This window comes from Schistocerca nitens, chromosome 8, assembly GCF_023898315.1.
Source record: "Schistocerca nitens isolate TAMUIC-IGC-003100 chromosome 8, iqSchNite1.1, whole genome shotgun sequence".
NCBI lineage: Eukaryota > Metazoa > Arthropoda > Insecta > Orthoptera > Acrididae > Schistocerca > Schistocerca nitens.
In genome coordinates, this window is record NC_064621.1 from 299,602,186 (window position 1) to 299,746,364 (window position 144,179).

Below are 144,179 nucleotides of genomic sequence, written 5' to 3' on the forward strand. Positions count from 1 at the left end.
TGTGTTGGTTCCTAAGTTTGTTGCTTGGTAATAACAGAACATGAGGTGTCGGTTAACTTCATCTGACCATCTCATCCTCTGTCTTTGTTTTCCTTCTAGAGTGGTTGCAGGAAGCATATCCTGCAAAACACCTCTATTTGGATTTAAATCATTTTGTGTGTGGCTAGCAGTATCGTTACCATTGTGGACGGGCATAGGGTTCAAGCGTCGTGTCCGAGGCTTCATTAGTTCTGTCCTGAACCAACTAATCACACTAAAAGGAGGGTTAGCGCTATTAGTGGTTTGTTCTTTTCGTCGCCTTTTACGACTGGCAGAACATACCGGAGGCCTATTCTTTTCCCAGGCCTCCATGAGTTTTATTATTATTATTATTATTATTATTACTATTATTGTTGCCAACACCAACAAATTAGCAGTTGCTGCATAATAAGTGTGTGGTAAAGCTAAGCGTTGCAAGGTGTGTTGGCAACGCCGATTGTGGAATAATGGTTCAAATGGCTCTAAGCACTATGGGACTTAACATCTAAGGTCATCAGTCCCCAAGAACTTAGAACTACTTAAACCTAACTAACCTAAGGACACGACACACATCCATGCCCGAGGCAGGATTCGAACCTGCGACCGTAGCAGTCGCACGGTTCTGGACTGAAGCGCCTAGAACCGTTCGGCCACCGCGGCCGGCTTTGTGGAATAAGTCAGCCTTTCCTCTCTCATGTCTTCCCTCACCGCACCTCCAATCGGCCTAACGTGTAAGCTAATCCCTTAGCTACGCAGCCCACCCTCGCTGCGAACTTTATTCTTATCCGCCACTCATATCTACTGTATATTTGCCCTTAGAATAAACCTGATGTCGCAAAACACGTCCCGGGGTATTGCTACGGAATTGGAAGTAGCATCTGACATTATAAAAGATTGTTTTAATATTTTTATTGCATTACTGGGAATATTTGCAAGATTTAATAGCCATATAGATTTTTCCGAATCGATGAGTCCAAAGCTCATACCAAATATTTGTGTACACTTGACAATGATTTTCGCAGTGTCAATGGGGATACACAACTTTTGCCTAAAGAAGCAGTACATTCCACCATGAGTGGGACGTTTAGCAACGCTGCTCTATGAGTATAATCCAGGCCCCCACAACCGCACGAGTGGTCGACTGTGAAGAGCGGACAAATCGAATAGCTGGGCGGCGGCCATTAGAGTGGTAAACTGACGCGCGGAGTTCGAATGTTTATACATCGCTTTTGGTTATAAAATGCCTTCCCTTGAGTTAGGTCACAAACATAATGCCTCATTTAAATACTTTACTACAATATACTTTTTAATTTACGAACAAACAGCAGCTAGTCACTGTTTATGAATTTATCTTATGTACTACATGGAATCTGCCGTAGCTAAAAGTTATGTCCTGGACCCCTAGCATTTTTCGTAGTTCATTTACGATAGATGTACGCAAAATGCATCAAAATACTCGAAGATTTGCCCACTATATTAATAGATATTTTCTGACTCTACCTTGCTTTAGATTTTATGACGAGAAGCGCGTTTTATATGGCATGGTGCTTTGGCAACTCACGACCAAATTATCAAGTTTCAACCTAATCTAGACCATGAAAACACTACCGATCAGCCAACTTTCTTCAAAATGGTCAGAACATATAAAATGGTATTCTGTCGGTCGGAAATCTTGCCTCCTGACAGCGTGTAACCATTTTTGTAACAGCTGTGGTTTTGAGAAACGAAACCTGTAAATAGATGCACAGACATTATACTAATACCGTGTTACAAAAACATTTATTAAGCAAGTGCACTGACATACAAAACAACTTAAAATATTCACATACCTGTGAAATGTAATATTCGTTCCTTTCTCGAATTTATTTGTACAATTAATCGCTGCACAACTCCTCACCATTGTACTTCTTTTGATTGGAACGTACAGACAGTAGAATTACGAGTAACAAATACTGTATGTACGCCCCAACAAATATACGACGTTGAATCTGGGTCTTCATAAACAACAATACTACACAACACATCAGACTACAACCACTATAATGGCGTCCAGCCGAAGGTTCAAATTATCCCGCGACTGCAGCGCCATCAGTGAGTCTAGTTATTTTTTACAAGGTCTTTGGTATAATCTAAGCTTTCATTGTTATATAAAAACTCAATGTATTGTTGAAACTGTTTTAAGGTTGTAACAGTCAATTGACAGGTTACTATGTAAGTGTGATGTGATTATGTAGAGTACTATGTGCAGTCTTTGTCAGTTTATAACATAAAAAGAAGTGTTAGTGACGAAATTCAACGTCGAAACAATAAACTTTAATTTCTTTCTTTTGTAATAAAAGACAGTGTATTGCAAAAGACAAAGACGAGTGTGAGTCTACTGAAAGAAGTGCTAGTGATTGTGACGACGAACTGCGTAGGTCTACCAAGTCTTCAGTTTTCCTTCCACAGTTTTCAGACGATAAATGTGCCCCAGAATAAGATTTTCACTCTGCAGCGGAGTGTGCGCTGATATGAAACTTCCTGACAGATTAAAACTATGTGCCCGACCGAGACTCGAACTTGGGACCTTTACCTTTCGCGGGCAAGTGCTCTACCATCTGAGCCACCGAAGCACGACTCACGCCTGGTCCTCACAGCTTTGCTTCTGCCAGTATCTCGTCTCCTACCTTCCAAACTTTACAGAAGCTCTCCTGCGAACCTTGCAGAACTAGCACTCCTGAAAGAAAGGATACTGTGGAGACATGGCTTAGCCACAGCCTGGGGGATGCTTCCAGAATGAGATTTTCACTCTGCAGCGGAGTGTACATTGATATGAAACTTCCTGGCAGATTAAAACTGTGTGCCCGACCGAGACATGAACTCGGGACCTTTGCCTTTTGCGGGCAGTGTGCTCTACCTTCTGAGCTACCGAAGCACGACTCACGCCCGGTCCTCACAGCTTTACTTCTGCCAGTATCGCGTCTCCTACCTTCCAAACTTTACAGAAACCGGGCGTGAGTCGTGCTTCGGTGGCTCAGATGGTAGAGCACTTGCCCGCGAAAGGCCAAGGTCCCGAGTTCGAGTCTCGGTCGGGCACACAGTTTTAATCTGCCAGGAAGTTTCATATCAGCGTACACTCCGCTGCAGAGTGAAAATCTCATTCTGGAAACATCCCCCAGGCTGTGGTTAAGCCATGTCTCCACAGTATCCTTTCTTTCAGGAGTGCTAGTTCTGCAAGGTTCGCAGGAGAGCTTCTGTAAAGTTTGGAAGGTAGGAGACGAGATACTGATAAATGTGCTATTTCTGCCCCATCCGTAAATTGCAATTCTAAACAAAGCATTGAACGCGAGATTAAGTATCAGCAAAAATGGGAGTGTAAGTACAATTGGTTGTACTTTGATCACGAGCGGGATGGGGCTTTCTGCAAATTGTGTGAAATGCTTTTACAAAACGATGTCGAAGCTCTACAGAAAACAGGAGGAGCGTTCATTTCTGTACCTTTCACTAAATTTAGAAAAGCTACCGGAAGCACGGGAAAACTAGAAATGCACGCCAACTCAGAAAAACATGCAAGAGCCGTTGCACTTGAAAATTGTAGATTACAGGGATTAAACGCTCCAATTCATACACAGATATTTAAACAAAATGAAAATGGAAAAGCTTTAAACCGCCAAGCATTTTCATCGTTAATTCGAAGCCTGTATTTCCTTAGTAAGGAAGAAATACCCCACACAAGAAAATATGAACCTCTAATTCATAAGGTAGTACGAAAAAGCGACATTAATCTTGAAAAGTGGTTAAAATTTTAGAGCGAAAGGTCCACATATCTTAGTAAGTATACTGCGTCATAATTGTTGACTTGTTTGGGAGAGTCTTTAGACTTTCAAGATGAAACACTTATCCATGACAAATATTTTTCATTAATGGCAGACGAATCTACAAATGTGTTCCAACCAAAGTGAACTGTCTTTAGTAGTTCGATATGTTGCACCGTCTCCATCGTTTGAAGTGAAGGAAAGGTTTTATGTCTCGTTGAGCTGAAAAGCACTTCCAGTGTTACGTGGCTTTATACTTAATTACAGACTTACTATTTTATCAGTTGATTTGTTTTCACCACGTAACGTCCGCTGTTTACGTCCTTCTTCGTTGCTGAGCGATGTATCACTTTTCGTTCAGACGCCGCAACTCTTCCTTTCCTATATCTTTACTACTTTTTATCTATATAAATTATGAACTATTGGTTTTGCCGTTTAACAACTTTTTAATAACTGTGGAAGTATTACAGGCATCGGGTCCCACATAATGTGTCACCCGCCTATACGTTTTACATGAACCTTTCAAGACTCGATCGATCTGTTTACAAAAAAAGCAGAATATCTCTTCCTTTGACGTTGTCCAACAACTACCGAGGAAGTTCGACGCCCTCGCGGCTAAGGCTCTTCCATGGCTCGCGGTAGTTTGCAGCATTCGTTTTATTCCTTGCCCACTTGACGCTACGTCGAACTTTCGTGGTGATCGTTGGGCAACGTCTTCCACGTTATTTGCAACATAAATAAACTTTCTTCCCACAGTATTTCTGAAAACCCAAAAACAAACTTAAAGAACATAATAATAATAACTGTTCTTACAATTATTCGTATAAGTCTTGGTCGATTTAATGAGGGGTGGGACAGGCCTAAGCCTTGTGACACCACACACTTCAGCTGAATCCATATTTACAGCAACTGATACTGAACTAAAGAAAAGAAAACTTTCTTACGACAGATTATTATCTTGTTCTTTCGACGGTCTGCTAATTTTAGTGGTTCTATCTCAGGAGTCCGCGCTCGGTTGTCAGAGAGGAAGGGCCATAAGCTGTCATACACTCACTGTAGAGCAAATGTTTTGTCAGTTGCTGCCACCAGCTCTAGGAATAAACACCCCATTATAAAACACACATTACATATTGTTAAAGACATTTACAAACTTTTTCATGGTTCTTCCAAACGAGAAAATGTTTTGCATGAAATTCAGTGTGCTTTAGAGCAACGTGTTTTAAAAATACCCGAAGCTGTTGACATTCGATGGTTAAGTACCTATCGCACAGTTCATGCTATTTTCCTAACCTACAAGTCCATTATAATTTGGCATGTGAACATATACACAAGGACGGCGCGGATTTAACGAGTTTAGCTGGAGGAATCTTGTTAGAAATGATGCATTCCAATTTCATGGTAGGTTTAGTGATTTAGACGATACGTTAAATGCAGTCTCAAACTTAGGTAAAGTTTTGCAGACACATCACTTAAAATTCCGCAAATCCCTCTACTTGTTTCTGGAACTCTGGGACATTTAAGACACATCGACTGTCTTTGTGACTGCGATGGACATAGTGCAGAAAATGACACTCTTAATAAAATTAAAAAAACTGCAGGAGGATGCAACAGAAGTTAAAGGTGTGCTATTCACGAACGTAGAGGAGCAGATTCAAGCTATGAAAAGCGCAAGGAAATTTGTTAAAAGTATGATTGATGAAATGAAGCAACGGTTTGATGAGAAGGCAATAAAAGTGATAGAACTAAGTGCATATTCTGAAAGTTTTAAAAAGTTTCTAGAGTTTAGTGATAATGATTGTAAGGAACTGCTTGATTCTAGCCGGCTGGGGTGGTCGCTGAAGTCCGGAACCGCGCGACCGCTACGGTCGCAGGTTCGAATCCTGCCTCGGGCATGGATGTGTGTTATGTCCTTAGGTTAGTTAGGTTTGAGTAGTTCCAAGTTCTAGGAGACTGGTGACCTCAGAAGTTAAGTCCCATAGTGCTCAGAGCCATTTGAACCATTTTTTTGGTGCTTGATTTTGGGACTTACAAACGTCGACGCCGTTACTGCATAATTGCATTCCTTTAGGTACGTTGTTAGTAATAAATTAGACGATACGTCTTCTGATGTTGCTTCTTTCATTCTGAGAGCCGACATCGGCTACGAAGCACTACGGACACACGCTGAATGTGTACTGTGCATTCCCGTTTCGACGTGCAGTGTGGAAAGGTCATTTAGTACAATGAACAGGGTGATGACAAAATTAAGGAATAGGATGGGCCAGGAAACGCTCCAAGCTTGTGTGAAGATTTCAACTGAAGGGGACGACGAGCCAACAGAAAGTTTTATTGAAGACATCATCAAGAGATATGCTGTAAAAAAGCCTTGACGTATTAGTTTGATGTAAATATGAGTTTTTTTTGCATGCAATAAAATTATTTTATTATTTAATATAATTAACTTAGGCTTAGCCTAACAGCTTAGTACTGAACCTGCATATTATTTAAATATATACGGAAATTTTTAAATATTAATAGCGCTGCTACGTCTTTAGAACGCTATCACTTAAATTTTAAGCATATAACTTTGTCCCCCCCCCCTCCCAATCAAGCTATGTATCCCCCGGGGGAAAGTGGCTGTATTCATCACTGCGAAAGATATTGCTAATCCTCCCGTCTTCAGACCTTTATCATTGAAAGCTTGCAGTTAACTTGGTCTTTGCTCATCAATACTTAAGAAATTAACATTATTGTTATGGGCGAAAATCAAACAGTCGAATCAATCTCCAATCGCAGTCTAAAACAAAACAGCAAGCACGCCAGCTTCCTCCGCATTCTTATTATAAAAGTGTAACAATCAGCTTTATATTACAAACTGTTGGATAGCTAATTTGTTGTTGTTGTTGTCCTCGGTTTGACGCAGCTCTCCATGCTACTCTATCCTGGGCAAGCTTCTTCATCCCTTGGTCTCCCTCTGCAATTTTTACCCTCCACGTTGCTCTCCAATACTAAATTGGTGATCCCTCGATGCCTCAGAACGTGTCCTACCAACCGATGCCTTCTCCTAGTCAAGTTGTGCCACAAATTCCTCTTCTCCCCAATTCTATTCTGTACCTCCTCATTAGTTAGGTGCTCTACCCATCTAATCTTCAGCATTCTTCTGTAGAACCACATTTCGGAAGCTTCTACTCTCTTCTTGTCTTAACTATTTATCGTCCATGTTTCACTTCCATACACAGCTGCTCTCCATACAAATACTTTCACAAAAAGACTTCCTGACACTTAAATCTATATTCGATGTTAACAAATTTCTTTTCTTCAGAAGCGCTTTTCCTGCCACAGCCAGTCTACATTTTACATCCTCTCTACTTCGACCATCATCAGTTATTTTGCTCCCCAAATAGCAAAACCCATTTACTACTTTAAGCGTCTCATTTCCTAATCTAATTCAGTCAGCATCACCTGATTTAATTCTATTATCATCGTTTTGCTTTTGTTGACGTTCATCTTATATCCTTTCGTGACACTGTCCATTCCGTTCAACTGCTCTTCCAGGTGATTTGCCATCACGGACAGAATTACAATGTCATTGGCAAACCTCTAAGTTTTTAATTCTTCGCGTGGATTTTAATTCCTGCTCCACATTTTTCTTTTGTTTCCTTTACTGCTTGCTCAACATGCAGATTGAATAACATCGGGGATAAGCTATAACCCTGTCTCATTCCATTCCAAACCACTGCTTCCCTTTCATGCCCTTCGACTCTTTATAACTGCCATCTGGTTGCTGTACAAATTGTAAATAGTCTTCGCTCTCCCCATTTGACCCTAGTCACCTTCAGAATTTGAAAGAGAGTATTCCAGTCAACATTGTCAAAAGCTTTCTCTAAATCTACAAACGCTAGAAACGTAGGTTTGTCTTTCCTTAATCTATCTTCTAATACCAACATTTCTCTGAAATCCAAACTGATCTTCCCCGAGGTCGGCTTCCACTAGTTTCTCCATTCGTCTTTAAAGAATTAGCATTAGTATTTGACAGCCGTGACTTGTTAAACTGATAGTTCAGTAATTTTCACACCTGTCAACACCTGCTTTCTTTGGGATTGGAATTGTCATATTCTTCTTGAATTCTGAGGGTATTTCACCTGTCTCATACATCTTGCTCACCAGATGGAGTTTTGTCATGACTGGCTCTTCCAAGGCTATCAGTAACTCTAAAGGAATGTCTACTCCTGGGGCCTTGTTTTGACTTAGGTATTTCAGTGCTCTGTCAAATTCTGCACGCAGTATCATATCTCCCATTTCATCTTCATCTACGTCCTCTACCATTTCCATGATATCCAAGTACATCGCCCTTGTATAGACCCTCTATATACTCTTTCCACTCTTCTGCTCTGCCTTTTTAATTTACAATTAATTTTTTCACATCACAATAGTTTTATATTGTTAATAACATTGTCTATTGTTTGATTTGCCACTTTTGACTGAAAAATCATATTTTTGTTACAAAAATCAGTAATAAAATTCAAATTTAGTAGACTTGTTTTGATTTTTTGGAACGGTAGTTCTCCCCACTGATATCGGTGTTTGGCATTCACTCATATAAATATAGTACCGGTAATTTAACATTCATAAACGATTTTAGCTTTTGCAAAAGAGCCAAACTTAATACAAAATTTGAGAATTTGGGTAAGTAAACGATGAAATGTTCCATATTTACGATGGTATTTTTATCTGACAGTATTAACTTTACTGCTTACGAAATCTAATTACAAAAAGAAGCAAAATTCTCTAATACGTAAACCAAAAGTGTCAACTATCTACTGAAATCAATCCCGAAATGACAAGCTATAAATCGAAAAAAGTATATATACATCGGCTGGGAGACTAATTTGGGGTATCAATCTGCATTAACACATGGCCGAGACAGTTACGTTCCAGTGTACATTTGTGAAAGGAAGATGATAGACGTATTATAGCGGAAAGTGTGGTATCAAACAATGCAACATTAATGAGATTCCAACAAACGGGGAAGAGTACGTGGTGTAATGTTAACATCAGGTTTATTCTTATCATACACACAAAGCATCTGCTTCAAAAGTGAGTTAAATTGACAAACTTTGTTGGTACGAGTACGGGTTTGTTTGGCAAATCCGTGGCTAGCAAGAGCGAATTTGACAAACAAGTTGTTGTTTACGAGGGCCTTGAGAGCACTCGGAACTCTTCTAATCTTCAGAGGCGATTTTTTCGATTTCTTTAGGGAATTGCGTCATGCTGCTTTAGGAAACTTATGCCTAGTCTTATCATACATCACATACAGATTTTTTTGGAAATGATGCGCCACATATATGGCTTTCGAAAAACTTCAACTCATTAATAATACTGGAAGAATCTGTAATTGATTAATCTACAGATCAGGTAACAAAAGTAACAGTTTGTATTTTAAAACACAAAATAAAATGAAAATAGCACAAGAAATCTGAATACAGCATGAAATGTATTTATAAGTCAGAAACTTCTTGTGAAAACTTTCCGTTTGTGAGTGGGTGGTGAAACTTCTTGCGGGAAAGTCCAGCACAAATCAGCCAAAAGATTTGGTGACCATTTTACCGTGCATCATCTTTCCATGTCAGCGATATCTTGGTGGAATCCCTTACCATGTTTGTCATTCATATTTCCAAGATCAGATGGGAAGAAATCCATACAGGAATGAAGGAAGTGTAATTTTAGAGACATTCTGCACTCCATGGCCTTGTAACGTTCCAGCATGTGTTCTGTCAGTTCCCTGTTATTCTCAGACAGCTCATATACCAAGAAATTGTAGCATACACCTTCAAAAGCAAGCCAAGCTGATTTCTAAGTATCTGTCTGCATCTGATCTGTCCACAACTGTTCAAACATAATGTCTTTCATCAAGTAACGAATCTGAGACCCAATGAAAATTCCTTCTTTAATTTTTGCAGTACCAATCACAGGAAATTTAGATAGTTAAAATTGGAAATCCTGGCCTCCTTTGTCCACTGCTTTCACCAAATTCTTCATAAAGTGCCATTTCAGATGGAGTGCGGGTAATAGCACACTATCTTTGTCAACGAGGGGTTCATGCGACACATTTTTTTCTCCAGCATTGAAAATTTCTCTTTCAACAGTCACTCTTTGACTACATAATGGTATTTCCTTGCCCTGCTATCCAAGTATTACAAGAGGCAGCAGTATTTTATGTAACCAGTCTGCATTTCCAGAAAAAGTTCCAGAACTCTGAGATCACCCCAGATTTTTCATTTGTGACTCAAATACCAGTACACTTCAGGATTAGACTCATGTTCTCATAGGTTTCCTTTAACTGAATGGAATGGGCAACTGGTATCTAAGGTTTCCTGTTTCCATTATGTAAGAGAACATTATCGTGGTCAAGATAGACACGAAGCTCACGCCTGCCACAGTAGTGCAAGTTGATATGCCAACTAGCTCCACAGATGACAAAAAGATTGAAGAAATGTATGATGAGGTAAAATAAATTATTCAGATAGTGTAGGGAGATGAAAATTTAATAGTCGTGGGGTACTGGAATTCGGTAGTAGAAAAAGGAAGAGAAAGAAATGTAGTATGTGAATATGGAATGTGAGTAAGGAATAAAATAGGAAGTTGCCTGGTAGAATTATGCACAGAGAATAACTTAATCATAGCTAACATTTGGTTTAAGAATCATGAAAGAAGGTTGTATACATGGAAGAGGTCTGGAGGCACTGGAAGGTTTCAGATGGATTATATAATGGTTAGACAGAGATTTAGGAACCAGGTTTTAAATTGTAAGACTTTTCCAGTGGCAGATGTGGACTCTGACCACGATCTATTGATTATGAACTGTAGATTAAAACTGAAGAAACTACAAAAAGGTGGTAATTTAAGGGGATGAGACCTGGATAAACTGAAAGAACCAGAGGTTGCAGGGAGCTTCAGAGAGAGAGCATCAGGGAACGATTGACAAGAACGGGTCAAAGAAATACAGTGCAAGAAGAATTGGTAGCTTTGAGAGATGAAATATTGAAGGCAGTAGAGGATCAAGTAGGTAAAAAGATGAGGGCTAGTAGAAATCCTTGGGTAATTAGGCACAGGGTTTTACACTCATTGTTCATGATACCTTTACAGATGGTGTTCAAAGAGTATCCAGCAGAACACATTTTTGCTGACACTTGTAAAAGCTGCAGCTCAGCATGTATTAGAATTCTCTTCAGTGTTATCAATACATGCACCTCCAGATTGAAGATAGCCATATAATGCCTGAAATGGAGTAACCCAGGAAAAATTCCTAATTCCTACAGAGGGATATAGAACTTTTTAAATGCAATTCTGAATCATCTACAAAAAATATCATTCTTTGTAGAGACTGCTCATTATTCTTGCGTTGTCATCAATCAAAATGCCATTGTATGTGGACAGAAGATGACTATAAACATGGAAAGAGTACCAGAGCCATGCATCATCTACAGAGGGTTCCACAAAAGCATGGACACCCTTATGGTATCACAACCATGGCAGTGTGGCTTAGGCGAGAGCAGCTGTTCAAACTGCCAGTTACTGTGGCTTGCAGCTTCCATTCATTAAGTGTGTTGACATCACTCTTTGAAGTCTTCAACATTGCTTTTACTTTTGGACTGACCTTTGATTTTAAATGTGTGCTGGACTTTGTTTACTGATTGCATGATAGCCAGGCTTGATGCTTGCATCAGGTTCTTGGTGTTTTCCCTTGAGACAGTCTTGTATTCTACCTTTGGCAAACTGTAGTGCAACAGAATAAATGGTAGACATGGCTGTATCACCTCTTGCAGTATTCCTTGTTCTGGCTTCTGAGCTAGAATACTGAGAATGAGATGAACAGTACCTACAGAATAAAATGTTTATCATACACAGAAACCCACATATAATCGTGACAACAGATATGACAAAACTGGCAGAGGAGTCCTCTGAGAAACACATACTGGATTGTTTTGATGGATGTGGGGAAAGCAATGGGAAACAGGAGCTTGAGAAAAGCTTAGCAAAAAGCCTTAATATGGGGTATGTTGAAATGAACAAGAGTTTAGATTACCATTTAAAGACAATATATGTATCAGTTACATCCAGTCACCTGAAAAAATAACCTAAGTGGTTTACTGTGTTGTGTGATATGATGTGTTGCTAGAGATTGTTTCACGAAGGAGTGAAATTTTTGGAATTTTGTGTCTTCTACATAAATATTACAAGTGGCTACCTACTCAGTCATTTAACTGGCTTTCCTACTGAACATTAACTAAGCTATAGCATGGCATGTATTGCCAAAATAAATTTAATCTGCTTCTAGACATATTTCCACTGTTTGTCAGACATTTAATTTTTCCACAGGTAGAAAAAGATTTTTATGACTATAAAAACAAAATGCTCTTAGGAGAAAACTCTGAAATGCATTATTCACGTATAACGAGAGTAGTAAAGGACGACCTTACAAAACGCCTCGCAACATCTTTTGTACGTCCATCTTTAACTAACCAACTTCTGTAACCTCAGGTCCTAATCCACATTTTGCAGTGGTGCCAGAGTCTGAGGCAATCAGAATCCTTATGGCTAAAGAAATTTTCATTGACCTGACAGCAGGGGAGTATAGGAATTGATGTAAAGTTCTTAATTACCACACTTTCAATGTCTAGTGATGAATTCAAAAATCTGTATTCAGTCATATTTATAGTGAGAAGTAATCTATCTTTTCCTAATATTGCTAAAACTCACTCAAGAGTTTCATAGTGTGAAGAGTTTCACCTTTCATTTGTAACAATATAAACTATCATCACAGTTGTCAACACTATGCAGATCACACCTGACACTTCAAAACAATTTGGAGGATGGCAGTGGCACACAACCTACACCGGGACTGGTATTCAGGATTCCTGCATCCATCCCCAAAGTCAGTTTTCCTGTATATGAGGTACAATTGAAATATAACTAAGAATTTGGAATAAATGTAATTATTTACCTGTTCTCATAGTTCACTGAAACATTTTGTATATATTCATGAGCACATAACTCCCTGAACTTTTTATTTCATTCTCTTTACTAAGAAAGTTTGCATTATGACAGACTGCTGGTTCCCAACTCTTGAAAATATTGACATATGGAGCACTTCTTTTCCATAAAGACATCCTTTCAATGAACATTGAGAACATAAATACTCATCATAGAAAACGTGTTCAGTGTGAATTTGCCAATTGGGACAAATCTGTCAAGTCATAGCTGTTCCCTCTATTAGAAACAGGAATTGCTTCAGTCTCCATTTACTCAAAAATATAATAAATAAATTAATATGACATTATTACTGCCAATAATAATGTTGCAGTTGTATGATGATAAATTACGTTTGAAATGGTTGTCACAAATAAAACACGAATATTGTAGATATGCTTTCTTTTTTAATTTGCTGTCTCTTTATTAAGATACAAACTGATAAAGCATACATATTATGAGAAATGAGCAGAGTATTTCTACTACACAGTCCCATGTATACACAGCTTTTCAATGATTATGTGCAAAAATCAACATAACTGCCTTTAAAGTACTTCTGTAAACAAAATCCATGCAAACAGATAACATTAAATGAATGGATAATTGTTCTTGTCATAAATCACAGTAAGCTAGATAATAATAGTCGGTAACACAGTCAGCTACAGTACGTAAAGGACACCAGTAGAAATTTTGTTTTTTGATTATATATAAGAATAAAAAAGGAAGCAACAGAAATACCTAGTAGTAAAACAACATAAATGTTACCCCACCATTCTCGTCCCATGTACGATGACTAGCACATAAAAAACAATGCTGCTACATATTGGCTGCCACTTTCCTACAGGACGGACTTTACCTCTGAAACTCACTATTTTATACAGTTGGGTAAGCTGGCAGCTACTAAAGCATATCAGTAGTAGTAATCCTATAAACAAAATATCAACCTACATTCACACCAGAAACCACTAAGAGGACCCAGGTACTATAATATGGACAGGATGTCAGTTGCGGTCCATGAAGCTATCACTTTCCTAATTATGTCGTTGAGACACACTATTTAAACTACGCACTGGACATGCATTGATAGTAAACAACATATGAAGAATTTGAGTAATGTGCTGACATGGTAAGCATATAAACTGTGGAACAGTCTCCCTGTGAAAACTTCATTTGTTATTGTTGAGGACAAAAAAAATTGACATATCACTTATTTTTGGAGAGGAATGACTCTCAGTTTGTATGTGGGAATATTTCTCAAATGGAACAGTTGAACTGTTTACACATTATTGTGGGTAAAGGATATGGTATGGGTAAACATCACCATCATTGGGAAATCAATTATGAAAACTGCATGGCAGTCTATGTCTCAGACACAAGAGGTGAGTGTCAATTATAAAGGTATGGGATACCAGCTGGCACTCTGCAGCGGAGCTGCACAGAGTGAACTTGAATCTGGAGATTGACAGATTTTAAAAGTAACTGTTTAGTGAACCCAGTAGTAAGTGACACTCTCCAACCCAGCTAGCAAATCTGCAGTGGAGAAAAGGTTCTACTTGGCATGGCAATATTTAACTAGATGGGAAAGAATTTCTTTCTTTAATGTGTTGCCTTTCCTGTTTCACTGAAGAGAGGGTTAGGTTATATCAGATAAGAAACAGAGGTAAACAACAACTTGTAACAATGTCAGAAGAATGGGAGGAGAAAACATTAGGATAATGGTCCATGAACACTTTTCCTGGTTCAATCCTCCATGTGAATGAAAATTTTCACTCACATCTTTATAAAGATGTCCTTGTGAATCATGAACATCCAAACACCCTAGTACATTGATTCACAAAGAACAAATGTAGATTATACCTTCTGTCAAGGGTCCCCTATAAGCAGTTACTGCAACAATCTACCAGCATATTTCAAAGTCACTGTCACTTTAATTACAGTGAGTACTGAACACAGCTGTCATGTTCAATAATATATGGCAGATGCAATAATTTGACTCAACAAAGTATAATGGTCATTGAGCTTTATTATCAAAATCGAAGAAATAATTAAGCTCAAAAAAGTCACACAGCCTATTTGAAACGATGTATTATTTTTGTACTTTAAGTATAAAATAGTAGTAAAAATGTTCCACCAGTATTCTTTGACAGTCTCTTATCAGATGCAGTCCTCCTAGCCATTTCACCAAGTGCACTGATATGGACAATTCACTGTTTATATTGTGCTGAAACATAATACAGGGCCTTCTCTTTAATATGAATAATTTCACCACTAACAGTCTTTTTTTTAAAAAAACGGCAATCTATTCCTGCACTGTGCAGTGACTTGCAGAATATATACTATACTTAGATATAGATAATGCAAGTGTTAATTTGGTTTAATATCGAACAACAGAATGTTACATGATTTGTTTCTCATGTTTGATGTTTCATTGCACACAATAACCTAATGTTTCAGACTAATAATTTACAGCAGAAATGTGAAATGACAGCCCTCTTTTCAACCAAAAGAATGAATTCATATGTTTCACAAATAATTTTTCAATTGAACAATTGTTGTCACAAATTACAAACCCACAGTTATACTGTACTATACAGTGCTTTGTAAACTGTGCATATATTCATTTACAATGAAGAATGAATTTTCTGAATTTATCACTACTGATGGTTGAAGAAATTGGCTGATATTTTGAATGCAGGATTTTTTACACCCATCAAGCAGATAATATAAAATTATGGACATTATTATAAACTGAATGTAGCTTTTAACACACTGTTTTGCGTATGTAAATATTTTCACCAAAAAAGCAACAATGAGCATCAGTAAACTTTGCCATTTTCACTTATTAAAACTGTTTACACATTGTCAATCACTGCTTTTCATTTTACGTTTACTTTTTCATAAATTTAGTTCACAATGCGTGACAGTCTTCGAATATCACAGTTGAGAATTAAATACTTAATTAATAAATCATGCTTTACGTAGTCATCCTCAGCAGAATACTTCTTAATACAGCCTCACCATCAGAGACCGAATGTAGATCTACACTGAAATCTATACATTAGATCACTTAGAACCCTTAAGAAATGGCAGCGTTATTATAAAAATTCACCCTGTACATTACTCACACTTTATCAATATACAAGAAAGTTCATTACAATATATTAATATATAAACTATAAAACCCATAATTGAGGATAACTATTACACAAAATATATTTCTGATGCAAAGAAATAATAATCACAAAATAATATTAATGGTAATTACAAATGTCTTCTACAAATTGAATATGTATGAATGAACACAATTGGTTCTCTGTTTACTGTTTCATATTCTGTTTAATTATAGCCTACAATGAAAATCTCATTTAACAATGAATCACAAATTTCAGAACATTACACACTACTTGCAAAAAGGAAACTCAGTATATTATTGATAGTCAATGAAGAGACCTTGGCACAGAGAACTTTCAATTCAAATACAATCTCTCCAAGGATTTGTCAAATTTCTTAGGCATAACATCTCCGACAACTATCCATTTCAGAGCACAATTAACACCAACAAGAGCTATCACTACTTGCAGATGAATATGTGTGTGTTGATTCTCGTGTGATTGAGATAACATCTGCTCGGTGCAATGCTTCGGGAGACACATTGTTTTGTGCATTATTTGGTGGCATCATTGGCTTATGATTTTTTAGTTTATGGGCCAAAGTTAGAAATATGGCTTCAACATTATCACATTCACTTTCATCTCTGGCAGAAGTTTCGAAGAGCTGCAAATATAAAGCAAATATTAAAAACTCTAAAACTTGGGTTGTAAAAGCTATTCACATCAATTTTTCTCAGTTTTACTGACAAAAATACAGCAAGATGGACCATGTCAAATGTTATCTTCGTAACATCCAACTACTAGGAGTATTCCTTTTTCATAAAAATTCTCTTTCCTTATCAAGAAAGACTTATGCTATCTTTTGTGCAACAGATTTGTGCAGTTAACACATTTAATATATATTCGAGGCTCTTCAGAGTTGGCAGCCAAGTTAATGTTGTCATATTTCATGATTATATTTCAATGAGATAGCTTCCCTGTCATCTTCAGATGTGCTGAACACAGACCCCAGTTGCTCACTGCCTAGACTGCAGCAAAACTGGTAAAGGAGAAAGTGCAACGACATGATGTCAGGGATTACCTGTGTAAGAGAGAGAGGGTGGGGGGAGTACACTGAGAACAAGTCCCTGGACCATTATGGTAGCTGTGCACACCCTGTAGGAACCCTGAAAAGTGACATCTAAAGGGGTTCTGATGGGCCCATTATACCAGCAGCTGGTGAGTGGTGGATTAAAGCATGCTTTCAAAACAAAAATGAGCTTGAGATGTGAAACAGAAAGCTCACAGCAGCAATGTCAAGCTCTTTTGAGTTTGATTTACACCTGATTGTTAAACCAGCTACCAGAACCAAATACAGGTAGATTATCATAATGGGTATACTGATTATTCTAAAGTTGACAAAACAAAATTGAAGAGATGGTCAGTGTCACGGACAGGAGAAAACCTCTGCTCCTGGAGATAAGTGAAAAAAGTGGAAGAAAATGGAAGAAATCTTAGATCAGACTCCACTGGTCTGGAAATGAAACAGAGTCTAAGCATGGAATTGGGACATCTACTACATAAAGACATAGATGCTTGCAATTATGTTCATTTTCTTAGTGAAAGGGTAATCAAAACTGTCCAATAAGTTGAGATATAAAATTGTGGCATATTCCAAGCCAACACATCACAAATAGGACAGGGAACACTTTCTTCTTGGTTTAGTTTAGTCAAGCTGATTGCATGCTAGCGTGTTGAAGTGAACAATACTTATTGATTTTTGACTTTGTTCGGTAGTACTTCTCAATTTCTTTACTGTTTATTGAATTTTATAACTTCTAGCATATCAAATCAGATCTTTCCAGTGTACAATAGCTCAGCCTCCTGTAGCTATACTCAATTATCTCAAAATGAAAATTCTCTTGAGATTACTGTAAAATTATGAGACACAATTGATGGCCCTTACTTGCCTTCAGTGAAAGTGTCAGTACTACCAATTTACACGCATAAAAATATACTACTATGATACCAATGTCCAATATTCCATTTTAATACACTGGTGTTCAAAAGTAAAGCAACAAATGGAAATTTTGCAAGGCTGTGTTTATTTTGTCACAAAACAGTATAAACAGGTGATAGTACAGTAGAAACAATGTAAAGAATACAGAACAGAATCAACTACAACATGCATAATGTTAGACAAAAATGTTCCTTATTTTTTCACAACTTAAAAGATTTTCACACACATTCTGACAACTGGTTAATGTGCACAGTATGGGGTTTGACCACCTCTGGCACCAATACAGGCCTGACAACAATGGGGCATGACATGAATGATGTCATCAACTGCATGTTGAGGCAATAATGCCCATTCTTCCTGCAGAGCTGCTCACCAGTCTTGGAGAGTGGCTGGTGGATGCTGATGTGATGCAACCCATCTCCCTAGTGCATCCCAGACATGTTCAATGGGATTCAAATCGGGAGAGCGAGCAGGCCACATCATGCATGCAATATCTCCCATTTCCAAAAGAACGTCAACCACCTTTGCTCTATGATGTCGAGCATACCGTCCATCAATATGAAGTCTGGGCCCACAGAACCCCGCAACAACTGCACATGATATCCCAAGATCTCCTCATGGTACCTGACAGCAGTTAAATCTTGCTGATTTAGCCATAAAATTTCATTAAGAGGTATTTGAGTGGTCAACATAATCTCTGCCCATATCATTAGGGATTCTCCTCAATATCAGTCTCTTTCCACAATGTTTGGGCCCCAAAATCATGTTCCACGTGCCCTCCAGATGTGAATCCATCGAGAATTACTCTCCAGACCAAACTGGGATTCATCTGTGAAAAGAACATCGCCCCACCGTTTAGCTGTCCAAGTGGCATGTTGACGGCTTCACTCTAGACATGCCCTTCCGTGAAGGCACTCCAAATGTAAACATACAGCAGGTATCCAACAAGCCTTCTATGCAATGTTTGCCTCAATACAATACGTCCATGGGATGCTGTAAAGTCAGATGCCAGTTGCAGTGCAGTAGTGAGGCGGTACCATTGTATCCTTATAGCCAAACAACAGTCCACTCTTTCTGATGTCACACGTGGTCGGCCCAGTCCTGGTCTCCGGAATAAAGTTTCCATCTCTATAAACTGTTGCCTCAGCTGAGAAACAACAGAATGCTTCACATTAAGCCATTGGGCCACATTAGTTTGCGACTCTCCTGCTTCCATTCTTCCTATGGCCCTCCACAGCAGTGAGTCTGCAGGCGTCTTCTCTGTGCCATAATGCTACCCCACTTGATAGGTGCCCTGATGTCATTGCTGGTGCATTTGACCGTTGATTGGAATGCCATTTTCCATGCAGAACACAATAGTAAAGACATCTGTTGACAGTTTGTATGATTATATCGTGAATTACACACAGAACGGGAAAATAGCAGTTTGTCGCTTTAATTTTGGACACTAGTGTATTTTTTGAAGCACTTTCTATATAACATAAAAATGTAAAATAAAATCAGTTTTATGTTACACCATTCCTGTTTTACACAAATTTAGCTTTTACATGTGCCTTTTTAAAAGAACTTTTGGTTATTTCATAAATTTGTGTCATGTTTTTCATTCCACAGTCACTCTACTCCATAGCACATTATTATTACATTTATAGATTTTATTTATTTATTATAGTAAATGACTGTATGCAAAACAATAAAACCTTTAATGCTACATTTGACTGCACATCTGCACTAATGCCATCTAATGACCACAGCTTGTTTTACTTAAAGCAGCCAGATCACTAAACTGTAGCACTAGTTAACGGAATTTTTGTACACAGCAACATTTGATGTGATACTGTGTATCAATGTCCTTTTAATATAGTGCGTCTCAATTTTAGATATATGCATGTAACATTTTGTGCTGTAAGATACGTACATCTTGCAATTGGCTTCTTAACTGACTTCATAAATGAAACATGAGAAGTTATAAAGTTTATACAATAAAAAAGCAATCAAGACAGATAGTACATTGTCTAGTATAATTAGGACTGCTGATGCTTTTAATGATTTTATGTAATTTATTGACAAGGATTGAGGCTTGCATTTAATGTTAGTTTGAGGCATGACTGGTCATTAACCAAGGAATTTCGTGTTTTGAGGTTGTGATACCACTACCTGTAATGCCTCTGATGATCGAGTGACATAGTTAACAGAAGCCAAGACTTTCATTGTCATCATTTGTTTTTGGTGTCCTTAATTATGTCTGGCTATTGTTCTTGCCACCGCTAAGGCTGTTATGTTTTAAGCAGACTTGTGTTTGAATCTCCACAGAACCATCTTTCTCTCTCTGTACGGCATCCATCACTCAATCAGGGGATTCTTCCTGATGACTGGGATGAATGCTTCTACAGCATGATGGATCATTTTAGAGGCATGATCCACTAAGTCCAGAACACTTTCATTTAGTACAAATGTAGAGAGTTGACCTTGCAGTACTCCGTTGGCTCTGCTTTGAAGCCATCATGGTGGCCTCCTTTCAGACATACTAATAAAAATAGGTAACTGGTCATTCAAATGGATGTCAGCTGAAACTCACCACTGCTCTGCACTGTTTATGGAAGGTGAACAAAGTGATAAAGCAATGGACAAGGCTTTTTTCTTTGCTGTACTTAAGTGTGCCGATTTCCCTGTACTCGGCAGTAATGGACGGAGCCTCATTTCTCATGATGCACATTAAATTATCAAAATAGGAGGAGAAAAGGCAAGGAGAGTTGATCAATGATGTCTCCTAGAGCAGCAACATCAAGTGGATTATGTGATAGAAGATGCAGCAACACACCTGTTATCTTAGATCCTTATCATCATCAAAAACAACGATACAGAAGGAAATAAAAAAACTGCACACTGTAAAAGAACTATAAAGGAACACATCACAAAAAGCAAATTAAAAAAGAGAAGTCAGTCAGTCACTACAGAGGTGATATATACTGCAGATGGCAACCCATTGTTGCCAGTCTCTAGCATTGCCTTCCACCGCTGTGGGATCCACTTGTTTAAGGATTGTTAGTACTCAATCCTTCCATTGCATCCTTGGATATCCCCTGGGACATTTCTCAGTAGGCTGGTAAGGGAGGACTCGGTATGGGAGTGAGTCATCAACTCAAAATATGTGGCCAAATCACTGTAGCCCCTTCTGCCCTAATATTTGAGCAATGTGTGACTTTCCAAATTTCTGGTACAGGTCGTCTTCTGTTTTTAGTTCCCATTTACCTTCAATGGTATTATAGACAGGTCGATAGTTATTTCGAAGCACCTTTCTCTTGAAAGCACAAGTGGCTTCTTAAGTTGCTGCTGATGTCACCCAGGTTTTACAACCATATAAAAGTAACGACTATACAAGTGTCATGAGCAGCTGAATCTTGTTCTTCTGTGATATTAGATGTGATCGGAACTATTATTATTCGTTAATGCACTTCTTTCACCAATTCACTTTTATTATGCAGCATGGATCCCAGGTACTTTAATTCTTGAGCACATTCAAATGTATGCCCATCAACAACAATGGAAGGAAGGAGAGCTTTACAGCATGATACAACAAGATACAGGGTGAATCAAAAAGAAAGAAAAGATTTCAGTTGTTTATTACAGACAAACTATATAAACACAGAAACACATTGTACATGTCTCTGGATAGACGAAAGTTCAAAGTTTGACACAGCTACACTGTTGATGTAGCAACATGCCGACTATAATAAAAGAGAAATCATTTTGTGTGTTAGAATTTACGCAAAGTCAATCCATTGTTCAACTGCAACATGCATTCCACCATGGTTAGGCCAGGAACTTTAACTTCCTCAAACAATGGTGTGGCCTGTTCTGAAATGATGCCTGCATATGATGCCTTACAAGTTGCAGTTACTGCAGCAATCGCATCCTGGCGCCCATAACAGAAGGAACGAATTTTGCACTTCAGTTCTCCACGATACAGCAGAGGACATTTTTTCCGAATGACTCATCTTTTTGGACAAATCAACATTTCATCTGTCAGATAAAATAAATTGCCATAATGCAAAAAATTGGGGGGGGGGGGGTCACAGAATCCTGGCACTGACATTGAACAACAAAGAGACTCACCACAACTGAATGTGTTTTTTACCATTTCCATTCACAAGTTTATGGACTTCTCTTTTTTGTGTAGGAAACTGTGACAGGAATGACATACCTGGACAGGCTGCACAATTATTTGTTACCTCAACTTCACAGACATTCCAATGATTTCATTTTTACGCATGACGGCACCAAGCCTCACTTTCCCTTTGATGTGCGACGTTCTCCTAAAAAACCATCCCACAATGTTAGATTGGAAGAAGTGGACAAGATATTGTTCATTGATTTTGCACTCCCAGGTCACCCGACCTCAGGCCTTCAATGACAAGAGCCTTTTTTCCACCTTTGGCAGCAACTCTTCAATATCTGAGAAATCTAATTGTTGAAGATGTCAATTTAATAAACAGGGACCTGTTGATTCCTATGTGGAGTGAAATGGGCTAATGTTTCAACGTTTCTTGGGCAATGCATGTTGCTCATGTTGGGTGTATCTATCTTTCAAAGTTTGTCTGCATGAAATGTGTCCTTTATTTTTTAATCATTCTGTATTTTATTTTATCATAATACACCACCAAACCAATTGTCTTCACATTGTGAAGCACATACACAATCTGATAATACTAGTAATGGTTTCATTGCGCCTTTCTTTGGTTGTGACTTGTTCTTTCACAGAGATTTTCTGATTTTGTTGGATGGATTTTGATTGAGAAAGAAGAGTGATTTTGCAGTGTAAGTCAGATTGTGTGTTACCTAATTCTCACAGCTCTAGTTAGGAAGGGGTTTTATTTTATTGTTCTGGTTGTTGTTGAAAATGCTTTTGTAGGTACTATTGTTTCCGGAGCTGTCTAATAACTGTGTTTGCATGAGAATACAAACTTTTGTGGCTGCTTTTCTTAAAGCTGATGGGCGAAAGCAAGAGGCTGTGCAGTACCTAATGGTCCTTTTTGGTTTCAGTACATGCTGCTCGCAATTTTTACTATTATTTCTTGATATTTTTCTGTTTTGTGTACACAGTACAATTCCAAATCCATGTAAGATATGCATTTGGCAAACTTAACCACATTTCTGGGGATGAACAGCATATTCTTGCTTTATGGGCTTCTTTCCTATACTTTCTATAAGTTGTTTTCTCCTTGCATGCTACTGAGGTGCCATTTATGGTGTCACTTTGGATTTAGTATAAAGTGTCTTATCTTTAGATGAACAAATCCAACACTGATGAATTCAGGAAGTAGTGATGAACTGAATGTTAAAACGAAAGCAGCAATTTTGTAGTTTTCTGCTGATTTTTTTCTCTCTATATTCTTTACCTATGTGACTTCTCCAACTCTCCACTTCTCTTGCGATTTTATTGTGTCCATATTCATTATATCTCTGCAACCACAACGCCCTTACAGAATTTCAAGACTGTTGTGCTTTTCTGCTACTATGGGATGTTGCACAGATTTTTGGACTGCAAAAATGTAGTCCCAGGCAGAATGTAGCAGTTTCTCAGAAGAAGATATCTACAGGGATACTCTGCAAATCACATTGAAGTGCCTGGCAGAGGGTTCATCGAACCACCTTCACAATTCTCTATTATTCCAATCACGTATAGTGTGCGGAAAGAATGAACACCTGTATCTTTCCGTACGAGCTCTGATTTCCCTTATTTTATCTTGGTGATCGTTCCTCCCTATGTAGGTTGGTGTCAACAAAATATTTTGGCATTCCGAGAAGAAAGTTGGTGATTGGAATTTCGTGAGAAGATTCCGCTTCAATGAAAAACGCCTTTCTTTTAATGATGTCCAGCCCAAATCCTGTATCATTTCTGTGACAATCTCTCCCATATTTCGTGATAATACAAAACATGCTGCCTTTCTTTGAACTTTTCGATGTACTCCATCAGTCCTATCTGGTAAGGATTCCACACTGCGCAGCAGTATTCTAAAAGAGGATGGACGAGCATAGTATAGGCAGTCTCCTTAGTAGGTCTGTTATATTTTCTAAGTGTCCTGCCAATAAAATGCAGTCTTTGGTTAGCCTTTCCCACAGCATTTTGTATGTGTTCCTTCCAATTTAAGTTGTTCATATCATTGCATACCTTTTTTAAATTTATGTCTTCCCATGATAGTCTCTAATTGTTTATTGGTACAGAATCTACATGTACAGAACTTGACTTCTCTGCAATTCACACTTAAGTGCCTGGCAGATGGCTCATCAAACCACCTTCAGACTATTTCTCTAACGCTCCACTCTCCGACAGCATGTGGGAAAAATGAACACTTAAATTTCTCTGTACAAGCTCTGCTTTCTCTTATTTTATTTTGATGATAATTTATCTCTATGTAGGTTGGCATTAATAAAATAACTTGGTTACCATATCCATGACACTCTCTCCCATATTTTGCAATAATACAAAACAAGCTGCACTTCTTTGGACTTTTTCAATGTCGTCCATTAAATCTATCTGATAAAGATCACCTACTGCACAGCAATATTCTAGGAGAGGACAGACAATCATAACATAGGTAGTCTCTTTAGTAGATCTATTGCATCTTCCAAGAATTTTGCCAATAAAACACAGTTTTTGGTTTGCCTTCCCTCAATGTTATCTATATGATCATTGCCATTTTAGTTTTCTTAATTGTAACTACTAGGTATTTAGTTGAATTGACAGCATTTAGATTTGTGTGATTTATCATCTAACTGAACTATAACTGATTTCTTGAATTATAAGCACTTGGCTGCTCTTATAAATAATATATCTAATGACCCACCAGTTTCATAGCTTAGAAGCCACATCACCAGGTTGGATCAGTTGAATTAAAAAATGTATTTGCTAAAATTGTGCTCTACTATAATTCCAATTAATATTGAGAAACACAGGAAATTACATATGTGTTAAATCATGACATTAAACTTGCAACATGGATGGAACTGAACATTTCTTGTGTATGAATAAATGACAAAATTAGCGATTCCTCAGGTAAGCAGACAGCACGGGTCCATGATTCCTCAAGAGTGCCTAAGAAATTTCTTAACAACATTAAGAATTATCAAGAAACATCCGCCCAAACTAATGTGACATAAAACCAATAATGGTTTGGATCATCCCATCAGAAATTAAAAATACTTACCATGAATCCGGAAAGGATGACAGCAGGCCACACATAACCAATTAACCATCAGATTAGAATCACTAATTGCATCATTTATTCAGAGACAACGAATGTTTGGTCCCGTCCATGTTGCAAGTTTAATGTCATGATTTACCATGTAAGTAATTTGCTATATTTCTCCCTACTGATTGTAACTATAATAGACCACAACTGCAGCAAATACTTTTTCTAATTTAATTGATCTAACCTGATTATGTGACTTCTAAGCTATGGAATTGGTCATTAAATAAATTATTTACAAGAGCAGCTAAGCGACTATTATTCTAGGTGTCTATTTATGGCTGCAATTGTCCCTCATACAAGATAGTGTTTAATGGGTTCCTTTTTGGTACTCGTGTGGATGGCCTCACACTTTTCCTTATTAGAGTGAATTGTCGAATTGTCACTTTTCACACCAAACAGATATTGTGTCCCAGTCATTTTGCAATTGGTTTTAATCTTCTGATGACTGTACTAGATGGTGAATGGCAGCAGTACCTGCAAACAATCTAAGATGGCTGCTCAAATGGTCTCCTAAATTGTTTATATAGATTAGGATCGGGGCCTCTACCACTTCTTGGGGGATATCCGATATCACTTCCGTTTTATTCAATGACTCTCTCTCTCTATTACTACATACCGCGTCTTTCTGACAGGAAACCACAAATCCAGTCGCACAACTGAGAAAATTCCATAAGCACGCAATGAATGGAGTCTAAAGCTTCTGGAAACCTAGAAAAAAGGAATTAATTTGAGATACTCTGTCAATAGTACTAATTACTTCGTCTGAATAAAGAGCTAATTGTGTTTCACAAGAATGATAGTTTATGAATCTGTCCAACTATATGTCAATAGACCATTTACTTCGAGTAATGCATGATGTTCAAACACTTGTGTGTCCCAAAATCCTACTGCAAATTGACATCAGTGATATGGGCCTGTAATTCAGCACATTACTACGATTTCCTTTCTTGATTATTGGTGTAACCTGGGCAGGTTTCCAGTCTTTACATATGGGTCTTTCATTTAGCAAGCTGTTGTATATGATTGTTAAGTATGGAGCTATTTTATAAGCATAGTCTGAAAGGAACCTAACTGGCATACAATTTGTACCAAAAGACTTGGCTTTACAATGTGACGGAAGCTGCTTCTCTCCACCGAAGTATCTACTTCTAAGTTATTCATATTGGTAGCTGTTTTTGATTTGAATTCTGGAATGTTTACTTCATCTTCTTTGGAGATGGGATTTTGGAAAACTGTGTCTAGAAACTCCGCTTTTGAGATATGATATTGTTAGCACTGGTATCACATACTAAAGTTATAGATTGTGTCTTGCTGCTGGAGTACTTTACATATGACCAGAATCTCCTTCGATTTTCTACCACACTTCAAGACAGAGCTTTGTTGTGGAAGCTATCAAAAGCATCCTGCATTGAAGTCTGCCCCAAGTTTCAAAATTCAGTGAAACATCATCCATCTTGGAGTTTTGCATTCTTTAAAATTTGGCAAGTTTTTTTTTTTTTTTTTTCATTGCTCCTTCAACAGTGTACAAATCTGTTTTGTGTACCACAAATCAGTATCATCTTTTATTAATTTATACGGTATGAATCTCACAATTGCCGCTGATACTATTTCTTTGAATTTAAGCCACGTCTGGAGCTCAGTCTTGCCACAACCAGCTTGTGGTCGTTGATACTTGTACCAGTCATGAGCTTCATATTTGCTTAGGCTCATTTTTTGTTAAGAGGTCAAGTTTGTTTTTGTAACCATTTACACTTTGAGTAGGCTCCTGAACTAACTGTTCAAAATAATTTTCAGAGAAAACATTTAATACAATTTCGGATGATGTATACTTACCACTGGCTTTAAACATGTACTTTTGACAACATACCAAGGGCACATTGAAGTCATTGCCAACTGTATTTGTATGGGTGAGATACCTATTTGAAATGAGACTCAAGTTTTCTTCAAACTGTTTGGTAAGTGAATCATATACGTTGGGGGGTCAGTAAAAGGAACCATTTATTAATTTATTCCGATTGTCAAGTATAACCTCTACCCATAGTAACACACAGGAACCACCTACTTCAATTTCGCTACAAGATAAACTACTTCTAACAGTGACTAGCATGTCACCACCAACAGTATTTAATCTATCCTTTCTGAACACCATTAAGTCATTTGTAAAAATGTCAGCTGAACTTCTCTCCAGCTTCAGTGCTTTCTATTAACCAATGGAACTCTGGTTCTTTCCCAACACAGCTACGACTATTTACAGCCACAGTACTGCTTGTTGCTAGGTCTATTCTCAACCTGTGTTTCCTCTGCACCCTTTGAAACAAACCCTTTCTGTACTTTCCTGAGACCCTCTAATATAAAAAACCACCCATCCATACAAAAAAATTGTTTAATGACCCTGTATTGACTACACATCGTTACATCATGGGTAGGGGATGTAGCCTTAGGGTTATCTGCTAACAAACGTTTAATCTCAACAGCCATACATCCAACTGGTGCACAGTTTGCCTTAAGAAATACACTTGCTGTTGTTGTTGTTGTTGTTGTTGTCGTCATTGTCACTGTCAATGAAGGGGCCGACATTTTTGGGTTCTGTGAAGGTAGAGATAGGAATCGGTGACCATAAGGCTACTACAGCATCACTGATCACTGCTATCACTGCTGTCATATGAAAAGTTAGAAGAGGTAGACAGACATTTCTGCTTAACAGTCATAACAAAAAAGGATCAGCAACTACCCAAGAAGCCAGCAGCAAACATTCAGCACTGGGGAGGAGGAGAACATCAGAAATCTCTTTGCACAAATTCATATTTATTGTAGGCTATGTGCTTGATACACTTATGCCCTGAAGGGATATGAAGAGCCCACCATGATTAAATAAAATATCAGAAACTTACTACAAAACCAAATAGAGCTGTATGAGGGATTCAAATTAAACTAAATCCTTTATGAGAAACAAAAGATGAAGGAAGATAAAACAATGAATAAAACAATGAATGAGACAGTGTTGCAGCTTCTTCCCGATTTTATTCAATCTGTACACTGAGCAAACACTAAGGAAAGCTAAGGAGATATGTGGAAAAAGATTTCTAGTTTGGAGAAAGGAAATACAAATTTTAAGATTTGCTGGCGGTAATGTCATTGTGACAGAGACAGCAAAGGCTTTAGAAGATTAGCTGAATGGAATGGATATTGTCTTGAATGGAGGTTACAAGATGTCCATGAACAAAAATAAAACAAGGGTAGTCAAACTCTTGATGTTGAGGAAATTAGATTAGCAAATGACACAGTATGGGCTGACTGTATAAAGCATTTAACCTTAGGTTAAGACAGAAAATGATCTTAGATCACACTTAACCTGTAAATCTGCATTGCATAAATGTTAATCCTAGATCATATTGCCATGAAGTCAGATTATATTTAACTGGTGAAAAGTCAGGTTCATCTCTAATCGTCAATTTATAGTGTAGAGGCAGTATGATACATTACTTTGTTTTTTAGCAGATACCAAGTGAAATAACAAAAAACTGGTTATTAACGCAAATTGGAAAGCAAATATGTGACTACGCCATTTTCTCACAGCTGATGCTCAAAATACTTTTTCTTTTTTTCCTCCAATCTGGTCGGTTAGATTAAAGAAATTATCAGATATCGTTTGTACTTAAAGATCAGTCTCATAACAGCTCTTGGGAGACAACTTGTAATTTATGTGATTAGTTCACAGACATTTTATAGATACATAGCAGTAAAGTAAGAAAGGAAAATTCAAAATATTTGCAGTGAACAGTTAAGTATGGGAATTTTGACAGTAGCCACTAACAATCCAACACCACTTATTACGTTCTCTTTCGGCTCGAGTAACAGTAACTATGCAATCCATATTAAATTTTTAACTACCGTTCTCTTGTATGACAATTCCACATGCATTGATAAAGAGAACATAATTAAGTATTTTGAAATACACTAACCACATACATTGTTTCTTTTATTTTGGTGGCTCAGTGGTTGCATTTTGGACTGCAGTGCAGAGGATCAAATGTTTGAAACCAAGTCAGTTCTTGAATTTTTTCCATTGATTACTACTTTCTCTACATTGTTGGTCATAAAAATTACCATGCCATTCCATACCATTGAAACCATACCATACTATCCATTTTCTGAGCATTCTGGACCACTGCTAGGCAAAATTCTGTGTGCAATAACCCTACGCAATGTGAATTGTATTGTTTCCTTTCATTTACTTTACAAATATCTGAGCATTCAGATGTGTCCACAGAGGACAACAATGACAAGATCCAACAAGCTCCCCATGTTTCATGAAAGTGTGAACCCACCCTTGAAGTTAAATAACAAGTCATTTAAGCTGGGGTTTTGTTTGGAGAAAAGTAATGTGGAGCAATTGGAACGCAAACTCAGAGATTATCTAATGAAACCAATGAAAAGACACCAACCGCCAATGGCAGTGTGCATGCTGCTATTAACCTTAAGATTTTACACCACAGGAACTTCTCAAATAGTGGTTGCTGGTCTGTTTAAAGCAGATACAGCAAAAGCCTGAAGATCTATCCGTAAGGTATTGGTCTTACGACAGAATTATCAACAACAGTAACCTCTCTCCTTGCCTTTACCTTGTTGGCCACAGTGACCTTTTTTTATTATATAGGCCCCACACAATTTCCAGCAGCAAATCTTTCTTGTACTGAGAAAAATTTGACGATCACTCCTTTTTCTGTTTACTTGCTCCCATGGTTACAGCATGACACCTTTGATAATAAATACTGCTTATCTACGATGTACGACAAATATCTGCAGTCAAAGCCCAATAATCGTATCGCTGGCTGATTTCAGCCATGTTGCCGAGCTTGTTATCTGCTACCTAAGATCAAAATGGAACCTGCTTATATGGACCAAGTTTAGCGTTATACAACAGAGCTGAGTCCTGAACATGGTTCACTTGCTGATTTAATGTCAAATTTGATCTCCAGCATGTGATGTTTATACTGACTGAGTGTTACTACTTGGGCAGACTGAGCAGTAGCAGACTGAGTGTTACTACTTGGGCAGCAAAATAACTGGTATCAGTAGAATGAGACAGGATACAAAATGTAGATGGGCAATAGCAAGAGAAGCTTTTCTCAAAAAGTAGTTCATGTTACCATACCGTCAAAAATAAATTTAAGTGTCAGGAAGTCTTTTCTGAGACAAGAAGGGCTTCAGTCACAAAGGGAGCAGGCTGAACACAGGAAGAACGTAGATAAAGGAACCATTGGTATAACAGTTGTAAATTGTCATAGTTGTGTTGGGAAAGTACCAGAGCTCCAAGCATTAATAGAAAGCACTGATGCTCAAATCGTTACAGGCACTAAAAGCTGACTAAAGTCAGACATAAGCTCAGCCGAAATTTTTGCGAAGAACCTAACGGTGTCCCGAAAGGATAGGCTAAACACAGTTGGTGGTGGCATATTTGTTGCTGTCAGAAGTAGTTTAACTTGTCGCGAAATTCAAGTAGATACTTCCTGTGAGTTAGTAGGGGCAGAGGTCATTATTGGTAACCAGAATAAAATAATAATTGGATCCTTTTACTGACCTCCAAATTCAGATGATACAGTTGCTGAAAGGTTCAAAGAAAACTTGAGTTTGATTTCAAACACTTACCCGACTCATACGATAATAGTTGGTGGTGACTTTAATTTACCCTCGATATGTTGGTGGAAATACATGTTTAATTCCGGAGGTACGCATAAAATATCATCCGAAATTGTGCTAAATGCATTCTCCGAAAATTATTTCGAGCAGTTAGTTCATTAGCCCACGCAAATAGTAAACGGTTGTGAAAACACACCTGACATCCTGAGTTAATAACGAGCATCAAAACCGATTCAGGGATTAGTGAACACAGGGTTGTTGTAGCGAGATTGATTATTGTAATCCCCAAATCCCCAAAAAATAATCGAAAAATATACCTATTCAAAAAAGCAGATAAAAATTCAATTGATGCCTTCCTGAGAGACAATCTCCACTCATTCCAAATTAATAATACAAGTGTAGACCAGATGTGACTTAAATTCAAAGAAATAGTATCGGCAGCAATTGAGAGATTTATACCAAATAAATTAACAAATGACAGAGCTGATCTTCCTTGGTACACAATATGGGTTAGAACACTGTTGCAGAAACAACGAAATAAACATGCCAAATTTAAACAGACGCAAAATCCCCAAGATTGGCGATCTTTTACAGAAGCCGAAATTTAGCACGGACTTCAATGCGAGATGCCTATAACAGTTTCCACAATGAAACGTTGTCTTGCACAACTACAGTGGTCATTAGTGCCCAGACTAAATTATGAATGCACTGCGAGGCACAATGTTAAAACAGCAACTAAAAAGGACACTATAAAAGGTACATTAACAGGCAAGGGATTAAAAGAAAACAGCATAATCAAATGTCCTTAGATAGGTTTGTCAAGTGGATAAAATGAAGAAAGCGAGCAGCTGCTCCTGGGTCATCCGCTAAAATTTCATCCAGAGTACATGGGAGGCCAAGATCAATGTGCAGTGTATTAAAATTCGGACAGGACGTTAAAATATGGCGTACCGTCAGCAATTGCCCACATGGGCAGAACGGCGCTGGCGCAGCCGTCAGCAGATGGCGGTGGCTGAACCGGCAGTGTCCAATCCCTGCCGAGATGGGCATGAAGAGGTTGTCCAAGCCGTGGGGAGAGGTTTCAAGGCCCAAAGCTTGTTTTCAGTAAGTGCACACCAATCGGCATGCCACAATGATAAAATGCGCTGACAACTAAAATCAGATAAAGGCACACAACAAGAAGCTGTCCGAGGCTGGAGCACCGCAGACTTGGCCGCGGCATCTGCAGCTTCATTCCCAGTGATACCGACATGGCCAGGAACCCACATAAAGGTAACCGGAGAGCCATCGTCCGCCAGCTGCTGAAGAGAGCGTTGGATCCGGTGCACGAAAGGGGGAACTGGATACGGATCACTGAGGCTCTAGATGGCGCTCAGGGAATCAGAGCAGATGGCATAAGCAGAATGTCGGTGGTGGTGGATGTAAAGAACAGCCTGATAGAGGGTAAATAGCTCAGCTGTGAAGAATGAACAATGGCCATGGATCCGGTATTTGAAACTGTGTGCCCCGACAATAAAAGAACACCCGACACCATCATTGGTCGTAGAGCCATCTGTATACATGAAGATCGTATTAATGAACTTCGAACGAAGTTCGACAAACCACGAGTGGTATACCGACGCTGGGATAACCTCCTTTGGGAGTGAGCTGAGGTCAAGGTGAACGCGAATCTGAGCCTGGAGCCAAGGTGGCGTTTGGCTCTCGCCCTCCCTAAAGGTTGCAGGGAGTGGAAAATCAGGTTGCTGAAGGAGGCGATGAAAGCGAACTCCAGGGGGTAGCAGGACAGATACATACAACCTGTATTGATGGTCGAAAGAGCCTTCAAAAATGGAACAATAAGATGGGCGGTCGGGCATTGATAACAGCCGACAGGCATACCGACAAAGCAGTATATCGTGCCGGTAGGTTAGTGGCAATTCACCGGCTTCAGCATGAAGACTCTTGACGGGACTAGTATAGAACGCTCCGACCGCAAGACATAATCCCCGATGTTGTATACAGTTGAGGTGGTGTAAGATGGACAGCCGTGCAGAGTATACAAAGCTCCCAAAATCCAGCTTTGAGCGGACGATCGACCGATATAAGTGAAGTAGGATGGTTCGATCCGCTTCCTACGACGTACCACTGACAACACGGAGGACATTTAGGGAACAGGTACAACGGGCAGCCAAATACGACACATGTGGAGAACAGCTAAATTTCCTGTCAAATGTAAGACCTAAAAATTTTGTTGTCTCCACGAATGGGAGAGCAACAGGACTGAGATGTAAGGACGGCAACAAGACTGAGATGTAAGGACGGTGGCAGAAACTCTTTGTAGCGCCAGCGACACTCCAGGAGTAAAGACGGTCAAGATAACGCTGAAGACAGCACTCCAGGAAACCTGTACACGGCGCGCTGCAGTAGATGGTAAAATCGTCCACAAAAAGGGAGCCTGGTACATCAGCTGGGAGGCAATCCATTATTGGATTGATCGCTATGGCGAAGAGAGCGATGCTCAAAACTGAGCCCTGTGGCACCCCATTCTCCTGGCGAAAGGCGTCGGACAGGAGAGAACCCACACGTACCCTGAACTTGTGACCCATTAAAAATGCACGAATTAAAAGAGGGAGGCGACCGTGAAGACCCCATGTATGCATGGTGCGGAGAATGTCCGCCCTCCAACAGGTGTTGTACGCCTTCTCCAAATCAAAGAATACAGCCACTGTCTGACGCTTCTGCAAGAAGTTATTCATAATGAAGGTCGACAAGGTAACCAGATGGTCAACAGCAGAGCGGCGCCAATGAAATCCACATTGTACATTGGTAAGTAGGCGTTGAGATTCGAGCAGCCAAACCAAACGAGAGTGAACCATTTGTTCCATCACCTTACAGACACAGCTGGTAAGGGAAATGGGTCGATAACTGGAAGGCAAGTGCTGTTCCTTCCTCGGCTTAGGAATCGGGACAACAATAGATTCGCACCAGCATGTGGGAACATGACCCTCAATCCAGATGTGATTATAAGTACGAAGAAGAAAACCTTTACCTGCAGGAGAAAGGTTCTTCAGCATGTGAATATGAATAGAATCAGGCCCCAGAGCAGAGGACCGTGACCGGGCAAGTGCACTTTCGAGTTCCCACATGGTGAATGAGGCATTATAACTTTCATGATTAAAGGAGCGGAAGTTAGGTGGCCCTGCCTCCTCTTCCCATTTTCGGGGGAGGAAGGCAGGTTGGTAATGAGCGGAGCTCGAAACCTCTGCGAAAAATCGGCTGAAGGCATTGGAGACATCCTCAGGGGTCACAAGGATGTCATTCGCGACTGTCAAGCCAGAAACTGGTAAGTGGACCTTAGTGCCAGATAGCCGGCGCAGGCTACTTCAGACAACAGAAGAAGGAGTAAAACTGTTGAAGGAGCTTGTGAAAGCAGCCCAGCTCGCTTTCTTGCTTTCTTTAATAACACGATGACACTGCGCATGTAATCGTTTATAATTAATACAATTTGCCATTGTAGGGTGGCATTTAAAGGTGCGTAAAACACGTCGATGAGCACGTATAGCGTCTCTACATGCTGCAGACCACCAGGGACCGATACGCGATGTGGAAAAGTAGTAGTATGAGGGATGGAATATTCAGCAGCAGTGAGAATGGCTTCCGTGAGGTGTGCGACCTGACTATCGCAGCTTGCGAAGTTTTGATCCTGAGAGTCGCCCTGGAAGAGAAGAGCCCCCAGTCTGCTTTGGAGATGTTCCAACTAGTTGAGCATGTAAATGGGGTATGACGCAGGAGATGAATAACACAAGGGAAGTGGTCACTCGAATACGTATCAGGAAGAGCGTACCACTCAAACCGACATCCAAGTTAGGTAGTACATATAGAGAGGTCTAAATGGGAATAGGTGTGACTTGTGTCCAAAAGAAAAGTAGGGGCGCCAGTATTGGGGCAGACAAAAGTGAGGTGGTTGAAAATGTCTGCTAACAGGGAGCCTCTCGGGGCAGGATGCTGGAGAGCCCCTAAGGGGATGGTGGGCATTGAAGTCTCCAGTCAACAAAAATGGTGCAGGTAGCTGGGCAATAATTTGCATCATGTCTACCCTAGTAACGGCAGACGACGATGGAGTGTAAACAGTACAAATGGAAAATGTGAAAGTGGGGAGAGTAATTCGGGCGGCAACTGCCTGCAGATCGGTGTGAAATGTGATGGGATCGTAGTAGATATCATCCCGGACCAGCAACATAACCCCTCCATGAGCCGGAATACCTGCCACAGGGTACGTCAAATCGCACAGAGTTAAGTCAATACGATCGCATGGGCGTAGCTTCGTTTCCTGGTGTGCTACTACGAGTGGACAGTGCAAGCGTAGCAGCAACTTTAAGTCCTCTTGGTTGGAGTGAATGCTGCGAATATTCCAATGAAGAATTTCCATTGTGAGAAGGAAAAGAAAAAGGAGAAGCAAGAAGGGGTCACCTCGAAGGCCTGGCTTCAAGCGAGCACTGCTGCTGCAATAGGCAGAGAGTCATCATCCATTTTTTCAAGAGGTTCGTCGGCCACCATGTTAAGATGGTCGGGAGGGGGAGCTTCCTCCGCCGGTTAACGGCCAGATGTTTGGCGACCAGCGGTGCGGCCAGGTGAAACGGATGATGGCCTGGGGCGGCAACCGCTGGGTGGCACAGGAGAAGAAACGCGCGCCGTGGCGGAGAAGGAGAACTTTTCTTCCTATGAGCCTTCTTGGAACGTCGTTTAGTCGAAGTACTGGTCAATGGCTGGGAGTTCGGGGTACGTAAGAAGTCTTCACGGGACGGTTCCTTCTTGAAGGCCCGTGCATCTGACTTCTGGATCTTAGTCTTGGCAGAAGCTGATGAAGGTGCTTATGTCTTAGAGGTGACGGGAGGAGACGTTGACCGGGCGATCTTAGCACTGGCCGAAAGGACGACCGTAGCGCTAAAGATCAGACCGCATGTCTGCGTCGATACCTCCCTGGTAGGCTGAGGAGAGGCGAGGATGGTACTGTATTTCCCTGGTGGGAGCAGCGTGGGCTGATCAGACCGCATGTCTGCGTCAATACCTCCCTGGTAGGCTGAGGAGAGGCGAGGATGGTACTGTATTTCCCTGGTGGGATCAGCGTGGGCTTCCTACTAGCAAAAAGCTTGCGAGCAGCCGAGGTGGACACTTTCTCTTTGACCCGAATTTCCTGTATACAGCATTCATCCTTGAAGATGGTACAGTCGCGAGAGGACGCTGCATGGTCACCCTGCCAGTTCACGCAGCGAGGAGACAGAGGTGGACAGTCACCCTCATGAGCATCCCTGCCACAAGTGACATATTTAGCCGCATTAGAACAAGACTGGTGGGTGTGGTTAAAACGCTGACACTGGTAGCAGCGTGTAGGTGTCGGGACATAGGGGCGAACAGAAATAACCTCATAGCCCGCTTTGATGCGCGACGGCAGCTGAACACTATCAAAGGTCAAGAAAAGTGTCCGTGTCAGTGCAAGGTCATTGTTGACCTTTTTCATGACCCTATGGACAGTCGTCACGCCCTACTTAGCGAGGAAAGACTGAATCTCCTCGTCAGTCAATCCGTCGAGTGATCTAGTAGATACCACACCATGCGACGAATTCAAAGTGCGGTGAGCCTCCACCCGGACAGGGAACGTGTACAGGAGTGTGTCCCGAAGGAGTTTTTGCACCTGAAAGGCGCTCTCAGTTTCCAACAACAAGGTACCGTTACGCATCCTGGTACAAGACTTGACAGGTCTGGCTATGGCATCTACACCCTTCTGAATAACGAAAGGGTTGACAGATGAAAAATCCTTTCCGTCCTCAGATCTAGAAACTGCAAGGAACTTTGGGGCAGGCGGTAGTACTTTTGTCACTGGTGGCTGGTCAAGTTTCTGTTTTTGGGCAGAAGTCGAGAGAGAAGAAGAAGAGAAATCCATTGCGGATGACTCCCCCATGATTTCCAGTCTCTCCGATGGCGTGCTCCTTCCTTGTGGGGACCCTCTCAGAGGGCGCTCCCGCCTTAGGTGAATGTTTACACCTCAGGCCACACCTCCCGAGAAACGGACGGAGGGACCAATCGGCATGGTCGGAAGGTGTCAGCTCGGGCAATCACCCCTCCCCGGGCCTGGGTGCACGGGCCCTACTTGTCTACCCAAGGCGGGGAATTACACTTTACCCCGTCACCGGCTACGCATGAGAACGCGTGGGTCGGCCTTCAGGAACACACAGGGAGGAAAGAAGAATAGGAAAAAAGGGAGAGAGGGAGAGAAAGGACAGACTGTCTCAAACACCGAGGCGGAGACCATAGGATGGACAAGAAGGCAAGGAGAAGAAGACACGGTAAAAAGTAAGGAAGACAGTGAGAGAGGGAGAAGGACAAAGAAAGGAAACAAACAAAGGAAGGAAGAAACCAGAATAAGCGAAAAAACAAAATGACCACAAATGTAAGTTGTTTAACCCTCCATCTCCGGACGCAGGTGCAAACTACCCCCTTGAGGGGGAGGGATTCCTTTTAGTCGCCTCTTACGACAGGCAGGAATACCTTGGGCCTATTCTTACCCCGGACCCGCAGGAGGTAGAAACAATCAATGCCTTCTCTGCGTGATAGCAGTCGAGATACTATCGAAGGCAGTGCTGCCAAAGCAGAGTTACTAAACACAGTCTTCCGAAATGCCTTCACAAAACAAGACGAAGTAAATATTCCAGAATTTGATTCAAGAACAGCTGCCAACATGAGTAATGTAAAAGTAAATATCCTCGCAGTAGTGAAGCAATTTAAATCACTTAATAAAAGCGAGTCTTCTGGTCCAGACTGTATACCAATTAAGTTCCTTTCAGAGTAATTTGATGCATTAGCTCCATCCTTAATGATCATATACAACCATTCGCTCGACGAAAGATCCATACCCAAAGACTGGAAAGTTGCACAGGTCACGCCAATATTCAAGAAAGGTAGTGTGAGTAATCCACTAAATTACAGGCCCATATCGTTAATGTCAATATGCAGCAGGATTTTGGAACATATATTGTGTTCGAACATTATGAATTACCTCGAAGAAAACTGTCTATTGACACACAGTCAACATGGGTTTAGAAAACATCGTTCTACATCTACATTTATACTCAGCAAGCCACCCAACAGTGTGTGACGGAGGGCACTTTACATGCCACTGTCATTACCTCCCTTTTCTGTTCAGTCGCGCATGGTTCACGGGAAGAACGACTGCTGGAAAGCCTCCATGTGCACTCGAATCTCTCTAATTTTACATTCGTGATCTCCTTGGGAGGTATAAGTAGGGGGATGCAATATATTCGATACCTCGTCCAGAAACGCACCCTCCCGAAACCTGGACAGCAAGCTTCTCGAAACCTGGACAGCAAGCTACACCGCGATGCAGAGCGCTTCTCTTGCAGAGTCTGCCACTTGAGTTTGCTAAACATCTCCGTAACGCTATCACACTTACCAAATAATCTTGTGACAAAACGCGCCGATCTTCTTAGGATCTTCTGCATCTCCTCCGCCAACCCAACCTGGTACAGATCCCACACCGATGAGCAATACTCAAGTATAGGTCAAACGAGTGTTTTGTAAGCCAATTCCTTTGTTGATGGACTATATATTCTAAGGACTCTCCCAACGAATCTCAACCTGGCACCCGCCTTACCAACAATTAATTTTATATGATCATTCCACTTCAAATCATTCTGTACGCATACTCCCAGATATTTTACAAAAATAACTGCTACCAGTGTTTGTTCCGCTATCATATAATCATACAATGAAGGATCCTTCTTTCTATGTATTCGCAATACATAACATTTGTTTATGTTAACGGTCAGTTGCCACTCCCTGCATCAAGTGCGTATCTGCTGCAGATCTTCCTGCATTTCGCTGCAATTTTCTAATGCTGCAACTTCTCTGTATACTACAGCATCATCCACGAAAAGCTGCATGGAACACAACTAGCTCTTTATTCACATGAAGTGTTGAGTGCTATTGATAAGGGATTTCAGATCGATTCCATATTTCTGGATTTCCGGAAGACTTTTGACACTGTACCACACAAGCGGCTCGTATTGAAATTGCGCACTTATGGAATATCGTCTCAGTTATGTGACTGGATTTGTGATTTCCTGTCAGAGAGGTCACAGTTCGTAGTAACTGATGGAAAGTCATCGTGTGAAACAGAAGTGATTTCTGGTGTTCCCCATGGTAGTGTTATAGGCCCTTTGCTGTTCCTTATCTATATAAACGATTTGGGAGACAATCTGAGCAGCCATCTTTGGTTGTTTGCAGATGATGCTGTCGTTTATTGACTAATAAAGTCATCAGAAGATCAAAACAAACTGCAAAATGATTTAGAAAAAAATATCTGAATGGTGCGAAAAGTGGCAGTTGACCCCGAATAACGAAAAGTGTGAGGTCATCCACATGAGTGCTAAAAGGAACTCATTAAACTTCAGTTACACGATAAATCAGTCTAATCTAAAAGCCGTAAGTTCGACTAAATACCTAGGTATTACAATTACGAACAACTTGAATTGGAAGGAACACACAGAAAATGTTATGGAGAAGGCTAACCACAGACTGCGTTTTATTTGCAGGACACTTGGAAAACGTAGCAGACCTACTAAGGAGACTGCCTACACTACACTTGTCCGTCCTCTTCTAGAATACTGCTGCGCGGTGTGGGACGCTTACCAGATAGGACTGACGGAGTATATCAAAAAAGTTCAAAGAAAGGCAGCACGTTTTGTATTATTGCGAAATATGGGAGAGAGTGTCACAGAAATGATACGGGATTTGGGCTGGAAATCGTTAAAAGAAAGGCGTTTTTCGTTACGACGGAATCTTCTCATGAAATTCCAATCACCAACTTTCTCCTCCAAATGCGAAAATATTTTGTTGACACCGACCTACATAGGGAGGAACGATCACCATGATAAAATAAGGGAAATAAGAGCTCGTATGGAAAGATATAGGTGTTCATTCTTTCCGTGTGCTATACGAGATTGGAATAATAGAGAATTGTGAAGGTGGTTCAAGGTTCTGAAATATGGTGCTACAGAAGAATGTTGAAGATTAGCAGGTAGTTTCACTGATCTAATGAAGAGGTGCTGAACTGGATTCTGGAGGAAGGAGCTTTATACCAAAAGTTACCACATGTCGACAAATATGAGCAGATGGGGTAGGTGGGTGAAACACATCCTGAAACATCAAAGAGTAATTAATTTATTAATGGTGAGAATGGTGGTGAATCGAGAAGAAAAGAGCTGCGTATCACAAGTTGACAAATAGATGGGATAGATCCTCAAAATTACAGACCAATATCCTTAACATTGGTTTGTTGCAGGATTCTCAAACATATTCTCAGTTAGAATATAATGAATTTCCTTGAGACAGAGAAGTTGCTGTCCATGCATCAGCATGGCTTTAAAAAGCATCGCTCCTGCGAAATGCAACTCGCCCTTTTTTCACATGATATCTTGCGAGCCATGGATGTCATATTCCTTGACTTCCGGAAAGCGTCTGACTCGGTGCCCCACTGCATACTCCTAACTAAGGTACGAGCATATGGGATTGGTTCCCAAATATGTGAATGGCTGGAAGATTTCTTAAGTAATAGAACCCAGTACGTTGTCCTCAATGGTGAGTGTTCATCGGAGGTGAGGGTATCATCTGGAGTGGCCCAGGGAAGTGTGGTAGGTCCGCTGTTGTTTTCTATCTTCATAAATGATCTTTTGGATAGGGTGGATAGCAATGTGCAGCTGTTTGCTGATGATGCTGTGATGTACAGGAAGGTGTCGTCATTGAGTGACTGTAGGAGGATACAAGAGGACTTGGAGAGGATTTGTGATTGGTGTAAAGAATGGCAGCTAACTATAATATAGATAAATGTCAATTAATGCAGATGAATAGGAAAAAGAATCCCGTAATGTTTGAATACTCCATTAGTAGTGTAGCACTTCACACAGTCACGTCGATTAAATATTTGGGCATAACACTGCAGAGCGATATGAAGTGGGGCAAGCATGTAATGACAGTTGTGGGGAAGGCAGATAGTCATCTTCGGTTCATTGGTAGAATTTTGGGAAGATGTGGCTCATCTGTAAAGGAGACTGCTTATAAAACACTAATACAACCTATTCTTGAGTACTGCTTGAGTGTTTGGGATCCCTATCAGGTCGGATTGAAGGAGGACATAGAAGCAATTCAGAGGCAGGCTGCTAGATTTGTTACTGGTAGGTTTGATCATCACGCGAGTGTTACGGAAATGCTTCAGGAACTCGGGTGGGAGTCTCTAGAGGAAAGGAGGCGTTCTTTTCGTGAATCGCTACTGAGGAAATTTAGAGAATCAGCATTTGAGGCTGACTGCAGTAAAATTTTACTGCCGCCAACTTACACTTCGCGGAAATACCACAAAGATAAGATAAGAGAGATAGGGCTCGTACAGAGGCATATAGGCAGTCATTATTCCCTTGTTCTGTTTGAGAATGGAACAGGGAGAGAAGATGCTAGTTGTGGTACGAGGTACCCTCCGCTACACACCGTATGGTGGATTGCGGAGTATGTATGTAGATGTAGATGTCGATTGATGGAATACATTCTGAGGCATCAAGTAAAAATTAATTTAGTAATGGTGAGAATTCTGGGGTCACATGGCATGGATGTAGGCTACAAGGCATTATACAGAGATGAATAGCCATGCAAAGGATAGACTATCATGGAAAGCAAAATCAATAAAATCCCTGGATTAAAGACCATAACAAATCTTTTATCTTTCCAGATGATTCTTTGAGCAACTTACATATACTTGTGTACCAGAACATTCCACTCCTGATCATGCACTGCTAACTCTCATTTTCCAGGCATTGCTTATCCCTTGCACCTTAATATGGTATGGCCATACTCCTGACATTTGAAGCAACATCAAGTGCAAAAAATCCACCCTCAATAAACTTCAACAGGTTAATTGAAATGAATGCAATGACAATAAGCTGCGAGAAACACCAGTATTTATCCACTATTTTTCATAATTTTTCACTTCACCGACCCCTTCACTTCACTGTCCCTTTTTCAGTTTTTATGTTTCCATGTGTGTAAGGTAATTGCATGATATCAAACCTTATTATGAATTTCATTAGCCAGAGATATTTCCAAAGATTATGCTTAGAACAGTTGCTGCCTGACAAAAAGTAATGTTCCCCTAGAAGTATCTCAAAATATGTTTAGCAATGTACTCGATAATCTTTGTGACATACAAAGGGACCGCATTTCAAATATTTCTTGGGTCTCTTAATTACAAGAAAAACGTTTTCTCACATTATATATGATCTGTTACAAAATTTCTCATCTAAATTTGATTAAAGGTGATCAAAAAAATGAGTTATGTGAGCACCTGGGCACTGAAGCTTATCAGTGGTCCATTAGAACCACTGGGAATGCTTTTGGGGGAATTTGTGCATTCTACTTTGCCTCACGAGTGAACCTCATACATCTGACATGCAGCAGATGCCTTATCTGTGAGGCAGGTGCCTCAGAGCTTGTACGCTAATGTCTGTTTCAGTTCAATAGGCATCCACCTCATCAATTTGCAATTCACTTTGAGGTTGAGGTTTTTACTATGGAATAGTGTGCCAACATAATGATCTGTCTAGTTGAGCCAAGATCCTCACTCTCTAACACTCACAATGTACCACTGTTACACACAACTATGGCCACTTACGGATGTCCAGAATTTAGAGTACTTGAGGATTGGTAATGTCGGAGAACCCCAGCAAAGTATTGGTGGGTTCGTCATGCCCATATCAAGGATTTATTTGCATAGTCCCTTTGAGGGATGGTGTGGAGAGTTTAGCATGTGCTTCCTATAAAGGTACAGCAACACTATGGTAGTTACATAAACCGACATATTCAGATAGAAGTAATCAACACAATCATAAAAAATATTTGTTTTAGTCACTAGCCGCATTTTTTATTTTGTCTACTGACTAATGGTTTCAATGTTGTTGTTGTGGTCTTCAGTCCTGAGACTGGTTTGATGCAGCTCTCCATGCTACTCTATCCTGTGCAAGCTTCTTCATCTCCCAGTACCTACTGCAACCTACATCCTTCTGAATCTGCTTAGTGTATGCATCTCTTGGTCTCCCCCTACGATTTTTACCCTACACGCTGCCCTCCAATGCTAAATTTGTGATCCCTTGATGCCTCAGAACATGTCCTACCAACCGATCCCTTCTTCTGGTCAAGTTGTGCCACAAATTCCTCTTCTCCCCAATCCTATTCAGTACCTCCTCATTAGTTATGTGATCTACCCATCTAATCTTCAGCATTCTTCTGTAGCACCACATTTTGAAAGCTTCTATTCTCTTCTTGTCCAAACTATTTATCGTCCATGTTTCACTTCCATACATGGCTACACTCCATACAAATACTTTCAGAAAAGACTTCCTGACACTTAAATCTATACTCGATGTTAACAAATTTCTCTTTTTCAGAAACACTTTCCTTGCCATTGCCAGTCTACATTTTATATCCTCTCCACTTCGACCATCATCAGTTATTTTGCTCCCCAAATAGCAAAACTCCTTTACTACTCCAAGTGTCTCATTTCCTAATCTAATACCCTCAACATCACCCGACTTAATTCGCCTACATTCCATTATCCTCGTTTTTCTTTTGTTGATGTTCATCTTATACCCTCCTTTCAAGACACTGTCCATTCCGTTCAACTGCTCTTCCAAGTCCTTTGCTGTCTCTGACAGAATTACAATGTCATCGGCGAACCTCAAAGTTTTTATTTCTTCTCCATGGATTTTAATACCTACTCTGAATTTTTCTTTTGTTTCCTTTACTGCTTGCTCAATATACAGATTGAATAACATCGGGGAGAGGCTACAACCCTGTCTTACTCCCTTCCCAACCACTGCTTCCCTTTCATGTCCTTCGACTCTTATAACTGCCATCTGGTTTCTTTACAAATTGTAAATAGCCTTTCGCTCCCTGTATTTTACCCCTGCCACCTTTAGAATTTGAAAGAGAGTATTCCAGTCAACATTGTCAAAAGCTTTCTCGAAGTCTACAAATGCTAGAAATGTAGGTTTGCCTTTCCTTAATCTTTCTTCTAAGATAAGTCGTAAGGTCAGTATTGCCTCACGTGTTCCAGTATTTCTACGGAATCCAAACTGATCTTCCCCGAGGTCGGCTTCTACTAGTTTTTCCATTCGTCTGTAAAGAATTCGTGTTAGTATTTTGCAGCTGTGGCTTATTAAACTGATTGTTCGGTAATTCTCACATCTGTCAACACCTGCTTTCTTTGGGATTGGAATTATTATATTCTTCTTGAAGTCTGAGGGTATTTCGCCTGTTTCATACATCTTGCTCACCAGATGGTAGAGTTTTGTCAGGACTGGCTCTCCCAAGGCCGTCAGTAGTTCAAATGGAATGTTGTCTACTCTGGGGGCCTTGTTTCGACTCAGGTCTTTCAGTGCTCTGTCAAACTCTTCACGCAGTATCGTATCTCCCATTTCATCTTCATCTACATCCTCTTCCATTTCCATAATATTGTCCTCAAGTACATCGCCCTTGTATAGCCCCTCTATATACTCCTTCCACCTTTCTGCTTTCCCTTCTTTACTTAGAACTGGGTTTCCATCTGAGCTCTTGATGTTCATACAAGTGGTTCTCGTATCTCCAAAGGTCTCTTTAATTTTCCTGTAGGCAGTATCTATCTTACCCCTAGTGAGATAAGCCTCTACATCCTTACATTTGTCCTCTAGCCATCCCTGCTTAGCCATTTTGCACTTCCTGTTGATCTCATTTTTGAGACGTTTGTATTCCTTTTTGCCTGCTTCATTTACTGCATTTTTATATTTTCTCCTTTCATCAATTAAATTCAATATTTCTTCTGTTACCCAAGGATTTCTACTAGCCCTCGTCTTTTTACCTACTTGATCCTCTGCTGCCTTCACTACTTCATCCCTCAAAGCTACCCATTCTTCTTCTACTGTATTTCTTTCCCCCATTCCTGTCAATTGTTCCCTTATGCTCTCCCTGAAACTCTGTACAACCTCTGGTTCTTTCAGTTTATCCAGGTCCCATCTCCTTAAATTCCCACCTTTTTGTAGTTTCTTCAGTTTTAATCTACAGGTCATAACCAGTAGATAGTGGTCAGAGTCCACATCTGCCTCTGGAAATGTCTTACAATTTAAAACCTGGTTCATAAATCTCTGTCTTACCATTATATAATCTATCTGATACCTTTTAGTACCTCCAGGGTTCTTCCATGTATGCAACCTTCTATCATGATTCTTAAACCAAGTGTTAGCTACGATTAAGTTGTGCTCTGTGCAAAATTCTACCAGGCGGCTTCCTCTTTCATTTCTTAGCACCAATCCATATTCACCTACTACGTTTCCTTCTCTCCCTTTTCCTACACTCGAATTCCAGTCACCCATGACTATTAAATTTTTGTCTCCCTTCACTATCTGAATAATCCCTTCACTATCTGAATAATTTCTTTTATTTCATCGTACATTTCTTCAATTTCTTCGTCATCTGCAGAGCTAGTTCGCATATAAACTTGTACTACTGTAGTAGGTGTGGGCTTCGTATCTATCTTGGCCACAATAATGCGTTCACTAAGCTGTTTGTAGTAGCTTACCCGCGTTCCCATTTTCCTATTCATTATTAAACCTACTCCTGCATTACCCCTATTTGACTTTGTGTTTATAACCCTGTAGTCACCTGACCAGAAGTCTTGTTCCTCCTGCCTCCGAACTTCAAAAAAAAAAATGGTTCAAATGGCTCTGAGCACTATGGGACTCAACTGCTGAGGTCATTAGTCCCCTAGAACTTAGAACTAGTTAAACCTAACTAACCTAAGGACATCACAAACAGCCATGCCCGAGGCAGGATTCGAACCTGCGACCGTAGCGGTCTTGCGGTTCCAGACTGCAGCGCCTTTAACCGCACGGCCACTTCGGCCGGCACCGAACTTCACTAATTCCCACTATATCTAACTTTAACCTATCCATTTCCCTTTTCAAATTTTCTAACCTACCTGCCCGATTAAGGGACCTGACATTCCACGCTCCGATCCGTAGAATGCCAGTTTTCTTTCTTTAGCAAGTGATATTCTTGGTGAAAATTTAAGCATATATCAATAAGATAAGCTAATGGGAATTAGAGGTAGTGTATGTGTCACAATAGAAAAGAAACTCAGATCCATCAAAATAGAAATGGAGGCTGCATGTGAGAGTTCTGGCAAGTCTCAGTATCTGGGGTGGGCACAAAATTATTATTGGATCCTTCTATCGACCACCAGACTCACTTCCTGAAGTAACTGAAAACTTTATACTAAAAATCAGCTCACTATTAAGCTTGTTCCCCAGTCATGCTGCAATCATCAGAGGTGACCTTAATCATCCACTAGTCAATTTAGGTAATTACAGTTTTGTTAGTGGTGGTTGTTACAAGACATCCTATGAAACATTACTAAATGCCTTCTCTGAAGTCTACCAAGAACAGAGGATTTAGAACCCCACTCATGATGGGAATATATTGGGTATGATGACAAGAAATAGATCTGATCTCTTTGGGATGTCCACATCAAAAATGGTTACCAAAAAATGATTGCCAAAGTAGAAATGACAATTAAAACAACCAGAAAGATTTACATGCCCAGTAAATTAGATAAAGAACCAGTAGTGTTGTAATCGAAACCCTAGCAGAGAATGTGATTCAGTTGCTCCAGTCTTGGGTGGTACTGAGTCATGAGGGGAATGCTCCTCTGTGACCGGACAGTGGGACTTTGGGAGGGGGTGATTTACTGGAGAGATAAGATGGAGAAGATCTATTTATGTACAAGGTTGGGAGGGTAATTGTGAAGACCTGTGAGGCACTCAGTTTATTTCAAAAGGGACCGATCATTACTGCAGATGAAATGGCCAGGTTGTTAGGCTGTAAGGAAGGGACTTCTTGGTGTGGAGTGGTTTGTAGGTTTCATATGGATGAAGCTATTGATGTAAGAAGAGGTCAACATCAAGGAAGGTGGCTTATTGGGTTTTGTAGCACCAAGTGAAGCGAATGGGTGAGGTGTGTGTGTGGGGGGGGGGGGGGGGGGGTGTTGAGGTTCCCGGAGGGATGTGGATAGGGTCACCTTTGATCCAGTGATCAAAGATGTCATCAATGAATCTGAACCAGGTGAGGGATTTGGGATTGTGGTTGTTTAGGATGGATTCCTCTAGATGGCCCATGAACAGCCTGGCATAAGATGGTGCCATGTGGGTGCCATAGCTGTACCCCAGATTTGTTTGTAAGTACTGCCTTCAAAGGAGAAGTAATTGTGGGTGAGGATACAGTTGATCATGTCAGCTAGGAAGGAGATTGTAGGTTTGGTATCTGGAAAGTGCACGGCTAGGTAGTGTTCAATAGCAGTAAGATCTTGGACATTAGGGATGTTAGTCTAAAGGAAGGTGCATCAATAGTGATGAGCAGGGCACTATGGTGTAAAGGAACAAGAACTGTGGAGAGTTGGTGGAGGAAATGCTTGGTATCTTTTATAGAGGAGGGTAGATTGCAGGTAAAAGGCTGAAGGCGTTGGTTGATGAGTGCAGAGATTCTCTCAGTGGAGGCATAGTAACCGGACACAACGGGACGTCCTGGCTGGTTGGGTTTATGGACTTTAGGAAGCACGTAGAAGGTAGGGGTGTGGGGAGTGGTAGGTGTGAGGAAAGAGATGGACTTCACAGAGAGGTTCTGGGATGGACCTAAGGAATTGAGTAGTGACTGGAGATCCCGCTAGATTTCTAGAATGGGGTCACTGTGGCAAGGTTTCTAGGTGTAGGTACCTGACAGCTGGTAGTCCTTCTGCCAGGTAATCCTTGCGGTTCAAAACAGCAGCAGTTGAGCCATTGTCAGCAGGTAGAATTGTAAGGTCGGGATCAGTTTTTAGGTGGTTGATTCCAGTTCTTTCTGCAGCTGTAAGGTTAGTATGCTAGATGAGGGATTTGTAGAATGATGGTGAGGCAAGGTTCGAAGTTAAGAACTTCTGGAAAGTTAACTGAGGTTCATTTGGGAGCTATGGGGCGTGGATCACATTTGGATGGAGGAGTGAACTGAGTCAGGCAGGGTTCAATGGTCTTTGGTTAAGTCTGATTAGCAGGTTTGGTGGTGAAAAAGTGTTTCCACTGTAGGGACCAGGAGAAGGAAAAAGGGCCTTTTTATAAGTCCTGCATGAATGAATTTGGGAGTGGGGCAAAAGGTGAGTTATTATCAACAGTATGATCGTATGGGGGTATCAAGTGAAATTTGTGACTGGATTGAGGAATTTTTTGCTAGAGACACACATTAAGTTTTTGTGGATGACGAGTCTTTCACAGAAACAGAAGTAAATTCCGGCATGCCTCAGGGACCTGTGCTATTCACATTATATATTAATGACCTTGTAGACGATAGTAGTAGCTACCTCAGAATTTTTACACATAACACAGTTAACTATAATGGAGTACTGTCTGAAAGAAGCTGGGTAATTATTCATACGGAACTGAATGATCACATAGTCTCATTCATAGTTAAGCAAGTGGAAGACTGTAATTCGTTGGTAGAATACTAGGGAAATGCATTCATTCTGCAATGGAGACTGTATGCAAAACACTTGTGCAATCTGTCCTAGAATATTGCTCAAATATGTGGAACCTGTACCAAAGAGAACAATAGAAGATACTGAATGGATACAAAGAATGGCAGCAGAAATGGTCACAGCACAGGTTTGATCAATCCATGGGAGAGTGTCACAAAGATAGTGAAAGAACTGGCAGACACTTGAACACAGACACGAACTATCCAATGAAAACCAACTCAGAATAGAGATTGCGAAGACAAGATTAGACTAATCACAGCACACGAAGAGGCATTGAAGCAATCACTCTTCCCATGCTCCATGCACAAGTGGAATGAAAGAAAGCCCCAATAACTGGTACAATGGGACATTTCCTCTGCCAGGGACTTCACAGCAGTTCCAGAGTATGGATATAGATGTAGTTGCAGAAGTAGATGTACCCGTATCAGGCCATTTTATGATCAAAACATGACAGTAGAAAATAATTAAAATATTTTTTAAGAAACATTTACAAAATGTCTTTTTCTGTATGATAGCAAAAGTATGGTATAATGTACAACCTTAAAATATAAGCAAACCTTTACTGATTGTGTGCAGTTGTCAAGCTCACTAACAGCAAGTAGGTGTGTCAATAATAACAACTTCATGTGGCTCAAATGGCTTGGTGCAAGTCTTTTTATTAGACTCCACTTCTACAACTTGCGTATCCCTAAGTTACCCCAGTCGTCTGACTGGAGAATGGGAATCTAAAGCTTAATGTAGAATCCAAACAACATGTTGTTTCTGCTGACTCCTCAATCATTGAGAGGTGAAGGCTAGGTTAAAGCAAAGACTAAAAAATTCATAATCCAACCATGATTCAATCCTTTGACCTCTCAGTTTCTTGACACATGTTGTACCGCTAGACTGCCAGGCTTGACAGTTCATCTGTAGGTTCTGATGAATGAGTTTGCAAGTATCGAAATATGTAACATATATGGCCTTATCTTTTGACTGCACTGACTTAGAAGCTTAAATAATTTACACCAACATGGGGCATAAACCTTAGTATTTGGCATAAATTTCAACTTGATACCTCTCCGCATTACTGAGAGAAATGGGCTTAACAACTGGACAGAGAGACTGACAGACAGACAAGTTAAGTGATTCCTACAAGGGCTCCATTATTACTGAGAGATACAGAACCCTAAAAATGGCATACAATTTTGAATGTAAGATAAGTAATCAAACAAAGAATAAAACCTTAAAGGCAGAATGACACATCTAGGTTTCTGTTTTTCTATCCAATGTTTGTACACTGTCGACTTGATCACGAATATACTAAACAAAGTATGTGTTGTTTGTAATAATGGCATTATATGTTGAGAAACAAAATTATTTATGTTGAAACAGATATTCAGCATCCTGAGGGAACAGTGGTGCCACCAAAATGTCCATCATACAGGGATACTGCTTGGGTAAACAGGAAACTGGAAATGCAGTCAAAGATCGTCAACTTGCCAGCTGCAGAATAATATAGTCACATTATGTCACTATTCCTTCTGGATGCCAGACACCTTTTCAATGTGAATAATTTTAATTTTTAGCAGTAATGCCACTATTATTAATAACACTTACTTGAATAGAGGATTCATGATATGACTGATATTTTATCATGGTTTAAATAAAGGAAAATCCAGGATGGAATGTAACAATATAATGAGTTGCCACTCACCATACAGCAGAAATTCTGAGTCGCAGAAAGACACACAAAAATCCTGTTGGCCAGTTAGCTTTCTACCAACATGGCCTTTGTCAAAGGTAAACAACACGCGCGCACGCGCCCCCCCCCCCCCCCCCCCCCCCCACACACACACACACAAACTCAGTCTAGTTGGACAGTGTGCTCAGCAATGGGGGTCCAGTTGCTTCTTGGCCACACTTTGTCAATGGCCACTCATGCGGACAGACTGCCTGTTGGTTGTCGTGCCCACATAGAATGCAGCAAGGTGACTGCAGCTTAGCTTGTAGGTCACATGACTGGCCTCACAGGTAGTGCTGCCTTTGATGGGCTAGGTTATGTTTGTGACCAGACTGGAGTGATGGAGATGGGAGGATGTATGTGACAGGTCTTGCATCTAGGTCTATTACAAGGATATGAGCCATGAGGCCAGGGGTTGGGAGCAGAGGTTGTGTAGGGATAGACCTGGATATTGTGTAGGTTCATTGGTTGGTGGATTACCACTATGGGAAGGATGGGAAGATGGAAGGTAGGACACTTCTACTTCAGGGCACGGCAAAAGGTAGTTGAAACCCTGGCTGAGAATGTAATTCAGTTGCTCCAGTCCTGGATGGTACTGAGTCACAAGGGGAATGCTCCTCTGTGGCAAGACAATGGGACTTTAAGAGGTGTCGGGTGACTGGAAAGATTAGGCATGGGAGATTTGTTTTTGTACATGGTTGGGAGGGTAATTGTAATCTGTAAAGGTATCAGTGAGAGCCTCGGTATATTTTGAGAGGAACTGCCTGTCACTACAGATGCAATGGCCACGGGTGGTTAGGGTGTATGGAAGGAACTTCTTGGTATGGAATGGGTGGCAGCTGTCGAAGAGGAGATATTGCTGGTGGTTGGTAGGTTTGATATGGATAGAGGTATTGATACATCCATCTTTGAGGTGGAGATCAACATCGAGGAAGGTGGCTTAATGCGTTGAGTAGGACCGTGTGATGTGAATAGCCAAGATGTCATCAATGAATCTGAACCAGGTGAGGGGTTTGGGATTCTGGGTGCTTAGGAGGGATTCCTCTAGATGGCCCATGAACAGCCTGGCTTAGGATAGTGCCATGCGGGTGCCATAGCCGTACCCCAAATTTGTTTGTAGCCTTCAAAGGAGAAGTAATTGTGGGTGAGGATATAGTTGGTAATGTAGACAAGGAAGGATATTGTTGGTCTGGAATCTGTTGGTCATTGGGAAAGATAATGTTCAAGAGTGTAAGGCCATGGGCATTAGGGATGTTAGTGTACAGGGAAGTGGCATCAACAGTGACAAGCAGGGCACCATGTGGTAAAGGAACAGGAACTGTGGAGTGTCAGTGGAGGAAATGGTTGGCATCTTTTGTATATGAGGGTAGGTTGCCCGTAATACATTGAAGGTGTTGGTCTGCATGAGCAGAGATTCTCTCAGTGGGGGCACAGTAACTGGTCACAATGGGGCATCCTGGATGGTTGGGTTTGTGGACTTTAGGAAGCAGGGAATGGTAGGGTGAGGAGAGAGATGGACATGGGGGAGAGGTTCTGTCATGGGCCTAAAGATTTGAGAAGAGACTGGAGATTCTGCTGGATTTCTGGAATGGGGTCACTGTGTCAGGGTTTGTAGGTGGAAGTATTTGACAGCTGGCGGACTGCTTCTGCTAGGTAATCCTTGCAGTTCAAAACAACAGTGGTGGAGCCTTTGTCAGCAGGTAGGATTATAAGGTCAGGATCAGTTTTTAGATGGTGGACTGCGGTTCTTTCTGCAGATGTAAGGTTAGTTTGCATGTTGGGGGATTTGGGGAAACATGATGAGGCGAGGTTTGAGGTTAAGAAATTCTGGAAAGTTAACAGGGGGTGATTTTGGGGCAGTGGGGATGCATCATGGTTGGATGGAGGAGTGAACTGAGTTAGGCAAGGTTCAATATTGGTCTTTGGTTGAGTCTGATTGGTACAGTCAGTGGCGAAAAAGTGTTTCCAATGTAGGGACCAGTACAAGGAGAGAAGGTCTATAACAAGTCCTGCATAACTGAATTTGGAAGTGGGGCAAAAGGTGAGGCCTTTGTAAAAGAATGATACTTCTGTGGGGCTGAGGCTTTTGGAGGAAAGGTTCATGAGTGTGTTTTGGGTCTGTCTAGCTTCTGGATTCTGTATGGTGGTGGAAGGCAGTTTTGGAGGGTGGGGTAAATGTATTAGGTCTGCAAGACAGGGTTTGTCAGCTGTGAGGGGACATGGGGGAGGTTTGGAGGTTGTTGTGAGGTGGTGGACAGTGGTAGCCTGAGGCGGATTGTAGGAAGTGAGCAGGTTGGAGAGTTTTCTGAGGTGATGTTGTGCATGTTGCTCTAGTTCCTGTTGGGCAAGTATTTCAATGTGTGTTATGGGATCCAGGAATTTGGGACCGCACAGCAGGAGTAATTTACGGATGGAGGAGAAGGTACTGCAAGGAGGTTTGGGCCTGATCAATATGGTTTGGCAGGACTATGTTGGTGACGGCTAAGGATTGGTGAAATCTAAACAGGAGGAGGTCATTGTGGAAGGAAGGGTAATTTGATAGTAAGGCCACTTGGTGGGATTCCATGAGCCAAGCAACAATGTAGGAACAGTATGTGGGAGTGGGTTCAGGCTAGGGATAAGGAAACTTTTCTGTATTGGCACAGATGGAAGGAGCAAGGATCCATGGTTGTCAAAAAAATGCATAGAAATACATAAATAGTGGTTTATATATATCTTATACAAACAGTGAGTATAAACATAACGACCTAGTTTTTTTTATTAAAGTAGGGACTGTTTCATCCTTTGTTTTATTATTTCTTTCCTCACACTCCACATTTTATGCTATTTTTATTTTCTCACATTTTATGTTACTTTTTATTTTCTTCAATATATTTTACTTTGTAATACTTTTTAAGAGAGGGAGAGAAAAAAAGGGAACTTCTATATAAGGGGCACTCTTAACACTTCTTGCCGTAGTTTGTATCAATTTAAAGCATAGCTTTGACCTTTACTTTTAGTATATGACACATTTATTTGGGTAAGCAAGATTGATAACTTCATGCCTGGGGTTGCAATTTATAGTGTACATTTGCTATCAGAGAGGAAAATTTTTGTAAATGTCTTTAAAAAAATTGTAAATATGTAATGTCTTTTTTTTTACCACAGAAAGGCCTGATGATGGTACTTGGTACCAAATCCAGTAGTTAGTAGACAAAATAAGAGTGTGACAATGGACTGAAGCAAATAATTTGTTTCTGACTATGGTGGTTACTTGGGCCATAACTTGATTGACATAGTTTTTTTCCTCAACTGCAACTGTCTCTCACATTGAATTAAAGGATGGAAAGCATTTGCAACGTGATATCTCATCAAGCTATAAGAAATCTGGTAATGACCAAATGCTGTCTCATGTGACAGACATATTAGGAATCCATCTACCAGAAGCAAGAGAGTCTGTCTTGAGCATTATCAATGCTGCAACTTTAAGTTCTTGGCTCTCTTTTCAAATGCCAGAAGTGGTAGTTTTCAGTTGGCATTGGTATCAATTTCAGCCAGTTGAATCACCAACGAAACTTCCTGATGGACAAACTCCGTGCAGGCTCAGGATCTGAATCCAAATGACCAATGTCTGCAAAGAATTCTCTTACCATATGTACTACCCAAACGTGCCTCACAGGACTAGTCTGCTAATACCAGTCTCCTACCTTCTAAAGTCCTCAGAAGTCCAGTTGTGTACTTTGTTAGACTAACAAAACTGGCAAGAAGGATAGACAAGAGAAACAATTTAGTCAAAGCTTGGCTGCTGTTTCCATAATGAATCTGCCAATATATGTCTGAACCGCTTATATGTGTGTTCAGGCACATCAGTGGTGACAGCACATAAATTATTGGCACTCGTGTAACTCTAAACAACAAACGTTTATTTACAGATATATGTTGAAGATAATCAAGATCTTGAGACTAATAAATTGCAGTAAAATAATGTTATGCATGATGCGTCTCTATTAAGCAAAGAAGTTCTCAGAGTCTACTCCCCAAGGAGTGTCACTAAATAAAAAAACCTCTATTAAGCAAAGAAGTTCTCACAGTCTACTCCCCAAGGAGTGTCACTAAATAAAAAAACCACTGGAGCTGAATCAAGAATGCCTCTGGCTGCTGGCCTGTGAACTCACTGTCAGCTACAAAACACAGTAGGCAATTATCTTACTGGCTCCTCATCCGCTAGGAAGAAGGAGAGCACCATCCAAATGTCTTGCCACAAAATGAAATCATTGTCTGGCAAGTGTTCTCTGGTCACGTTGCGCGTCTGTTTTGGATGGTAGTGCTTGTGTTTGAGACTGAGGCTGGTTTTGACATGTAAGTGTAGGCAGCATTTCTGGAAATAAGTGTGCTGTTTTCAGCCTGCTGATTGCAACAGTAACAGTTTTACCATTTAGTACAATATCCAGTGTTTGTTCTCCTTTTTTGATCACCTGTATGGAGTTTGCAGAGATCATTTGACATCATCTGTACACAATATAATATATATGCCCATTAGCAGGTCATGATGCATGCAATGTAGTTCCTCAGGTGGCAAATGAAACCTGATAGGTCATGGCTCAGTAGCTGTCCTGATCTCGGACTCCTGAATTCACCGGGCAGTCAAAATGTTCTGCCACAAACAAGCCCAGCTGACAATGGGTCTTAGTTCATTTCGTACATGACGCAAAGGCTAATTAAGATGGTAGTTAATACAGCAGTCCTGCTGGTGTGTGATACATTAATGCAGCCTTTACAGAACTGTGGCATCTTTTGATCATGCAATTGCTCATCAGGTGGTAATTGGTTATCGGAGAGCGTCAGAGAATTTGCTAAATTGGTTGAATACCTCCATCTTGAACTGTTGGCCATGGTCCATAGTAATGTGCAGTGAGCAAGTGGGAAACCCAATTTGAAATGAAGGTTAGAGTTATCGATCCCACCAATGAGTTATCGAATGGTAAAGCTTCTGGTCAATGGATAAAATAATCAGTGGCAGTCAGTAAATAACACTGACCATGAAACGGAGGAAATGGACCCACAGCATTAATGTGTAATGCACAAAAAGCAACGTCATCCAGAAATTCTCCAATGGGCACATACACATGGTGGGCTATTTTACTGCACTGACTCTGATGGCACGCATGAGCCCACTCATGACAATTCTACTGCAAATCAATCCAGATAAAACGTTTTGACACCTGGTGGATCGATGCTCTAGTCACAATGTAGTTTGACATCAGAACTAGGCACATCTACAAGTTGTAATTGGGGGCTCAATGATACATCGTGCAGTAACTTTCAGAGATCCTCCACCAGATTCTTTTATCTTTGTGAGCTGAACAAAATCAATAGAATCTGTCGCACTGTTAACCTGTAACAGACAGTTGGTGGCCATGTTGTTTATACCAGAAATGTCACTGTTAAATTGAGCAATAAATTCCAGTTGGTTGTACTGCTGTGGTGAACATTTGTTGTTATTTCTGAAGGCATAGGTAAGTGGCTTATCATTGCTAAATATCGTGAATTCTATGACCTCCAACCATGGCTGAAAGTACCTGACTGCCTTGTACACAGACAGAAGCTCACAATCATAAGCATTCTATTGCTGTCGAGAAATGGATTGCTTATGCGAGAAGAGGGCAAATGGTTGCCAACTGCCACCAACTTCAGCTGCAGAACACTGCACCATTAGTTGTCTGAGAGGCATGAAGCTTGCTTAAAGTGCTGCATCCAACGCAAGGTGTACCAGGAGTGCAAGATTTGCTAGGCTCTGCTTTACTACTTCAAAAGCAGAGCTCATCTCTTATGTCCAATGGATGGCTGAATTCCCCTTAGCCTTGAGTCCAGGAGTGCTGCAGTTAGTGGTTCTTTCACTTTGGCTGAGTGAGGAAGATGTCGCCAGCAAAAATTCAGCATCCCGAAGAAATGGTGTAGCCCTTTGAAGGTTTCTAGCCATGGGATCTCTACAATAGCTTCCACATTCTCTGATAGCGGCAATGACCCTGCAGGTGAAATCAGATGGCCCAAAAAGTTGATCAGAGGGTTGTGTTTAACAACACACTGTGCTGTTCTAGGCATTTAAAAATCTCCGCCAGATGTTGCTGATGCATTTCTGCTGAAAAGACGAGGGTATTATCCAAGCATGCAAAGCAGAATGACAGTCTCTAAAGCATGGAGTCATATGAGCCTCTGCCATGACTGAGTGGCACTGCACAAATCAAACGTCGTACCAAGCTGGCGAATATGTTGAATGGAATGATTAAAATAGTCTTTGGCACGTCTTTGTTCACCACAGGAATTTGTGTAAAAGCCTTTGCACAACCCAGCTCAATGAAAACAGCTGCACGATTGAACGCATTATTTTAGTCCCTTAACAGAGGCACTGGATATCTGTCCAGATTTTTTCTCGTATTCAAAGCTCAGCAATCATTACACAGGCTCCAGGCCTGTAGGTAGAAGATGGAGGGGTAAAGACCAAGGACTGCAAGAAAGGTGAATAACATCTTCTCTGAGCACTGAGTTGAGCTCCACCTTTGCAACTGAGAGAGACAACTTAGAGTTAAACATCAAGGATAGCCTGAACCTGGTGGCCATTGGTAGTTTTGATAAAATGCCAGTGGAAGTGGCTACTGATGAGCTGTTGATGCAAAAAGTCAGAATGAAGTTGGTGGCCAACAATTATAGAGATAAGACTGTGTGAAAATGCAAAGAACTGAACCTGTGTCCGAAATGAATTTCCATCTGATTTTCCAGTCATTAATATAGCCACATTGACTGACTGTCTGGCAATTGGATGCACATACGTCTAATTGTTGCTGTCATTTGAGTAGGTGTAACGTGAAAAAGACATGGGACAGTGATATGCACATATACAGATGGTGGTAGTCTTGCATACATGAGGTATAAAAGGGCAGTGTAATGGCAGAGCTGTCACTTGCATTCAGCTGATTCATGCAACAAAGGTTCCTACATGATGATGGCCACCTTGACGGGGATTAACAGACTTTGAATGCTGAATGGTAGTTGGAGCTAGAGGCATGGGAAATTCTACTTTGGAAATTATTAAGGAATTCAATATTCTGAGATCTGCAGGGTCAAGAGAGTGCCAAGAATGCCAAATTTCAGGCGTTACTTCTCGTCACAGACAAGGCAGTAGCCGATGGCCTTCACTTAACAACCGAGAGCAGCGGAGTATGCTTAGAGTTGTCAGCACTAACAGACAAGCAAACTTAGAGAAATAACCATAGAAATCAATCTGAGACATACGACAAACTTATCTATTAGGACAGTGCAGCACAATTTGGTGTTAATGGGCTCTGATAGTAGACAACCAATGTGAGTATCTTTGCTAGCAGCTCCTCTTCAGGGCTCATGAGTGTTATCAGTTGAACCCAAGGCAGCTGGAAAACCATGGGCTGGCCAGACAAGTCCCGATGTCAGTTGGTAAGATGTGATGGTAGGGTTCAAGTGTGGTGCAGACTCCCAAAGACATGGACAAGGCACTGTGCAAGCTGGTGATGGCTGTGTTTACACGGAACAGACTGGGTCACTGATCGGCAATGGTTATGTTCAGCTACTTGGAGACCATTTGCAGCCCTTCATGGACTTCATGTTCCCAAACAATCATGGGATTTTTGTGAACAACAAAGTGTCATGTCACTAGACCACAATTGTTTGTGACTGGTATGAAAAACATACTGGACAATTCGAACAAATAATTTGGCCGCAAAGATCACACAACATGAATCCCGTCAAACATTTGTGGGACATAATTGAAAGGACAGTTCACGCACAAAATCCTGCACCAGCAACACTTTCGCAATTATGGATGGCTATAGAGGCAGCATTGCTCAATATTTTTGCAGGGGACTTTCAACAGCTTGGTGACTCCATGCCACATTGAGATGCTGCACTATGCTGGGCAAACGGATGTCCAACATGAAATTAGGAGATATCCCATCACTTCTGTCACGTCAGTCTAGGTGACTGTTTTGTGCCACTTAAAACCAAAAAGTTCAGTCTGGAATAATTACATGATGTTCTGCACTAATGACCTCTACTTTTGCTATAGTTCTGTGGAGCAAATCATTCACCTGATGACCAGAGTGTCTTAAGCCACTCACTGCTGAAGACGAGGAACTGTTGCATGGCACCGCTACAGAACCGACTGATGGTGGCTTTATTGCATCCTGAATCCTCTCACCCAGATCTGTGATGGCATCTAAGAGAATTTCCGTCTGAGATACTGCTATGGCTTTAACATGAGGCAGATCATGCATTACTAATTGGAGGCAACTTTAACCTACAGAGTATAGACTGGGATGTCCATGCATTCATTGTTACCATCTCACTTAGTGAATTGACATTACACATGCATCAGTACTGTCACGCTCTTGGAAGTAGGTCCTACTCATGTGTTTCCTGTTTCGCAGTGAAGCACACATGTGGAACATGGTCAAAAAGTGTTGAGAAACAGGTTACTCTTAATGCTTTGAAAAAATCTGCTTTGAAGTTTTCCGAGGGACTGTATTCAATACAGTTGAGATGGTAATACAGGTTGAATGTATAGCAGAATCAGTAGCATCGTAGATTGATAATGAGGCGCAGTTCGTGGATCACTGGTTCACGTCTTGCCTAACTCACCATTTATTTTTCTATTTTTTGTTCAATTTGGAATACCTATATCTCACAATTGTAAAATTCATCATCGTTTTTTATGAATGGTGCATATCTTATTGTTTCTAATTACACATTGCACGCGAAATTCCTGTTTTCATTTCAAATATAAATTATTAATTGTCAATATTTTATGAAATATTGTTAATAAAGGTCGCTTAAATTAAGAAAACATAACAATTTAACTTTTTAGGGTAAAAATGAAAAACCAAATACTGTTTATTTGAACTATGTCCATTGTTTTATACCACAGATGTAGTCTCACACAAACCAGAGTGATAAATGTTGTAGAAACATGAAAAACAATCAGTTTCACAATATCGAGCATATCATACAAATTCCGCATTTTTACATGTGCCACTGTACCATTACAATATGAACTCAACAGAAATGATCTGGAGCCAAGTTAATGGATTTGGTCCAAGAAATAACAAGACTGTTAAGCTGTCTGACATACTGGAACTAACAAACACAGCTTTTTCGCATGTCACTGCTGAACACTGGCAGGATATAGAATGGCATGTCATAAAGAAGAGGAGAAAATGCAGCACCTGGATAGCTTCATGGATTCTGTTGTAGATTGACTCGTTATCAACGCAGCTGAGCCGTGGCTGGCTCATGTTATGCTTTGCATTAAACCTTGGTTGATAGTCTGTGATTAGTCTACTGCAGTTATCACGATTATGCTGTTACAGCAGCAGCGTGTATCGATATTCGCACCCTTGTACTATCTTTGGCATTGCGCTTATAGTTTCCGGCTGTGCCATGTACGGGCAGTTGGTCAGATGGTGTGGAGCAGGGAGGAAGTCTCCGTGGCGTGTGTCTGGCTGGGGCCACTGGCGGTGTCCACGCGCGGTCGGAGTGTGAGGGGCTGTTCCGATTGCTACGAGGTCCGTGGCTCACCGATCTGACACAAAAGTTGAGTCTTTACTTAATCTACCAGCCAGCCCCAACTGTTCACATTGTGTCATTTGAATTTTGTTATAGGCTGTTGGGACATTCCTGCGAGCAACAATGTGTGTTTTCAAGTTGGCGATATTCTAGCCGCCCTCCTGTGCAGTTTAACTTAACTTGATTATTTTTTTAATTGAAGTGCACCAGCAGAATCTTCTGCCTTATGGACTTTAATGTTCCGGTTACCTGCCCTGGCCACTGACAAATTCAGGCAGTGTATTTTCCTCATCGTGTTGTGGCTGTCCAGTACGGTATGTAGTTTGACAGCCAAATTTGTAATTCGTTGTGGGCGCCGATACCTTCTGTGTTGTTCCATTGAACTCCCTGTTGTGTGCTGGTAGGGTGGAGCAGAAGTTATCCTGTCACTTGGTCCACTGACTGTCTGTCGGTTGGGTTGCTGTCGGATTGCAAATTGTTCGGCCGACTGCCTGTCTCATCTAAGCGAGCATTAGTGTTTGAATTTCAGGCCAACCCTTGGAAACTTCTGAGTGCTGTTTGATGTGCTGCCTTTTCTTATTTGTCCTTCTTGTTTGTCTGCGTGTGGCTTCTAGCCGATTTTAATTTAAAGTTGAATTGCCCTTAAGGCATGAGATTGTTTGGGCCTTCAGCCTAATTTAGAGAAATGTTTTAAGATAAGGCCTTCTGCCTTTAAATTCAAATTCCTGTTTTGAGTCTTAAGTGATTAGCCTTCAGCCGGTTTTAAATTAAAGTTGTTTTGCCCTTGAGGTGTCAGATTGAATGGCGCATTTAGCAGGGAACTAAGTTCTAAAATTAATGTTTGGCTTGCTCTGTTTTTAATGTTTTCTTTACACTTATAATGTTTGTCAAATGAATAAAGTAGTATGTTCAAGTGCAACTGACAGCCACTCATTTTGGCCCCTTTCTACAAATTAAACTATCTGTCCTGTCCTGCGGGTATAGCAGGAAATCTCAGTAGCAGACGATGGTCCTAGAACTAAAACGTATTTCTTGAATTCGGAAATGGAAGGAGCTGAGAGATTACCAGATGACTGACTGTAATTAATACCTTCAGGGGCTTCAGTATTCAACAGTATGGTGAAACTTCTGCAGTATGGTTCTACATCACACATGGCTCGTTCAGCAAAATTATCACTCTTGTTTGCAATTAGAACACTATGTTAGGTGAGAATGAGAGCATTTTATGCTTTCCGTCTGGTCACCTACGAAGAGTACGGGAGTGCTGGAGTTTTGCTGAATATCATTTCATTCTCTTTAAAAATTAAATGGCATTCAAAGCTGTATTGTTTCTTTGCTTGTTTCCCTTTACATCTGAATTGCAACTGCTCGCATCATTGCAGATTGGTTGGACCAGCTGGCTGGCCAGTGCTGTCCATGTTTAATGCACTGATAAAGCTGTTGTCCTGCATTATCACTCATTTATGTGCATCTAACGCAGCATAAGATGTATGCTTACAATCGTACTTGACTGTACTAGACACAGCTTGGCTTCCGCTCCACGTGAAATGAAATCCAATGACATTCAAGCAAACACCGGAGAATACATGGCGTAATGTTTAGACCAGGTTTACTGTTATGATGAAAAGTGTAGTAAGTGGATTAAGGACGGAAAAGACCCACCATGGTTTAATAATGAGATTCAGAAACTGCTGAGGAAGCAGTGGCTGTTGCACCTTCGGTTCAGAAGAGAATGCACAAATGACAAGCAAAGGTTAGTACAGATTCATGCATCTGTGAAACGTTTACAACTACTACCACTGTCATACCTCAGCAAAAGATATGGCAGTGAACCTGAGAAAATCCTGGTCCTTCATAAAGTCGAGTGTTTCTACGGCTCTCATCCAGTTACTTGTCGATCATTCTGGTGTGCCAGTTGAAGATAGCAAAACAAAAGCTGAATTTTTTAAATTCACATTTCAGAAATCATTCATGCAGGAGAATCATACAAACATAACATTGTTTAACAGTCAAAGAGACTCCTGTATGAACGGCATAGTAAGAAGAATTGCTGGCATACAGAAGCCACTGAGGGAATTGAAAACAAACAAATGACCAGGTCCAGATGGAATCCCAATTTGGTTTTTCTAAAATTACTCTACAGCACTGATGCCTTACTTAGCTTGCATTTATCACAAATCTCTCATTCAGCACAAAGCCCCCAGGGGCAGGTGACTCTTGTGTATAAGAAGGGCAAAAGAATGGACCAGCAAAATTACAGACCAATATCCCTAACACTGGTTTGCTGCAGAATCCTTAAACATTTTCTCAGTTTGAAGATAGTAAATTTTCTTGATATCAAGAAGCTAATGTCCACATATCAGCATGGTTTTAGAAAGCATTACTCATGTAAAACTCAGCTCGCCCCTTTTCTTACATGATATACTGCAAACTATGGATGAAATACCACAGTTTCCATATTTCTATATTTCTGGAAAGTGTTGGACACAGTTCTCCATTGCAGGCTGTTAAAGAAGGCATGAGCACATGGAATAGGTTCACAGATATGAGAGTGGCTCAAAGAGTTCTTAAGTTATAGAACTCAGTATGTTGTCCTCAATGGCAAATGCTTATCAGAGACAAGGATATTGGCAGGAGTGCCCCAGGGAAGTGTGATAGGTCTGCTACTATTATCTACATATGTAAATGATTTGGCAGACAGGATCGGCAGCAATCTGCAGTTGTTTGCTGATGATGTAAGGTGTTTTTGTTGAGTGACTGTAGGAGGATACAAGATGACTTAGACAAAATTTCTAGTTTGGTGTGATGAATGGCAGCTAGCTCTAAATGTGGAGACTTATAAGTTAATGCAGATGAATACAAAAAACAAATCCATAATGTTTGGATACAGCATTAGTAGCACCCTGTGTGACACAGTCACATTGTTTAAATATCTGGGCAGAACATTTCAGACTGATACAAAATGAAACGAGCAAGCAAGGAAATTAGTAGGAAAGATGAATGGTAGACGTTGGTTTATAGTGAAAATTCTAGGAAGATGTAGTTCATCGGTAAAGGATACCACATACAGAAAAGTAGTACAATCTATTCTGGAGTACTGCTCAAATGTTTGGGATCCATAACAGTGAGGAAGACATCGAAGCATTCCCGAGGTGTGCTGTTAGGTTTGTTACTGGTAGGTTAGAACAATCTTTTCGAGGAACACCACTGAGAAAATTTAGAGAACCGGAATTTGAAGCCGATTGCAGAATGATTCTGTTGCCTCCAACATACACTGCACGGAAGGACCACGAAGATAAGGTATGAGAAATTAGGGCTTATATGGAGGCATCCAAACAGTTGTTTTTCCCTTCTTCTATTGGCAAAAGTGGAAAGAAATAACTAGCAGTGATACAGGGTATACCCTGCCATGTGCCCTAAGGTGGATTGCACAGCATTGATATAGATGTAGATCTAAAAGCGCAATCGAAGTAATGTGTCGGGTGCAGATCCCCCATCGCCCTAACTACACAAATGCCTCAGATGTTGAGACGGCTTTCTGTGTCTGATGTTTTCTTTCATTAACAGCTTATGTGCACAATCCTCTTGTGATGCAGACACTTAGCGAATCAACTGTGTCTTCAGTTTACTGTATGAATCTTGTGCAAGGGGTATTGTGATTACACCTCCAACTTCAGTTAAAAAGTGGTGGTCAAGCTGACTGGTTACTCCCATGTAATGAAAACAAGCTTCCATCTGAGCAAACCAGAGGGGCCAGATTACGAGGCCAGAATCACAGTAATCCTACAGTAAGTCATGATACTGTTGAACTTTGGGCACCCACAAAGTTTTGCAGTTTAGTACTTTGAAAATTGTATGGCCAATCACAACAGTTTTTACGCCTTCTTCTTTTTCTTCTTCTTCTTCTTCTAGTAACTGAAGGCTGGTCATGCTGGGGTCATCAATCTCAGAGTGGCTATTGGAATGTACATTAGGTAAATGTGCCTCTATTAAGCAAAGAATTTCTCACTGTCTAGTCCCCATGGAGCACTGATAAATAAAACAATCATCTATGCCAAATCAAGAGTGCCCTTGGCGGATGGCCCATGAACTCAGTGACAGTTAAAGGACACAGTACGTGACTGACTCATTCGTTTCAAATCTTTCACTCTACTGCAGAATGTAAACTGTTAGGAAACTTACTGACAGATTAAAACTGTCTTGTGCATCAATAACTTCAAGTTTGCCTGGAGACATTCTTCATTACAACAGCCTATGGTATGTTCTTCCTCTCCGGATTGTCACCCAAACAATTTTACATTTAGTGGAACAGTTAAGTGATGTAAATTTTACGTTTCCATAGTTTCTGTGAATGAAATGTAAATGTTATATGAATAATACACTGCCAGTTTCCAGTAACAAATATTTATTTGCACAACTAGTTTTGAGAACTCCCATCCTCATTGGTGTACTCATTATTCTTTCAGATAAAATAGATTTATTCACAATTCATCAAGACATGACAATCACGTAGTCAGTAATGTGGCATTAAGTCACAAGTATGTGACACTCAGGATATGACCTTTTCAATTCTTTTCTCTTTTTTACTTTTTTACTCTCTTTTTTGCTTTCTGTTGATATAAAAAACACACAAGTAGTAATAAAAGATGCTAACTGCAATGTACAATTAAGGTACCAAATAAAAACCGATAGTAACTACTGCGCTTTCAGAATTGTAGGTTCTTTGCATTACCTAACTGGAAATGAAAATAGGGGAATAAAACAAAAGCCTAATTATTTAATAATTCCATATTGAAAGTGGCACTCAAAACATATAATAATGTTTAAATAAAAGAATGTATTCCTTTCTACAGCTAAAACCTAGCTGTTTTATTGTTTTTGTTATGATTTTTTCCACTTCTTTTCTAATACCAATTATTTTAGTACTCTACTTCAAAACATATATTTATTTTTCGTTTCTAAAGTCCATGTTGAACACTGTCTTTTCTGTGATCTACAAATTTAGTTACACCCCTTTCAAAGATTAAAATAATCTTTTTCTTTTTTTTCTCGTAATTGCAGTTGTTCCCTTACTCTCTCTCTTCCATTGATTCAAGATGACTCAGTAACTTAAGTGTGACACACACACACACACACACACACACACACACACACACACACACACAGGGAGAGATAGGGGGGAGGGGGAGGGGGAGGGAGAGGGAGAGGGGGAGGGGGAGGGGGAGGGAGAGGGGGAGGGAGAGGGGGAGGGGAGGGGAGGGGGAGGGGGAGGGAGAGGGAGAGGGAAAGGGAGAATTATAATACTATTAAAAACTGAAAGTAATACCGGCATGTTGTGATGATCTGCAAACTTCTGTGCAGTGTTTGTTTTTACCACCTGTTCTTCTTTACAGTCACACTTATTTCCCACTAAAATGCGAGGAATGTCACTGGTGAGATTATGTCGATTGCATTCTTCAATCCAGTGTGGTAATGACTGGAAAAGAGACAGAGACACAATTATTTTTTAAAAGAATGTAAACAAATAATGGTGTAACAGTGAATACAGACACTATGTAGTATTGATGCACAGTAAATTGATAGGGTGAATCAATGTTTAGCAAAAAACATTATAAACAACTTTTCATTTGCAGAAAAAAAATTAATTTCTCAACATAATCTCTATCAATCACAGTAATTCTGATACAGTGAGAACCAAGCTAATGCTCCCATTGTCTCAGAAAAGAAATTTTAGGTTCAACTATTTTCAGTGTATACGATAACCCCTTTTCCTCCTGCAAGCCATTTTTTGTGCTTAGGAAACACGAGGAAGCCAAACTGCTAGGTCATCAGTCCCTTGTTCCGATTAAAATAATCCCACAAGAGTGGAAGTAAAATAATCAAGACATACAAAACACAGCTGGAAGAAAGGAGAAAACCACAAGAATGACAGAAGGGGAAACAAACACTACAATGGACAAATTTGGACAATAAAACCATAGAAAGACGCAAGAAACATGTAGAAGAAGATCAAAACAAGAGAGAAGATTACCATGGCTGGCTGACCATGAGAATGAAAAGGAGAAGCCAGCTACTCTGCAACACATTAAAACGTCCACCCTAAAAGCACTAGGGTGGAGGACACAGAGGGACAAAGGACATGTGCTAAAACTTAGATCAAATGATAAAGCCCACCCTCACAAATAAAAGGTAAAACTAAAGCTGCTGCTGAGGCATTGTCGCCCAACACCAAAGGTAGGGTGCTGGGAGAGTTAAAAGTCTGCCGCAGAGCAGCTAAAAGTGGGCAGTCTAGCAAGAGGTGGATGACCGTCATTTGTGAGCCACAGCGACATCGTGGTGGGTCCCCGCGATGGAGGGGGTAACCCTGTGTTAGCCATGTATGGCCGATGCGGAGCTGGTAGAGGACAACTGATTCCCTGCGAAAGGACCGCATGGAAGACTTCTACACAACCGTAGTTTCATTAATGACACGCAGTTTGTTGTGCGTACTGTTATGCCATTCCATCTCCTAAAGCTGAAAAACCCTGCGGCTTAAGACAGAAAGCAGGTCAGTTTCAGAGATACCCATCTCCACAAGCAGTTTCCGCGTAGCCTGTTTGGTCAGCCTGTCAGCAAGTTCTTTGCCTGGGATGCTGATGTGTCCTGGGGTCCACACAAACACCACTGAACAACGGGACTGTTCCAGGGCATAGATGGACTCCTGAATGGACGCTACCAAAGGATAGAGAGGGTAGCACTGGTCGATAGCTTGTAGGCTGCTCAAGTAGTCAGTACACAGGAGAAATGACTCACCAAAGCATGAGCGGATGTGCTCAAGAGCATGAGATATGGCCGCCAGATCTGCAGTGAAAACACTGCTGTTGAATGTGTCCTCCATAAACATATGCAAAGCCTACATGACCATAACACATTGAGCCGTTGGTGTAAACCACTTCATGGTCCCAGTACATGTTGAGAATCGAGAGGAAGTGATAGTGGAGAGCCGCAGGGTTAACAGAGTCCTTAGGGCCATGCAAAAGGTCCTTTTTTTTTTCCCCCAGAGTACATACGGAGAATGGCAGTGGTGGCGGACATACTGAATGGCCTGATAAAGGGCAAAAAGCTCGGCCGTAAAGCTGGAACACTGGTCGAGGAGCCGGTATTTAAAGGAGACGTCCCTGACGGCAAAGGAACAGCCGACACCATCGTCAGTTTTGGAACCATCAGTGTAAATAAAGGTGTCAATGGCGAGTCGCGCATGAAGTTCGACAAACTGTCAGCAATACACTGCATCCAGAGTACCCTCCTTCGGGAGCGAGCTGAGGTCAAGATGAATGTGAACCGGAGCCCGGAGCCAAGGTGGTGTCGGGCTCTCACCCTCTCTGAAGGTGGTAGGGAGGGCAAAATCCAGTTGTCGAAGCAGGCGACAAAAGCGGACTCCAGGGGGCAGCAGGGCAGACACATACAACCCATACTGACGGTCGAGAGAATCGTCGAAGAAGGACTGATAAGAGGGGTGGTTGGGCATTGACAACAGCCGGCAGGCAGACCGACAAAGCAGTACGTCGCTCCGGTAGGTCAATGGTAATTCGGCAGTTTCAGCATAAAGACTCTCGATGGGACTAGTATAGAATGCTCCGGTCGCAAGAGGTAGCCCCCAATGAAGGATGGAGTTGAGACGGCGTAAGAGGGATGGCTGAGCAGATGAGTAGACGAGGCTCCCATAATCCAGCGTTGATCGGACTATGGACCAATATAAGCAAAGCAGGACAGTGCAATCCGCTCCCCAAGATGAACCACTAAGAACATGGAGGACATTAAGGGAACGTGTACAACGGGCAGCCAAGCAAAAGGTCCAGAACAATCTGTGGCCTGGGTGTACACCATGGAGTTGTATGTGAATGGACCTCGAGGAGAGGTGGTAACAGGAAGGAATCCTGTTCAGATAGAAGGGACTGGATGTGAACCGCAATCGTAAGACCTGACCTGGGCCGCTGATGTGGGAGATGAACCACCTTGGTTGGGAAAAGGAGATGGTAATCTGGATGTGCAGAAGAACTACAAACGTGTGCATCATAACTGGCGAGCAGCTGTGCACACCTAACCTTCAATGGAAGGACTCCGGCCTCCAGAAGGAGACTGGGCACCGGACTGGTTCTAAAAGCCCCAATCGCTAGGTGAACACCACAGTAATGCACTGGGTCAAGTAAACGCAACGCTGCGGACGCCACCAAACAGTAAACCAGACTCTCGTTAGTCAAGGTGGGATTGAACAAGGGCTCTGTAGAGCTGCAGCAGTGTAAAGTGATCTGCACCCCAGTTGTTGTTGCTCAGGCAGCGGGGGTCATTGAGGTGCTGCCAGCACTTCCGCTTAAGCTGATGAAGGTGAGGTAGCCAAGTCAATCGGGCTTCGAAATCCAGTCCTAAGAATCAATATGTCTCCACTACAGCGAAGGGATCGCCATTCTGGTTCTGGATTAATGGTGCGATGCCGATAGAAATGCATGACACACGACTTTGCGGCTGAAAACTGGGAGCCATGGGCAAGAGCCCATGACTGCGCCTTGTGAATGGCTCCCTGTAGGTGCCACTCAGCAACACCAGCAGTGGAGGAGCAGTATGAAATGCAGAAGTCATCCACATACAGAGAAGGTGAGACCGACAGCCCTAGACTGTTAATAGCCACTAAAAATAGAGACACACTCAATATAGAGCCCTGTGGAATGCCATTCTCTCGAAGACGGGGGGAACTATGGGAGGCACCGATTTCAACACAGTAGGTACATAGGGACAGTAAGTTTTGGATAAAAATAGGAAGTGGGCCCCAGAGACCCCACTCATATAATGTGGCAAGGGTATGGTGTCGCCTGGTCGTGTCGTATGCTTTACACAAGTCAAAAAGATGGCAACCAGATGTTGGCGTCTGGAAAAGGCTGTTCAGATGGCAGACTCGAGGCACACAAGATTATCAGTGGTAGAGCGAACCTGGCGGAAGCCACCCTGACATGGAGCCAGTAGGCCACGTGACCCCAGGACCTAACCCAACTGCCGACACACCAAACGTTCCAGCAGCTTAGAAAGAAAATTGGTGAGTCTGATGGGCCAGTAGCTATCCACATCAAGCGCGTTTTGACCGGGTTTGAGCACCAGAATGATGGTGCTCTCCCGCTACTGCGATGGAAAGATGCCATCGCACCAGATCCGGTTGAAGATGACGAAGAGATTTCGGTTGTAGTCAGACGAGAGGTGTTTAGTCATCTGACTGTGGATCCAATCCAGCTGTGTCGGGGCAATATGCAAGGGCGCTGAGGAACTCCCACTCTGTAAATGGGGCGTTATAGGGTTCACTGTGGCGTGTAGTGAATGAGAGGAATTTTCTTTCCATCCACTGTTTGAGGGTGCGAAAGGCTGGGGGGAGGAGGGGGGGGGGGGGTAGTTCTCCGTCACAGAGGCTCGAGCATAGTGCTCAGCAATCATGTTTGTGTCAGTAGTTAACACGACATTGATGTTAATGCCAGGGACACCTGTTGGGGTCTGGTACCCAAAAAGACGTCTGATCTTCATCCAGACTTGTGAAGGCGACGTATGGCACCCAATGGTCGACACGTACCTCTCCCAACACTCCTGTTTCTGTCATTTTATAAGATGCCGAATGCAGGCACGGAGCCACTTTTAGGTTATTAGGTGCTCTCGGGAAGGGTGCTGCTTATGTCATTGTAGAGAACGCCGATGCTCTTTAATTGCCTCAGTGACTTCCGGCGACCACCAAGGGACTGTCTTTCGCCGGTGGCACCCTAAAGAATGAGGGATCGTGTTTTCTGCCGCAGAAATGATCATTGTAGTGACCTGCTCAATGACAACACTGATGGCAAAATGTGGGGGAGATTCAGTGGTGACAGCAGAGGTGAAGGCTTCCCATTCTGCCTCATTTAAAGCCCACCTGGGTAGGTGTCCATGGGCATGACGCTGTGGCAGTGACAGGAAGATGGGGAAGTGGTCACTGCCACACAGGTCGTCATGTGCACTCCAGTGGATAGATGGGAGAAGGCCAGGACTGCAAACCGAGAGATCAATGGCCGAATATGTGCCATGTGCCATGTGTGGGGGCGCCCGTATTTAAGAGGCGGAGGCTGAGTTGTGACAGAAAATTTTCCACTTCCCTACCTTTGGCCAGTAAGCATGGCGCCACCCCACAAGGGATTATGCGCGTTAAAATCTCCCAAAAGTAGGAAAAGGTTTAGGGAGTTGAGCAATCAGTGCAGCCAATACGTTCATGGGTACTGCACCATCTGGAGGAAGATATACATTGCAGACCGTTATGTCCTGTGTCATCCTTATCGTGACAGCCACAGCTTCAAGAGGGGTTTGAAGGGGCACAGATTCACTACATACGGAGTTCAAGACATAGACGCAAAATCCACCTGACACTCTAGTATAGTCGCTATGATTCCTGTAATATCCCTTATAGCCGTGGACGCCAGGGGTCCGCATTGCCGGGAACCAGGTTTCCTGGAGGGCGATGCAAAAAGTAGCCAGTTAGTGGAAAAACTGCCGCAATTCCACTGAAGGATTACATGATTGTGAGACTGGGGAGGCATGAAACAACTCTACATGGCAGAACATAGAACAGAATAGAATAGAATCTTTATTGTCACATGACATGTTATATACGATCATTTGATTGAAACATTGGTGACTCGTCAATGAATAATTCTATGCCTACCTAAGTATACCTAAAACAAGATACATTAAAATAATGCATATGGATGCTCCCAGAAGCACATAAAAAGATATTACATGTTAGATTTCTTCCTTTTTCTTAAAATTTCCACAGTGGTTTGAAATCATTCTTTTAAAGTATTTTTCATGTTTGTTTCTGTAGTTCATAAATATGGACATACTTCAAAGACCACATACTTTCAAAGCCCACATACTTTAATAAAAGTAGTATATATATTTACATCTAGATATTTAGATACATAGTTCACTTGATACAAAGTTAAGTATGGACACATATAAAAAGAACATATACCTCCATTAAAAGAAAACATAAGCACACACGTAGAATGTTATGTAGAAAAAACAGGAAAACAAAACAGATGTAATATCTCCTACTTGTCTTCCTCATTTATAAAATCATCCACACTGTAGCAGCATTTGCTTTTTAAATATTTTTCAGTGTTTGCACAGATGGATTCTAGCTTGCAGTCCTTCAACTTTGAATGGATTTTATTGCTAAGCTTCAAAGCCATGTAATATGGAGTATTTTCAAATAATGTTAGTCTGTGGCAAGGTAACATGTAATCTTGTTTGTACCTTGTTTCATAAGTAAGTGTAAATGAATTTCCCTCAAAAAGATGTGCGTTTTTTAACACAAAGAAAAGTGTTTCATATATAAACATGGAAGGAATCTTAAGTAAGTCAAGGCTTGCAAATAAAGGTTTGCATGATTGCCTATTGTTTGTTCCAATCACAGCTCTGGTAATTTTTTTCTGTAGCTTGAACACTCTGAGGGGGCTTCCTTTTTCAACTTTTCAAAAAATTATGCCATATCTTACAATTGATATAAAATATGCATGATACCCAATTTTCCTAACCACTAAGTCAGTTACTTTATTCAGAAACCTCACTGCGTAAGCAAAATTATTTAACTGCTTCAATAAGCAATTCATATGATCAGTCCATGACAAGTTTTTGTTTATGGTGACTCCCAGAAATTTGACAGATTCAGCAGTTAGCAGTTCTGTACCTTCATAACTTAACTGTGTTACATATTCAACAGTTTCTTTGGTCCTGAAGTGTACAATTTGTATTTTTGTTAAGTTTAGTTTCATAGCATTATTTATCCAATTTTCTAGTTCTTGAAGAGTCTGTTTTATTTTCTGTGCTAATTTTTCAGTGTTTTTACAGCAGACTACTGCTGTTGAGTCATCTGCATACAGAATCGTATCTGAAGTTACCTTACCTGGCATGTCATTTATATAATATAGAAATAGCAATGGGCCTAGTATGGACCCCTGGGGTACACCTGCTTGTATTTCCTTCCAACTAGAGCAATCTTTCTCGCCCTTATGTTGTATAACTACCCTCTGTTTCCTATTTTTGAGATACAACTTGAACCAATTTCATGATTTTTCACGGAAGCCATAAGAAGCTAATTTGAGGAGCAGTTGCTTATGGTTTACCATATCAAATGCCTTACTGAGGTCACAGAAGATACCGGATACATTCTCCATGTTATCGAGGCATTTGCTTATTTTAGTGATTAGTTCATGAATAGCATCCACAGTGCTTCGGCACCTTCCTAAATCCATACTGATTACTAAGAATAATGTTATGTTTTTTGTTATATTTTTCTAGTAGGTTACACGCTACGCACCCAAATATTTTAGAAATAATTGGTAGTATTGATATCGGGTGAAAATTTCCTATCTTGTCTTTCTAATTTATGATTAAAACTTTTTATTTTTATGCACCTATTTCACTCCTGACAATTTAGCATATAGCTTTAGATTCATTTGTGGCATCTGATATGTATTTACTGTTTGCCATTTGTTTTGCCTGTTTAACTACTCTACCAAACATTCTTTTGCATTTGTTTACATAGCTGACCATAGCTGTTCTTTGATTGCATGTGCAGTTTCCTCTTTCTAATACTAGTGATCCTGATGCCTTCAGTTACCCACGAGTTCTTTTTACAGTTTTTGCCATGTGCTGTTATGAAGGGGAAGCATTCATTGAAAACACTCATCAATTCTGATACGAAAGCGTTGTAGTTTGTGTTTACTGAGTACCACTTGCTGAAACACCAGGATGGTTCATTTAGTCTTGAGACAAATGTATTCACATTGTGTTGGCTGAAGTTCCTGACTCATTTCACTGTTACAGTTTTATCTAAATTTGGCAATGAGATAAAAAGGACTGAATGGTCAGATATACCTAATTCTAGGATGAACTTTTCTGTAGCACCATAGCTGATGCTGTTCATTATATTATCTATACATGTTTCAGAAGATACTGTTATTCTAGTGTACTCACTGAAGTTAAATGTTAAGCCATTTGTAGATAACATGTCCTTCAGAGAAACGGCAAACCTATCATCAGCTCTTACATTTATGTTGAAGTCAGCACAAATTATGACCTTTTTACATAACTTTTCTACCTGCAATCTATACAACAAGGTTTCAGGTTTGTCCAAAAATGCGCATGTAGCGGAATAGTCAGGGATATGATATATACTAATAATTAATATGCCGTATTCCAGAAGTTCAATCCAGCCACTTTCAAATAATAGTTCCTCGTTCAAACAATTAAAAGTCTGCCTGACTTCAAAGCTTAGTGAGTCTTCTGCTAGAATGCACGATCCTCCAAAACCGTTGTTTCTACAAAAACTCACAGCTAAATTGTAACCTGAAAGTGAGTTTATCAAGTTTATATTTTCACTTTTAAGCCAGTGCTCATTTAAGCATATAACTTTTACAAAACTTGTGTTCTCTAGAAATACTTCTAGTTCATACAATTTGTTCATCTTTCCTACTGACAGACCACCAATGTTAAGATGCATTATGAAATTATTACATTTTAAATCAAACAGAGAATCATTTAATTGGTCATCGAATGTGGCACCTGAGTGGGTCTTTAATTCTAAATTGCATTCTGTTATTTTGTTTCTTGTGGACCAAATTCCATGGGAATTGGTCCACTCTGTTAGTTTCCCTGTGAAGGATCGCCCAGCACAATAACAGACTTATTTTTACTTTTGTTGACGAGAGAGATCTCTTCAAGAGTATTGCTTATGTTAGAAGCTAGCATCCTTTTACCGTATTTGTTGAGATGCATTCCATGGTATGTGAAACAGTTTCTTTCATAGTTACTAATGTCTATCACCTTAACATTCACAAACTTGGCACAGAAGTTTTTCAGCTTTAAGTTAGTAAGTCTAATTTCTTTGTTTACGCACAACCAGTCTGGTAAGTCATACCTTAGTAGCAATGTTGTTACGATGACATTGATGAAACACAGGAACCGCAGCACTTTAAACAGCTTCTTAATAAAGGCACTAACTTCGTTCCTGTGGACGTTATTATCACACTCTTTGAGCACAGCACGATCAGTCCTTGGGAAATCAGAACATTCTTCATTAACACTCACTACGCTATCAAAATTTGCTCCCAGTTCTACAATGCCATTCACATTGTTAGTCAATAATTTCGGAATGTTTCGTGCATGACAATCGTCAAATTGTTTCACTTTCTTCTTTTGTAGCTGTTTTTCCACTGCTGAGCCGTTGTTTGATGAACAATTAGCATATTCCTTTGAAAAACCGTTACTACACAATGCTGAGATGTCTTTCTCAGTTTCCTGGTGTAGGTGGGTGTCTTCTTCTGATGAAGTACAGTTTGTACGGTGAATCAACATGTCCGCTTTGTTTAAATCAGATTCTTTATTGTGATCTTCTAGCGGTGGAGAGAAACGTATTTTCTATTCCAAAAGTGCACTCTTAAACATACCAATTTGAAGTGCTCTGATTATTTCGTCCTTTTTTCTGATTAATTCTTTAAATTTGTGTTCACAAGCATCACAAATGCACCTAAGACAAGAGCATGTAAAATCATCAGTTACAAATTTTATGATTACTTTGGAACATTTCTCATGAAACGAATGGCTAGTGTAGTTGCTACACTGGATACCCTTTAATACTTTCTTGTCACAAATCTTGCAGTTGTTTGCACTTTTAAGTTCGTTTTTACTGGTGCGACTTTCACTTACGACTTTTCCACACAGTGCCATCTCATCTACTGGACAGTGTACACGGTGAACATACTGTACAATCTGACAACCATTCTGCATCTATACACTGCCTATAATTAATACTAATTAATACTACAGTAGAACCGTTGTCGTAGTGGCACCTTAGGTTGACTTCATATGCACAGGATGTAGCCTTTCATATTTTCTCTTAGCCTAAGTGTAGGTCAGTCATCCCAGGGTCTTTTATTCCATTATTTTTCTTTCTTTCTGGAGAATCCTGCAGTCTGGTGAGTAAGGCAAATGGTACTCTCGAAAGTTGACACAGACTGGAGGTGGGGCACAGGGAGTATTGGGATGTGAAGGACGTCTACAATCCTGACAGGGGAAGAGATATGGCCCAACTTCCAGCACTTAAAGCACCGCATCGGGGGAGGGATATATGGCTTTACGTCACAGCAGTAGACCACCACCTTGATCTTCTCGGATAATGTGTCACCCTCAAAGGTCAAGATGAAGGCACAGGTGGTATCCTGATTACCCCTCACACCCCAGTGGACGCGCCAGACAAAATGAACACCTTGCCGCTCTAAACTGCTGCATGGTTCATCGTCAGACTGCAAAAGAAGGTCCCTATGAAATATGATACCCTGCAGAGGATGTCATTTTTATCAAGACTGACCCTGACCGCATTTTGGACAAGCCCTCAAACTCCCAAAACTTGTCCTCTAAATGCTCCACAAAAAACTGACGCTTCATGGACATAAAAGAGTCCCCATCAACTCTCGTACATACGAGGTACTGGAATAAATAAGCTTCGCTGCCATCCTTAGCCTCGCATTCCTCCCATGGTGTGGCCAGGGAGGGGAATGATTTGCGATCATATTTCTGAGCACTGAAGGTAGACCTCGTCCGCTTAGAGACTGCTGGTGATGGACCACCAGCAAGAGATGATGCATGTCATCCGCCCTGATGCCGCCCACACTGACCAGGGGCCCTGCCCATGAGCACCCCCCAGCTGCAGCAAAGGCCACCTGGTAGGATGGCCATTGCCGGGAGTCTCGATGCCCCAGGGGGACGGCATCTACTCCTTGGCATACATAAGGAGTTAATGGTGCAGGCATCAGCAAAGCGATCCCTGTGTGGTCAGGGGGCTACAATCAACAGGGTACATGGTGCCCCACCACAACGGACTGGCTACCGTGCTGGATATCAGGCGCAAACAAGATAAGAAGTCTATTATCATCAAATGTGCAGAAAGTGATACTGCACAGAGGATGGAGGAAAACGCACCCAGGAGGGTGACCTCACCCAACAGCTGGAGAATGAGCGGAAGTGCAGATCCACATCGACCATGTATGGCGCCCTTCCCCAATTGGCTCGCTCTTCAGGAAAATTTTGAAAAATGGAGGTCAAACCTTCTCAAACACACACACACACACACACACACACACACACACACAAAAAAAACCGTATTCTTCTTTTGTCTTCTTTTAAATGAATATGGAAATGTCACATAATGAATTAGGCCACGGAATTTTGAAAGTGTGCTTCATAACTCCTGGGAGTGTGGAGGTCTTACAGCAGGAGTGTTGCGATGGTTTCATAAGAATAATTTTTTGTTCTTTTTTCTTTTTCTCCTTTCTGAGTAAAGGAACGACATGTGCACTAGAAGTGATATCTAGTGGTCTGGCAAGTAAATGTTACTATGGCAGCATCTTACATGGCAGTTGATCATACTATGTGACACTCTTGTATTTATTCAATTACAATTACTTATGTGCATGCCTGAAAGAACACACACAGTTGATGATCCACAGCTATATTATATAAATTAAAATTAATCCTCTGCATTCAAATTCCTTGACATTAGCTGTATTAGGAACAGATTTACTATCCACGTAGTGGTATGTGTTGCTATAAAGCACAGTAACACATCTCATTTTCCTTTCACTAGACCAATGAAAGACGTGCACATGAAAAACATGACTTTAATTGATACTAATGTAAAGAGCATCCACTGTGCCCGGGTTTGTTGGAATTTATGTGCAGAAGAATGTGGGCACAGTGCAGAAAGCGACAATGGATGTTTAATTTGGACTGGCCAGTGAGGGGTCACTTGCACTTTGCAGTCATGCTTTTGGGATGCTGTGGACTCCAAAGAAGAAAGGGGTCTGATGACAATGGTCAGGCACTAAGGAAAAATGAATGTTGTTGTATAGAGTCTATGCCATGGTATCTTGATTAAGTACAAACTGATGGTTGTGGTCAAGTATTGAAGCATCATGTATAAAGATGTTGTCTGAAAAGCTCTGTTAATTGTCAGTTGTTGTGAATTGGGAACTAACTGGAATATAGAAGAATTGTGGAAACCATGTTTTGTAATTTCACAGTGAGTTGTTTAAATGTAGAAGCTCTCTTATAGCTCTCAGCCCTATGCAATCAGAAAAGAAGTCAGCAGTCAAATATGTTGCACTGCATAGCAGGACCACAACATCAAGACAAAACAAAATGGCGACTGGGAAATTCAGAAAAGAAGGTATCTGTTATTACAGGGAACAAGTAAAGACTTGGCATATCACAATATATCGATCACTTAAAATCAACCCACAACAGGAAAAACATCTGCGCCAATAGTGACACATGAAAATTTTTGCTTGAAATCTGATTTCACACTTATCAGGAGTGGTTGTCTTAACCACTGTGGCTATCCATGCACACTCCCCAGAGTGACACAAACTTCTGTATGACACACTGCCTACATCATGCAAGTATTACAAGCCTCGGCAGGCACACAATGACAACAGCATTGGTCTTGATTCCTCGTTGTCTCATTCTTGCTGCTGCAGGAATCCAAGTAATGTTGCGAGTACTAGGTGATGAATTCTGTGGGCTATGATATAATGATATACACAGTGTGACATATGGAACTTTGAGTCAGTCCAGGGTACTGCATGGACAGCCAAAGCGGTGAAGGCGATCACTCACAATAAGCAGGAAATCCGTGTGTAAGTCCCTATCCAGCAGTAATTTTCATACGTCACTATAGGGTAGCAGATATATGCCTAATACAGCTAATGTCAAGGAATTTGCATTCAGCAAATTAATTTCAAATTACAGTTACATTAGTTTGAAAGTTGGTTTGTCAAACTCAGATTGTTTGTAATTGTTGTTTGTCTTCCTGATTTGTGTTTCTCTGTCAACATAGACAAATTTTTAAATTTGAGTACAGAATGTGATATTTCAAATACATTATGTAGACCTAAGGATATGAATAAATAAAAATGAAGGAAGTATGACAACAGTTACTTGAGTCTCGGTTTTGTGTGTACTGCTGTTGCAAAGGTCATTTGTTACAAAGTCCTAGCTACTGAAAGCTTACCTCCTAATAAAATGAAACAACATATGAAGTTAAATCATGGAAGTTAGTAGTTTGGTAAACAAACAATGAGAAAACTTTTCCCACAAAGAAAGGACGGAACAGAAAGAAAAACACTTTATTATACAAGCTATTATTCTTAGAAAGGCTCTCGTTTCATCATATAAAGTTGCGTAGCATGTACCAAAGAGCAAGAAACCTCATACTGCAGCTAAAGACCTTATTTTACCAGCTGCTAAGAAACTGGCAAGTGTTCCCTGTCAGACAACATTATTAGTCACTGGATACTTGATATGGCTTAACAGTCCACTGGCAGAAAAACTCCAAGGTAATTGTGATATTATTCAGTTGGATGAAGCTAGAGACAACCACAATAATTAATTTTTGTGAGTGGTTGTTATACAACAATACATTTCATGAAGATCTTCTTTTCTGCAGAAAGATAACTCTTGGAACAGAAGTGACAGATCTCTTTGGAATACTTCACTCTTTTGTGGAAGAAAACAACATTAATTGGAAAAATTGTATGAGCATGTGCACAGATGGAGGTCAATGTAGGGCTGCCATTTTTGGCAGATTGCAAGCTCTGATCAGTAGTGAGGCTCCCCATTCCCTTTGGACATACTGTTTTTTTTTACCAAGAAGTACTGGCATCAAAAAGCAAGGCTCTGCCCTTTATATGGTTCTTCAGTCAGTGATCAAAGTGGTAAATTTTATTAAAAGTCAGCTACTTAAGACAACAAATGTGTGTTGATTTGAGGGCTGAGCACATTTCCCTATTTTATCGAAGTAACTCTCACTAGTTTTCATGCAGAAATGTCTTGAAAAGGGTATATGAATTCAGGAATGAACTTTACATTTTTCTGACAAGTTCGCAGGCAGTGACATTGTTTTGAAGCAGGCATATTTTAATGACATTTTTGAAAAACTCAATTCACTGAACGTATTCCTTCAAGATAGTATCTGGTACAGTCAGACAAAATTTCAGCCTTGAGAAAGAAACTACTATTGTGGAAGAAAAATATGCAACAAGTAACATGCAAGAAGCCCAAGAAGAGGTCTCAGAAAATTTCAGTAATATTAGATCTATTTTTTCACATGTTTTAAGTTGTTCCTATGCCCCCAGACCCAACCCCTTTCCTGCTGTCCCCTTCCTTGTCCATTTATTATCACAACTCTTATTACTCTAGGCAATTCCCTTCTCTATCAGCAAAACTATTTTTGTTTTCAATTCCCTTTTTATTGTTGCTCAATTTTTTAGATTACATTTATACTTTACATTGTTATTAATACCAAACTAGTAATAGCTGTCAGCTGATTTTCCCCACACTCTCCTTCCCTCTCCGCCTCCCCCTTTTCCCTTTTATTTTTGCTTTATTCTCTTGGCTATTATTCTTTCATGTCAATGTTAGTAATAGTATTTATAAATGTCTTTCACAAATATTATTATGCACTGTGAATCATCACATTTGTACACACTCCATCAGTACCACTAATTTATATTTATATTTTCCTAATGCTGTTTTATTATGGTATTTATGAACATTATTTTTCCACCAAGCATTATTACATTTGTATTCACATGACTTTAACAATGTCAATTTAGTGCTATCAATATTTTTGTACTATCAGTTTCTTCATTATATCACTATAGATTAATTTTTATCATATTTTATATTTTCACACTTATTTCAGTTTTAAATTTTAGTTTGTGATAGCTTGGATTCGTCAGCTGTCATAGTTCTTCATTTCCCTCTCATGCCACATGATAGCTCTTCTATCTGGGCACTCATACGAGATGCTAGTTTACCTTTTACAGCACACTGTCCACTTCCACCACACTGTGCCACACTGTCATGTCCGCCTGTTCCACAGTGCAGTCTGGTGTCCACGGCATGTGAGCACCTCACAGCTAACAGAGTGAGTTCCTCTTTCTATTGTTTGATTTTAGTGGTTTCAACTTTGGCTCGGTTTTTCACTCAACAGTTCCAAGGCCCCATAAATTTCACTTTGTTTTCGGGGTTCCCTCTTTTCTAAACTGGCTAACGCAATTGCACTGTCTCGGTTATGTTTGTAAGTGAGTTATCATTGGTAGCTACTTTTTTACAGTTCCACGTATGCACGTCTTACACTATGTTTCCTCCCTTACTTCAGTAAATTTGTACACATGAAGATGGGTGTATAATTTTCCCAAAACTGGTCATGTTTATAACAAAATAAAGTCACAAATGCAGCTGATATTTTGAACTTCACCATATTAAACTGATAGTCAGATAATACTCACACCTGTCAGCATCTGCTTTCTTTGAAACTGCAATTACTACATTCTTCTTGAAGTCTGGAGGTATTTCACTTGTCTCATACATCTTGCTCACCAGATGGAGTAGTTTCATCATGGCTCACTCTCCCAAGGCTCTCAGTACTCCCTGACAGCTCTGTCAAATTCTTCTTGCAATATCATATCTCCCATCTCATCTTCATCTACATCCTCTTCCCTTCCAACAACATTGCCTTCAAGTTTATCTCTATTGTATAGCCCCTCTACATATCCTCCCACCTTTCTGCTTTCCCTTCTTCGCTTAGTACTGGTTTTCCATCTGGACTCTTGATGTCAAACAGCTGCTTCTCTTTTCTCTAAAGGTCACTGACTCGTTCCACATAATTATGGTTTATCATGCAAAATGACGCATGGAGCATGAAACAAACAAACAAACAAAGTCTTTAATTTTCCTGCAGGTGGTAGCTGCCTTTCCCTTGGTGTAATATGCTTCTAAATCCTTACATTTGTTCTCTAGGCATCCCTGTTTAGTCATTTCGTACTTCCTGTCAATCTCATTTTTTAGATTTTCTATTCACTTTCGCTTTCTCCACTTGCTACTTTTTATATTTTCTACTTTCACCAATTAAATTCAGTATCTCCTGTGCTATCCAATAATTTATACTAGGCCTTGTCATTTTATCTATTTGATCCTCTGCTGCCTTCACAATTTCATCTCTCAAAGCTAACGATCTGTCTTCTACTGTATTCCTTTCGCCTGTCGTCAATCATTGCCTAATGCTCCCTCTGAAACTCTTAACAACCTCTGGTTCTTTCAACTTATCCATGTCCCATCACCTTAAGTTCCTATCTCTTCGTAATTTCTTCAGTTTTAATCTACAGTTCATAACCAATCAACTGTGGTCGAGTCCACACCTGCCCCTGGAAATGTCTTACAATTTAAAATCTGGTTTCAAAATCTCTGTCCTACCACTATATAATCAATCTGAAACCTTCCGGTGTCTCCAGATCTCTACCACATACACAACCATCTTTCATAATTCTTAAACCAGGTGTTAGCCATAATTAAATTATGCTCTGTGCAGCATTCTACCAGGCAAAATATAGATAGTGAATAAACGTGGAGAAAGAGATGTGAGTCACAATTTCCACTCTTGTGCCGAGCTTTGAAGAACTTGAGATGAAATAGCAAGCTCGTCCTTCCCATTGATTTTGTTGCAGCGATAAGATGTAACAACATTAAAAGTTGATTAAAAAGTGTTATGCCAAAGTTAAGAAAGAAATAACTATTATTATTTATTTTTCTTTCGACACTTCAGCTTATTTATCTCCCCCTCCCACTGCAAGTGGGATGTCATGTGTGGATGGAGCTATGCACTTTTATGTTGAAGTCAAGGTAGCTACAGATACAAAAACTTTGACACCCACTTGATTAGGCTAATGTTTCCCACTGCCAATCTCCATCCCCACAATGTTCTGCTTATTAAAATTGCAAACTAAAAACTGAACTTTATGTGAACTGAAATTCTTCAGAGGGTAGAATGGAAGTTCTTCTGCCACTGGTTTGTATGTGGATGTCACAAATCTTCACTTGTACCATAATTATACCAATAATACCTTCTTGGATGGCAGAAACAGACCAAATTTTTGTTCCTTTCCTTCTGATAAATCAGCTGTATACCATCCAGCTATCTTCAGAGTGAGCCGGGTGACTGACACTCCAGCACTTGCTCCAGCCTTTTAAACCTGTGGACTGGGCCACTGGCCATGCAGCCACAGATACACAAGGTGCCAGAGACATTGATTGGTGGCAAAGAGGTACAACATATGCACATGGTGATACCGAAGTATCACTGCAAGCTGTACCGTTACAGAGTCTTTGTGAGTTTATTACAGAAAGTGCCAGATTCCAAGATTTCTCCAAGCTGAAGCCGCTATCTGTATCAATTAAAATAGTCGCTAACTGACTACTACTGTCTCCCAGAAAGATGAAGTTGAGGCTAAAATTTCGATGTTAACTTGCACCATAGAGTGCCCAGTCTAAATACAGTGCTCTGCCAACACTGATTTGTAAGGTTGTAAGAGCCAGTTGTATCTGGGGTGTTTTGTGCATCTCTCATGGACTGTACACGTTGTCTGTCCGATGTACGAATAGCTACACTCACAGGGGATCTTGTAACCCCAGGCCTCCGAAGCATCAAATCATGTTTAATGGAAGCCAGGAGAACTGCTGTCTTCGATGAAGGGCAAAAAATCACTTTCACTTTGTGTTTGCTGAGGATGCATCCTATTTTTGACGATAGGCTTCTTGTGTATGGCAGAAAAGCCATGAATTTAAAACTTTCCGTGTCTTCTTCTGCATTTCTTATGTCCACTGTTGGTTTCATTCCTAATGCCTTATGTATCAGCTGTGGAGAATACCCATTGGCTTCAAAAGCTTTTCTCGAGTGTAGAAACTCATCCTCCAGACTGCTCTCATTGGCAATGATACTGACTGATTTTAGTTTGCCAGTGAAGTCTACAGAGTTACGTTTGTGATGAGTGCATTTTCCCACAGGAGGCTTTAATAATTTCACTAAGTATTTGATACAGTCGCAGGTTGGAGAGCCTTTGTTACTCACTATCAGATGCAGAAGAAAAACTTTCTTGCAGATCTTTGGAAGTCCATAAAGCCGTGGAGAAACCACACCATGTGGTATCACTCTTCACACAATTTCTGGTGGAAAGGGGTAGGTGTCCAGGAGCAAAGCGGTCTTCCTTACCACCTGTTTGCTGGGGTCTTTACTGATCTTCTGGTATGTGCTATCACTCAGTAAACAATTCATTTTATTACGATAGTTGTCACAAGATATTAAAACAATGCCATTGCCTTTATCAGCTGGAAGAACTACCGTCACAATACCCTGGCGAAAGTTAAATAGTGCAGCCCTCTCTGCCATAGAAATGTTACTCCTTTCTGGATGAGCCTTCATAACTGCTCAATGAGTTTTGTCTTATTTCTTCTGCTGAATCCATAGCAAGAGGTCAAACAGCTTCTTCAACAGCACTGATGAACACAGATTTTGGTAAAACCTTTGGTGTTGTTGCAAAGTTCAGTCCTTTATTTAAAACCACCATGTAACACCATCCAAATCTTTATCCATCACATTAATGACAGAGCATCAAATAACAGTTTCTTGCTGTGAAGACATCTCAAGCTGGCTAAACTTTGCCATCTGTCTCAAAGAGCTCACTTTACCAACCTAGTCTGACTTTCGTTATACCATCTGTCCAGTTCCATGAATTGTAGGGTAACTCCACAGATATCTTCAGATGTAGGCAATAAAATTGTTCAGAATCCAGTTCCAACTTTTGATGGGTAAAGCGAATCTTCTTAACAGCAGCAGCACCAACATCCCTTAAAATCTTATTCATGGCAGTTGATTTTATGAAAAGTACAAACCTGGCAAACTTCGGAACTATGTTGTGACCATGACACCTTAACAAAAAACTTAAAGAGCTCAGTTAGCTCACTCTCAAGTTTTGTAACTCGTTCACTCATCGAACTCAGAAACCTCACTCTCAAGTCTCGTAACTCATACAATTGCCAAACACTTAAAATGGTCTCCTCTGCAAAGAGGTAATCAATGTGCACCTTCATATTTTCACAGTGCAATGACTGTTCCATAAAATTTCGGTCATTTAGTAAAGCAAAGGACTGATCTTTGCACCCATGCCAAAGCATTTACCAATACCTGCATTCATCAGTGACACAGAAGAAGCTGTTCGACCTCCTTCCGTGGATTCAGCAGAAGAAATAAGACACAAAACATGTGGAGCAGTTACGAAGGCTCACCCGGAAAGCAGTAACATATCTATGGCAGAGAGGGATGCACTATTTAAATTTTGCCAGGTTACCGAGATGGTGGTTCTACCAGCTGATAAAGGTAATATCACTGTTTTAATGCCTCATGACAACTATCACAATAAAATGAATAGTTTACTGAGTGATAGCATATACCAGAAGATCAGTAAACACCCCACCAAACAGGTGGTAAGGAAGACCACTTTGCTTCTGAATGCCTCCCCTTTCCACCAGAAATTACATGAAGATTGAACCAAGTGGGGTGGTTCCTCCTAGGCATTATGGACTTCCAAAGATCCGTAAGAAACGTGTTCCTCTGCATCTGATAGTGAGTAACATTGGCTCTCCAACCTGTGACTGTGCAAAGGCCTCTTCTGGGAAAATGCGCTCATCACATACATAACTCTGCAGAATTCACTGGCAAACTAAAATCACTCAAACTGAACAGTTCTGATACATTAGTCAGTTCTGATGTAGTGTCATCATTCACAAAGGTTTCTCTTTCAGAATCATTATTTATAATTGCCAAAGCCTTTGATAAAGAGATTTCAGATTTGTTTAAACATGCCTTGACCTCATATATTTTTTATTCAATAAGAAATTTTGTCACCCTTGGCGGCCAATGTCTTTATGGAGGACTTTGAGGAAAAGGTGCTGGAATCTGCTAGCTTGAAGCCCACACTATTTTGGAGGTACATTGATACAGGTTTGTAGTGTGGCCTCACAATGAAGATGAAGTGAAATAATTCTTAAATCATCTAAATTCCATCCACAGACAAATTCAGTTCATGATGGAAATTGAAAAAGATGGATCCCTTCCATTTCTGGATGTTTTGATATGATGCATAAATATTGGCACTTTGGTACATGCAGTACACTGGAAAACAACCGAAACAGATTTATAGTTACATGCAAATAGCTGCCACCATCCTTCTCAGACAATGAGTGTTCGCAAAACTCTGGTACGCAAAGCATATGTCATTTCCAATGAGAGCAGTCTGGAGGATGAATTTCTACACCAGAGAAAAGTTTTTGAAGCCAACGGGGACTCTCCACAGCAGATACATAAGGCACTATGAATGAAACCAACAGTGGGAATAAGATATGCAGAAGAAGACATGGAAAGTTTTAAATCCATGGCTTTTCTGCCATATGCGGGAAGCCTATCATCAAAAATAGGATGGGTCCTCAGCAAACACATAGTGACAGTGATTTTTCGCCCTCCACCCAAAGACAGCACTACTCCTGGGTTCCATCAAATGCTTCGAAAATATGAAACATGGGGTTACTGGATCCCCTGTGAGTGTGGCCATTCATACATCACATAGAGGGCATGTATAGTTCCTGATAGATGCACAGAGCACCACAGGTACACCCGGCTCTTACGGTGGTGGCAGAGCACTGTTTTTGAAACTGGGCACTCTATGGTGTGTGATAACATACAAATTTTAGCCTCAACTTCATCTCTGTGGGGCTCAGCAGTGAAAGATGCAGCTGAAATTCAGTTGGCAATGAATTTAATTAATAGTGATAGTGGCTTCAGCTTGGACAAATCATGGAATATGGCACTATCTGTAACAAACTCAGAAAGACATCATAACGGTATCTCACACTGATACTGCGACATCACCGTATGGATTGATTGTGCAGCCATAGATCTAATTTCATGCATATTTTTTACCTCTTTGCCACCAAACAACATCTCTGGCACCTTGTGTATCTGTGGTTGTTTTATTTGTGGGAGGGGACCAAACAGCGAGGTCATCAATCGCATTGGACTAGGGAGGGATGGGAAGGAAATTGTCCTTGCCCTTTCAAAGGAACCACCTTGACATTTGCCTGAAGTGATTTAGGCAAATCACAGAAGACCTAATCAGGATGGCTGGAAGTGGGTTTGAACCGTCGTCTTCTCAAATGCAAGTCTCGTGTGCTAACCACTGCGCCACCCCACTTGCTTTGTGTATCTGCAGCCACATGCACAATGACGTGGTGCAGAGGTTTAAAAGGATTGAGCAAGTACTGGAGTATCAGTCACCGGACTCACTCTGAAGAAGGCTGGACAATACACAGCCGAAACATTGAAAGACAAAGTGAAATTTGCACATCTGCACACCCAAAATTTTATGAGACAATCATTGTGCCATGAAAAGATGAAGATGCACAGATCAAATTTTGATTCCAGTTTTTACATAAACTGCACAACCATACTGTGTATACAATATATCATTTATCAAGCCTATGCCTTTTGTCTTTGTGTGTGTGTGTGTGTGTGTGTGTGTGTGTGTCTCAGGCATAAAGAATTGTTCCTGTTGTGGAGCACAGATAGGATGAACTGCTTCATCTTAATCATACCTTCTATTTTTCAATGCCGTACTCTTAAAATGGTTCCCAGACAAACCATTTCTCACTCATCATCCCTGATTCTTGCAGTGATGAAAGGATTAGTCACCAACTATCACTCCTTCCATAACTGACACTCAGGGTACAGCCATACACCATTAGCACATTTTTGTGGAGGAATCTCTCTTGTGGTTTATTGGCTTAAGCTGTGTTACCCCAGAAAAAAATTCCACAAGGCAATGGAGAGTATACTGTTATAAATGAAGATACAATTTCCTTTTGAAATGAAAGATGCTTCTAAGTGTTAAACATGCTTAAATAAGCTTCTTGCTCAGTTTATCAAGCTGACTCTTGTCCTACCCAGACCCCGTAAAATTTTCAACAAGTTGTTTCATTATCTGCCATTCTATATCTGCATCTACATTCTGCAAGTGCAGTGACCCAAAAATCTGACAAGGGTACTAGTAACTTTCCCTTGTTAGCAACTATAATAAAGTTAGTTTTCGGGCTATCCTGATCTTTTGTCAGTGTAATTATATCGAATGAATCTGATGGTTGTTTTATAATTTTCTCTTTGATGTTCTGGTGTAAGAATGAGTGGTGGAAAACTGGTGGAAAACCTAACAGGGAATCATTTCGGCTGTGCAGCTATTCTCAGGTTGAGGGAGAAACGCTATTTAATATGAGTATACCGCCAATGTGATGTACCTGATCTCTGCACCAACTGTTGATCACATTGTCAGATGCTAAGTATTTATTATTTGCAAAAGTGCATGTACTAAACATAAAACTGTATAGTGCAGTTCTTAAAAACAGCTTATACAGAAGTGGTCACCTTAGACTATGATACCGAGTGTTAATATATTCAGAGACTTTATTACACATTTGGCATAAATTGTGCAGGATTCATAAGTATGTTTAACTTAGCATATTAATATTTCTTAATGAGAAATTCTGAATAAAAACAGTGTTACAAAGTTATAATCAGCATGTTGCGGAATTCTTCTACAGATTTAAATTGATAAGAAACTGTACACCTTTTTCTTAAATAATTTGAGAGGCCAGACAAACATGTGGTTCCTGAGTAGGACAGCAGCCTTTTCAGTAGTTGCAGAGGCAACAGTCTGCATGATTGACTGATCTTCGCCTTGTAACATGAACCAAAACGGCCTTGCTGTGCTGGTATTGCGAATGGCTGAAAGCAAGGGAAAAGTACAGCTCTACTGTATGACTAAATGATTATGACATCCTCTGGAGTAAAATACTCCAGGGGTGAAATAGTTCCCTATTTGGATCCCCAGGTGGGAACTACTCAGGAGGATATAGACATCAGGAGCAACAAAACTGGCTTCTATGGATTGTAGAATGGAATGTTAGAGCCCTAATCAGGTAGGTTGATCAGATAATTTAAAAAGGGAAATGGATAGCTTGAAGTTGGGTATAGTGGGAATCAGTGAAGTTCAGCGGCACCAGGAACAGGACTTCTGGTCAGGTGAATACAGTGTTATACACACATAATCAAATAGGGGTAATGCAGGAGTAGGCTTAATAATGAATAAGAAAATAAGAATGTGGGTAAGCTATTATGAACAGCGCAGTGAACGCATTATCGTAGCCAAGATAGACACAAAACCCACTCCCACCACAGTAGTACAAATTTATATGCCGACTAGCTCTGGAGATGGTGAAGAGACTGAAGAAATGTATGATCAAATAAAAGAAATTATTCACATAGTTAAGAGACACGAAAATTTAATAGTCATGGGGGACTGGAATTCAATAGTTGGAAAAGGAACAGAAGTCAAAATAGTAGATGAATACTAAGTGTGAGTGGGGGGAGGGGGGATAAAAGAGGAAGCCACCTAGCAGAATTTTGCACGGAGCATAATTTAGTTATCGCTAACACTTGGTTTAAGATTAATAAAAGAAGGCTGTATACTTGAAAGAGACCTGGAGACACCGGAAGGTTTCAGATTCATTATTCAATGGTAACACAGAGATTTCTGAACCAGATTTTAAATTGTAGACATTTCCATGGGCAGATGTGGACTCTGAGCACAATTTATTTTTTACGAACTATAGATTAAAACTAAAGAAAGTGCAAAAAGGTAGGAAATTGAGGAGATGGGACCTGGATAATTTGAAAGAACCAGAGGTTGTTTAGAGTCTCAGAGGAAGCATTAGGAATGATTGACTATAACAGCGGATAGGAATGCTGTGGAAGATAAATGGGTACCTTTGAGAGATGAAATAGTGAAAGCTGAGAATCAAATAGGTAAAATGACAAGGCCTAGTAGAAATCCTTGGGTGACACAGGAGATACTGAAATTAACTGATGAAAGAGAAAATATAAAAATGCAGCAAATGAGGCAGGCAAAATGGAATACAAATGTCTAAAAAATGAGACTGACATGAAGTGCAAATGGCTAGAGGACTAATGTAATGATTCAGAAGCATATATCGTTAGCAGAAAGAGAAATATCACCTACAGGAAAATTAAAGAGGTCTTTGGAGAAAAGAGAACAAGCTTTATGAACATCAAGAGCTTTGTTGGAATATCAGACCTAAACAAAGATGGGAAAGCTGAACAGTGGAAGGATTATATAGAGGGCCTCTCTGCAAGGGAGAAGAATTTGCAAACAATATTATAGAAACAGAAGAGAACATAGATGAAAATGAGAAGGGAGACATAATACTACGAGAAGAATTTGACAGAGCACTGAAAGACCTAAGCTGAAACATGGGCCCAAGAGTAGACAACACCCCGTCAGACCTATTGATAGTCTTGGGACAGCCAGCCATGCCAAAACTCTTCCATCTCGTGTGCAAGATGTATAACACAGGCGAAATACCCTCAGACTTTGAAAAGGATATAAGCATTCCAATTCCAAAGAAGCTGGTGCTGACAGATGTGAATATTACCAAACCATCAGTTTTAATGCACTTAGAAGATAGGTTACGGAAAGGCAAACCCATGTTTATAGCCATTGGAGATTAGAGAAAGCTTTTGACAATGTTGACTGGAATACTCTCTTTTAAGTTCTGAAGGTAGCAGGGGTAAAATCCATGGACCAAAATGCACTATTTACAGCTTGTACAGAAACCAGACAGCAGTAATAAAAGTCGAGGGGCATGAAAGGGAAGCAATGATTGAGAAGGGAGTGAGACAGGGTTGTAGCCTATCCCCAATTTTATTCAATCTGTACATTGAACAAACAGGAAAGGAAATCAAAGAAAAATTTCGGAAGTAAATTAAAGTTCAGGAAGAAGAAATAAAAACTTTGAGGTTTGGCGATGACTTTGTAATTCTGTCAGAGACAGCAAAAGATTTGGAAGAACAGTTGAACGGAATGGCTAGTGTCTTGAAAGTTGGATATAAGATGAACATCAACGAATGCAAAACAAAGATAACGGAATGTAGTTGAATTAAATCAGGTGAAGATGAGGGAATTACATTAGGAAACTAGACATGTAAAATAGTAGATTGGTTTTGTTATATGGACAGTAAAAGAATGGATGATGGGCAAAGTAGATAGGATATAAAATGCATACTGGCAATGGCAAGAAAAACATTTCTGAAGAAGAGAAATTTGTTAACATCAAATATAGGTCAAGTTTTAGGAAGTCTTTTCTGATGGTATTTGTCCCTGTAGTGTGGCCATAAATGGAATTGAAACATTGATGATAAACAGTTTAGACAAGAAGAGAAAAGAAGCTTTTAAAATGTGGTGCTACAGAAGAATGCTTAATATTGGATGAGTAGAGCATGTAACTAATGAGGAGGTACCAGATAGAATCGAAGAGAAACGTAATTTGTGGCAAAACTTGACTTCTAGCCAAAGGGATCAGTTGATAGGACATATTCGGAGACATCATGGGATCACCAACTTAGTATTGGAAGTAAGTGTGGGGAGTAAAAATTGTAGATGGAGATCAAGAGAGGAACACACTAAGCAGATTCAGAAGAATGTAAATTGCAGTAGGCAATCGGAAATTAAGAGGCTTGCACATGATAGAGTAGCACAAAAAGCTGCATCAAACCAGTCTTTGGACAGAAGACCACAACAGTAACAACAGCTCTGGGTACTTTTAGAAAATTTATTGTACACTTTAATTGCTGCATAAACATGGATATTGTTAGTTTCTGTGGTAAGACTAGAGATGTACAGTTTCTAGTATTATGCTCATGTTTTCAATTTGTTAAAGGTATGTTCAGCAACTATATAATTAACACTGTAAAAACATATATAAATTAATTACTGTCAAGATCTTATATTTAATGAAAAAAAGCTTACTATCTACCCTTGCCACTATTCTGATTGCCTTCTTCTGAATTATAAAAATATCATTTACATTTTTGTAGTTTCCCCAAAGCACTAATTCGAACCCAAAAACGGACTGAAAAATACAAAATATGCTATTCTTACATACTCTTAAGTTACAAGTGTCATCAGTCTCCTCAGAATATACATCACTCTGGAAGCCGCAAACTGCTTTCCCTTATAAAATGGATTCAGTTAGTTATAATCTGTTGCTGCAAATTCCATAGTGCTACAGTTTAGAGAGCCACACTGAGTAATCAACAGCTGAAGGTCTCACTTAGATCACGGAAGTTATCCATGTGTGAGAATGGTCTTTGACTGCTGATAAAATGTTTCTAATGAAGAGTTCTACAGTAGACACTCCTATAACCAAACTGTGAGGTGCTTAACATCTTGCTCAGATCTAGGTACCAATATATCTGTTGAAACATGATGTTTTCAAAAAATTTGACTAGTACTGGAATAAGTAAAATCTGTCTGCAGTTAACAGGCTCAGATCTTTTGCCTTTCTTAAACACCGGAGCCACGTTAAATGTTTTTAAGGATAAGATAAGATCCTCCCACATGACATAAATTTAAAGAATATGTTAATGGTGCTATGATACAATGTATTGCTTCTTTCAGTAAGTTATTCAACATATTGTAAATATCTCGGACTTTTCATTCCTAGGCTTACCTCCACAAAATTACTAAATGATGATCTGGCCAGATTAAGAGTGAGGTCAGTGTCAGTTGAGACCAAGATATACACTGATGAGGCAAAACATTATGACCAGCTGCTTAATAGCTTGTTTGTCCGTCTTCAGAAATAAATACATCACTGATTCTGCATATCAGGGAAACAACACTTTGTTGGTACATTTGTGGAGGTTACATCAGGCAAATCTGGTCACCGAGACATCAAAGTGAGTTCACTGTAAAGCTCCTCAAACCACTGCAGTGTGGTTCTGTCTCCGCTAAAAGATGGCATTGCCGTCAGGGAAGACATCATGCGTGAAGGGATGAAGATGGTTCACAGCTGTCAGTGTGTCTTTGATTACTACCACAGGTCCCAGGCAAGTGCAAGAGAATGTCTCCCATAGCATAATACTGCTCCCACCAGCCTGCATTCACGGCATGCTGTACTTTTCAAGCCACCATTCACCTTGATAACAGCATTAGTGGAGACGATTATCAACCTAGTGCAGCAAAAATGTGATTCACCCGAAGAGCCAATATATTTCACTGATCGATGTTCAAATCCCGATGCTCCCATGTCCACTGCAGTAGTAATTAACGATGTTGGGTGAACATGCACGCAACGCCACCAGGTGGCATCCTACGCTGCAGTGGGAAGTGCTCCTAATGTTTTTGCTGATCAGTATATTTCTCAGTTTGACACACAATTAAAATACTGCTGACATTACTTCAAAAACTTGTGATTCATTTAAACCAAACCCAGACAGTTAATAACCTGTTGGCCTTTACATAACTTGTGTTTATATGACAGCAAGTGAGAAGGAAAAAGGAGAGTAAGTTTAGCTATAATATAGGTGAGTGGATGCAGGCAACAACAGTTAGGTAAATCAACACATTCACGTCTCTCTCTTTCAAATGGAAGAAATGTTCACTTACCTGAAAAGATGCTAATTTTGTCACATCATACACCAGAACAACAGCACGAACATTTCGATAATAATGTTGAACCATAGATTTACGAAAGCGCTCTTGTCCAGCTGTGTCCCACAGCTGCAACTGCAAACATCAAGCAATGTGTTAATAGTTTACTTTTATACAGATAAATAGGAATGAGAATGTTTTAATTTAGATCTTGTAGGTTGAATTAAATATGTGCTGCTGATTGCTTATGAAAAGAAGACAAGAGGAAAGGGCAGATAATTGCATTCCATGGGTATATCGGACAAGTAATGGAGAGAGTAATGCAGAGATACTGAATTGAGATGTGGGAAAAAACAAATCCATGGCACCATTTTACTAAAAGAAGGTATCAGTTGATAGGACACATCCAGAGACATCAAGGAATCATCAGTTTGGTAATCAAGGGAAGTCTGGGGGTAAAAACTGTAAAGGTAGACCAAAGCTTGACTACAGTAAGCAGTTTCAGACTGTTGTATATTGCAGTAGTTATGCAGAAATGAAGAGACTTGCACATGGCAGATTAACATGGAGAGTTCAGATTGAAGATAACAACAACAACAACAACAACAACAACAACAACGTCACTTTAAATGGAACCCAGAGGTTTTAGAAAATTAAATATCCTAAATCAAAATATATCCAATTGTCACTAACTTTTTTTTTTAAATAAAACTTCTGGTTGAAATAAGTACACTGTATATTTCAACAGCTTCATACATACTTTGTAGCTGTGAGCAAACTGAAACAATTCGTGCATGTTTTTTAGTCATATATATTGATGCACACGACGTTTCAGTCATATATGGAATAACAGATTTCTGTTTCAATGATAATCACAAAAATCTCACGTAGAATAAGAGATTATTCGTGACTGTGACTATAAAAGATGGAGGAGTAACTGTGAGATAGCCCTTTTGTGCTCATTTCTGCTAGTGTCTGTCTTTAAAGTTGGGACCTTAGTAACTGGAAGAGTACACTACAGCTGATCAGGGAGAAGTTCAGTCCCACTATGACCAACATCTCTGAACTTGTCTTTTCATCTACATTATTTCTTTCTGGGATGAAAACTTCTTCAGATATATTGATGACGCATTTGTGGTGTGACCACACATCAGTGAATGGTTTCAGTAGTTCTTCCAACATCTTAACACTCAGCATCCCAGCACCAAATTAACCATGTGATTGCAAGAGAACAGCAAACACTCATTTTTCGACATCCTAGTCAAGGACAAAGCAGATGGCCCTATGGGACACTGTGTACAGGAAAGCCACCCACATTGATTTTCACCTGCATGCCTCCAGATGCCCTCATCCTTCAGAGCATTAGAGTGTGCTACGCACCCCTGTACACAGAACCTGTGCAATATTGAATGAGGAAAGCCTACCAAGGGAGGTCATCCACCTTGACAGACTCGAGAAGAGTGAATACGGCAAGAGACAAATTGGAGTGCTTTCTGGCAGAATGTATATACCCAGCACATTGAACACAACAAGGACAACACAATTGTGTGTATGCCATTTGCTGGGAAAGTATCAAACAAAATCAGCACAATCCTAGCTCAGTGTAACATTACACATGTTTTTCATCCACCTCCAAAAACAGGTGCACTATCAGGTGTGGTATAAGATGACCTGTGGCTCCATAAACTGGATGTCTGGGGGATATTCACTGGGCTTCCATGGGACCTACGGTAGTAATCGAAAGCAAAATGATAGCTGTGGACTATTTGAACATTATTGCAGACCGCTGCACCCATTCGTAACTGATGTCTTCCCTGACAGTGATGGCATCTCCCAGCAAGATAATTCTCACCACCTATTTTCAAAAGTGCAGTATACAGGAATGGCACAGGTTACTAAAAATGGTGCTATGTAATGGAAATAAGAAGAACAGAGTGGAAGTAGACTTCCTAGCATTTGCAGACAATATAACCATGATGATGGAGTTTCAAACTGTAATAGAGCACATTTATATTCTGAAGGAAGTAGCTGAATAAACATGATTATAAAAAATCCTCTGAAAAGGCAGAAGAAATGTCAAAAATATTAAAGACAACACACACCAAATGAATGCAAAATATGGAGCACTCATGGTCTAGACCAGTAGTTCTCAAACTTTTTTGGCAACAGAGCCCTTCTGAAATACTAAATATTATACAGAGCCTGAAAATAAGCAAGACCTGGTTTTATGATCATTCTTTAATTATAATTGTTTAATGAAAATCATACAAAAATAGAGACATTATACACTAATGACTTCTACAACAACATACAAAGCAACACACATAATATAATACACAAAATAACACTGTATTCATTCTATTGTAAACTGATAAAATTGTTTCCATTTACAACTGTTTAATGTCAGACTTGACAGAAGAGAATAGAACACACGTCAGGTCAGTGTCCAGTCTACTGCAGTATCTTGTCAATGCAGCTGAGAATCCTGTTTCACACAAGTATGTTGCTAGGAATATGAGAAGAACAGTCAGAGCCTGTGTGGCCAGTTGTGGATATTCATCACAAGCCTCGCACCAAAAATCAAGTTACACTGTTTTGAAAAATGATTAAATGCTTGAATTTGATATCATTTCTAAAAAGACTTCATAGGTTTCATTCGACATATTTTCTGGCTTCTGCATATGGGATACAAAAGGATTCTGAGCCCATGAATTCATATTCAGTTTTGTATTCTGCTCTTCAGAAAAATATGTCTCAACAGATGCATGGATAGCATGGAGACATTGGACCAATTCTTCACATCTACATCTACATGATTACTCTGCTTTTCACAATAAAGTGCCTGGCTGAGGGTTCAATGAACCACCTTCAAGCTGTCTCTCTACTGTTCCACTCTCGAACGGCGTGCGGGAAAAACGAGCACTTAAATTTTTCTGTGCGAGCCCTGATTTCTCTTATTTTATCGTGATGATCATTTCCCCATATGCAGGTGGGTGCCAAAAGAATGTTTTTGCAATTGGAGGAGAAAACTGGTGATTGAAATTTCATGAGAAGATCCCGTCACAACAAAAAACGCATTTGTTTTATTGATTGCCACTCCTATTCATGTATCATTTCTGTGGCATTATCTCCCCTATTTTGTGATAATACAAAACAAGCCACCCTTCTTTGTACTTTTTCGATGTCGTCTGTCAGTCCCACCTGATGCGGATCCCACACTGCACAGCAATACTCCAGAATAGGGCGGACAAGCATGGTGATGGTGTAAGCAGTCTCTTTAGTAGACCTGTTGGACCTTCTAAGTGTTCTGCCAATGAATCAGTCTTTGGTTTACTCTACCCACAACATTATCTACGTGATTGTTCCAATTTAGGTTATTTGTAATTGTAATCCCTGGGTACTTAGTTGAATTTGCAGCCTTCAGATATGTGTGACTTACCACGTAATCGAAATTTAGTGGATTTCTTTTAGTACCCACGTGAATAACTTCACACTTTTCTTTCTTTAGGGTCAATTGCCACTTTTCACACCATACAGATATCTTATCAAAATTCAAATACACTTTGTGATCAAAAGTATCTAGAAACCCCCCAAAACATACAATTTTCACATTAGGTGCATTGTGCTGCCACCTACTGCCGCGTACTCCAATTAACAACATCAGTAGTCATTAGACATCATGAAAGAGCAGAATGGGGTGCTCCGCGTAACTCACAGACTTCGAATGTGGTCGGGTGATTGGGTGTCACTTGTGTCATATGTCTGTAAGCAAGATTTCCGCACTCCTAAACATCCCTAGATTCACTGTTTCCGATGTGATAGTGAGTGGAAATGTGAAGGAACATGTACAGCACAAAAGCGTACAGGCCGACCACGTCTGTTAACTGACAAGACCACTGACAGTTGAAGAGGGTCGTAACGTGTAATACGCAGACATCTGTCCAGACCATCACATAGGAATTCCAAAATGCATCAGGATTCACTGCAAGTACTAAGACAGTAAAGCGGGAGGTGAGAAACTTTGATTTCGTGGTCAAGCAGCTGTTCATAAGCCACACATCATGCCAGTAAATGCCAAATGACAGCTCGCTTGGTGTAAGGAGCATAAACACTGGACGACTGAACAGTGGAAAAATGTTGTGTGGAGTGACGAATCACGGTGCACAATGTGGCAATCCGATGGCAGGGTGTGGGTATGGCGAAAGCCCAGTGAACATCATCTTCCAGTGTGTGTAGTGCCAAATAGTGAAATTCAGAGGTGTTATGGTGTGGTCGTGTTTTTCATGGAGGGCACTTGCACCCCTTGTTGTTTTGCATTGCACCGTCACAGCACAGGCCTATACTGATGTTTTAAGCACCTTCGTGCTTCGCACTGTCAAAGAGCAATTTGGGGAAGGCAATTGCATCTTTCAACATGATTGAGCGCCTGTTCATAATGCAAAGCCTGTGGTAGAGTGGTTACACAACAATAACATTTCTGTAGGGGACTGGCCCGCACAGAGTCCTGACCAGAAACCTACAGAACACCTCTGGGATGTTTTGGGATGCCAACTTTATGACAGGCCTCACCAACCAACATCGATACCTCTCCTCAGTGCAGCACTCAGTGAAGAATGGGCTGCCATTCCCCAAGAGACCTTCCTGCACCTGATTGAACATATGTCTGTGAGAGTGGAAACTGTCATCAAGGCTAAGAGTGCTTCCAAATATGGCAATTTATTATGTTCTCTTCTGAGAGCGATACCCAGTTCTAGATTTCACTATTTCTCATTATCAGAAACTTACTTGTCCAAGAATTATAATGATAGCAAATCTGTCAGTTTAATACAAGAAAAACTTAAGTCATATGCACAAATATATCAATAGGCAAACTTATTTAACCCTGAGCTGCCATGGCAGGTGGTCAGCCATAACCTTGTTGAAGGAATCATCCCAGCATTTGCCTGATGTGATTCAGGGAAACCAAGAAAAATGAAAACAGAATGGCCTGACAGTGCTGAGCCTCCACCATCCTCTAAAATCTGTGGCCAGTTTCTGAACAAATGTGTTACCTCAGCCAGACATACGTAACATACAGTTCTCCTATGTGATTACTTCTTGGAACAAGTTAGCTTAATAAGATAAAAATACGTACACGTTGTTCCTTTTGTCTATTCACTGTGCACAACCCCACACACTTAAAATGAGTTCCATAACTTACCAGCATGCCTCTGAATTGCTTCAATGTCTTCCTTTAATCTGACCTGGTTAGGATCCCAGACACTCGAGCAGCAGTGTTCTATGCATGGTCTCCTGAAAGTCTCCCAATAAATCAACATAGACTACTCACCTTCCCTACTACCAAACTGCACTCGTTCCATTTCATGTCACCAACAGCCTCACCACAATGGTAACACCAGTTCCCATCAGATCACCGAAGCACTGTGGAGCTTTGCTAGCACTTGGACGGATGACTGTTTCGATCTGCTGAGTGCTGTTGGCAAATGGGGTGCAGTCAGCCCTTGTGAGGCCAACTGAGGAGCTAGTTGATTGACAAGTAGTGGCTCCAGCCTCGAAAATTGACAACAAGAGTAGTGTGCTGACCACATGCTCCTCCACACCCACATCTAGTGATGCCCATCAGCAGAGTATGACATGGAGTTTGGTCAATACCATTGGGCCTTTGGAGGCCTGTTCGGACAGGAGTAATTTTCATTTCATATCACACTGCAACATTATGCCTGGATATTCAACCAATGTAACTATGTCAAGCACCACATCACAAATGCTGTATTCAAATACTACTGATTGTTTTTCTTACGCATCTGCACTAACCTTCATTTGTCTACATTTAGAGCAAGCTGAAAGCTGCTGTTCATCACACCAAATAGAAATTCTGTCTAAGGCATACTGCATCATCCTACACTCGCTCAACGATGTCTCTCACACACTACATCATCAGGAAACAGTCACAGATTTCTGCTCACTTTATCTGTCTGATCATTTATATTTGAGAGTCTTCCAGAAAATAAAGACCATTTAGTTATAAAAAATTAAAAATACTCAGTTTATTGGGAAAAACAACAATTTGTTACATACATGAAATACTGCTCACTTCTCTAGGACTACATAATTATCTATGTTTAAACATTTGTTGTATCTGGTCATGTGCTTCAGAATTCTCATGTTATACTGTGTAATGAACGAAAAAAATGTGAGAAAACAGCACGAAATGTTCAACAACGGGTGAATAAACGTGCACGATGAAACTCGTCCTGGATGCGCATAAATCATCACAGAAGGTATTAAGATGGCAGTGAACAACAGAATCTTACAACACAGGTGGTTAACTCTCAATGAAATCCACATTATATTTCCAGAAATATCTCTTTCTTTGCTTGGTGTAACTGTGTTGCAAAGTCCCACTTACAACAAAACTTGTGCATTGTGGGTTCAGTGGTAACTGAGTGACCGACACAAAACTCAGAGAATAGACTCAGTATCGATATTATTGACACAAGATCACACAAATGGAGATCCTTTTTCGATTGGACTGCAACTGGTGAAGAGACCAGGTTATCTCACATCACCCTAGACAGCAAGTGCCAGTTATTTGAGTTGCATTGTATCTCATTACCCAAACAACTCAGAAAATTAAAAAAGACTCTCTCATCACAAAAGACAACTGACTTTCGGAATCATAAACATGTTCTTTTGATGCATTCCATGCTGAAAAGCACTATGATCAGCGTAAATTGTTTTTTTAAGACTGCAAGAAAACTACGGCAAGCCATCCAAAACAGGAGGCAACCTATGTTTTCTGGAGGAATTGTGTTTCTTCATGATAATGCCTGTCCTCATTCTACTGTTGAAACTCAGGAATTGCTTGATCAGTTTAGATGGGAAATTTTTGGTCATCCACCCTATAGTCCAGACCTCGCTCCTAGCAAATTACAATTTTTTCCCAAGCTGAAAGAGTTTCTGGGTGGTAAAAGTTTTAGAAGTAATGGTGAGTTGGAGAACGCAACCATCACCTGGCTTAATGAACTGGTGGCATGAGATAAGTGATTCTGAAGCTCCACAAGTGACTGGATAAAAGCCTTTAACCTACTTAGAGTTGTTATGTAGGGACAGAATATTCTCAGGCCATCAGAAACATATTTTACCAACACATGATGGTGGAAGTTGTAGTAAACTTTGGGCATCAATCTTCTTATAGACACATGAATTTGCCTGTAAATGTTCCTGCATTCTTCTTTGAACTGAGAGTGCAACACTCTCTACATCCTCAGCACTTTCTGAGTTTTATAATTAAACCACAGTGGGTCTTCTGTGTCCTTAATACATTTATTCGGCATGTACTTATCCAGAGCGTGAACTACACAATCAGCTTAAACTTTGCCCTTTTTCCTTTATGTTCACCATACTGGAACTAAATTATGTCTGTTCACTAAGTACGATGCTAACAACTGCTTATCAGCTCATTTCAGCATAAAACTCTCTTATACTTACATTGATACTGCCCATATCTTCCCTTCTGCCTGCCTGAAAAACCGATTAAGCATCCACTGATGACGAATGAGATGTTTAACTCAGAAAAATGATGAGATATTGGTATTATGCAGTAGCAGTCACCTTTCTTTATTAATACCACCTACTCTGAGTTCAGTGAATGCAATATTTATGAGGTATGTTTTTACTGCCTGTTTAAATAAATGTGTTTTAGTTATTTCTTACATAACGGGAAAGTTATTACACAATTTTAATTCCCAACACAAAATGCTGTTTAGAACCAGCAAATCTAACAAAAGACAACACTTTTAAAGAAAATAAATTGTGAGAAAAATCAAACTCAGAACAAAATGCTGCTTTGTTTGTTTGTTTTTCTCCTTGGAGGTCCAAACTGGCACTTGTCACAAAACTTAAATAGAGCTACTTTCAACTTTTTTCTGTTCACAAAATTTGTATTTTTCAGTGACAGCCTTCAGTTTTTACTTTGTGACCCATAACTGTGACCATTATTCTACAGTCATATGGTGATACTGGTTTGTTGTAGTCCAGGAAAACTGTAACATCAAGCATTTTTCTAATGGTTTATCATTACTCAGTGACCTCAAAGTTGACAAACATAAAATGTACCAGTACCGTCCATTCATGACTCCTTCAGTACAAACAAATTAATAATTAGTACATGACAGAGAACAGAAGTCAATTTACTACACTTGAGAATCCTGATATACCACATACATTCGTCTATGAACCATGCATGCATGCATGAATCATGTTTGTTACATGAAACTGATAAGCTCTATCTCAGCACTGCAGATCAGCAATGAAAAACATACTTACCCTTTAGGTAATCACAGAACTTCTATTTCTCTTCAACTATTATAAGAATATAAGCTGTGCAGTAGGTATCATTTTATAACTTTAAATCATGCTAGTGTGTTGGACATAAACAAAATATATTTTTTACTTCTTCCCCTGCAAATTTCTGAGACTCCTTCCTGAAGGACCTATGCAATATGATTTATGTAAAGAATTAAAGCTCTTAGAAACCACTCAAAAATAAAAATATACTTCAAACTAAGCATAGAACGTATGCCATTACACCATATATAAAACACAGTACCACAGTAGCTTCTGCTTCCTTTGCTAGATATAGATTTTATCTTTTATTTAGATATTTTATTTATTTGCTTGTCCACGGACCATGTTAACGACAGTATTAGACATATCAAAAAAAGCATTTCAAAAATATAACTGCGTATAAAAACAAATATAATTAAAGATAGTTAGTTTCACATTCCATGGAACATTTGCACAATAAGTTGTAAGAATGTGGATTGAGTAATTTTACATTCACTTCACAACTTAATTTTTCAGTATGGCTACATGTTACACATTTACAGAATAAAGATAGACAGATGTACATAAATATGATAAAGCACATGCTACAAGGCTGTGGCAATGAAGTTGTTTCAAAGAAACTATCTGGCGTTTGCCCCAGTGATCAGGTAAAATCCGAAAAAAAAGAAGAAAAAAAAATTAAAAATAGAACAATCAAGAGGTTCTACAGGGATCTCAAGCCTACTCATTTACAGGTCTACGGGATTTTTCTGATGAATATTACACAAAAAGGGTCATGGAAAGCATCCAATTCAACCTGCCCACTTTGCCCCATCACGTAAGGGTGTTGTGTGACATCGTGTTTTTTTAGTTGGTTTGTGTTTGTAGATGTCATGTTGTAGTAATGTTGTAGTATTTGGTGGTGCATTCTTGTGGTGGATGCCATGGTCTGAAACTGTTTGTTACATGTGGCATTCGGTCATTTGGTTCTCAGTAATCATTGCGTGAAGGTATTGTTGGAAGAGTTTCCTTTGCCGCTATCGAGTTACTCTGATTTACTGTTATGCTTGTTTATACATTCCTGTTTCTGTTAGGCTTGATTAGTGTTGTGTGTTTTTATGGATTAAAAAAGTAAGTGTTCTTTTGTATTTTGTTAGTCATGGGTACAATGGAGAAATTCAACAGTTATTCATTTTGTGTTGTGATGGTTGATGATGACTATTATGTTCTTGCAGCAGTTCGATTTGATTGCTGACTATGTGAAGCATCAGGTTTGTAAAGAGACTATGAAGTTGACTAGAATCACAACCTCTTATTCCTGGGACTTATACATGCGGAGGTGTCGACACGATGACCTTTGGTTCTGCATCTGGCATGGTGTGTGGTTCTAGAGATAAAGACTTTTACTTGCGCAGGAGTTTTGTTATCAGTCCTCTTCACATTTCAGAGCATGAGAGATGGGAGTGAGAGCGTAGAGTGTGTTAAATTGGTTTTCTTTCAGTTGGGAGAGTAGCCGGCTGGTGTGGCCGTGCGGTTCTAGGCGCTTCAGTCTGGAACCGCGGGACCGCTACGGTCGCAGGTTCGAATCCTGCCTCGGGCATGGATGTGTGTGATGTCCTTAGGTTAGTTAGGTTTAAATAGTTCTAAGTTCTAGGTGACTGATGACCTCAGAAGTTAAGTCGCATAGTGCTCAGAGTCATTTGAGCCAAGTTGGGAGTGTGTAGTATACGTTAAGTATAGGGGGAAATGGAGGGAGGGCGGGGGAGGGGGGGGGCGGCAATCCATATGGTTTACTTGACCATTTTTAAATATTTTAATTTGTTTATATGTGATTGCCTTATATTTGAGAAGTTCAAAACAGTTTTTTAAAATAATTTACCTTGCACCTTTACTGGATGGCGGCCATTTTTATTTGTAGGTGTGCGACAATTTTTCAGTCTGGAGACATTAGCAAAAATTTGAATATCTCTACACTGGGTTAAGTTGCAGCATTGCAATTGATATGATTGTTTTTAGAAAAATGTCCTCTACAACACTGTCTATTACTCAAAATACTCTAAATTCCAAAACAACCAGTCAAAGTGACCTCCAAGGTTTGGTATCCAAATTTTCAAAAATCCACTTTTTAAGCCCAAAAATAACAAACAAGGAGTGATTTATGAGAGTCTATTTTTTCCTATAGTTCGATATCATATACTACTAGGCTCATATAGAGTAAGAACACATACAAATGTTTCCTTAATTTTTTATGAATTTTTGAAATTTGAAAATTTTCACTTTTTGTGAAGTTTGGGGTTAGTTATCTCAGGTGGGACTGAATATAAAAATACGATTATTGCACAGTTTGTACACCTATATGATAGAAACGTACAATAAAAATTTCAACATTGATATCAGACTGTGGACAAAGATATAAATTTTTGAAAATGAGGAAATAGTTCCCATTACTCTACAACTGATCTTATGGCTGGTGCACATTTAAATGGTTTATTGTTTCATTGTAATAAAATTTAATTGTGACACATATTTAGTTAACACTATCATGCAATATTTACACTACTGGCCATTAAAATTGCTACCACCACAAAGATGACGAGCTACAGGTGCAAAATTTAACCGACAGGTAGAAGATGCTGTGATATGCAAATGATTAGCTTTTCAGAGCATTCACACAAGGTTGGCACTGGTGCAACACCTACAATGTGCTGACATGAGGAAAGTTTCCAACCGATTTCTCACACACAAACAGCAGCTGACTGGCGTTGCCTGGTGGAACATTGTTGCGATGCCTCGTGTAAGGGGGAGAAATGCGTACTATCACGTTTCCGACTTTGATAAAGGTCAGATTGTAGCCTATCGCGATTGCGGTTTATTGTATCGTGACATTGCTGCTTGCGTTGGTCAAGATCCAATGACTGCTAGCAGAATATGGAATCGGTGGGTTCAGGAGGGTAATATGGAACGCCATGCTGGATCCCAACGGCCTCGTCTCACTAGCAGTCAAGATGACAGGCATCTTATCCGCATGGCTGTAACGGATCGTGCAGGCACGTCTCGAACCTTGACTAAACAAATGGGGACGTTTGCAGGACAACAAACATCTGCACAAATAGTTCAACGACATTTGCAGCAGCATGGACTATCAGCTCTGAGACCATTGCTGCGGTTACCCTTGACGCTGCATCACAGACAGGAGCACCTGCAATGGTGTACTCAATGACGATCCTGCGTGCACGAATGGCAAAACGTCATTTTTTCGGATGAATCCAGGTTCTGTTTACAGCATCATGATCGTTGCATCCGTGTTTGGTGACATCGTGGTGAACGCACATTGGAAGTGTGTATTCATCATTGCCATACTGGCTTATCACCCGGCGTGATGGTATGGGGTGCCACTGGTTACACATCTCGGTCACCTCTTGTTTGCACTGACGGTACTTTGAACATTGGATGTTACATTTCAGATGTGTTACAGCCCGTGCTTCTACCCTTCATTCGATCCCTGCAAAACCCTACATTTCGGCAGGATAATGCATGACTGCATGTTGCAGGTCCTGTACGAGCCTTTCTGGATACAGAAAATGTTCGACTGCTGTCCTGGCCAGCACATTCTCCAGATCTCTCACCAATTGAAAACGTCTGGTCAATGGTGAACGAGCAACTGGCTCGTCACAATATGCCAGTCACTACTCTTGATGAACTGTGGTATCGTGTTTAAGCTGCATGGGCAGCTGTACCTGTACACGCCATCCAAGCTCTGTTTCACTCAATGCCCAGGTGTATCAAGGCCGTTATTACAGCCAGAGGTAGTTGTTCTGGGTACGATTTCTCAGGATCTATGCACCCAAATTGTGTGAAAATGTAATCATGTCAGTTCTAGTATAATATATTTGTCCAATGAATACCTGTTTATCATCTGCATTTCTTCTTGATGTAGCAATTTTAATGGCCAGTAGTGTATTTAGTTTATTTATTTTTAATAATGCAATATTAAACAATAGGAGCTTTTGCTTTTGTTCTATGGTAATAAAAATGCTCATTTACTCATAGAATGAAGGCTTTCACGGCAGGTGTTATCATCACTTAACATTTCCGGGCTGAGATGCCGTGGTCCATACATAAGACTCTCCCCTGACGTTTTGCCTTCCGCAGTCAAAGGCGTAACGTCAGAGGAGAGTCTTATGCATGGACCACGGCATCTCAGCCCGGAAATGTTAAGTGATGATGCTCATTTACGTTTAGGTTTATTGTCAATAAAGAAGTACATTGTTGTGATTCTCCAACAGAAAGAGGTTCCTACTCAATGGTCTGAAGATGACCACAGTAGTGGTCGAAACTGGTCACCTTGATAAATAAATCATGATCAAGACTGTTTCTTAATAGGAAAAAAAAAAAATAAGTACATTATTGCTGGTTGTGCCATTGTTGTAGTCAGTCTGTTCTGAACCTCTGTTAGAGTAGATGTACATACTTCATTGAGAGTGTAGAATGTGTTATGTGCATTGTTCTGTGTGTAATTTGTAATTAATTTTGAGAGATTAACTGGAATGCAATAACATGGATGAACAGTTCTCTGTTGGACAGATAGCAAGTGAAGTGTGTCCCAAAACAATTTACGGTTCAGTTTCAAAAAACTTGAAAAAGTCAATGACTTTGATGAAGTTAGACAAACTTTGTTTAAATTTCGAGTAAGTTCTTCTGTAACATCAGTGTGTGAGTATCATGAGAAGAAATATTTTCTGAAATACAACCACATTTTTGGAAGAAAGTGCTGTGATCCACTTCAAGTTCATAAAAAGCCTATTACTAAATGTTTGATGGAAATAAAGCTTGAACTTTTCTACTTGTTATGCGGGAGTGAAACAGCTTCCCAAGTGAAACGTAATGTGATTCCTGGAAATTCCCTGTTCCCAAATTGTTACTCAGAAATATCTGTTTTGAATCCAGAACCAGAATCAAGTAACCTTGTTAATGACATTTATATTCCTAATGAGGAAGCTGTTAGCATATCGGATTTTGCTTCTTCTAAGTTAGACGTATCTCCTGCTTCGAAAATGATAGCTATTGAAAATAAAGTACAACAACTTTCAGACAAAATCATGGTTTGGTAATACAGATACTAACATTATTTCTAAAGAAGAAGAAAACCTACCACCAGCATCATCTGACACTGAATATTTTAGATTAATAGAGAAATTAAAAATTAAATGTTCAGTGACATCTAAAGAGGAAAAAGTTAAAATTTTAAGTTTGCTCCCTGACTCATGGTCAAGAGAAGAAATAGTTCATGAATTCAACATTTCTAATCGTTTGGTTAAACTAACCCGAAAATTAGTGAAAGAGCAAGGCATTATGCCAGTTTTAGGAAAGAAGAAAGGAGTAGGTATAAGTGAATAAACAATTAAAAAGATCCAGCACTTTTTTGAAGACGACGAAAACAGTAGAAAGTGCCCAGGTTGCAAAGATAGCAAAAGAGTTGTTATAAGTGGAGCTAAAGTAACAAAGCAGAAATGACTAGTGCTGTCAAATTTAAATGAAATTTGTGTAGCTTTCAAAAATTCTCACCCTGAATGCAAAACTGGAAGGTCAAAATTCTGTGACCTCCACCCCAAGTGGTGTATTTTGGCAGGATCCTCTGGGACACACTCCGTTATGTGTTTGTTTATATCATCAAAATGTCAAAACTGATGATTGCGAGTGCAAAACTCAGTGATCTTAACTAGAAAGAGTTACTAGATTTAATGGTCTGTGACACTGTGTAATAAATGCGACAGGGCAGAAATGATAACAGTGGTTAAATCTCACGAAGAGTACTTGGAATCTTTAAATGATAACGTACAAAAACTCAAAAGTCACCACTATGTTTCTAAAATCAAAAGTAAGTTTTTGAAGGACAAAAAAAAAAGCACAACTTCATGAAACTGAATGCATAGTGCTAGCTGATTTTGCAGAAAATTTTACATTTGTGATTCAGGATGCAACACAAGGGTACACTGGGTCAATGACCAGGCAACAGTGCATCCATTTATTCTCTACTTTAAAAATGAGAAAGGAGAAGTTTGCAGTTCTTCAATTTGCATTCTAAGTGACTACTTGATGCACAACACTCTGGCTGTACATGTGTTTCAAAAGTATCTAATAAATTACATAAAAGAAAATTTTCCCAGGGTTGAGAAGCTGATATACTTTTCAGATGGAAGTGTTAGTCAGTATAAGAACAAAAAGAATTTTTCAAATCTGTGCAACCACAAAGTAGACTTTGGGTTGGAGGCTGAATGTCACTTTTTTGCATCTTGCCATGGTAAAAATGCATGTGATGGAGTAGAAGGTACTACAAAACGTAAAGTAAAGCCAGCCTACAAAGACCAACCACAGACCAAATTCTCACAGTACAGGACATGTATGTCTTTAGCAAGGATAATATCAAAGGCATTACCTATTTTCTGACCAAGAAAGAAGTGGTTCTGTATATGAAAACATCACTTCATACCAGATTTGAAAACTGGGAAATACGGAAGCGCCCAATCCCTCCTGTCTGCTTTGACCCATGACGTCACAAATATGGCGAAAACGACCATAAACCACGATTCCAATATGACGCATATAAAATCGTTATGTATACATTATGAGGACGAAAATACATCAAAAATCAAACACACACACATTCCACAAAAAGCCTAATGACACTAACGGGACAAGCGCGGGAAATAGGGGTTGTTTGGGTGGGGACAAACTAAATATAAACAAATTTAGACACTCACCCCCATGCAAAACCACGCAAAATGACGAAAAAAACTGACATCATAAAAGTCCCCAAATACCAGTAAACACAATATCATCTGGAATCAGACACTTCCCTTGACCTATATAGCTCAACAGCAGCCCCTTCCCTTGACCTATATAGCTCAACAGCAGCTCCCGATCTCATAATTTGGGACTGAACACTTCCCTTGAACTGTTATCCTTACGACATCTCCACATACAGCCGTCCCTGGTCCGAGATGATGGAACTTTAAGTAAGCCTCATTTCTTCACGACATACTGAACACTTCACGACTTCATCCAAAAATCCGAATAGTTGAAGAAATTTTATTAAAGACAACGCACTGTCCCCCATCATAGCCGACAACCGAAGACTGTTGACTCTGTCAGTCATATCCATACCTACCAAAAACATAAAAAAAATCAATTTACCAAAATTCACACACGACGCCACACTCGCAAACTAAACCAAAAACATCACCTAACACACCACCAGAGAGCACTACCAATCACATCAAAATGACACATACAAACACGCCACTCTCACAAACTAAATTCCGCACCGTCGTGTTGTCACACACCACAACAGCCTTACAACACGGGTCAAAGCCGACGGATGGGATAGGACGCTTCGGTTGACCCGAAAACGATATAGCAATAAAAGGAACAAGGCATTTCCACAAATTCCTTGGCATTGCAGAAAACTTAGTTCAATACTATGTAACATCAGAAACTGAAATTTATGAGGATCATTGTGTCTGTGAAATTAGGCCTACATCTCTGTCTTTAACGTTGAATAACATAGTGGCATGTATGTATGATGGACAGTGGTGGCTTGCAGAGCTTGAAAGTGTGGAAAACAATGGTGTTTTTGTGCATTTTTACCACCTTGCTGGCCCAAGAACATCATTCAAGAAATCAACTTGTGACAAAGTTTGGATACCAATGAAAAATGTTTTAAGAAAACTTTCAGTGCTTGAACTTAGAACAGCAACTGCAAGGTCTTATTCTATATCACAGAAGCTGTCTGAAGAAATAAGTGTTCTTAACATTCACCACCAGGTTTAGGAACTGTCGCATCTCGAAGGATGTTAATTGAATATATTTATTTTAAGTATGTAAAAATAATATAAATGTTAATTTCAGTGATGTTTCCACTTTTTTAATATAATTCAGCACCAATAATAATTGATTATATCCCGCCAATATCACACATGAATAGGCAACAGCCGTAAGATCAGTTGTAGAATAATGTGAATTATTTCCTCATTTTCAAAAATCCATATCTTTGTTCACAGTCAGATATCAGTGTTGAAATTTTTTACAGTACGTTGCTGTCATATAGGTGTACAAACTGTGGAAAAATCATATTTTTGTATTCAGTCACAGATGAGATAACTAACCCCAAACATTACAAAAAATGAAAATTTTCGAATTTCAAACATTCATAAAAAAATTAAGGAAACATTTGTAAGTGTTCTTGCTCTATATGAGGCTAGTAGTGTGTGATATAAAACTATAGGGGGAAAAAAAGACTCTCATAAATCACTCCTTGATTGTTATTTTTGGGCCTATAAAGAGGAATTTTGAAAATTAAGGTATCAAACTTTGGATGTAGTTTTGACTGGTTATTTTTGAATTCAGGGTATTTTGTGTAATAGACAATGTTGTAGAGGACACTTTTCATGTAGGGTATTTTGCGTAATAGACAATGTTGTAAAGGACACTTTTCTAAAAACAATCATGTCAAATGCAATGCTGTAACTTAACTCAGTGCAGAAATATTGATATTTTTGCTAACGTCTCTAAACGGAAACATTGTCGTGCGCTTACAAACAAAAATGGCCGCCATTCAGTAACGGTCAAGGGTAATTTTTTTTTTTAATTTTTCTGAACTTTTCAATTATAAGGTAATCACATAGAAAAAAATTAAAATACTTAATAATGGTCAAGCAACCAACTTAATTTTTATTGGACCACTTCATTTGGATTGGCCCAGGGTGGGTTGGGTTGGTAGCAGAAATTGAAGAGTCTGAATTAGGAAGAATGGCAGGAGTGGTTCTCAGGTTGGTTTGTGGGTGTGGGAGGGCTACCTTTTTTTCTTTTTTTATGGGGGGGGGGGGGGTGTGAGGGCAGCATTCAGATTGTGTTTTTCTTTTAGGTGTGCCATAGTCAGACTTAAGAGGGAACTTGTGGCTTTGATTGAAGAATATATTGAGGAGCATAGCACCGTCATGTCTGAAGCATTTTTATCTTATACGGAGTTGGAGAAAAGGGGATTTGAGCATTTGGTAGTAAATCATAGTACTGGATTTAAGAACTATAACACAGAGCCTTGTACTAACACAATAGAGAGATTTTAGGAGGCTATTAAATCTGTGAAAGAGAGGGGGAAGAGAGTCTCTTCCAACTTGTAATCTCATGTAGACAATCTACACCTACATCATACTGCGCAAGCCACCATATAGTCTGTGGCGGAGGGTACTTTCGGTACCACTATCTGATCCCTCCAACCCTGTTCCACTCACGAATAGCGCATGGGAAGAATGACTGTCGGTAAGCCTCCGTACTGCCTCTAATTTTTCGAATTTTCTCCTCGTGGTAAATATGTGAGACGTATGTGTGTGTGGGGGGGCGGGGGGGGTAGGGTGGGGGGGGTGGGTGGGTAATAAGTGGTCTGACTCCGCCTGAAAAGTGCTGTCCCGAAATTTCGATAGTAAATCTCTCTATGATGCTCAACGTCCCTCTTGTAATGTCTGCCAGTGGAGTTTGTTTAGCATTTCCGTAAACCTCTATCACTAGCTCAACAATCCCGTGACAAAATGCGCTGTTCTTCGTTGGATCTTCTCTATCAGTCCTACCAGATAGGGATCCCAGATAGATGAATAATACTCAAGCAACCCACTAGAACCTAGGTGTATTTGTTGGTGGGTTTGCCTTGCAAGTAACTCGTATAGTGTTTGATTTGGCTGTTAGTGCACTACTGATTGTTTGTTTGTTTGTTTTGGAGTACAGTTTTTTGTTTCTATTTTAACCAGTCAAGTGCATTTGGGGGTTTTCGATTTGAGTGTGTGGTTTTCATATCGGTGTCTACATTTGAGCTACATATTTCGGTTCTGTTAAATATCCAATATGGGTATTTTTTATAAGTGTTCAGCTTTTAGGAATCATTGGCTTTGTTTGAGCTACACAGATTATGTCGAATTTACGATACTTGTATGTACGACACGTGTTGAGGTTCTAGGTATCAATGGCTTCGTTTGAGTAATATAGGTCACATAAAATTTGGAGTTGCGTGTGTTGATCGTTCAGTACCGAGGGCTTCTTGTGAGCTATTTAGGTGTAGTGAAATGTACAATTCCTGTGGTTTTCGTATTTGTAGTGTTATGTCATATTTTGTGAATTTTTGGGGTTGATTTTGTGGATATCAGCTTTGGGATGGTGATGTTTTTCATACTTTCATATTGTTAGCTTGTCCCTGGCATACCCCCCCCCCCCCCCACTTCTTGCGGTTGTCCTGTTAGTTCATTGTGTTCTTGGAGTGACACACTGTCATAACATTTTTATTTTTGGTCATACATCTATGTAGCAATGTTATGATCACCATATTGGATATGCTGGAAGAAGGTGGTGTCCACCATGTTGATGACCTCATGAGTCAAAGCAGATGTGTGGAACTGGACTCTTGCGTAAAGATCACAAAAAAATTGTAACTTGCTATTACAAGGAATGTCAATGCAATTTATTTATTTATCGTCCTGTGTGATTACTTATTGTATGGATGTTATAAAAAGTATGCAAAGTGTCAAATGGGGTCAAGTGAAGATTCTAATATCAGCCATCAGTTTTGTGCCATGGCATAATGACATCAAAGGTTTCAACTAACCACAAAAAAGGGACAAACACAAGGTATACAAATAGTTTAAATACACAAACCATTTCTTATGTTACGTTACATGTTCATATAGTTTATGTCGCAATTCCACTGACCAGTGACTCATAATCAAAAAAAAAAAAAGAGTTGGCTGACTTAATAATTATATGTATGTCCAAAAGAACAGAACCCATTTTGATCCCACAGCCACTATGAATCAAGAAACAAAGGATTTAGCTAATGAAAATTAGCTGCCAGTGAACCTTGATTTGAATCAATGGAGGAAGCTGAAAATTTGCACCAGTTTGGGATTCAAACCTGGTTCTCCCACTTACTAAGCAAAACAGGCACATGCAAAAGAACAGACACCACACATATATAATTAAGATGAGGATGACCAATGATCACTTCATTGCAGATGCACACTACGAATGAAGTCTTATGGGAATCGGCAAAATGCCGTGACTGATGTGGGGGTGACAAGAGGCACGCTAGCTAAGTCTTTGCAGTTGCGATGTGTCAGGATGGTGCGGTGGTCAGCCCATCTGCCTAGTAAGCAGGAGTCCCGGGTTCAGATCTTAGTCCAGCACAATATCCATTGGCACCTAATATCAGTAATTCCTTTGTGTCTTGACTTAATAATTCCCAAATCCTTCTACAGAATATCTAATAGTGCTACAACTCTTAATTAATAACAGGTGTTCGCAGCTTTCCTGAAAGCACTGCATTCATTTTTGTCTTTGATCAATTGTAAGAGCCTCTGCATAATTGTATTTAATTACTTAGAAGGCTACATTCTTTTTTCTCCTACTGAGACGTAAACACTAGCTTGTACCGCATTGTTGTTAGGGTAATGCCCAACGTTTTTCTCTACATTTGGATTATCTTTCTGGAGTCGTAAGTGCAACCAAAGTTTTCAACAAGCCATTATAGTAAATTCCACTGCAACTTTTTTATGACTCGTTTAATTTTTTGTAACTTTAAGATAAACAGGCTATTCTGTAAATTCGTTCCCGTAAGGTTATGTAATAACCAACAACAGGTCAATTGCTCTAACACGGGATCTGCTAGATATGGAAGCCTATGCTCAGAGTAACCCTACACAGCATGCTGTTGAGATTACAGTGCTCAGGGAACTTTTTCAACACCATAGGATTTTTGTGTTTGGTACATAGAAAATAAGTTCAACCTTAATTTTTATATTGATTTTTATGATCTTTCTGTTAATGTGGAAACTAATACTCTTGGTTTCTTTTAATTGTATAATTAGTTTACTGTTGGATGAACATGACTTAAACTAATGAAAATTATTGAAAAATGTAACTTGCAACAAGTTCTCAATAATGAGATGTTATCGAGTATTTGGCTCTTGTTAGCAATGCGAGTGTTCTGTATATCCGAATTACCTATTTCACTTAATTCGTATACCATAATGTCCAAGGATCTTGAAACGAGCGACACGCCCTATGAAAGCAACGATGCAACAACAATGTATATAATAAACAGTGGTTGGAGACTACACATCGTATTAAAAAAGAACACTTACTTTAATCTCCTCTCCGTTGACGTCCACTGTCCTTTCTCTAAAATCAACGCCTATTGTCGCCTCCGACTTACACAGAAACTTCCCTTCGCAGAATCTATACGTTAAGCATGTTTTACCGACGTTTGTGTCTCCAACTACGATAATTTTAAATGTTCTTTTCTGCGCGCCATGCCCAGTTCTAGATTTCACTATTTCTTTTGAAGTAATGTCTCTAATAGCTGTATCAGGTTCAGCCATAACGCAAAACTAGCACAATTCACTTGTATCCCAGTACGTATCGATACGTCTTCGGTTTATCACATTCCGTGTTACGTATTTGTTATGCCACACAAACAGTTCGTCAACACCGCAAACAACATATCAGCTGATCCCACAACAAAGTGACAAAAATAAAGTGCCAATCAAAGATGTAGGTACACAGATACTACAACATACACATAAAGGCTTTGCAAATATTTTCACGGGCATCTTGCTAGAGATTACTGTATTAGCAAGATAATTCATTCATTTCTTTCGGTGTGCTGGGGCATATCCTTTGTCACATTGATGCAAAAGCATTCATGTATAGTTCTTTGCGAAATACTTAATGGAAAAGTCGGCACAGCATCCCAAAGTAAATGAAAAATATAATGTCATATTACTCCCGTATTTAGGGCTCCTGACACTCCTAGACAAAAAAAAAAAAAAAAAAAATGGTCTGTGCTGCCTTCCCCCTTCCCACCAGACATGAAATACAGATATTTGTTTAATTATGTCTAATAAATAGGCATTTTTCTTTGCCTGTGTAATCCTTATTTGTGAGTCGCAAACCTAAAATCGTGCATTCATAAAAACTACGAATAGAAAAACTTAAAAAAAAGAGTCAAACAATAAATATAAATGGAAGCTCTATAATTGCTCTTTTACTAAAATTAAATAGAAAGGAGTCAAACAACGTACGTTACATTTAGAAAGGTACCATGAGGTAGAACACGGGGAATTTAAATAACAAGGGATTTTTTTCCTTGCCCTGTCATTTGCAAACAAGTTCATGATTTCTTCCAACGACCTATATACCTCCTTGATTTCTTCATCGTCCAGAATCCAGATTCACTCTCAAATCTGATACAGTAGCAAAGAGGCCAAGATAACTAAGACTAACCTGTTTTCGTTATGCCCATAAATAATTATTTATGCATCTCACAGCAGAAAATAAACTTACTGTTCAACAAAATTGCAAGTAAGAGTACTCGAATGTATTTGAAAAGCTACATTCTCTAAGATGCTACCTTTTAGCATGCTACAGAACACACCTCTGTATGTGTGACAGCTAATATTCCCCACTGAGGGAGAGATTTAAATTTTAGAAATGGGTGCATATCGTCAGATAACTAATCAGTGCCGCTGATGTACAACAATTAATAGTTTCCTGTGACTGGGAGACTTAAATTTTAGGAACTTTTTTGATGCTCATCGTTTTTATACACTTTTTCATAAGTATTACTGCCCCATAAAAGCTGCCGCCCTGGGCAGCCTTATGGTCATAGTACAATAATACATTTGTTAGATTGTGGTTATAGAACATTTCGAAAACTGTTGTATTAAGAAATTAAACGGTTCAAGCAGATTAAGTGCACCTAAAAAATTGATTACAAATAAGATTAGAATCCCATGCAACAACAAAGAGAAGACTATATTTGGCACCAAGGGACATGGATGATGATAGGACTAAATAACACTCCAAACGGTACTGCAAAATTCTAATTAAATCCATCGTAACATCAGAATGTATGTACTTCAAAGAAAGAATAAGACACTTCAGCAACAAGACAAAAAACTATGTGGAACATAGTAAAAAATGAGACAGGGAAAACTGACCAAGAAAAATGAGGAAATTTCTTTAAAGGTAGATAATGAACTGATCAAAGATAGGCCTACTGTTGCAGAAACTTTTAATATCATTTTTGTGTGTCAATAGCAGATAATTTTGGTTTGAACACTTGCTTGGTAGATTATCTACAGTTCCTAAGAAATTCCTTCAAAAAACAAAAAACAACGAAATTCTAAAATATCTAAAAGCTCCAAAAAATTTCACTGTTATCAACACTCTTAAAAATCAATATTAAAATCATTGTAGTAAATTAGTAGTAAATTAATGAAATGTTCTTCACCTAAACTCACTAATGTGTTGTTAACTGGGTAATGTATCTTTCCCTGGTTAGTACATTCCCACAAACACAAAAAAGGAGACAAAATGTCCCAAAAAAATTGAAGACATATATCATTACTGCCAGTAGTTCCAAACACTTTCGAGCATGTGATGTACAATAGAGTCTATATACACTTTGTACAGGGAAACATATTCACTAATGAACAGTTTGGATTTCAAAAAGAACTGTCATCTGAATAGACTGTGTTGACCTTGACAGATGGTATAGTAGAACCAAGAAATCAGAAAATGATACAGTTGGGAAAATTCCATGACTTGGCTGAGGGTTGTGATTGTGTAGTCTGTTATGTCCTAATACAAAAGCTAAAATACTGGAGAATAGTAAGCACTGCAGTTTTATGTCCTTTTCTTACTTTTCTTATACCTGAGTGTTTAATTCCATTTCAATCATAATCGCATAGCCGTACAAACTTGAAACAGTCTGACATGGTGTTCCACAGGGTTCTATGTTGAATCCTCTGTTGTTTCTAATATATATCAGAAACAACAGAGCAACAGAGGATATATATATATATACACTCCTGGAAATTGAAATAAGAACACCGTGAATTCATTGTCCCAGGAAGGGGAAACTTTATTGACACATTCCTGGGGTCAGATACATCACATGATCACACTGACAGAACCACAGGCACATAGACACAGGTAACAGAGCATGCACAATGTCAGCACTAGTACAGTGTATATCCACCTTTCGCAGCAATGCAGGCTGCTATTCTCCCATGGAGACGATCGTAGAGATGCTGGATGTAGTTCTGTGGAACGGCTTGCCATGCCATTTCCACCTGGCGCCTCAGTTGGACCAGCGTTCGTGCTGGACGTGCAGACCGCGTGAGACGACGCTTCATCCAGTCCCAAACATGCTCAATGGGGGACAGATCCGGAGATCTTGCTGGCCAGGATAGTTGACTTACACATTCTAGAGCACGTTGGGTGGCACGGGATACATGCGGACGTGCATTGTCCTGTTGGAACAGCAAGTTCCCTTGGCGGTCTAGGAATGGTAGAACGATGGGTTCGATGACGGTTTGGATGTACCGTGCACTATTCAGTGTCCCCTCGACGATCACCAGTGGTGTACGGCCAGTGTAGGAGATCGCTCCCCACACCATGATGCCGGGTGTTGGCCCTGTGTGCGTCGGTCGTATGCAGTCCTGATTGTGGCGCTCACCTGCACGGCGCCAAACACGCATACGACCATCATTGGCACCAAGGCAGAAGCGACTCTCATCGCTGAAGACGACACGTCTCCATTCGTCCCTCCATTCACGCCTGTCGCGACACCACTGGAGGCGGGCTGCATGATGTTGGGGCGTGAGCGGAAGACGGCCTAACGGTGTGCGGGACGGTAGCCCAGCTTCATGGAGACGGTTGCGAATGGTCCTCGCCGATACCCCAGGAGCAACAGTGTCCCTAATTTGCTGGGAAGTGGCGGTGCGGTCCCCTACGGCACTGCGTAGGATCCTACGGTCTTGGCGTGCATCCGTGCGTCGCTGCGGTCCGGTCCCAGGTCGACGGGCACGTGCACCTTCCGCCGACCACTGGCGACAACATCGATGTACTGTGGAGACCTCACGCCCCACGTGTTGAGCAATTCGGCGGTACGTCCACCCGGCCTCCCGCATGCCCACTATACGCCCTCGCTCAAAGTCCGTCAACTGCACATACGGTTCACGTCCACGCTGTCGCGGCATGCTACCAGTGTTAAAGACTACGATGGAGCTCCGTATGCCACGGCAAACTGGCTGACACTGACGGCGGCGGTGCACAAATGCTGCGCAGCTAGCGCCATTCGACGGCCAACACCGCGGTTCCTGGTGTGTCCGCTGAGCCGTGCGTGTGATCATTGCTTGTACAGCCCTCTCGCAGTGTCCGGAGCAAGTATGGTGGGTCTGACACACCGGTGTCAATGTGTACTTTTTTCCATTTCCAGGAGTGTATATATATATATATATATATATATATATATATGATCTCCCACTTGCAATTTTAGAAGATGCAGATTTTGTACTGCCTTGAGATGATACATTTATAGTAACAAAACTTAGTATGAGTGCCTTTACTGAAAAGCCAGCTAATGAAATATTAGGAGACAATAAAAGATGATTCGAGAAAAATGGATTATCATTGAATTTTGACAAGACTCAGGACATGTAGTTCAGCACAGTGAATTTCATAAGCAATAAAAATAATTTTGTCAGACATGATAAAAAAAGTAAGAAGTATTAAGTTTTTGGTACTACAGATAGATCATAACCTAAGCTGAAAAACTCACTGCCTAGAATTAATGAAGCACTTTGGTTCAGCTATGTTTGCAGTATGCATGATTACTGTTATATGTGGTCTCAATAGGGAGAAAATAGTTTATTCCTTAATTTTCCGGTCAATAAGAGTTATGGAATCATTTTCTGGAGAAATTCAACATATAGGTATAGTGGTTTCGGAATTCAGAAGCCCCTTATATGAATTACATCTGCTATTACTGCAGATACATTTTCAAAAAATTACTTCACAATCCATATATTTTTTGATGTCCTTTGTCATTACCATATTTATCGTTTCACAAGCAATAGTGAAAAACATGAAAGTAACATCAGGATCAAAAACAGTCCTTACCAAAAAGCAAAGGCCTTAACATTAGTACAGAAGGGAGTCAGATACATGGATACACAATTATTCAAACACCTACCAGAGCATATTAAATGTGATTCGGATAAGTCAGTGAAGTTAAATTACATATATAAAATTTAATATTGGGTAATTACTTCTACTACACTGTAGACTGTCATCACAGTAACTCTTAAATTATATTTTTTAAGTTAATTTACTCAATGATTATAATTAAACTTTCGCTACTTGAGCGGATGTAGATGTTCGACTATTTACAAAATGGGTATCTAATTTTATGGGAATGATGTTCAATCTGTCCAAGGCACGATTTGCGTTGTTAATAATGTTATTGTCATGATTTGCCACTAGGTACTGGCACTGGTTTGGTGACATAGGGTTGAAACAAAAGCATCAGAATACATTACAGTTGCAGACAGTCAACATAGATCTGGCTGTTTTATCGGCGTTGCTCTTTGCGAGTATTGATGCATTAAAGGAATACAGAGAGGTTTTCTTTCTGTACCAGGATTGAAAAACATAATTCCAAATCATTTGCGGATTGTTCCAAACTGTGTGACCACCGAGGTCACTAGATTTGAACCTGCATAACTTTTGGCTGTGGGGTTACCTGAAGGACAAAATTAATTAATGAGACACTAATAGTCGTTGGATATTGAAGGTGAATGGAGTGAATAAGGTAGCCGACATCTCATCTGAGATGTTTCAGGTAGCAGTAGAGCAATCTCTAGCGCAGTTCCAGGCTGTCATGGATGCAAATAGTGGTCAAATTGAGCGACATTGGTAATCTGGAACGTAAATATGTTATGCAATTGTCAAATAGTACCTTCTCATGTGGAAATTAAAATGTGTTTCTTGCCATAGTTTATTCATTATTTCTCTTCTACATGTCATTACAAATGTTTCCACAAAGTTTCATTGTTCTACAATCACACAGTTCTCAAGGTGCAAAAGGTGAATTATAACCATCCTGTTGTTGTTGTTGTGGTCTTCTGTCGTGAGACTGGTTTGGTGCAGCTCTCCATGCCACTCTATCCTGTGCAAGCTTCTTCATCTCCCAGTACCTACTGCAGCCTACATCCTTCTGAATCTGTTTAGTGTATTCATCTCTTGGTATCCCTCTACGATTTTTACGCTCCACGCTGCCCTCCAATACTAAATTGGTGATCCCTTGATGCCTCAGAACATGTCCTACCAACCGATCCCTTCATCTAGTTAGTTAGTTAGTTAACCACCCTGTAAAGCTAGAATTAACATGGTAATACATTGTGCTGTATTTCATCTACATTAAATTAAATGTACATTTTTGACTTCTTTTGAAATCCTGGCAATCACTCTCCAGCAGTTATGTAGAACGTGATTGACACAGAGAAATATGATGTAATGAGTTGTTCTGTAACAGGTTGTCAAAACATAAAAAGCAGGAAATTGAAAGTTCTCTAACATACTGAAGTGAAAATACTTGTTGTTACCCTTTCCTTCTATAGATTATCAGAATATTGGGATTCAAAGAAATCACTGGTCAAGAATTTTTAACATCGTGCAGCCTCATCAGCAACTTTAATAATTGAACTTATAACACATCAGCCTCAGTTGCAAATAGAAACCAATCTTACCTAGGTTTCAGCCAAAATAGTTTGGCCTTCTTCAGAAGCTGTTGACACTAATCTATTGCATGCCAAAGTTTAGCCATGTCAAGCATAAAACTATAGCACCGTAGTTCCCAGTGACAAATCTACATTACTTAGCTGAAGAGAAACAGCAGGCCGCGAGAGCTGTGCCAGAACTAATCCCAGCAAACGGCTATGTACCGAGCATGGCTGATCGTCATGCGCTTGCATGCATAGATTTATAGATGCTTAATAGTAGCTACCTTTACGTTAGGAACTGGATTAATATAAACATTAAAACTGTTAATGGCGTGATACATAACCGAACTTACTTCTGGGGAGAACGAGAACACTATAAAACGATCCGGAGCTCATGAGAAAGACTAGCTATTACTCGGCAAAAATATTCCTCAATTTTGAATACATTAGTATTCGACTAAAGAAAGTGGAGTCAGGTGTTGGCGATTGCAAAAGCAAGGTAACATAAGGGCCGGTGAAGCAAAGGTTGAAAACCTTCGAAAAAGTTCTTATTTCTCAATTGTAGCTGGTTATTAAGTAGGTTTTCTTTATCCAGTAACAGGTGTTTAAAGTTTTGCAATTCCTCAAAGATGTCAAGCCTATTGCCTTTAACCTCGCAGTTTAATAATTCTGTGTCATTTGGTGGATTTGGAGCATGGACAAATTGAACAAGGTGTTCGGAAGAAGTCGAGCCACGCATGTCATCACCATTTTTCGTGGGTGTACCCTCGTGTGGCGGACCTATAAGTAGGCATCCCTGAAGTAGAGAAGCAACGTAAAGAGTTGAAAACAAATAAGTCGCCACTTCTGCGTGGAATCACAATTTGGTTTTACTCTATAGCATTGACCCCATACTTAGCATGCATTTATTCTGAATATCCGGCCAGCACAAAGTAGCAACTAACTCTAAAGATTGCAGGGGACTCCTGCAAATAAGAAGAGTAGAAAAGCAGACCCACAGAATTACAGATCCATACATGTAACATCAGTGTGATACAGAATTCATTAATATATTCTTGAATAAAAATCTCTTGGTGTACATGCCGCAACAATTCAGGATAAAACTCCAAGCTTTCAACCACTACCTCCATTGTCGTCGTCAGGGCTAAAACTGACTGTCGTAAACTTTTTTTTTCTTTGTGGGTATTTTGACGCCTTATACAAAAGGTGGGCCGGCAGCGGCAATATTACGCCGCTCTTCGGCCACAGTCAGTACAAATAGAAACAATTAAGACACAGAAAAACATAACATAATGGTGGACAAAACACAGTAGACAAATGAGTAAAAAATATGGAGCTGTTCACAGGTGTAGTAAAAAATAAAAACGGTCAGCATTGTACACAAACACTGATGAATGAGATAACACATGTGAACGATGCAGTGTGGGGTGGTAAAAACACTGAAGCACTAACACAATGGCACACACACAAAACCGATGGCAATGATCTCCGGAAAGTTCACTTGATGTGTGCGAGTCCAGGGACCTGCCAAAAAGGGAAAAAGGTGGGGGAGGAGGAGAGGGGAGAGTGTAGATGCCAGTGGCAATGGAGATGGGAGGGGGAGGAAAGAAGGTACGGGGGTAGGGGATGACTGGGTGGAGGAGGAAGGGAGGGGGGAGAGAAGGGAGAGAGGGTGCCCTAAGGAAACACAGGGAGGGGATAGGGAGGATCAAAGTTGATAGGAGGGGTAGATGGAGGGGATGAGGGCATCATCAGGGAGAGGGAGTTGGTGGAAGCCACCTTGGGAGAGGGTACGGAGAGTGGAGAGATGGAGAGCAGGTGGGACGTGGGAATACAGGTGTGGCAGCGGACGAGGGTGGGAGAGGATGGGAGAGACAAGCGGGTGAGGAGGATTAAGTTTATGAGAGGTGTAGAGGATCTGTATCTGTTCGAGGAAAAGGAGGAGGTGGGGGAACGTAATAAGGTCATACAGGATCAGCGTGGGGGAGGGGAGACGGATGCGAGTTGTAAACTAGCGAGGCTCCCACTTTTATATACAGAGAATGGCTTCTTATTGGCTGGAATACGTCATAGCAACAGCGATATGGCGCATAGTGAAGTGGTGCCCTCTACTTCCATAGATGTAGTTTCTATCCCGCGTTGCTTGCAGCGCCATCCCTTGAATCAGGAGGTAAAGTACGGGAAGTTTTCCTCTGCGATTTTTCTTTATCCAGTGTACTCTTCCAGGTGTTGCTAAGTGCATAGGAGTTGTCTCTGTGAAGGTTATTATCGCTAAGTCTAATTTCGACTGCTTCCCGGATCACAGAGTCCCAGTAATTCGATGTGTGGGCTATGACTCTCGTTTCTTCAAATAAAATCTTATGCTTGTTAAGCAGGATATGCTCAGCCACCGCTGATTTTTCCAAATACCTGTATAGCAGGTGGCGCTGGTGCTCGATGCAACAGTCGGCAACAGTTCTTACACACTGGCCCACGTAATTCTTGCCGCATTCGCAAGGAATACTATAAATTCCCAGCACCCTTAAGCCGAGACTATCTTTGACTGGTCTCAACATTTCCTTAAGTTTCCTAGGTGGCCGGAAAACTGGTTTTATTCCTTGCCCCTTTAGGACTCTACCTATCTTGCTTCTTGTATCACCGCAAAATAGAAGCTGCGCTATGTGTTGGTCCTCTTCTTGTTTTTGGACGGCATCGTGTCTTACTTTCCGATCTCTTCTATCTCCTGTACACTTCTGACATGCCCAAACCTCCCCCACCTGTTCATCTTCTCCAGTTTCCTGATGACACAGCCTTCCTAGCCCTATATCCTACCCTACAACGGTCCCAATGTACGCTTCAAACCCACCTTGACCACTTCACCACCTGGTGCAACCAGTGTTTCCTCCATACCAACCCCTCCAAGACCCAGGCGATCATCATAGGCCGCACCACCTGCTCCTTCCGTCTCCATGATTTCTACCTCACCCTTTATTTTTATCTGTCCTATCCACCTCACTCCTACTCTCAAATACCTTGGCCTCACCCTTGACCGCCACCTCACCTGGACTCCCCATCTCCTTACCATCCAAAACAAAGCTCACAACAGACTCCGCCTCCTGTAACTCCTGTCTGGCCCGATGTTGGGTCCGTATCCTTCCACCATCCTTCACACCTACAAATCCTTGATCTTCCTCCTTCCTCTGTTATGCCAGCGTAGCTTGGATTTCCGTCCCTCCCCGGTTCTATAAAGCCCTCCAAATCCTAGAACGCCCTGCACTCCGCCTCGATTTCCGCATCCGTCCCCCACGTGCCTCCTCTATGACCTCATCCCCTTCCCCCACCTTCTCCTTTTCCCTGAACACATCCACACACTTTATATTGTCCACCGCCTTGATCTGCCTCACCCCTTAGTGTCTCCCTTCCTCTCCACCCCCAACCCGTTGCTGCGCCTTTACCGCTGTGTCCCACCCTCTCTCCATCTCCACACCCTGCGCCTCCTTTCCAAACGCAACTTCCACCATCTACCCCTCCCAGATTATGTGCTTCGCCCTGACATCTACCCTTCCTACCAACTCTAACCCCATCATCCTGCCTCCTCCTCAGGGCTCCCTCTCCTCCCCCTCCCTTCTCCTGAGCCACTTCCCCCTCCTACTCCCCCCATCTTGTGCTCCCTTTCAGTGTCTTTGCCCTCCCTCCTGCCTTGTCTTGCCCCTTCATCTCCTGTCCCACCAGTCTCCTGCCTCTTCCTGTACCTGCTGATGCCCCTCCTCTCTTCATCCCGCTGCCTCCCCTGCTGCCCCTTGCTCTCCCCTCTTTTTCCATCCTCTCTGACCTCTCCCTTGGCAGGTCCAGCCTGGCAGTTTTATACTTCATCGTGTGTGCTCCAAGTGGGTTTTAAGTGTGTTGTTCTGGAGTGTTTTTAACTCTGTGGCCAACTTTTAACCTGTGCATGTGCATTCAGTGTCTTCTTTGTGTTTTAAGAATCGTCAACTGTGTTTTTTAACTTTATGGTAATTTTTTAATTGTCCCCCCATGAACGTCTCCTTGTCAATGTATTTTTGCCGCCATTATCTCCCATTACTCTGTTTTATGTTCCCCTTTTTTATCGCCTTATATATGTAACATTTTATTCTGGTTTTAGTTGTTATGTAACTCGGCTGAAGAGCAGCGGATTGTGTCGTTGACAGTCCTCCCCTGCCCATATGGGGCAGGGGAATGAAATCACAATAAAGAAAAAAAACTAGTTTACGACAGTCCGTTTTAGCCCTGACGACAACCATGGAGGTGGTGGTCGAAAGCTTGGACTTCTATCCTGAATTGACATGGCATGTACACCAAGAGATTTTTATTCAAGAAATACGTCGCGAAAGACTTTGTAACTATGAATATATTCTAACTTCGAATATAATAAATTGCCTTGTGAAAGAAAAGCTTGTGTACACAAATATGCACAGATTTAGAAAGCATCACTAGTGCAAAATTAAACCTGCTGTTTTTTCGCATGATATTCTGCAAACAATGGATGAAGAGCACTAGGCAGATTCCATATTCCTAGATTTTCGGAAAGCATTTGACACGGCATCCCATGTTGACTGTCAATAAAGGTCTGAGCATTTGAAATAAGTTCCCAGATATGTGACTTGCAGGAAGAGTTGGCTCAAATGGCTCTGAGCACTATGGGACTTTACATCTGAGGTCATCAGTCCCCTAGAACTTAGAACTACTTAAACCTAACTAACCTAAGGACATCACACACATCCATGCCCGAGGCAGGATTCGAACCTGCGACCGTAGCGGTCCCGCGGTTCCGGATTGAAGCGCGTAGGACCGCTCGGCCACAGCGGCCAGCTGCAGGAAGAGTTCTTAAGTAATAGAACCCAGCACATTCTTCTCGGTGGTGTGTGTTCATCAGACACAAGGCCATTGTCACGAGTGCCCAGAGAAGTGTGACAGGACTGCTCTTGTTCTCTGTACACATAAATGATAAAACGGATAGGGTGAGCGGCAATATGCGACTGTTTGCATAGTGACATTGTGTTATGTGGGGAAGAATTGTCGTTAAGTGGCTGTAGGAGGATACGGGATGACTTAGATAGAATGGCATCTTGCTCTAAATATAGAAAAATGTGGTGTCAACGCAACGTTAGACATCACGCTAGAGGTTGCGATAATCGATCGCGGTGTAGCACTTGCAACCTATATGGACTCGCTGGCGCTTGTTTGTTGTATAATCCAGTTAATGTTTGTTATAGTCAAGAAAGATAGTTGTTAATAGTTATGTTCCAGGAGTGCAGTAGCAGGACAACGTTAAGTGAAAGTTATTTATTAACGTATTCCAGTACTAATTATTATAGAATGTTCCAGATTCCTACAATCACCCCACTCGTGCTAACCTCTATCATCCCACTGCAAATCCCAGGGGTACCGATCGAAAAATATCCTGCATTTGTGTGAGATCATGACATGCGGCTTTTGTGATATGTTTGTGTATACCACTGTTTTCAACAATTTCACGCGCTGTACCTGCTGCTTGTCTAGTAATTACGTTTATCTGTTTCTCTAGTTTCTTGACTTCTCCCTGAGTGTTGTTACGTAATGTTTTGATCTCGTCCTGAGTGTCATTACGCAATGTTTGTATGTCCACTTGTACCTTGTCAATGTCTGTTCTCAATTGATTGTGACCTGTTATTACGTTTCGTATCAGTTCTCGAGATTCTTTTGCCTCGTCTTCAATGTGACTTAGGTGTAACTGAATTTTTTTGTTTTGTTCTTTAATCTCACGCATTTCTTTCGTGGTTTCTGCAATTTGTTTCGTCGTTTCTGCATTCTGGATTTTAATTTGGTTCACAATTTCTATATTTTGCCTTGTCGTGGTTTCCGTCATTTGCTGTAATAATTCTACCAGACTGGTGGGTTCTATTGCGTTTTCTTCCGTCGTCCTACGCTCTGTATTTTCGCCCAAGTGTTGGTTTGCAACCGATTGCATTAAACTGTGCGGTGACACGTTTCTGCTCGAATTCCTTGTACTCTGTTGTGAGGGAGCTCTGATTACTTGTACTATGGGTTCTAAGTATTCAAGACGAAAGTTAGAATCCTCATCGACTGTCTCTCTACTTTCCCGCTCCTCTGTCGTATGCTGACCTACGTTTTCTGTGCCATGGCGTATATTATCCTCGGTATGGTGCGTTATCTGTCCTATTTCTCGCGATACTGCATCGTCTGTTGTACTGTCCTCTATTCTCTGTCCGTTTTCATGCTGGGCCTGTACCTCAATTCAGTCAAGGTCTCGATCTGCCATTGCTAATCTTTGCAATTCCCTTGTTTTCTGTTTTAAAAGCAATTCACGCGCCCTACTTCGCATTAACATGCGCTCATACGATCTCACGCCTTTCGTAAACTTTTTGCTCACACGACTTGACACTTATTATACCCAAGACTTACAATCCATTCACTTACTTGTTGGGTCAGAACCAACTTCTCAACGATGTATCCGCCACCTGTGCGCTTGCATTGGAGAGAAAACTTAATTCTAACTTAATTATGCTATTGTCTCTGCTAGAATGTCTCACTTTCTATTGAATACTTTCTTACTATCTATCGCTGCAGCTACTGTTTTCGACTATTTATGCCTTTCAGACAAATTTTTCGTTACGAAAATTTTTCAACAGGATATTTATCTGACCTAGTTAGGCATGTGGTCGATCTTCAATCATGATATTTTACCATCCTGGCAGGGTCGCCATTCTCTAACATTCTGCATGGTGTCTGTTTGTTCTAAGTCGTGTCTCCCTACCACTTTCGCGCAACGACGCTCTGAGCGTGTTTTTTAGGGAATTGACTAGTTTGAACCTGGGACCTGTTGCTGGTAAGGAGAAGGCAGACCACACATGACATGTAGAGTTCAGAAGAGTTCAGTGAGACTAGCGATGATATAATCAAACACTTAATGATTTCAGTGTCAGCTTCACTGCATTCCCTGTAAAAGAATCTTAATACTAACTAAATTTAGTGGAAGGGTTTCAAGGCTATCCTATTTTTAGTTAGCTGGTAAAATAACGTCGAAAAATCAGTTAAGTTTACCAGTGGAACTTTTATTCTACTCACAAAACATTGTTTTATAAATTGCACTATTGATAAAAGGAAATATTTTAATACAGGATGATAAAAACCAACTGTGTTCAACAAAAATGTGAATGAATATTCCCTGAATGGGTTTCCAACTTCTATAATGGATCGAAGGATGATTTATGCCATATCACATCCATAATCTAGCTTTAAGTTAAGTTTCATAAAGGAGAAAACTATCAAAATGGTCTACAGTGACCCTCAATTATCTTTAATTACTTATTTAACATGTCGTAAATTACAGTGGCTGATGTGGATTCTCAATAATTATGTAACAGAAAAATCATCGAGTTTCAGATTTTAGCTTCAAGTAGCAAATGTGAATACCACGAAGTTTAATTGACGATGGACACTAGTATTACATAAAAAGGGGATGTAACAGATGAGACTTCTGCAGTTCTGAAGGAAGCCTTATGCGCTCTCATGCGGCATCGCGTGCATTCATTACCTTGTCGGTGGTTAGGTAGCGTCATGGGCGGCAGGTGGCGTAGCTCCACACACCTCGCCGTCTCAGTAGCAACTCTCTAACTTCTCTTTACTACAATTTACTGAAGTGGGTTTAAGAAAAAGTTATCTGGGTGTGTTTTCAACGGACCAATCAGGGTCTCAATGTCAACCTTAAGCTCCACCTACAAAAATTCTGTCTATCCAATGAGAAACGTTATACTTTTCGTGGTGGGGCAATGTTTTTAATGTTTGCAATGTAACAGAGACGCATATAGTCTCACGCTAAAACTTGCAGCTGGTGTGGCCCTGTTAGTGTTATCGTAAGATCTATACTGTTCTTCTGGAGGGCTCTATCTTTTAACATGGTCTGGGGGCTGCTCTTGGCGATCGGCCAGCAATGTGGGTGTCCGCCCCTTATCGTAGGGCCTTCTAGGCTACACGGCTCTGCTCTCGGCTTCTGTTCTCGTTTTCTCCCCTCGGAACTGCGTCTGTTTCACGGTGGGAAGGTATGACATGCATTTAGGCGTCTTGTGTTAGTCTGTGGTATTCCATTTGCTCACTCGTTGATGATATTACTTTGGTTAATTTAATGTCAGGATTTATTCGGAGCTATGTGACATACTGCCGGATTTGCCATCATGTCAGGTTATTCATGGAAGGTGTTGGATTTACCTGTCACGTTATAAACGATTATGTAACTAACCTGAGAACTGAGCTAGTTTATTAATTACTGATATGTGTTGGGCTAACTTAAAAGATATTGCACTATTAAGAACATTCTTGTGAGTCATTTTCTGAGAACTGTTTTCAGCTGCTACTATTGAGTAATTGAGAATACGATTACATTGGCAGACTGCCGCATATTTTTGTCACTGTTTTTATTTTTTTACATTACAGGGCGCGTTCAACTTAAACTGCAAATCGTCCCGAAAACAGATGTAAGATCAGTAATGTCCTCAAAACGTTTAGAAAATTATCCTTTCAATTCTTTCAAGCTTCAATAAATTCACCAAACCTTGCATCTTATTTAATGCTAGTAACCTTAGTTAAACGGACAGTGTCTTTTTTATCAGAATTTGTTTTATTTTTAAATGCATTCCATCAAATCAGAAATTAGTTGTTTCTCACCTTGCAGTGCTTTACCGTGAGGAAAGTGCAGTCAAATATACTTAAAATGGAACGTCTACAATCCATCTGTTCTAATTTTCGTCGTGCTCTTTTTTTCCTTAATAAATTCGACAACAGCGTGTTTTAAATTGAAAAATCATTCCAAGCGTGCCTTCTACTTAACCAACGTACTTTGTATTAATATACAGACTCTCCATATTCTTTGTTCAGTTCCTTCGAAAACTGTTGCAACTGACAGTGGAATATTGTGTGCGATTTCAGAAAATTTACGATCCGTACTAGCAATTTCATCAAGTGCTCTCAGCCTGCTTCCTGATGTAAAGAACAACGAACCCTGTCCATCAATCGTAATTTTTAGTTCTCTCATCGTTAACTGAATCTTTAAACTCTTTCTGCATGGCGTTGTCATGTTGTTCCATAGGAAATTCGCTGTACCCATCGATTATGCGACTGTATCTCTGTCGTCATACCCATTCCTTTTTAAAGGCTCGTGACGATACATAGCTAGATTGCCTCTTTTTGTGCAAACAGCCACCGCATCTGTGAATTTCTTTTATACAATGAACAAACACCAAATGGAAAACAGCGTTGACACCACGCTGACCGAAAAATGGTGCATCGCAATGCCTAATGAAACGTCACGCTGTACAGAGTACTTCCGAGAAGTAACGAGAAAACCTGGGACAGACCGTGCCTCTGCCCACATGAGCCCTGCACATCGTGCTCGCATACAGTTTAGCATTCTGCTTAAAGCAGTGAACAGATTACTTAGGCTATATTGATCCAGCGTTTGAAAATGAGGCCGACTTCCAACAAAATCCAAACATACTTTTAAAGCTTTTCTAAACTTTTATACGTGGGAGTTCGATTCTTTAAAGTGGCTAGGGGGCAGAGGGGTTACTGGTTTGTGAATAATGAAGCACAATAGTTAATGTTTATCAGGTGTCTCACGTGACACCCACTGTCAGCAGAAAATGTTGCTTTCTTTTCCCTTTTTAGACTGGATAGGTAGGTGCCAAGCTAGTCAAGAGTGACATTCAGTCTGACGATAAGTGATAAAAGGGATAGCAAAGACATAGAATAAGCAATTTTCCAGCGACAACTGGGAACGGTGTTGGTGTCTGATAGCAGTCAAGTGAGCAAACTTTTTCGTTATGACTGCTTTTTATCGTTTTATGTATGTGTATAATGGAACACTAGTTCATTCAAGGAAAATGTCTTGAAAGGGATAATATTGTGTATTTTACTAGTATGTGTATGTAACTTGTTCTTGATTGCTCTCCAATAAGTTTCATAAAGAATAGTAAACATTTGTTCACTATGTCTTCCTTTCATGAAATAGGCTATCTTTTGTATTGCCCTGCACAGTGCTGCTGAAGTGTATAATAGAGGGTTCTTGTGGCAGAACTGCTCAGAATAACTTCATGTACGGAACTATCACACAGATGCTATTCATAATAAAAGTTACCTCATTCCATTTTAACAGTCGTCTTAATGTATTTTCTTGACGCCGTGGGCCTGCTAGGCGATGCCACTGAACTTCATAATTTTTACCCCCGAACTTCATCTCCATTTGCAAGGGGTAGAGTGCCTTAAAAAAGTTCGTACTTTATAGCAACTTGCTACATAATCATGTAACCACGATTTAAAGAACCCTTCTGTATTTAACTATTCTCATGACTCATTACAAGATAGAGTGAACAGATAACTAATTGCAATGTGCTTGTAGCTAGACTCTAATTGATGCTTCATCATATGACATATGGATGGTTCGTCAGTAAGTGAGTCCAATACTATTTTAACAAATTCTTTTGTCCCAGTGTAAAACCTTTGTCATATGGACTTCTTCTTCTCTGGAGGCCACAGCATCCACAAGCCGCAACAGCAAAGTGTAAACAACTTCTCCATTGCAAGTAAAACAACTCGCTCATCGTCGTATCCTCTTAATGCATTGCGCTCACATTTCTCGGTTCATATCTGCACATAAAACCAAAAAACTGCGAGCGCAGATAGCTACTAAAAATACTTCAACTCCCACAAACATCTTTCGACGCGCTTGAGGATTATAGTGAAACATTTTATTCCAGAAAATCACATGTTACACTACACTGTCTATTTGCTATTACCATTGCAACATACCTATCTTACAATTGTTTTAATCGATAAAAATATCAAACGATCGGAACTACACCAGGTGGTTTATAATAACAGATAAATGGAGTGAAATTGTAAGTCCAGTAAATAATTAGTTGTTACCTGACCATTGGAGAGCAAATTTACAACTGTAATTCTGTTTAGTGTCTTGCTTCCTGACACGGGGTTTGGTTGTGAATCATTGCACTGAATTCCTAAAATAATTGTGCAATGCAACAAACCGATAATCTGAATAAACTCCTAGCATTTAAATATTCCATGAAGACTATTCACAGTGTCCTATCTTTTAAAACACAGTTGTGCAATAGATGTCTATTCTGTCACTCAGGGATTACATGCTTTCAAAGTAACTAACTATTGCCCTGAGAAGTATAGGTCTAAATGAAATATATACTATACTTAACACAGATATGGCTCATCGGTTGCACAATCGCTTACCAGTTTTCCCAACCAGTTACCAACAACAAAAACACCTCAAAGTATATTCCACTTACTGCAGTTCTTTTACGGGACCAACTACCTTGGCCAAAAGATTATCTACATGCCTGAACATCATTCGTTTACATGTTTACACATACATTCTATGAGTTTTAAATATTGCAGATGTATAAATTATATGTATTTGTACAAACATACTTCAACATCATTTCATTTCATTCGCATATTATCAACTTTTATTACATTTTGCACAACCAAGAAACTGGAACAGCAGTTGCCTGTCAAAGGTGAAACTTTATTCACTCTTTCCAGTTCTGCACTATGTTACTCAAGCGTCTTCTCTACAATACTAATTCGCAAATTTTTCATTAAATGAACATAGAGCACAAATAATTCATGCAGAATCCAGTTCTAACATTGTCATGTAACTGTAAAGAACTCCTTTTGGTAATAATAATGCATAGTTTTTATTTCTATAAATAGATGGACTGTTTATCTGCATGTCAAATATGCCTTTTTATAGCTAATATGGAATGCTATGAATGATGATGTGTTGAAAGTATTAGTAGCATGTCTGCCGCTTTTATTACTGCTCTTATAGACGGAATCACATACAAATGTTAGTAACTTAGTTAATAAATATAGTGGAAATATGGTGATAATTTTACACTAATCGTCTCTTCATTGCAATTACAACACTGTCTTTATATTTCTGTAGACTGTTTGAAAGCAATTTTAGTGATTTTGGTGAACATACACAGGGTGATCAGAAACAATCTGAAAAGAATATAAGGGTGTTGCATTGCGCCATTCCTAATTTAATTACCATAGAAGTTAGCCAATCAGGTTGTTTCACATGCAGGTTCAAGTGACCCACCAGATACAATTAGTGTCTGTTGTTCTCATAGCATAGATGATAGCGCATGCGACTGCTCAGTTTGTGGCTTGGTTCGATCCTTACTGCTGTCCCATGTCCAATTTTTGTATCGCTCTCTTGTTTGGTTGTAGGAAACAAAACGAAGAAAACGTTTGATGACAACTTCTCTGGTGAGACACTTGAATTTGTGCACACAATGGCCTAATTGGCAAATTTCAATGATAATTAACTCAGAAATGACGCAATGAATCAAGTTTTTTCTTAACAATTATTTCTCAGTTCAAACTACCCTGCAAAACTCTTATAAATTTTTCAGACTGTTTCTAACTTCTCTGTACATTTTGGCCACCTGGCTAGCCATGTAGTCTAATGTGCTGCTTCCCGAGTGGGAAGGCGTGCCGGTCCTTGGCGTGAATCTGCCCAGGTTTTTAAGGCAGTTTTCCATCTGCCTTGGCGAATGCGGGCTGGTTCCCCTGAAACGTCCCCTTTTGAACATTTTTACAGGACTGTGCTTAAACTGACACACAATATTTATAGTGCAACGCAATCTGACTTTCAAAATTCCCTACAAAAGAATGGCCCTGACTAACATTAAACTATACCTTTCACAAATCACTTACCTCACAAAAATCGTGGTTACTCCCACTACTGCAATATAGCAAGCGCCACTACTGCCAGCTAAATAAAAGATTCAAACTATGGAAGGCACTAACTACTGATAGGGATAGTTAGCAAATGAAAGATATTAATAGAGAACAAACAATGTATTTACCTTGATATCATCATATATAAATATAGCAGTTCATGACAAATTTCAAAACTCCCCACATCCACCACTGCTGGCGGCTCACCTCCAACTGCCCAACGCTACGCGCTGTTCACAGCCAGCTGCCTAACACTACAATGGCGAGTATTACAACAATGAAAAGCAACCACAGACTGCACACGGCACAGCCAGTGATTTTCATACAGAGGTGGCGTTACCAATAAAAAAACCTAAACAGCCTACTTACATAGCCCCCATGCTCCCCACAAAAAATTTTACAAATTTTGTTGGGCACTGGCCAATACATATTTGTTAAATTTTTTTTCACAATTACAATAACAAAGAAATCAAATGCACACACTTATTGTTACAATGTTGGTCAAAAGCTAAACTCTCTCACAGTCCATAAAGACAGTCCTAATCGTTCATCACAGTAAAATATCAGTGTTTTTCTCAAAGACTGAGCAGTAAAAGACAATGCACACAGACGTAGTGGATTTCCATGCAGTCTTGAAGTAGTAGTGTTGTCCTTCCAACGGAAAGACAGTGCTGACTCGACATGCAGACAGGTAATGGGCCACAACAGAGTAAACCCACAGCAGAGTCAGTCGACGTTTTGAAGAACATTGGTAGGTAGGTCATCACAGAGTAGACCCACTGTAGTCCTGGTAGAGATTACGGTATTGGTGGGCCACCAGAGGTGCAGACCCACTGCAGTCCTGGTAGAAATAATGGTACTGGTGAGTCAGCAAAGACGCAGACCCACTGTAGTCCTTGTAGAGATAATGGTACTGGCGGGTCATCAAAGATGCAGACCCACTGTAGTCCTTGTAGAGATGGCCAGCAGCTATCTGTTGTGACTGCAGGTGCACAATCACCATTGAAGAGTCTTGCGGATAATATAGCAAGTCCATAAACCACCACTTGTGCACTCACAAAGTTTTTTTAATTGTCCTTAGAACCAGCAATGCTGTTATCCAGTCCCTTGCTGAATTATTAACACACGTGCAAACACTAACAGTCCCTACGTGTCACATATTGTCCATATAGTATGACCAACAGAAATGTGTGCAGTGAAATGGAACTTACAAGATACTTAATTTGATGAACTGCTGTCAATTACAATTTTATAACATGAGAGTACAATTACAAAGGTACAAAATACATCATTAAATAACATAACAATACAGATAACATTTGTAGTACAGGCTTTACAAAAGAATTAAAATAACATATACATCAATGTTACAGGAATTATGAGATAAGTAGATACATAAAAGTTCAGAATAACTTTCAAAACATCAACTTCACACATGAGCATTAAAATAAAACAAAATAAATAATGTCTAAGCATATTTACAAGGTAAACATATTATTAATGCCAATTATATTTGAGGATAACAGTATTCCTCATCATAGTGAATGTAGCTTAGTATTAGAAGAGAAAAAAATTCTATGAAACTACACAGAGACAGGAGGAAAACAAATACACAAGGGTACACAAACACATAGGGGGATAACACAATGGAAAGGACAGGGTTCGTTTTCAGTGTAACATTTGGTACTGCAGTCCAACCTAAAACTTCATTCCATAGATCGCTCCTCTTATTTCGACATTTGCACCTGCCAAAAAAATCCTATCCAAGCATGCTTTCTAAATTCTGTTCACATATTTCTTACCTCATTATTTATTTACCATTATCTTACCTCATCATTTATTTCCAAGAAAATCCTACCTAAGCCTGTTGTCCCTAAACCCTACTTTTTTGGTTCATATCCTCTTTCAAAACACTATTTTGGCCAAACCATTTTCTTATAGCTTCTCAAAGCATTTCTTCCAATCCATCATAGCTAGTTTCTTATATAGTCTACCCCCTCTTAAGCTAACTTAAATCTACTGAGCTCAGAGATATATACCAATGGACGAGGCAATGCAGCATCACATAAAACAATTAATATAAACAGCAATGAAAAAAGACGCAGATTTGCGAAGCAAGCTGCATTAAGAAATTAGCAAAGCAATTGTAATATTACAACTAATCTAAGGCAATGTGCAGCAATAAAACAATTAATATAAACAGCAATAAAAAAACGCAAATTTGTGAAGCAAGCAGCATTAAGAAATTAGCAAAGCAATTGTAATATTACAACTAATCTAAGGCAATGTGCAGCAAACAATAAAAATAAATCATTAGTAAAACTGGCTTAACAGAATAATACAAAGTCAAATTCAATAACACTATGCCTGGCAAACAGCAGCAACTTATACCTAAACATGACATAGCTCAAGCAGAAAAAATAGTACACTAAAGATAACAATGCAGATAAGGGAAATGTATAATCACATCTTAATGTCTAAGTAATTAAAGTGGTGCACCACAACAACTTATTGTAAAAAAAAATATTACCATGTACTTGAAAAGAATATTATGTATGCATTTACTGTTACTAGTCCCTCCTTATTGTTCTTTCCTTTCCAAGTGCTCCTTTTTTGAAAAATGTGGATCACAAAATTATTATTTAATAGATCTGTTGACAGAAAGTGTTCACATTAGCAAATGCATTTAATTTTATTTTATGAAACCAATGCTACAAGACAGCTGGAAACCAGATATCAAATGAAATAAGCAACTATGTACAAAGTAAAGCATAAAAACATCGTTCAATAGCCATGTGGCATTTCATAAGTAGTAAAAAAATATCTCATCTAGAAAGACAGTAGTCATAATCAGGTGTGTAGACAAACTATTTCTTGTCATTTCATTAGGCATTTCAGTAAATATCAGAAAGTACGATATGTTTCCAAGTAATGAGCGTGTCGCATTTGCGATGCTTTCTACAAAGGAACGTCAATAGCGAGGATAATGGCCTCCCCTTTTTTTTTTCTCCACCTAATGGCTTTTTCTCCGGGCGGCTGGCCCAGCTGCGCGCCACAACGCATTACATCAAGGTCACTTACCTTTCTTAACGAAATATTTACGACAGCAGTTTTCGCTACAGCGACAGTCTCATATAAAAATTTCATAGGTCAAGAATTAGCGTTGCAAATCTGTAGAAACAAAATCTTATTGATATAACAGTGTCCAAAAAAATTTTCGTCGGCATTGTGATACATTCACGCATTTACACACATTTCATAATTCTAAAAGTACGATTCTCGGTTTCCAACATATGTCTTCACAAGGCAGAGTTCCTAACCGCTACTCATTACTCCTTACCTTATTACACATATATATATTCGTCGACGCTTCTTTAATAATTCATCATATGAAATACGTAGCATAATCAAATTCCTCATATAGCATCAGCTTCTTGACCATAAACATACCTCAGCAGCATAATACACATCGTCATCATAACATCATAAAACCTCAGCCAAATCTCAAAATCGTAGTAGCTTCCTGGAATAATTTCAAAACCCTAAAAAATATTCTCTGCTCATTTCAATAGTGTCATCTACCTCAAACATACCTTAAAAATCATGATCTCATACCAAATACATCATTCAAAGCTCTCATAGTATCACAATGGTTCCAAAAAAAATATGAACAGTTCACAAAGTACAGACAAAATACAATTTCATAAGTGTGAAGTTATCCAACTGTGTAATTACGTAAACATCTGTCATTGATGTAGTAAAAAAAATGTTTATCTCTCACTTACATGATCAGATAGCTGTGTAATTTATGTGTTAGAGAAATATGGTACCGATGTGTAAAGTTGTATAAGTAAACACCATATTAGCTAGGGTTCCTTGTGGTTGCCACACACACGGTACACAAAGTAAGTGTGTACCTCCCTGAGGATAAATGTAATTATACCCTCAGGTGTTACAAATTATAGCAATGGAATGAAATGTATCACGGAAAACTTTCTTTGTAATTAAGTGTTTTAAGTATAAGATTAATCACTCAAATACGTGTCCTGTAGCGCTAAATGTGCGTCTTGTTGTAAGATAATTCTGTGGAAGTGTCGTAGTTATCGTCCTCCGAAAGCTAAGTTCTGCAGAAGTCAATGTACTTACCTCATGATACACAAATTTCAAGTAAACCAAAATGTTGCATTAAAATCTCATTAGCAGTACTGGTAAATGTTCTAAGTATGTGAGCCTTATAGTCGTTACGTAATCGTGCAACTAACAAGCAAGAATGTACAAATACAACACTGTGTCGTCTGTTCACTATAACAATGCATTCGTAACTTCTGTTTAAATAAGTTCTCTTGGTTCTTGATTGGATATTTAACTTTAAAACATAGTTGCATGTTAACAGTTTCTTAAGTCTGACAAAGCATACTAGAAATGTGAAGTGAAACGTTTTATGGCAAAAACTAAGTTAAACAGCAGATTATCATTCAATAAACGGTTTTACATGTGAAATTGTGGTGTAAACCTTTACTCTTCCTAGTACGCAGAGTTTCAACTTTAACGCAATTATCATGTGGTATATGTCGGTAAAGAATACTGGAATTTTTCTCAAGGTTAGCGTCTATGTTATTTTTCCCTGAGCCAGCTGGCGCACGCGGCTCCCTGCGGTGCGAGTCATTGTCTGTTCCTTTGTTGGCGCGCGTCGTTATTGGGATTTGGAGACCTAGCTTCTACAAATTCACCGTGACGAGAGGGCCCTGCTCTGTTTGAAGCTCGCCAGTTCTGATGGAATTCAGGTCTGTCGTTTTGTCGGTAGTTTACACAGTTTCTTTTTTGTCGGCCACGTGGTGGAAAATTTCTCCCTGAATCGTAACTGCACGCTGAACTGTTGCGTCTGAAATTATTCTGTCTCCCTTGATAATAGTTCTGATTACCATATTGTCTGTTTCTATGGTTATCTCTGTCATATTCATTACTACGGAAATGCGATCTTTCTCTGTAACTATTATTTTGCCAACGGTTGTCATAAGGGTGGTGTCTGTTTTGTTCACGATTTGCGTTGTAAGAATGGCCTTGTCGTGTCCAGTTATTGTTTCTCTCGTCATGGAATTGTGACGTATGTGACCTGTAGTGATTTTTTTCCCGTTTTCGCATCCGGCGACTGTCTGTGTCAATTTCTAATTCTTGTAGGAGTCCCTGAAAAGCTTCAATGTCGTCTTTGCAACGTCCTGCCAAAATAATATGTCGTAAATGTTCAGGCAATTTGAGTAAGCAAATGCAGATGAGTTCTGAGGGGCTGTATGGGTTTGACAGGTACTGATTCTTGTGCAACATGTCTTCAAAATATTTCACAAGACTGGAGAATTCAGATTCTTCGAAATGTTTCATCATTATGATGCTATGTTTTACTCGGTCTTGTGTGGCTTGAGACCAGTATGCTGAGAGGAAGGCATGGTAAAATTCTCCTTCACTGTGGCAATCGTGAATGACCGATCGCATTCTTACAGCTGGTTCATTCTCTAAGTAGCCACACATAAATTCTAATCTGTGCTCTAATGACCAGTTGGGAGGAAAACAATGAGAGAATTGATGAAGCCACGCTTGTGGATGAATGTCGTTGGCAGAATTCTTAAATGTTTTGAATTTACGTGTAGTGATGAACAGCTTATAGTCAAAATCATCATGTCGGCGAGTCGCATAGCGGTCATTGTTACGTCGTGTCGGCGGTTCCATCTGAAAATTCGGTGTGCCTTGCCAATTTCTTTCATAATTTCCGAAGTGTCTTGTGTTATTATTTTGTGGTTGTTCCGTATTTCTATGTCCCTCTTCACGTATTGGGGCGCGAGTGTCCTCTGAAATACGTAATTCTTGTACTACCGGTGTCAGCTGATCTTGTACTTCCCGGATTTCTCTTTGGTGTTGCGTATTAATTTGATTCTGATTTTGTTTGAATTTCCTAATTTGTTCGCACTCTTCTGTGTCATTAAAGACTACCGGTTTTGTGTCATTCAGATTATCATCTACCTTCGTAGATAAATTATTTAGCTGATCCGAAAGTTCAACTACTTTCTCTGATAATGTACTAATTTCCTCCATGTGTCTTTCTACTGTGTCTTTTAAGTTTTCCTGGGTTTTTGCAAGTTGCGTAACCGAATCGGTAGATGCAACTAAGTCAAATTTAGCTTGCAAGGTCTCATGATTTTCATGAACAATAGTTTGCAGTTCTTTTATGGCTGCTTCGTGATTCTGTAATGCATTTTCATGCCGCGAAAAAATAGGTTGAAAATGCTCACAAATTTGATTTTTTACGTCATTACCGACTTTTTGACATTTCGATTCAATGTGATGTAACTCAGTAGTTAAATCCTCACGTGTTTGTTCAAGAGTTTGCTCCAATGAGTCTAACTTTTGAAGATTTTGTTCCATTGCGTCTAACTTTTTGAGATTTTGTTCCACTGTGTCTAACTTTTTGAGATTTTGTTCCACTGTGTCTAACGTTTTGAGATTTTGTTCCACTGTGTCTAACTGTTGCTGTGTTTGTCTCTGATTTTGTTCCATTTGTCTCTGATTTTGTTCCATTTGTTGCATTAATTGCAATAATAATGTATTAGTGTCTGGTATCTGTTTCTCTATGCTTTTTGGCAGTGCATTTTCACCGGCAACATTCACATTTTGACAAGCAGAAAATGTGTCTTGACTCATTTGAGAAAACGGTGATGACCCAGAACCTGAATCTACAGTATTTGCGAAATCGTGTCGTGTCATTTCGGCTTCCTGAGGCGAGCTATTGCCGACCGATCGATCGATAATGCTTCCCTCTTCACTAATTGTTTCACTGTCCACGCCATTGTTTGCCACCCGCTCCATTTCCCTATGCACAGTTACCAAATTACTACTTTGAATATTAGTTAATTCATTACACGGTGGCGCTAACACACTGCTTTCATTTTCACTGTCATTTCTCAGTTTACTTTGGAGCCTAGTATTGCGTTTTTCACACGCCATTATTGTCACAGTATTTCACACGACAACACAGAAAAACACAATTTGAAGATCAAAAATAAGAGAACACATTAACATAGCACTGAAAATAATATGTAGTTAATTGCTAGCGCAGCTGCGAAATACTTGGTGCAAATCTACATGCATGCCACAAATGTTTTACTGTACAACAATGAAAGACTGCAACTACAAAGGAGATTCTGTTTCAAAATTCCCTACAAAAGAATGGCCCTGACTAACATTAAACTATACCTTTCACAAATCACTTACCTCACAAGAATCGTGGTTACTCCCACTACTGCAATATAGCAAGCGCCACTACTGCCAGCTAAATAAAAGATTCAAATTATGGAAGTCACTAACTACTGATAGGGATAGTTAGCAAATGAAAGATATTAATAGAGAACAAACAATGTATTTACCTTGATATCATCATATATAAATATAGCAGTTCATGACAAATTTCAAAACTCCGCCATCTCTCTCCCCACATCCACCACTGCTGGCGGCTCACCTCCAACTGCCCAACGCTACGCGCTGTTCACAGCCAGCTGCCTAACACTACAATGGCGAGTATTACAACAATGAAAAGCAGCCACAGACTGCACACGGCACAGCCAGTGATTTTCATACAGAGGTGGCGTTACCAATAAAAAAACCTAAACAGCCTACTTACACCCCTTATTCTGCCTCATTTACACTATGTCAGCCATTGCTGCGCAAAGACACCATAATTATTCTACCACTCAAACATTTGATATTAGATGTTCCTGGTGGGGGGGGGGGGTCCACTGGGGGCTGAACTGCATAACAATAACCCTGGTTTCGGCGTGGGACGGCGGTGGGCTGGGCGGACTGCCGTGGCCTGTTGTGGGGTTGTGATCCACTAAGGTCTATGGCGTGACAAAGTCTCCCAGTCGTTTCTAGGTCCCTGGTTATGTACACACAACATACACACCCTGTATCTTTTAGATTTAGGTAGTGTCAGACCCTCGCTGTGCTGATCAGCATCCCTAGCCATGAGGTGGCTTAGTTTCACCCCTCTGCCCTGTGAGGAAATCCATGCAGCATCCACTTACAGGCTGACCAAATACCTACCTAAACTCTCGCTTTGGTCCCCTCTGACTGTGGAATAGCTCTTGTTTATTGCACTGGCCTGCCCACTATGATGCAACTTGCCAGCCATGTAGCGCTCATTTAAACAATCTGTTCTTTGACAGTACACTTATATGACCTATTACTTGTAACGTCACAACACACAGTAGCGCTACTCAGTCACTGGTGGAACACTGTTTTTTTTCATGTTTGATAACCATATTAATACCTACTGTAAAACTGAACAACGCACTAGATTAATGGCAGTATTGAATGAGATCTGCAAGAGCCCACAGAAATAATATGTAAGAGAATTCACTTCACGCCACTCAGTACGCACAATCCTGTTTGAGCTGATTTCACATGAGGCCATTGGCAGTGACTAAAAGCTGTTCATGTGTAACCAAAACTGTTGGTTGTGCTGTCATTGCTGCCAGTGACATCACCGCAAGTTTAAGTTGGTAGGCATCCACAACCCCACTGCAAGCATGTATATATCTTAATCACTAAGAATAAAGACATCTACAATTAACAGGGCTATGGCCACTAGTGTCGTCACCTGCTTGCCCTTCATGACATCACATCCCACTACTCCTCATGCTAAACGAACTCCCTTACAGACCAATAAATTAAACTTTAAAACAGTATTATGTTTTTAATTAATATCCAGCTGACATGTTTTTTTTATTTATTTGTTCATAGATAATGCAATCGATGTTGTTACAAGAAATATAAACACAAATTTTACAGTGGGAACTCTGTGTGTGTGTGTGTGTGTGTGTGTGTGTGTGTGTGTGTGTGCGCATGAGGTTTCTTGTAAAGGACAGCTTTCAAAGCTATTTGGGGATGAAATTTTTCAAAGGTATCCAATAAATCTGACTCTTGCGGTGTAAATACTATCATATATGATTATCAAGCCGGGAGTAATCATTCTATCAAGACTTTTCACAGTTTCATTTCCAAAAAAGCTGTTTACTTAAAGCTGAGGACATATAAGGTCTGTTCAAAAAAATTTCGGAACATTCGTAATTTCGCGCCGATGGTATGTTGGAGAAAAGTGCGGTTGGCATCCCTGCGCACAGCCGTGTTTAATGTGTAACTGACGGGAGTTTATTGTTGTGTGTCTGTTAGTTCTTGTTCAGCGCTGTGTTGAGTAGAACGTCGTGTCGCACAGTTTACAAGTTTCGAGATGGCAGAGATGGGGGAGCAACGCGTCTGCATTAAATTTTACACGAAACTCATGAAACCTTTACAGAAAAACACCAAATGATGTAAGAAGCCTACAGTGATGAATGCGTAAGCCGTACCCAGTTTTACGAATGGTTCACACGGTATAAAATAGCTGTGCGGAACTTTAGGACGAGTTCTTTCTGACTTTGAATGATTAGTTCACCATGAATAGGTGCCACATGGAAAAATTGTTAATTGATGGTACGTACTGCGACGCCTGCGATAAAATATGAGAAGGAAACGGCTTGAAATGTGGTGAGACAATTCATGGTTCTTGCATGACGATAACGCACCCGCACATTCGTCCCTATTGGGGCATGATTATTGCACAGAAAAACGAAATCAATGTGCTGCCTGACGCTCCGTGCTCTCCAGACACGGAAGCTAAAGACTATTTTTATTTCCGAAGTTGAAAATCCCATTGAAAGGGTGAAGATTTGCAACGATAGACGAGACAGAAGAAAATTCGTAGATGGTGTTTCGAGCGATCAAGCGAGAGGCGTACCAAGACTGCTTCCGAAAGTGGAAACGGTGTTGGGAGTGGTGTATCAATTATGGAAGAAAGTAATCGAGGGAGACCATGGACAATAAGTAAAAGGTAAGCGTATAAAATTTTTGTGGACAAGGTTCCGGAATTTTTTGAACAGACCTCTTACAGACGATGGACAGAAACGCAGAAAACACCACGAGTAATGTATGCTTGAACATAAATGCAAGTGCCAGCCAAGCTCCTAGGGTGTGGTGCTGTATTTCATCATGAACAGAACCTGTGCACTACCATCAATATGTTGGAAGTGTCAGTCGTGCTCAGAACAGTATTCTGTGTAGTTATGAGTGCATTATGTGGGAACTAAATTATGTCAAACGTGGGAAAATTGTTTGTGCTTGTATGGTAGGTGCGTCTGGCACACACGTAGCGGAAGTGTTTGGTGTTTCACCGGGTACCATATCGAAGATTTTTATCGTATACAAGAAGAGTGAGAAAACGTCATTCGCTAAGCCACAACCCGGTGAAAGCGGATTGTGATGAAAATAGCAGCTTCAGAAGTGAATGTCGCATTCGCAAACCCTGTCAGCACCAAAACAGTATGAAGGTAACTTCCGAAACAGGGAATTGCAGGGTAAGCTGGAATTCCAAAACCACTCGTGTGATGCAATTATCTGTAAAAGGAAAACGTGTCGATGAAACCATGAAGCCTGTACTGTGGTGTATTGGAAGAAAGGCATTTGGTCGTATGAGTCCTGTTTAACACTGTTTTTGACTTCTGGCGGAGTTGGCGTTCCGTGAGTGAGACTTTGCCGCGGTTCGATGATGATTTGGGCAGCAATATCATGGTATTCCATGAGCCCTTGGCAAGGTAGGATTGCTGCCAATGATTATATGATCATTTCAGCTGATCATGTCCAACCCATGGTATGTCTGTTCCTGAATGATGATGCTATGTTCCAAGAAGACAGAGCGTTGTCCAGGACTGGTTTTGTGAGCATGAGGATGAATTTCTGCATCTCCCTTGAACACCACAGTCACCAGGTCTCAGTATTATTGGGCGTTTGTGGACTACTTTGGAGTGTAGGTGCGTGATCACTGTCCACCTCCATCATTATAGTCTGAACTTACCACTCTTTGCAGGAAGAATGATGTAAGATTCCCTTGAAAACCTTATAGGACTTGTATTTATCCATTCCGAGGCTACTGAATGCTGTTTTGAATGTCAACGCATTTACTACAGTCTGTTACTGTATTAGCCTTGGTAACGTGTTGTGATCATAATGTTTCCATTTTTCTGTACACCGCCTTTGAAAAGTTCTAGGAATGCAATAGAAAGAAACGACCTATCTCAGTGAAACTGCGATGTTCAAGTGCCTTGATCCCATCTTGAAAATTAGTTTTCTCCAGGTATCCAAAATACCTGTGAACTCCGGGTGCTAGTTCTTCCTTTCGAGAGAATCTCCATTTACTGAGGTTGTGGAAGAGAAAGAAATCTGATGGAGCCAAGTCAGGAGAATACAATGATTGTGGCAACAATTCGTATCTTAGCGGAAGTATTTTTGCCACAACAATGCACTTGTGAGTGGTTGTGCTTTGTTTTTCTCCCTTGTCAAATCCTGCCTTTTTACTGTAGTTGGTCCAGGGTATTAGCGTAGTCTTGTCCTGTAACTGTTTAACAGTTGAGATGATAATCTATTGATAGAATCCCTTTCTCATCCCAGAAAACTGGCGCTGTGACCCTATCGGCCAGCTATATTTCCTTAACTGTCGTTGGTGGTGGTGAATCAATACGTTTCCATTGCTTTGATTATTGTTTTGTATCTAGGATATATCAGTGTACAGATTCGTCTGTGGTCACAAGCCGGCACAAAAAAACGTGATGGTTGTTCTGAAAACGAGTCAAACATGTTCAGACATTTCCATTCCGGTCCTGTGTTCCAAGTCGCGGCACATATCTGACAATAATTTTCTCATATTCAATTCCACTGTTGAAATGTGATGTGCTTGCTCATATAACATACCAGTAGCTTCAATAATTTCTTGAACTTTCTGTTGGCGACCATCCATGAGCGTTTTATGCACGTTTGCAGTTATTTTTACGGTTGCAGCACATCTTGACTGGCCACTACGTGGATCATCATCTAAGCAATCCTGGCCAAATATAAACTCTTAATCGACTTGGCAACAGATTAATATGAAGGAGTCCGCAATATGTTCTGAAAATCGGCATCAATTCCCTTTGCTTTCATACCTTTCTTCACAAAGTACATAGTGACTGACCGAATCTATTAGAGTCAACACGGTTGAATAAGTAATAGTGAGTAACAGATATTTAGTGCCAGTTACTACACTTGCACTTCCCGGTAAAATATATTGAACGCAACAACCAAGGAACGTTATATTACAAACATAAAACAATAG

At 40.2% G+C, this 144,179-nt stretch overlaps 1 protein-coding gene across 1 annotated transcript; it reads right to left on the reverse strand.

Moving 5' to 3' along the window:
• Nucleotides 1-13,226: 13,226 nt before the first annotated feature.
• On the reverse strand, nt 13,227-113,123 carry LOC126199008 (putative Ras-related protein Rab-33). The gene is made up of 4 exons (XM_049935688.1): nt 112,736-113,123; nt 92,241-92,360; nt 65,063-65,212; nt 13,227-16,595 (listed from the first exon to the last, which is right to left on the reverse strand). Exons 1-4 carry the CDS (start codon nt 112,970-112,972, stop codon nt 16,371-16,373), a joined length of 732 nt encoding a protein of 243 aa, XP_049791645.1. The 5' UTR covers nt 112,973-113,123; the 3' UTR covers nt 13,227-16,370.
• Between the last annotated feature and the right edge of the window lie 31,056 nt (nt 113,124-144,179).

Coding starts and splice junctions, on each gene's coding strand:
- LOC126199008 (XM_049935688.1), bottom strand. CDS start 112,972: ATGGCTGAACCTGATACAGCTATTAGAGACATTACTTCAAAAGAAATA. Junction 92,361..112,735: donor TCAACGGAGAGGAGATTAAA/GTAAGTGTTCTT, acceptor TGATGTTTGCAG/TTGCAGCTGTGGGACACAGC. Junction 16,596..65,062: donor CAGATCATCACAACATGCCG/GTATTACTTTCA, acceptor TTATATTTGCAG/CTCTTCGAAACTTCTGCCAG.